This window comes from Zootoca vivipara, chromosome 9 (assembly GCF_965207765.1).
Source record: "Zootoca vivipara chromosome 9, rZooViv2.hap1.1, whole genome shotgun sequence".
Taxonomy (NCBI): Eukaryota; Metazoa; Chordata; class Lepidosauria; order Squamata; family Lacertidae; genus Zootoca; species Zootoca vivipara.
Window position 1 is genome coordinate 58,496,407 of NC_142592.1, and position 144,179 is coordinate 58,640,585.

Consider the following 144,179-nt stretch of genomic DNA (forward strand, 5'->3'; position numbering starts at 1 on the left):
TCTTCTACATGCTAGTAGGGTGGGCGAAGTTTGATTCAGTTTGCACTTAGTGGCGAACCTATCTGATTCACTCTTTCCAAAGCACAAATTGAAATAAGGGCCCATCTTTCAAAATTGGCACTTCTCCCATTTATGGAATACAGTTTTCCAACCAAGTGATGTGTACAAAAATGCAGAAGTTGCACACAGTAAAGTGTGCATAAATATGCATATAACAGTGAAAATACTAAACACAATATGTTTCATATTAGGATAAAATTGTTTGCAAAGTGGTACATTTTAGGCAAGACTGCATACCAAGTGGTGTATAACTGTAGAAAACTACACTGAAATGCAGGTGAGTTTCCACAAGGACTTCTTTTAAAAGGATTTACAAAGTACTGTGGAAATGTGGAAAGCTGAAACCGAAAGCGACAAGACTCATCCCTCCCTGCTCTGAACAGCATGGCATAAACAACCATGTGCAGTTCTGCTCAGCCCAATTAAATAAGGAGGTTAAATTGGAAGTAACTGAAGAAAGATCAATATTTCCCCTCCCCACTCTCCTAATACTATATCTCGGAGGTCACTCAGTGAAGTTAATTGGCAGCAGGGTCAAAAGGACAGGCAAAAGAAATAACTTTTGCCACCTGATACGGAATAAAACTGTGGAACTCTCTATGGCATGAGGAGAGTGTTGTTGCACTAATCAAGGGTGGTGGTGCATGAGAATGTCTTCTCTGTGCGCCCTCCCCCCCCCCCCAGTTATGGAGTGACCCCACTCTGAGATGTGCACACTTTACGATGACTGATCAAAGCATGCACCTCTTGACCCAGGCATCAGGCTGAGTGGGTCCCTTCCCTTCTCCTGCACTGCTGTTTTGTTAATGGTGCTGTTTGTTTATTTTATGGTTTTGCTTTATGGTTTCCACGTTCATCTGCATCTTTTTTTTTTATTGTGATATTTTTGTAACCTACCCTAGGGCCGTGCACTGAAGGGCAGGCTATAAATACAAATCATAAATAAATTGAGAGGACTCGGTGGGCTAGCCATGTAGGAAGCTACTCATCTAGAATCATAGAATCATAGTGTTGGAAGAGACCACAAGGGCCATCCAGTCCAACCCCCTGCCAAGCAGGAAACACCATCAAAGCATTCCTGACAGATGGCTGTCAAGCCTCCGCTTAAAGACCTCCAAAGAAGGAGACTCCACCACATTCCTTGGCAGCAAGTTCCACTGTCGAATAGCTCTTACTGTCAGGAAGTTCTTCCTAATGTTTAGGTAGAATCTTCTTTCTTGTAGCTTGAATCCATTGCTCCGTGTCCGCTCCTCTAGCCCCAGACCAGGTTATCTCGAGGAGGAGAGGAGGGTTAAAGTGCTTCCCACACAATGCCTGGCAGAATTTTTGAAGACTGGGGATAGAATTGCCTGCATGTTGCTTTGGCAACTCTCAGAACCCAAGAGCTACACGGGATTGGAGCAACATCTGACTGGTAGGTATCCATCTGGTGGGGCAGAGCTATTCTTCAGACACTGGTGTCGAGAGAGAGAGAGAGAGAGAGAGAGAGAGAGAGAGAGAGAGAGAGAGAGAGAGAGAGAGAGAGAGAGAGAGAGAGAGAGAGAGAGAGATGGAACAGGTTGTGGCAGCTGCAAGGTTGGAGCTTTGCAGGCGCAACTGTGGGAGTGGCAGGTTTGCTCAAACTGGTGTGCTCATGCAGCCCTGACCTTAGAGCGGTAGACTCGTAATCTGGGGAACCGGGTTTGCGTCTTCGCTCCTCCACATGCAACTGCTGGGTGACCTTGGGCTAGTCACACTTCTCTGAAGTCTCTCAGCCCCACTCACCTCACAGAGTGTTTGTTGTGGGGGAGGAAGGGAAAGGAGAATGTTAGCCGCTTTGAGACTCCTTAGGGTAGTGATAAAGCGGGATATCAAATCCAGATTCTTCTTCTTCTTCTTCCCTGCCCACAGTTCATCTCGGTAACTTGCAGCGATGTCATTGTCAGGAGGGTGGCTCAACCACACCATGCAAACTGCTACTGGTATTGGTCTGTCTAGCCCAGCATCTTCTCCCAGAAGACCAGAAGTAGGAGGTGGAGGCCATAGCCCTACTACTGCAGCCCAGCAGATGGTATTCAGTGCTGTACGGCCTCTAAACCTGAAGATGCCACAGTGATCATGATTTGTAGTCACTTGTAGACCTCTATCTTCCATGAATTAACCGGGTGCCCTTCTGGAGCCATCTAAGCATGTGGCCAGCACTGCAACTTGTGCAGCAGCAAGGTCCATCAATCCATCATGCTCTACGTGTAGCACATCAGCTGGTTTCTTATGGGCAAATTGCTGGATCAATCCATCATTTAGAAGGGATTGTTTAGAAGGGTTGGGTCCGGCATCACTTTCACTGTTCATGTGTGCCAGTATCCATACTCAGCAGTTACATCTAAACACAGCTCCCTCCTCGGAAGCGTCTTTGGGGTTGAAGGTACACACAGTAGGCAATAAACACTCATTGACGCCATAATGATTCAGTCAAGTGTAGAAGTTTTTCTTGACAGGCATAAAAGCATATTGTTAGCATATACAGTCGTACCTCAGGTTACGAACACCTCGGTTTGCAAACAGTTCGGGTTATGAACTGCGCACCCCCGGAAGTGTTTTCGCCGTGTGCGCGCATGCGCCAAAGCGGTGTGCGCAGTCTGCGCATGCGCAAAGCGCGAAAATTGCGAAAATCGCACTTTGCGCATGCGCAAAATGGCGCTTTGCGCAGCGTTCGGCTTACGAACTTTTCGGCTTACGAACTGCGATCCGGAACGGATCGGGTTCGTAACCCGAGGTATTACTGTATATACAGACATTCACCACTGCAGTGATCAAGGCATGCTTAGAGTCCAACAAGAGACAAAGACTCTCTCTCTGCTTCTCTCACCACAAGGCGCAAGCAAGAGAGAGAGTCTCCTACTCTTGTTGGACTCTAAGCATGCCTTGATCACTGCCGTGGTGAATGTCTGTATATATTTGCTACTACCACACCAAGGAAACACCATACTAGACACTGACTCCCAGTCAGACAAGTTGGACCAGTCACTATATACAAGCGGTGCTTGCAAGAAAGGTTGTGTGTGTTCACTTCTACATTTATCAGCATATGTAAGTAAAAAGGTAAAGGACCCCTGGACGGTTAAGTCCAGTCAAAGGCAAATATGGAGTTGCAGCACTCAGCTCTCTTTCAGGCCGAGGGAGCCAGCATTTGTCCACAGACAGCTTTCCAGGTCAAGTGGCCAGCATGACTAAACCACTTCCACAATGGAACACCATGATGGAAACCAGAGCACATGGAAATGGTGTTTAGCGTCCCTCCGCAGTGGTACCTATTTATCTACTTGCACTGGCATGCTTTCCAACTGCTAGGCTGGTAGGAGCTGGGACAGAGTAAAAGGAGCTCACTCAGTCACAGGGATTTGAACTGCCGGCCTTCTGATCAGCAAGCCCAAGAGGCTCAGTGGTTTAGACCACAGCACCATCCGCATATGTAGAGGATTTTGTCAGTATGCCGAAATCCTGCCTTGCTTCTTGGTGGCCCCTAACATTGGCCTGGGCTACCACAGTGGAAACTGCAAGAAGCGAGAATGCTGTTGGGCTCAAGTCCTGTTTTGGGGTTTTCCAGAGGCATCTGGTTGGGCACAATGGTAGCAAGATGTTGGACTAGATGGGCCATTGGCCTGATCCAACAGGTTCTTATTCTCTTATGCCCATTTGCTGTTAGAGCAGGGGCAACTAGCCATCTCCTTGGGGGCTGATGTCGTCCTCCAAGGAAATTTTTCTGGCCCGCCAGTGAATTTGCTTCCGGCAGCAAAAAAATAAAAAAAGATGGCACCCCTTCTTAGCGGGCCTGCATGTTTTGTGGGTGTGGGTGTGAGAGAGGGTGGTGTGGCAATAGCCACAACGGATATGTGGCCCCTGGATGATTGGCGAAGGCTGAATGTGGCTCTTGGGCCAAAATAGTTTAGCCAGCCCTGGCCTCGAAGGAAGGGTAATGGTTGCCAGTTAGGGATTGCAGAGGGAGCTGCCAATCATCCATGTCTTAAGACACACCAACAGGGCTGTCTCTAGGCCTGGCCACCAGGGCACGGAAGGGGTGCTGAACGGCTGGTGTCTGGGAGCAGCTGCTGCCGGCGCCCCCTACCACACGGCGGCAGTAGCGCACGGCCATTGAGCTTCCTCCATGAAGCAGAATCAGCGAGACTCCTGCCTAGAGTGGCACCATGCGCCTGGGAGTGAACACCTGTTCCCAGTCCGTGATCGGGGTTTGTGCGCTAGAGGGAGCGCCGAACTCATGCTCCTCTCCCCGATCCTAAACCTTGCTTCCCATTCTCACAGCAATACCTGCGGCTCTTCTTCCCCTGAGGAGTCTCCCCCCTCCCCTGCAGGTGCCTCTGAGGCCTCCCTCCCGATGTCTCGCTGATTCCGCTTCATAGAGGAAGCTCAATGGCCGTGCACCACTGCCGCGCCCCGGAGCAGCCGCTGGAGGGAGGGGCCAAGGAGGGGCCGGTCCAGGGCGGGAGGCCCTCTGCGGGAGGTGGGCTCTGCGCCCAGGCCAGCCCCCTGCAAGGTGGTGCGCGCCATCCAGGCTCCACTATCCTCCATCTCTGCACCTCAGCCGCGCGCTACTGCCGCCGGGGGGGGGGGTGCTGGAGGATTATTGAACCACGGCGCTGGATACCCTTAAGACGTTACTGCAACAAACTCAGCCAGGTTGAACAGTAGAAAACAGGAGACATTGTGAAAGAAACAGAGTTCAGGACAAGAAACAGAGTTAATTCAGAGCCCTTTGCACTAACAAAGCAACCAGCATTATCTTCCCTTTTGGACAACTCTTGGAGAGAGATGCCATAAAGGATGGAGATATTAGCCTCCCACTCCACTGAGTGCAATATATGAAGGGTGTGATATGAATCTATTCAAGCAAAGACCTTCATATGCTTCACAGTTCTGAAAATTTGTGATTTAAATGCTTTTTCCAAAAAATTAAAACAAAAATAGCTATAAAACACACCCACACAAGCAACATAAGATTATCAGGGCCAAAATTCTGATTACAGCTTTGGGAGGCCGAAAAGGCAAATTACTTTCCCCTCTAAAAATAAAGTGCATTTGGCAGCTCACTCTGGCTGTTTTTCAAACTTCCTGTCCTTAAAGCTCAATAAATATTGATTTCAGAGGCTTCTCAGTAGACTGGGTTTTTAATTTGTTCCCTTAACGTTTACTGTAGATAAATGTAGACATTGGCTTTCCAGTAGTTCTGTAGTCTTGACTCTGCTTTTGTCTTGTTATTGCTCTATTGAGGCCGGTCATTTCAACACATCCATTCCACACAAACACAAATACAGTAATATTTATACAAGGCTTGCGGTAAATGGATTAGATACATCACACCTGTAAATAGGATGCTACGCTAATGGTAACTCACTCATGCTACTAACCCAGGCGATGAATACCTTGAAAGCTAAATGAAATGTCATTTCTACCTACCTAATGCTTTTAGCATCGATTTTGTTTTATTACACAAACTATATAAAATTACTGTTTAGAAACCGAATAACAACACATACCCATCATAATGAATAGATAGGTACACCCACCCCAATTAAATTAACTCGTCTGCTGAGGAAAACCTGCCATAGCTTGGAAACTTGAAAGAATAAAAACCCCTGACCTGATACGCTGAGGTGTCAGTCATCTTGGTCAGCTAACCGATTATCTTCCAGCAAAGACACCCCACACTCCAATAACTAACCCGTAAATATTTAAGAGCCCTGCTCTTTCAAGCTGACTGCTGAGTTATAGCCCAACATCCTGTTCTCACAGTAGCCAACCAAGATGCCTATGGGAAGCTGACAAGGATGACCTGGGCTCAACAGCTTCCACTACATCTTCTGGGAGCTAATTCCTTAGTTTAACTCTGTTCTGGAGGTAGATCATAGCTATTGTGGCTAGTAGCTAGCAGTGGCGTGTGGTCAGTGGACTAGCGGCACTAGGCTAGTCCCCTAAATGTTCCATTGGCTCCTCCATCCCAAAGCCTGGGAAGTTTCTGCCCAACTTAGGGAATGAGGCACAATGCACATTTGTGAGATATCAGGACCTTGTGATGTCACATGAGCAACGTCCGCCCCACCCCCCAATCGCCCTTGCCTCTGGGCCCTATCTGTTCCCCTAAGAAAAATCCCATCGCACAATACTGGGTATTAATACCAATAATTTACAAAGCCTGTGTTGGTATTTTTCAGCGGCTACATTGCAGCTCAATATTAAGCTCTACTTATCTCCCGCTTGGACTACTGCAATGCGCTCTACGTGGGGCTACCTTTGAAGGTGACCCGGAAACTGCAACTAATCCAGAATGTGGCAGCTAGACTGGTGGCTGGGAGCGGCCAAGACCACATAACACTGGTCTTGAAAGACCTACATTGGCTCCCAGTACGTTTCCGAGCACAATTCAAAGTGTTGGTGCTGACCTTTAAAGCCCTAAATGGCCTCGGTCCAGTATACCTGAAGGAGCGTCTCCACCCCCATCATTCTGCCTGGACACTGAGGTCCAGCACTGTTTGTCCAATATAGAGAGCTGAAGGGCACTGTTGGCATTTGATGGCATACACAATGTTAGATGATGAGCAATTAAATAGTCCTGAGATGGTATGTTGGATGTTGTTGGGGCCAGTAATGGTGTTGTCCGGGTGTATGTGGCAGCAAAGTTGGCATCTGGGTTTATTGCAGGCTCTGGTACCAGTGTCCATGTTAAGTCTGGTGGTTGTATTATTGTGGGTGAGGAGTTGTTTAAGATTGGGTGGCTGTCTGTAGGCAATGAAAGGTCTTCCTCCCAGAGCTTGAGAAAGAGAGCTGTCATTGTCCAGGAGAGGTTGTAGATCTCTGATGATGCGTTTTACTGTTTTAACTTGGGAGCTGTGTGTGATAACTAGTGGTGTTCTGTTATTTTCTTTTTTCTCAGAGAGAACCTGCTGCAAAACAGACCCAAAAAAGAAAATAACAGAACACCACTAGGTATCACATACAGCTGGCCTCAACAACATCCAACATACCATCTCAGGACTATTTAATTCCTCATCTTCTAACATTGTGTATGCCATCAAATGCCAACAGTGCCCTTCAGCTCTCTATATTGGACAAACAGGCCAAACCCTATGCCAAAGGATAAATGGACATAAATCTGACATCAGGAATCACAAGACAGAGAAACCAGTAGGAGAACACTTCAATCTCCCAGGACAATCTATACAAGATCTCAAAGCAGCTGTTTTATTACAGAAAATTTTCAGAAACAGACTGGAAAGAGAAGTTGCTGAATTGCAACTCATTAGCAAGCTTAAAACCATGGAGATACCTGGTATGAACAGAGACATAGGATTCTTATCTCATTATACATGATCAAACTTTCCTTAGCACCTCAGCCCTTGCTTTTTCCCGCAAGACCAATTGCAGTCGTTAACAGTCGTTAACAGTCATCAACAGGTTTACCACTCCTATCAGCCCATCACCCATTCCCATCACCCCCCCACCCTCTGAATATACATAAGGGTCTGTTTCAGTGTATCTGAAGAAGTGTGCATGCACACGAAAGCTCGAAAACTTAGTTGGTCTTTAAGGTGCTACTGAAAGATTTTTTTTATTTTGTTTCGACTCAGGCCAACACGGCAACCTACCTGTAACTATTTCCCAGAAGATGGAAGAAGCAACAAGGGGATCATCTGTCTTGGACCTAGTCCTCACCAACAGGGAAGAGCTGATGAATAAAGCAAAAGTACTGGGAACCATAAGAGGAAGTGATCATGTCCTCTTGGGTTTCATGATTCAGAGGCAAGGGAAAGCTGAAGGAACTACTGGGTGAGACACCATACTCAATGAGAAGGAAGCCCAAGATGGATAGGGGTTTCTTAATGGTGAAATACTGAAGACACCAATTCCATAAGGAGCTTCAAATATCTCAAGGGCTATCACATGGAAGATGGAGCAACCTTGTTTTCTCCTGCTCTGGAGGTTAGGGCTCAAACCAATGGCTTCAAGTTACAAGAAAGGAGATTCCAACTAAATATCAGAAAGAACTTTCTGACAATAAGAGCTGTTGGACAGCAGAAGAGTCTCCCTCAGAAGGCGATGGACTCTCCTTCATTGGAGGTTTTTAAGCTGAGGTTGGATGGCCATCTTCCACGGATGCTTTAGTTGAGATTCCTGCATTGCAGGTGGGTTGGACTAGATGGACCTTGGGGTCCCTTCCAACTCTTCAGTTCTATGATTCTATTATTCCTTCACAGATATGACTTGTCCCCTTTTAAAACCTTCCAAGCTGGTGGCCATCACTTCATATTGTGGGAGCAAATTCCATAGTTTAGCTACAGGTGTGTTGTGTGAAGGAAACGGGTGCCTTCTGCTTTGGTTATGGTTGCTTTATTAAACGCGCAGCTGGGAGGAGTAGTGATGACATTAACTCAGGACATGAAAGCAATACCAGATATATACGAAGAGCGAGGCGGGCTTGAGTGTCACTCCGAGCTTGGAGACCAATGGAACATGGCGGTAACCTAGAAACAAACCAAGAAGGAAGCAGATTTATTTTCTTCCAAAAATGTGCTAAATATAAAATGCACATCCAATAATATATAATAATAATTATTATTTATTTATACCCCGCCCTCCCCAGTGAGAGCCAGGCTCAGGGCGGCTGACATCAATAAAATTACAATAAAACGTAAAAGAAAACAATTGATTAAATATTATGAATATTAAATATGATGAAGGAAGGAGCTTTAAAAAGAAAACCACGCCAATTGTTTTTTTTAAAGTAAATCCACACATGTGATGCATACAGACCATGCTTTTAAAGCACATTGCTTCCCACCCCCACCCATAGCTGCCAAGTTTTCCCTTTTCTCACGAGGAAGCCTATTCAGCATAAGGGAATTTCCCTTAAAAAAAGGGAAAACTTGGCAGCTATGCTCCCACCCCCACCCGAATCCCCAGTTCTGTAGTTTGTTAAGGATGGAAGGAATCGTAATCCTGGGAGGGGTAAACTACAGTTCCCAGGATTCTTGGGGGAGGGGCAGTTATGCGCTTTCAATGTGTTTCAAAAGCATGTTGTGTGTGCAGCCATGTTCATACAATCCTTGGGGAACTACCTATGTGGAAAAGCAAGAGACCAGGTTCTTCCAGAGAGTTAATGCAGCCTGGTCAAAGAAATTGGGTATGCCCAGTGGAGAATTTGCTTTTTCTCTCTCTGCCACCCCATGGCACGCCCCACTTTCTGACCCTGTGGATCACTGCCCGATGAGAAATGTCAGTGGAGAGCTCTGAGAGGCCTCATGTATGGGCCTCCTACTCTGCCACACTAGAGAGGCCTCCAACCATGGACCTCCTGCTCTGCCCATGGCAGGGGTGTGGACCCTCATCAGTGGACCCCCTTGGCTACCCTCCCAGCAACTATGATTGCTCCTTAAGAGACCTATGTGTCCCCTGCAGAATACACAGAGTATTGCATAATATGGAGATCTGGCCCTCCGATTCTCCCCAGGCCACACATGCTCTGCAGACACAGCTCCTACTGGCCCCTGTTTTGTAACCCCATTGAATGGTTGGAATGTATCTTCTGAAGGTGCCTTCTGCTTGCCTGAGTGAAGGAGAGGGGGGGTGAGTGTATGGTTCCGGGTCTCCCTGTCCGGTCCTCGAAACTCTCCCCAGTCCAAACCCCTCACTGGTCCTATTCGTCTCCCAGGTGCTTTTGCCTGGCTACAATGTGTTCTTAAACACTCACATAGCCTCTTGCTTGTCCGAATGGACAAGGTCCATTGTAGAAATTAGCTGACCATATGAAGGTAAAATTTGCATCCATGTGGTCCCTGGAAGGTTGCCCAGGAGGGAATATGGCCCTCAATCTGAAAAATGTTCACTGCTTCTGTCACAGAAGGAAAAGTTGATTTGATCTTGCAAAATAAACAAAGAAAGTTGTCTAACTATTTTCCTTCTTTGTTTCTTTTGGCACTCTTGACAGTAGAGATTTACTTTAGCTTCCCCAGAAAAATCATCCTTGTATGGCATTTAAAGTAATGATCTCTCTTTATTTTGTACTGCTAACTTCATACTGGTAGATTTGAATGCATTTTTATTTGTGGTTTTCCTGCGCCTTGATATTGATAAATAGACATCTTCCTCTTCCATAATAGCATTGCTAGATTCAGTCTGACAGCACATAGACTTTGTTGTCTTGTTAGAGACTAAATATTTCAAGACCATTCATGTAGCCTGAAATACAATTTAATAATTCTATGGATATTTCATTGGGTTGTGGATGTAATATTAAACTCAACGAAATATTTTATAAACTGATTTTATGTGGGGGGTTTTATAAAAAAAATTGTGGCTACAAAACAAGTATGAACCCGTTTGATGGATTTCTTTCACACAAACTTTTAAATTCTCCTAAAATGACTATATTGATTTAAAGGCTGCCTTTGTTATGGCTGATTTGGCTAATTTAACTCCTCTGTACAACATTGTAATCAACTTATTTCATCCCAGCCTAGAGCTCTGTAGCCATTCCAGTGGGTGCAATGAGCTCCCAATGAATTGCAATGCAATAGGGCAGCTGTATCAGCACAGAGGGACCGCATGTGCAAAATTGTCTCAAACTCCCCACTGAATGGGGAGACCCATGCATGCACAAATATTGTGTGTGTGCACGCTGACTCCTCCCATCCCTGCTTAAAGGTAAAGGGACCTCTGACCATTAGGTCCCGTCGTGACCGTCTCTGGGGTTGCGGCGCTCATCTCGCTTTATTGGCCAAGGGAGCCGGCATACAGCTTCTGGGTCATGTGGTCAGCATGACAAAGCCGCTTCTGGCGAACCAGAGCAGCACATGGAAACGCCATTTACCTTCCCACTAGAGCAGTACCTATTTATCTATTTGCACTTTGACGTGCTTTTGAACTGCTAGGTTGGCAGGAGCTGGGACCAAGCAACGGGAGCTTACCCCGTTCATGGGGATTCGAACCACCGACCTTCCGATCGGCAAGCCCTAGGCTCTATGGTTTAACCCACAGTGCCACCCGTGTCCCTCCATCCCTGCTTAATCTTACCTTTATTCATGCTCATAACTGGCAAAGTAAATTGACCGAGGAAGTCATTTGCAGTTAGTGCATTCTGATCTTCTACAACAAAGCGTATTAAGGCAAGATCGGGAACATTGATGTTAAACGTGAATGTTTCATTCCATCTAGGATTCAAAGCTGCAATAAACAGGAGGGGAAATCTAGTTGTTGGACATGTGTTTTTGAACAGAGCTCCACTGAACATCTTACCCAAGTTCATGGTGTGTTAGACTTACCATTGTTCTTTATGACAGAAGTCTGCTGTTTATTCATATCTCCAGGAACTCCATGAATCTCTATCTTGACTACAGGATCAGCCTTATTACTCTTGGAGAGGTTGCTTGGAGGCAACTGACAACCACTGATAATCTGCATAAAGGAAATCAACCGCCAGCATGAATAAACTGCTCAAATTACTGAGATGCATTCCCACAAGAATCCACTTTGAGACTTCTCCTTTCAGTGTTGAAAGATCTGAAGTGGCGCGCTGGTGTCTCTGAAGATGCTGAACTCAAGGTGCCTGCTTGTCTGCCCACTCCCCTTTTTCTGTCTACACATGTTCACCCCACACACTTAAAGAGAGCTAGTGTTTAAGAGGGTACCCACAGAAGGTTCCTGGTCCCCTTACTTTCTGTGGTGGCCTTTTAAGCTACTGTTTCTGACGGCTACACCAGAGGGGAGTGTTTGTTTGGCTAAAATTGGGGTAAGTCAGCAATGGGGCTTGTGAATTTCAATTAAAGTGTGATCATGCAGTTAAATGTTTCAAGAGGTTGTTTTTCAGTGTTTTTAAGAACACTACTGTGCTGAAAAAGGGGCACGGGTGGCGCTGTGGTCTAAACCACAGAGCCTAGGGCTTGCCAATCAGAAGGTCGGTGGTTCGAATCCCTGCGATGGGGTGAGCTCCCGTTGCTTGGTCCCTGCTCCTGCCAACCTAGCAGTTCAAAAGCACATCAATGTGCAAGTAGATAAATAGGTACCACTCGAGCAGGAAGGTAAACGGCATTTCCATGTGCTGCTCTGGTTCACCAGAAGCGGCTTAATCATGCTGGCCACATGACCCGGAAGCTGTCTGTGGACAAACGCCGGCTCCCTCGGCCTAGAGAGTGAGATGAGTGAAATCGATTCACTCTACCTTTTTCTGTTTTTGCTCTTGTTGCAACAACAACATGGGATTGAATCCAGGTAAGAATTACTCAGAATAACTCTAAGTAGGTCTACTCTAAGTAGGACGAGCATGGGAGACAACCCATCATTATTATCTTATAACAACAATATTGCTAGTGTGGTTATATTATGACAGTAGACAGACCCAGCATCAAATGATGGAGGGCACTCTCTGAATTTACAAATTTCACATGATACAACCCCAGCCAACATGGCCATTGGTCAGAAGTGATGGGAGTTGTAGTCCAGCAACCTCTGGACTACAAACAGTGAAATTTCACAATCCAATTCAACCCTGGGATGAGAGCTTTGGAAATGCCACATAAATAAATACTATAGCACTCCATGGTGTCATCCTCTTTAAGTCTCTTGACATTTTCAGAATTACAGCCATTAGCCCTAGTAAGAAGATTGCTATAGCCATAGCTGCCAAGTTATCCCTTTTTTAAAGGGATTTTCCCTAATGCTGAATAGGCTTCCTCGCGAGAAAAGGGAAAACTTGGCAGCTATGGCTATAGCATGGATCCCTATATAGTGTTCAATCTTTCTCCCACTGTCAACAACAGGAGCCATCCATTAACTGCTGCGGAAGGAGGAAAAACATCCATAAGTATATATGATTTAAATGCTTTAGAAAAGATTCACTTTACCATAAACATAAAAATAAAATGTTATAAAATCAGCAGAACACAGACTCGTCCAGGACCAATATTGTATAACACAAAATGCATAGGCATAGACCCCCATAGTGCTTGGGTGATACCTATATCTCAAACACTTCCTTGCTTAATATGATTCACTAACTTTCAAATTAGGCTTTGGAGAACTTTGGGAGTTTCTCGGAAGCTTGTCAGGGGTTTCTTAATCAGATGAATCATAATGGCAGACAAGCTTTCCTGATAGAAAGCTTACCAAAACCCCAAAGCTTTTTTTGTTTTTGTTTTTTTGTTTTTTTAAAAAACAGCTATGATGCAATAATTCATTAATCCAATGAACCTGAATGTTGGAAAATTCAGGATAGATAAAAAGGAAGTGCTTTTTCACACAGTGTATATAGCTGATTTCGAAAGGGCAGAGGAACCAGAGACCAAATAGCAAACATGCGCTGGATTATGGAGAAAGCTAGAGAGTTCCAGAAAAACGTCTACTTCTGCTTCATTGACTATGCAAAAGCCTTTGACTGTGTCGACCACAGCAAACTATGGCAAGTTCTTAAAGAAATGGGAGTGCCTGATCACCTCATCTGTCTCCTGAGAAATCTCTATGTGGGACAAGAAGCTACAGTTAGAACTGGATATGGAACAACTGAGTGGTTCAAAATTGGGAAAGGAGTACGACAAGGTTGTATATTGTCTCCCTGCTTATTTAACTTATATGCAGAATTCATCATGCGAAAGGCTGGACTAGATGAATCCCAAGCAGGAATTAAGATTGCCGGAAGAAATATCAACAACCTCAGATATGCAGATGACACAACCTTGATGGCAGAAAGTGAGGAGGAATTAAAGAACCTTTTAATGAGGGTGAAAGAGGAGAGCGCAAAATATGGTCTGAAGCTCAACATCAAAAAAACCAAGATCATGGCCACTGGTCCCATCACCTCCTGGCAAATAGAAGGGGAAGAAATGGAGGCAGTGAGAGATTTTACTTTCTTGGGCTCCTTGATCACTGCAGATGGTGACAGCAGTCACGAAATTCAAAGACGCCTGCTTCTTGGGAGAAAAGCAATGACAAACCTAGACAGCATCTTAAAAAGCAGAGACATCACCTTGCCGACGAAGGTCCGTATAGTTAAAGCTATGGTTTTCCCAGTAGTGATGTATGGAAGTGAGAGCTGGACCATAAAGAAGGCTGATCGCCGAAGAATTGATGCTTTTGAATTATGGTGCTGGAGGAGACTCTTGAGAGTCCCATGGACTGCTAGAAGATCAAACCTATCAATTCTTAAGGAAATCAGCCCTGAGTGCTCCCTGGAAGGACAGATCGTGAAGCTGAGGCTCCAATACTTTGGCCACCTCATGAGAAGAGAAGAATCCTTGGAAAAGACCCTGATGTTGGGAAAGATTGAGGGCACTAGGAGAAGGGGACGACAGAGGACAAGATGGTTGGACAGTGTTCTCGAAGCTACGAACATGAGTTTGACCAAACTACGGGAGGCAGTGCAAGACAGGAGTGCCTGGCGTGCTATGGTCCATGGGGTCACGAAGAGTCGGACACGACTAAACGACTAAACAACAACAACAACAACATATAGCTGAAACTCAAACACCAAATTGGCTGGCTTTAAAGAGGGTTAGACAAATTCATGGAGGGCAAGGCTTCTTCTATATCTTCTATTTTTACTTGTCAGGTGAATTATGCCTCTTAATGCATTAGGGTTCTACTGCTTTTGAACATGGAGGTTCTTTTTCACCAATACTCTTTGATAGACCAATTCTCCACAAATTAGTCCAACCTCTTCTTACAAATCTCCAAGGAAGGAAAGTCCACTGCCTCTCGTGGAAGACTGTTCCAATGCTGAATCCTTCTTACTGTCGGAAAGTTCTTCCTGTTATTTAGTCATTAGCCTCTGGAGCAGGAGAAAACAAGCTTGCTCCATTTTCCATGTGACAGCCCTTGAGATATTTGAAAATTTCTATCATATCCCATTTCTATCTTCTCTTTTCCAGGCTAAACATAACCACCTCCTTCAACTGTTCCTCAAAAGGTTTGGCTTCTAGACCCTTGACCATCTTGAGATATTTGATGATGGCTATCTCATCTCCTCTCCATCATCTCTTTACCCAGGCTAAACATACCAAATCCCTCAACCATTCCTTATGAAGGAGGGAGGAAAATATCTGGCTTCGTTTAACATGCATTTTTTATTATTATTATTTTTTAAAAGGTGAACAAAATCTTTGTTAAAGGTTGGCAAGATGGGAAGAGAATGCTTATTCTGTAGCCAGACCACCACCACCCTCCCCCCCCCCAAAAAAACCCACACAATGTACACCGCTGGTATTTAATAACCTGCCAAATGTCTTTGATAACTATTTGCAGCTTGCTGGCCACAGAATTTATAGCATTTGAGGTATTTTCAACAACAAGCATAGGAGAGTACCAGGAAATATTACAGATAATAAATCAAACCTGTTTGATTTATTTTTGTTCAAACAGGCAATTTTCCAGAACCATCTCTGTACATGAATATCACAGCTTGCCCTGAAAGGTTTAATTCAATTTGCCTCTCTCTCTTTTTTCAACATGCTACGGTAATGTTCTAAATTGCAGCTGAAGAATGACCTAGGTGTACTGAGAACGAGATCCTTGTAAATAACAGTATTTAATGAGGCTGCCTTGTAAGCAGAATGCCAGACTTTTTGGAAAGTTCCGTTTCGTTCTTGGATGCTGCAAATTAGATTTAATCCCAATCCGGGGATGTATTGTAGCTATAATCCCTGCATTCCTAGCCCTATTGAATTCAGTGGGACTTACTTCAGAGTAATGCATGCAGCATTGTTTCTGTTCTGCTGCAGTTGGTCTTCTGCCAAAAACTACATTATTTGTCTCGTAGTGGCAAAATTTACATAAGTTACATAATTAATTAGATAAATCGCATCAGTTATGTTGTCATGATGTTATTCCACCCCCTTCATTTCCGTGCAAAGGAAACACAAAACCAATGGGGGAAACATAAGCAATTATGTATCATTTACAAACTGACAGCAAAAACAGCAGCTAATACCAATTGTACTTGGTTTCTGTTCCAGACATGGGATAAGTAAGTGAACCATGGCCATTTCTGCTCCTGTTTTTGAATTCTCTGCCATCACTAGTTTTGAGTAGGCATGATTAGGGTTGCAACCTTAATGCCCACACAAAACTCTGCCTCCAGGAAGGGTTTCCCAGTTCAGAACTGCCCTGCTGGATCAGACCAAAGATCCATCTAGCATTCTGCTTCCAAACACGGCCAACTTCATGTTTCTGTGAAGATCGCAAGTGGCCGTGAAGCGAGTGCTGGGTCATGGGTGACAGTCTGGAGAAATTCGGGAGCTGGGAAATGAGAGGCTGGAGTAAAAATTAGGAAAGATCCAGCAGCAGCAGGGAAGTGGGCCAAAGAACAAGCCAGGAGACCAAAGAATTATCAGGATGCAAGAGAAAGGCAGGGATCCAGATGAAGAGGGACAATACAAGATACAGGTGGTGCTCAGGCAGATCTTGTTGCTCAAACAAGGTTTAGCTTGAGAAGAGATGCTCTTTAAACTCTCTCCTGTCCAGAAAGATCTAGCGATCAGCCTGGGTGGGCAGAGTCAATCCAGAAGGTCAATCTGAGATGATTGTCAACTGCAGTTCAACAGTTCACCACATGGGGTAGCCACATGGATTCCTGCAGTTCCTGGCATTGTACCGCCATCACCTTTTTTCGGTTTCAGTCTCTGGTATGCAAATGTACATATCCTGAACATAAAGTCTGTACTTCCGAATATGGAGCCCCCATTTAGCTCTCATAATTAAGGCTGCTCCTAACATTTATTGCATTCTTCTTAGTTCAAAGTCTGCTGTTTAAATCCATGGGTTGTATTACTCCTATTACTATTACTCCTACTCAGAGTATACCCATTTAAATTAACTTAGGTCTATTAATTTCAGTGGGTCTGTTCTGAGCATGGATGGAAGGATCTGTGAATTCTGGTTTTCCCCATTTGTCACTGTACCAGTCTTACATTCAGTTCTCCACATTTCTACAGCAAACTGGAAAATCTTGTTACATTGTCATCCTCCATTTTGAAATTCAAACAAGTTGTGAAAGTTTATTCAAATCTTGACCATTTCTTTTTGTTGTTTCTGCAAATATCTTGTAAAAAGTTTCCATTCCTTTTTAAAGTCACTGTTGTCTTTTTCGCTCTGGTATTCTTTCAAACTGCTAGGTTGGCAGAAGCTGGGACAAAGCAACGGGAGCTCACCCCGTCGCACGGATTCGAACTGCCGACCTCCTGATCAGCAGGCCCAAGAGGCTCAGTGGTTTATAGAACATAATATAAGTATCATATATGAATGATAAGTAAAAGGTTGAATGAAACTTTCTTACCCTTACTGTAAGTGTAAGTGCTTTGAATTTGATGTTTACGTCATGTGGGTTGTAGTCTGCGTCTCTCCTCCTCAGGAATTCTGGTTTTAAGACATAACCAGAGCCACCATTGTCCAAAAACTTTCCATTCAGTAGATCCATCTGTACTCCGGGTGTCTGGAAGTTTAAGGCCACTGCAAGCGGGGGAAGAGATATTTTTCAGTTCAGTTGCATACAAGGTATTGTGTGAACAGTTTTTTGTTTTAATGCAACTGAAGTAATGGCTGATTTTCAGAACTATTTCCCCCCTACACACACACACACACACACACACACACACACACACACACAGGGCAGTCTCGAGCAGGTCAGGCGCCCTGGCGCTGAGGGGCGGAGATCGCTCCGGCGCCCTCGCAGGGCACAGCATGGTTTCCGCGCGGATTCACCGCACAGCGCCCCACCTACCAGCCCGGCGCCCTAGCGCACCGCGCCACCGGGACTCTACCTAGAGCCAGCCCTGCACACACACACACCAGGATCTGATGAAACACACACATACAGACACATTGAAAAAACAAATGGGGGGTGATGAAACTGCAAGGGCTGGGCCTCTGAATTTCTGGTGCATGTAATGATCACATATCCCAACACTTGCATATTTTGCTCTATGCATCTCTTTCAGCATGTGCTTGTAGCCTCTTGCCTTGCCAGCTAAGGTGTGGGACTCTGGCTCCTGTGCACATCTCATGGGGATTGTGGGATAGTCTTTAAAATGCAGTTCGGAAAACCTCTTGATAGTTTCATAATCTATCCTATGCAACTGCTCCATGGGGCACAGAGCTAGGGACAGCTTCCTAGAGGCTAGAAGGGTGTTTGCATGTGTATCCAGAGCAGTGTGGGAGTTGCTGTAAGTGCATGTTTTTGTCAATAAAGAATTAACTATCAGATGTGTACCTTCCTTAGCTGGGAGGGTCTAGGGCAGAATTGGGTGGAGCAACAATTCTAAATTTCATCTTTGTACAGCAGGCTAGTTTCTACACATGTGGATAGCTCAGTTGGTTAGAACGTGATGCTCAAAAGGTGCACAGAAGCAGCCTTGTGCCAAGTTAAACAATTTGTCCATCTAGCCTGGTACCATCCATTTTTTCTCCCCTCGGCAGTCCAATATCTTAGGCAGAGAAAGCTATTTTCCATTGCCTGCTATATGAACCTTTTAGCTAGTCATGCCAAGAGGTTGGAACCTAAAGATTTTCTGTCTGTTTAGACAATCTTTGGATCTTTAATTTGCCTAATTGATTTCATCTAGATTTACTGGCTGCTGTTTAGCTTCTCTCTGCCTGGCATTCTTTTTGATAGTTTTATTGTTCTGTTTAGGTTGTGTTTCGTTTCATTGGGTGTTCTGTTGCTGGAGAATACTTCAATGTGATGTCGTGAATTAAATAAAACTAGATAGGTAAGGTAGATATTTCCACCATAACCTACTCATCTATCCTGTAAATCAGCCTTCACTAACCTGGGGCTCTCCAGCTGTTTTGGATTGCAACTCGTGTCAACCTCAGCCAGCATGACCATGCAGGCTGAAGCTGATGGGAATTCAAGTTGAAAACATCTGGTGGGCACCAGGTGGGTAAAACTTTCATCTGTTAGGCATTTAAACGGAACAGAGATTATAATAAATATAGGTGATAAGGAAGCATGTAGACCAGGCACCCCCAAACTTGGCCCTCCAAATGTTTTGGGACTACAATTCCCATCATCCCTGACCACTGGTCCTGTTAGATCATGGGAGTCGTAGGCCAAAACATCTGGAGGGCCGCAGTTTGGGGATGCCTGATGTATACCTTAAGGCTGCAGTTTTGCTTGGGAGGAATATCACACCTATGCTATGCATTTAAAGAACACTTATCACACATGGCTTCCTCCAACAATCCCAGGAACAGTTGTTTATCCCCTCACAGAGCTACCATTGCCAAACGTCTTAAAAACCTACAGTTTCCATGGGGTAGTTTTTTCAGCCATGTGCTTCAATTGTGTTTTAAACAGCAGGTGTAGATGTGGCCAAAGTCTCATTGAGCTTGATGGAACATATTTTCAACTCAACATCCATGCATAGCTTCAACATTCACAAGGGACTCTCTCTCTCTCTCTCTCTCTCACTCACTCAAGCTCAAGCTCAAAATAGTTATATCTCAAAGGGCAAAACTCTTTGGTTCAGAACCTTTATAAATTCATAGAAATAAAGTCACTCCTTCCGCATGTCACCCATTCAGTTCTGGGTGCTGCGGTGACATTTACAAATCACCCAATTTCCTGCAGTGCAGGCTGCCTGAGTCCTGAGTGGCACTCAATAAATGATCCTTTCATGCCAGGAAACTGTCCACTGCAAACAATGCACCCAGTCAAAGCTTTTAGAGCCGAGGAGTTAATATCACCCAACAGATCACTTTATCTTTTGTTATGCATTACACACATGCCATTAAAGAGGAGCAAAAAATGAAAGCAATGAGCAGGAAGAGATGTAATTAGTATTTTTGTTCTTCCCCCCAACTGCCGCAGGATGAAACAAAGTACATGGCTTCATATAATGAATTTGTTGTTACATTTCCCATTGCAATGACAAACAAGTTAAGACATAAACATTAGGCAGCGTGCTACAGGAAGAGGACTTAGACATCTGTTTGGGAGGCCAGCACGGCACATTTTTGAGCATGAGGGATTGCAATTTTGACTCAGCCATATGTCTGCTATCATCAAGGCAGCGTTCAGGTCAGGGCTGGGGAACCTTCCACCCTCCATAAATTATTGGACTACAACTCCCATCAGGCCCAGCCAGCATGATGATGGCAGTTGCAGTCCACCACATCTCCGCCTCTTTCCAGCCTCCTCTTTCAAGCAGATTGGATGCTTTCATTTCTGATTTTAAACCATGTACAGCCTTCCATGACATCCAAATTGAGGCAACTGCCCTTTGTTTAAAATATGGTTAATGAGTAATGCTCATACCATGGCTTCAGAACCTGGCTTGTGCTGGTACCATAGTTTACACAAACCACGGTTTCCTGAGTTCAGATGTCACAGGGAACTGTGGTTAGTCTGTTACAAAAAGATACTTTGCACATCTCCCAGTGCACAAAGAGAGGAGGGGGACCACATGATCCACCCTGCCCCGACTCTCCACTATGGTTCTCCATTACATCTCAGACTGACCAATGTGTTTGATGCTTCTTTGCTTTACTGTCTCCAGGTGTGTAGAATCTTTGGCTCTCCAAATGCTGCTGAAATATCACTCCCATCAACACTGACCATTGGCCATACTTTCTGGAGCCGATCAGAGTTCTAGTTTAGCAATATATGAAGGGACAGAAGTTCCACACACCTACCTTAACTTCATTGCCCTCCCTCAGCCCTCTGGCCTGTGACAGCAACCCAAAAGGCACTCTAGATTCCAATACATGTCAGCCCCCAAACCGCTATCATCCATGTGAGATGTTATCAAATCTAAGCCACATATCTAAACCTATTGTGGTGTTTCCTGCCTGCAAACACATCACATAAAATTAGATGGGAAAGCCTACCCATTTGGCACCCAACGTTCCAGAACTCTTGAGGATCATAATTTGAAGAGTCTGTCCTGGTCCCTTTGGGGTAGATTCTTGTAATGAAGTTCATTGTGTGCGCAATGAAGTCAGGAGCTGCAAAGAGGGACAGAGCACATATTTTAATATTTCAAAGGTAAGATAATTTGATGCGTGTTTGTGGCAAAGTCACCATGCAATATTCGTGCCCACAATGCTTCGCAATATTTCCTTACATCTCTTCTATGAACTCATATTCAAAAGTAACACTTTAAAAATAATAATAAACATAAACATAAACCTCGCCAGGGACCCTGGAAATCAACATAACCATGAACCAGTTGTAGATGATGGGATATCAAGGATAGAGTCCACTGGAAGAAATCTCTGATCTTATTATTATTATTATTATTATTTTTAAAAAGGGCTGTAGTCCATATGGACACAGGGAGAACATGTAAAAATGTTCCTGTTGTTCAAAACAAACGGGGAGAAAACATATGTTCAAGCTAAGGTTCAGTTCTATTGATTACAAAAGGGAGGGTAAGTATGCACTAAACTCTCTCCCACTGGAAATGATGTGATTTATTATTGTTTATTTTATTCACTGATCACTGCATTTACTGTATATCCCGCCTTTCCTCCAAGGAGCTCAAGGTTATGCCCCTCAACCATTTTATCCTCACAACAACCCTGTGAGAGGATGGTGAGGCATTCTGCTCCTTCCAGCTCTCATCTCCTGCAGCCCGACTTATGATGTAACTTCCTGGGCCTCCAGCTGCTGCCATGATGGCAACCAAGCTACCCACCAGGGTGCTCCCTTGTACAGAAGAGGGCACTTCTGCATTCTAGTCCCCAGCATAGCTCTGTTCTGGAAGAAGTCTCGAGAGCCGCAGAAAGGGACTAGAATGTGAACAGAGTGTCTGTACCCCATAGAGAGCTCTCTCACTACAGGCACAGCTATAGGAAAGTGAGGCCTACAACTGGCCAGAAATATACTCCTTACCGAAGAAGGTCCTTGCCTTTCTCCTGCTGCTTTGCACTTTGCAGCACACACGGAAGTGGATACAGCGAGTATTTCATCTGATCAATGTTTGCAAGAGCCCAGGCACCCCTGTAAGTGCCCTTTCCTTTTGGTCAACCTTAGCTGGAATCCAACATGGCGGCAACAGCTTTGCCGTGACCCACCTGGGACGGCCTCACAACCCACCTGTGGGTCCCATCCCACTGGCTGAAGATCTATAATGTAAACCTTTCAACCACCAGACTATTAGAGAAATGAACTAATGATAAACTCTGAATTCCATTTTAGCTTCCACTCCACAAAACAAATGTTGTGATTATGCAAACTACAGGAGGCCCAATTTGCATCATTTATTCCAGTTCGGGGGGGGGAGGTTTATTGGGTAATTTGAGAAGCCCCGAGAATCATATTTTTTTCTACAATTTCTAGGCAATCCATCTCTGCCTGCTTCCAGTGCTGTGTTATGTCTCAGCCAGAAACCCTTGATATGAAATGGGAATCCCTATGCGATGTAGCAGTAACCAACATACGAGCCTGTGCTATTTCTTGTACTCATTTGAAATATTTATACTCTGCGCTTCTGATTAAAAGCCTCCAAGGTAGCTTGCAACAACCACTAAATAAATCCTGCACAATATTAAAAATGAAAAGGATACAATTATTTCAAATGGCAACAGCAGAAGTTATGAGTATAAATGAAGCAGGAAACAGGGGTGGGCAGATTAGTTCCCTTTCACATATATTCATTATTTGTAAGTCTTTTCCATCCGGTTTCGGCCTCAATCAAAGAGTGTTTAGAAATGTGTGGTTTTTTAGGAAAGGCATTTCAGAATATATATACATTCCAGAATATGTGTGTGTGTAACATATACAGTTATTTTTTCTAAAAAAATGTTTAGGGGTACTCTCATTTTCCTACTCATATTGAAATACTTCCCCTCAATGAGGCCAAACTTAGATTCACAAAATGTTTAGGGGTATCATAGCTGCCAAGCTGCCAAGTTCCGGCCTGAGAAATAAGGGACTGGACCGGAAGTAGCAGACTGGAAGTAGCAGACTGGAAGTAGCGCTGCCGCCATTTTGGAACTGGGCGGAGCATGCTCAGAAGCTACTTTTGATGCTGCTCTGCCCTGTTCCAAAATGGCCGCCGCACCAGAAGTCACGCTGCAGCCATTTTGGAACTGGGCAAAGCAGCATCAAGAGTCGCTTCTGAGCTGCTCCGCCCAGTTCCAAAATGGCCGCCGTGCCAGAATAAACTGGGGGGAAACAAAAAAATTCGTTTTTTCGGCAAGGAACAGCTGGAAAAACGGGGGTTTCCCAGGGAATACGGGAGACTTGGCAGCTATGAGGGGTATGCCTACCCCTGCGTACCCCCAGGGAAAAAAGCACTCTGTGTTTGTGTGGTGGGTGGGTGTGGGTGTGAGTGGGTGTGTTCTTGCCCACACCCCTTGCCATAAATGTCCCAGGGCAGGTTATAACAAAGCAGTATAGAATTATAACAATAGATTTAAAAACTTTACAGTTATAAAACGGGGGTGGGGGCATTCTAAAGGTAAAAGAACAGTATACATTCAATATAAAAGGGGTTCCACTGGAAAACAAAAATGTTTTGATCGCCAGAGACCAAGGTAAAAAGGTGCATATTAACTCAAAAGCTGTACAATGGAGACAGATACTCAACACACTTCGACAGAGGGGGAGTTCCACAATTTAAGTGCAAATCTTTGTGCAGATTTTTAAAATCCCTACTTGGACATTTGCACTTCGATGCATATTCCCGAAAGCTTTCTCTCACAAAAACAATCATTTCTAAACAGGTTTTTATACTTTTTTTGAGCTGACAAGTTCACCCCAAGCTTCAGAGAAGTGTGAAATCAAGAGGGTGAGCTGCAAGGTTCTTATCTGCATTTTAGTTCAGGAAGTGCAGAACAAAGTCGGGTCATATCAGAATTCACAAAGATCAAAATCCTCAAGCGTCATCCCTGGCGGTGAAACAGATCGTCCTCCAAGGACATGAGTAAACAACCTCAACCCAATGTCTGAACGACAGCAAGGTTAGCAGCCTCTGAGGATGTTCCCGGATGTTAGTACCATGGGCAATGAATGACCTGTCGCCTCCTGCCTAATTTCAGAAGGTGGGGAGAGGCATCCTTAGAATGATCTCTGAATAATATGGCCGAGCTTCTGTGGGAGAAGACAATTCCTCTGATAGCTCCTGGCTCCAAGTTTCTGGAGACGGTAGTACCCAAATAATGGTTCACATTATTTTGCTCTTTATAGAGAGATCCACACAAAGAGTTAATCACACTCCATTATTTCTGTCTCAGCTGGGGTACCCAGCTAATTATTACAATGACTTTTCTCCTTGCAGATCAATATAAGCTGCTGACAGCCGGGGGGCGGGCGGAAAAAACCTCCATTAAAATAAGGGCTACCAAAGTGCCCAGAGTTTGTATCATTTTAAAATTCCAATAGATTTTAGTCATTTTACCCACTCAGTAGTGTTTATACTTGTATATATTTCTATTATGCTTATATCTGGAAGCAAATGACTGATGTCTCAGTTGAGTTCGGTAATTTTCCCTGCTTAATTGTTCACATACGTGTGCATTTTATGTTGTGTGCAGATTGCAAAGGCCAGTGGCTGAAACAAATAAATTGTTGTTGTTTAGTCGTTTAGTCGTGTCCGACTCTTCGTGACCCCATGGACCATAGCACGCCAGGCACTCCTGTCTTGAAACAAATAAATATCTATTTATTTAGAGTTTTATTCCATAGACAGAACTTCGACTTCTTCGCAGAAGCAAACTGTAAACCAGTAAAGACCTCTTGATTGGATTTGGCTCTCGATGCAGTAGAGTAGGGCAAAGATCAGTAATACCACAAAGATGCAATCTTATGTTCACCTCTCTGGAGGTAAATCTCACTGAATGATGTTCAAATGACATCTGCAAGAGAGTCCTTAGGACTGATCGTCTTGCATGTTGCAAGTTTAAGCCTACTTACTTGGAAATAAGTTCCATTAAAATCATTATGACTTATTCCCAAGCACAGAGGCTTACAAACTGGTTGCAAAAGGCATTCTGGAAACTGCACTAACTATGAAACATATAGGGGGTATTATTATTATTATTATTATTATTATTATTATTATTATTATATAATAATATTGTATTGTATTCTTCAGTGTATCTGAAGAAGTGTGCATGCACACGAAAGCTCATACCAAAATAAAAACTTAGTTGGTCTTTAAGGTGCTGCTGGAAGGATTTTTTATATTTTGTTTTGACTACGTCAGACCAACACAGCTACCTACCTGTAACTACTACTACTACTACTACTACTACTACTATTAATCTTGCCTTTTTCCCACTGGGACACAAGGGGTATCCATCTAGTTCCATTGAAGTTAATGGACATGACTAATTAAAGAGTCATTAATTTCATTAATTTCAATAAGTCTACTCTAAGTGGAACTTAGTTAAATACCATTCTGTGTAACAGCGGAAACGTGCCATGCATAAAGTTTAGTTCTTCCAATAGTTTAAAGAAGCAAATAGCAGCAAGTGTCAATTTTAGAATCTTGTAAATTACCTCTCTTGCTTATAAGTTTTTGTCCTTTCACCTCCCCGATGGAATTATTTTGATAAAACTTCTGCTTCTCCTTTGAATCTTCAAAGCTGACAAAAGACCGGGAAGCTGTGTATATCACAAGTTCTGACAGCAACATGGCGACTTTAACCTTATGAGTCTGTGAATAAAAAGTTTAAAAGCATTACAGCCGTGCAAAGTGAGAAATATGAGGTGACTCTCTCCTGGGGTTTTTGTATAACTGAATAGCTAAGATGCCCTGTTCATTGAACACCAACCATCAGTTAATAGTCACTGAGACAGGCAACAATGTATGGCTTCTGCTGGAGGTTAAGGATAGAGGAATCTATCAATCTCATTTTCCCAGTCTTAAATTTTGTTGTCCGCATTTTTACAAGCAATTTGCAATTTTAAAAAAACACCTCTGATTGGTGCTGATGAACACATTTTGTGTATATCTTTGACTAATATACACATTTTTACAAGCAATTTGCACTAATGCAATGCATTTTTATGCTGTTTTCACTGCTACGCACATCTTTAATGCACATTTCCCTCAATATATGCATTTTAGTACACAATATTTGATTAGAAAACTGCACTGCAGAAATCAGAGAAGTGTGCATTTCAAAGGGTAGCTGATGTTTCTGTTCATGTTTTGGTTCAAGAAGTGTGGATTAGCTACTTTCTCACTGAAATGCAAACAAAATCTAATTCAGCCCCCCAATTGAAGGTATATTTACCTTCTTGTCCTTCTTATCCTTTTTGGTTCCTGATGTCAATCGAGCAAGGGGCTTCTTGATCAAGTGCGCTTTAGGGTCTTCATCAAGAAGATCATCTTCTGACTCCATGACCTCCTCGAGCTCCGCTATTTGGCCCAAGCATCTCTGGCCCCTGCGTTGCAGGGTTTCTTCCAGAGTTCCGACTTTCTTATTTTTTATCAAGATTTTGAATTTCAGTTGCTGCGGGAAGAAATTTGAGGGCATTCAGCACATTTGTTCAGGTGTCCACTCTGGGGAAACGTTATGCAAACCAGACCAGCAGACACTGTGAAAAGGAAACCACGGCTATCCACTCCACCCTTCTTTCAAACCCCAGAAGCCATTCATTTGTTCAAGCCATTCATTTGTTCCAAGCAGAGGCTTGACAGGCATATGTCAAGAATGCTTTGATGGTGTTTCCTGCTTGGCAGGGGGTTGGACTGGATGGCCCTTGTGGTCTCTTCCAACTCTATGATTCTATGATTCTATGACATCCAAGTCATGGACCAACATTATACCATGGAGATTTGACTTGCATGTAGGGATTAGCTTTTGGGCTAATGAAAAGGAAACCATTATTATCCATTTCACCCCTTCCTGCAAATTAGAGAAAAGACAGAAGCTGCGCTATGACCACTTCTTGTGGTGAGCCCTGCCAGAGCCCTGACTGTACGTGTTTTCATTCCACAGAGTGGGAAGTGACATAGACAAGATGTTTGTCTTACTGTGTTCCTGAAGAGGAACTGTTGTTCTTTGCTCTCTCTCTTTGCTGTCTGATGAGAGAGAGGGAGCCATTGTTACAGTGCTCCACGTGTGTTTATATGTAAATAAAGTAGATTAGCTAAGATGCTGTGCTACTGAGTTCTGTTACGCAACTGTGCAACCTCTGCGAATCCCTAAAGTGTGCTGGTGTCTTCGGGCACCAGCAGGACCGCCCCTGAGGCAAGGCTGGGTGGCGCAATGCGCCAGGGCGCCCGCCAGACAGCCACGCTGGGAAACAGGGGGTGCGCCGGAGGGATCTTCGCGCCATGGCACCAGATATGCTTAACACGGCCCTGGGCACCAGTCGCTGTGATGTTCAGGCTAGTGAGTGCTTAAGAAGCTCCCGGATGATTGCCCAGGAGGGAGGGAACATGCCAGTTGGGCATGTGTCTCTGCCAAGGTTCTACTTGTGAGTAGGCAACCTCCTGACAAGCCCCACCCTTGAGACTTGTTGGATAAATTCTCCTTCTCCTAGAGAAACCTGGTGGCATTTCTCCACTCCACAATCTGAGTGCAATTTTGAGAAGCATATAGCTCTAAGAACAATTCAGCAAGCAAGGGAGCCCTAGTTATGAGTCAGTTTACACAAGTGTGGTCCTTTCTTCAGGACCGCAGCACCGTGTATGTGTGAAGAAACCCAGGCAGCACAACTCAAGTGTTGCACACCAGCACGGCATGTAGCCTCATGTTGCCATCTCAAGGACAATGTGTTGTTCCTGAGATATCGGCATGGCTTGTCTATAGCTTGGAATGTCTCACATCTGACTATTTGTTTTACCTGGGAAACAATTGTATTTCAATTTGTTTGAAGAATTGGGGTGGGCAATGTGTAGACTATACAGGAAGCAGCCTGTCAATCCATGCAACAGAGGCTCCTCTCCCCTCTCATACTTGCAATATTTATATCCTTCCAAGAAGCTAAAGATGACATAAGTGGTTCTTCCCGTTCCCCATTTCTATCCTCACAACAACCCTGTGAATTAGGCTAGGCTAGGAAATTGTGACCATCACAGGGCCATTCCTCATCTTCATGGCTAGGTGAGGATTTGAACCTGGGTCTCCTCAGTCTAGGCCTGACATCCAGGGCGGCTAACCTGCAACACCCCAGATGTTGATAAACTCCAGCTCCTATCACCCCAACCATTAGTCATGCTGGCTGGGACTGATGGGAACTGCTGTCTTCCAACATCTGGAGGGCCATGGCTTCCCAATCCCTTGCCTAACCACTACACCGCACTACTTCATTTCACTCACAATTTTAAAGGATCCAGGGTGAGCTATGGTGAGAGGAGGGGTGGAAGTGGAAGAATGGGCTGGAACAAGAGTGATATTGATCACAAGCCCTATGAGCACCATCTCATTTCCCCCTTCCCAACCTCATTTTTTTATGACTAAGACATTCCAAACTCCAAATACAGTGGTACCTTGGTTTAAGTACACAATTGGTTCCGGAAGTCTGTACTTAACCTGAAGCGTACTTAACCTGAAGCGAACTTTCCCATTGAAAGTAATGGAAAGTGGATTAATACGTTCCAGACGGGTCTGTAGAGTACTTAAACTGAAGCGTACTTAACCTGAAGCGAACTTTCCCATTGAAAGTAATGGCAAGCAGATTAATCCATTCCAGACAGGTCCGCGGAGTACTTAAACTGAAGCGTACTTAACCTGAAGTGAATTTTCCCACTGAAAGTAATGGCAAGTGGATTAATCCGTTCCAGACGGGTCCGCGGAGTACTTAAACTGAAGCGTACTTAACCTGAAGTGAACTTTCCCATTGAAAGTAATGGAAAGTGGATTAATCCGTTCCAGACGGGTCCACGGAGTACTCAACCTGGAGCGAACTTAACCCGAAGTATGAGTGTAATTGTTTCTGGAAGCCCGTACTTAACCTGAAGCGTACTTAACCTGAAGCGAACTTTCCCATTGAAAATAATGGAAAGTGGATTAATCCGGTCCAGAAAGTACTCAAACCGAGGCATACTTAAACCGAGGTATGACTGTAATCATTACGCTGCAAATGTGCACAACAGTTGCAGAGCTCACACACAAACACACGCAAACTGACACACACCGAAACACCCCAACACATGATCTTTTACAAAAATAATAATAATGTTGGGGGTTTTTTGGGGGGGGGGTGTTACCTCTGGGGAGGGTAGTTCAGTTGGCATGGTATCGTCCAGTGTTGAAGTACAGAGGGTGTCCTTGAGAATGTCTAGCAAATGACCAGCCATCTTCTCCTGTTGTGGAGCGCTGCAGTGGTTCTCCAAAGATAGTGTAAGGGGATAATCTGATGCCTGAAAATTCAACATAAATTCAACTGTTGGTATCCCTCCCCTTTTTGAAACTGAGGTAGTCCATTAACAGAACAACCCAAACCTCAACCCACGTAAGCTCAAGGGTGGTTGAATGTGTCATGGGTAGAGATGGGAAAGCCAGTTGTTGTTTTTTTCCATTTCTTTCCTGAAGCCTTTTTTGTTTTTTTCCCCGAAAAATTGGAAAAAAATAAAAAAATAGATTATGGAATGTTTTATTTTAACATGACGAATAAAATATTTTAAGATAAGGGGTTCAAATATTTTATAAATCATTTCTTTAAAAAATATGTACGGTATCAGATTATTCTAATTTCTGTGACGACAAGCAAGTCCTGGGTTACAAACTGAACTCTCCAATGCAAGAACAAGATACATTTCTTCCTTTAGGAGGTGCTGTTGTCACCAGAAAAGAAAAAGGTTTCAGTTTTGTTTTTGCGTGCATGCGGTATGCATTGGTTCCTCTTCACTAGGCCTCAAAGCACTGGGAGAAAATATAGAGCAACAAAAAGGGCCTGAAAGTATATGTGCTGTCGTGGCAATCAGAGAAGTGTTATGAAAGAAAAAAAGAAATGAAAATATTTTAAACATTAAATGCTGTAAAACAGTCTTTAAAAGGTGAAATAAACTAATTTAAGCATATAGTAGTAGCTAAAGTGGTTAACAGACCACACACTTCAGTGTGAAGAAATACTTAAGGTCTCATGGGCAAAACATGGGAGGTGGAGTAAGCATGTTGCATAGCAAACAGTGATGAATGACAAGTTAAATTTCAGTTCCTGTTTGGATACACTATATTTTTAATATGCTAGTTGTGGTAATTTTATGCCCATTAAAATGATCCATAGTTACATTTTATGTTTCTAAAGTAACAGAATGACTTTCAATCTGGAAAAGAAAAAATAAGTGCTAATGTAGCATTTTTTCAATTTTTCTGAAATTTCTGGGTTTTTTCCCGGGGGGGGGGGGCAGAAAAAAGCTGGGTGGTTTTCCAAGCTTCAAAATTTCCAGAAATTTTACATCTCTAGTCATGGGCCATCCAGAACTACCTGGCTGTTTTGGCCTCTACCAGTGGGGAGAATCCACAACTGTCATAGGAAAAGTGGGGGTGGAAGGAAGCTACTGCTGGCAATGGTCAGTGTAAACCCTAAACGGGGTGTTTCAGAGGTAAGGAAGAAGCAGATCTGAGCTCCCCAAGGATCCTAGATACTAAGCCATCGGCAAATGGTTGCTACTTCATCCTTTCTTCAACACTGCCGTTGCCACTGGAATACAGCTGCACTGTCCCACTGCTGCTCACCAAGGGTAAGGATTGCTCCCTGAATTACTTTTGTGAGGGAAAAATACATTCTCAGTTGCAGATAATGATCAGGAGCAAAGTTGAACTACAGAATTTCCTCCCGCAAGAGGCAGTGATGGCCATCAACCTTGAAGGCTTCAGAAGAAGGTTAGACCACCGCATGGAGGAGAGGGCTACCAATGGCTAGTAGTCAATGATAGCAATGATAGCAATTACTGGAAACCACTGGAAGGGAGAGTGCTTTTGTGCTTGAATCCTGCTCGTGGGTTTCCCACAGGCATCTGGTTGGCCACTGTGAGAACAAGATGCTGGACTCGATGGTTCAGCAGGTTCTTCTTATCTTCTTATGTTCTTAGGAGGATCCCAAGGGCTACGTTAGGCATCTTCTTCTTATTTGGTGATCACTCATAGCGAGTAAGATTGTCTTCCATAAACACGATTTTAACAATGGGTCATTTTAACAATGGGTCCATAAATGACTGTGGAGGCCAATTCTGGATCCACATGTCCTTCCACAGTGGGGACATTGGTTTCCAGGCAGGAGTTGATCATGGTGTGGATTTGCCAAGCGTGCCTTCCTCTTAGCGCGTTTCTCCCTTGCATCCTGAGATCGAGTTTCTTCAAAGCCCATGACACCTTTGTTAAAGGCTGTTCTCCAACTAGAGCGCTCGCAGGCCAGTGTTTCCCAGTTGTCAGTGTTTATACTACGGTACATTTTTAAAAGATTTGCCTTGAGACAGTCTTTAAACCTCTTTTGTTGACCACCAGCATTACGCTTTCCATTTTTAAGTTCGGAATAGAGTAGTTGCTTTGGAAGACGATCATCAGGCATCCGCACATACGTAAGGAATGACCAAGAGCTCATCCATGCCCATCTGGGATGACTCTGTTTTCTTTTTAAATGCCTGCAGCTGCCACATATTAGGAAGTGGTTTTACAAAGAATGGGGATTGCTGAAAGCAGGGGAGGGAGGGAGGGTAGGATACAAATAAATAATAATTATTGTTGTTAATTTATTATAACAGTGGAATGCTGCTTTGCCCCTGAATTTCAAGGATGATTTATTGGAGAGATGCTCCAGTTTTGGAATGTGAATCTGATCTCTGGCGACTTTGACACTATGAAAGTGGGAATTGGCTGTGTTTGAACTGGGTGCTTGATGTAATATTGCTTTCATAAATGTTGGTGAACAACTTAGTTCTCCTTCACAATTGAGAAATCTTCAGATAAGCAAATAAATAAACAGCAGTCACACAAATGCAGCCAAAATTGTTACGAGGAGCAGCCGTTCTAGAAACATATTAAGACAGGGTCCCCAAACTACGGCCCGGGGGCCGGAGGCGGCCCAATCGCCTTCCTAATCCGGCCCGCGGGTGGTCCAAGAATCAGCATTTTTTTACATGAGTAGAATGTGTCCTTTTATTTAAAATGCATCTCTGGGTTATTTGTGGGGCCTGCCTGGTGTTTTTAAATGAGTAGAATGTGTGCTTTTATTTAAAATATATCTCTGGGTTATTTGTGGGGCATAGGAATTCGTTCATATTTTTTTTCCACAATATAGTCCGGCCCCCCACAAGGTCTGAGGGACAGTGGACCGGCCCCCTGCTGAAAAAGTTTGCTGACCCCTGAGGTTTACCTCAGTGCACAGCAACTGTGCTGTTCTGCCCACAATAATTTCCACAAAGGAATTATTTGTGTATCTGTTATCCAGCCCTGCCATGTGTCCCAGGCTCACATCTAATGCTTTTTGCTTTCTGTAGGTCAGCTGACAGCATTGTATAGGGCTCTCATAGGTTGGCAGACTACTCACCCTCAGAGTCATCTGATACTGCTGTGGGACAAAAAGGTACCCTACTGTGCCCTGTGAACATTTTTCAGAGCTTTTGACCAACTACATGCACCTACCTCAAAGGCATGCTTGTGGACCACATCAATGACATTCTTGAAGGTAATTTTACTCGTCAAAGTATGTCCGTGATAAACCACAGGCTCATTATTCGGACCATCCCAACAATCAATTTCTACACAGCGGCACCCCTTCTTTAGGGAACTTTAAATTGAAAAAGAAATAATAATAATAATAATAATAATAATAATAATAATAATAATAATACAATAAAAATATCTGTGGCCCATTCATCAGCACTCATGTTGCTTTCTATTTTTCCAAATAATGCTTGTTTAGCTATGGAGTTGCACTCTGCTAGAAGCTCAGATAGGGTATCACACATTTTGATGATCCGCAGTTTTTAAGAAAACAGATCTTCTCCGAAGGAGTTTGCACTGCCATAGAGATATGAAAATATTAGAGAGCCACAGTCTTATTTACAGTTCTGAATTGGAACCACCCTTGGTCATCACTCTGTGTATTCAGATAGAGGTATAACTTTTTATCTCTGTGCTGGAAGCCCCTATTTACCTGGCATTGACAATTTCAACCAATTCAATTTAACACCAAAAATACCATCGAAAGCCATGTTGTGACTGTACCAACATCAGAATTATAGGCTAAGATGTAACTCTTTATTCAGTCATCATATTGATCTATCTATATCCTGCCTTTCATCCAAGGAGCTCGAAGGCAGCTTAGGGGAATCCCATTCGATCTTCACAACAGTCCTGTGAGGTAGGATTGTGACTTATCCAAAGTAACACAGAAAGCAAGGATTTGGATGCAAAAGCTCATTGAGCAGCATGATATTCCAAAAACCTTGCTTGAGAGCACCATATTTTGTCATTGCAAGACCCAGGTGATATTTTGGAACATTTGGGATCCTGGGAGGCAATTTCAGAATAATTATTCCTGCTTATGAAACCCACAAGCTTCAGATGACTCTGAATTCCAAACTCTGGCTGTGTAAAAACCTTTCAGGAGCAGGAACTAGGTGTGCCATCTACCTATTGACTGGAGGTTTCCTTGCAACTGTGAAGGGCTAACTTAATAATTGACTTGGATTGCCATTCTTAAATCTGTGGACTCAATTCTGAGTAACCAATTCTGCTAAAGCAATGTGAGCTAAGGGAACCTGCTCCTACAAGCTGAGGTTTCCCAGCTACCCTTTCTTCCAAAGAAGCAGCAATACAACCTTGCAGCAACATAGGTGAAGGGGAGAGAGAGACAAGGACCAGGCACAATTATTGCCTGGGACAAATCACATGGTTTTGCCAATGGTGTCACAGAGATCTGCCATGATGCCACAGGTACTCATGATGAAAAGCCATGGGATTTGTGATTGCCACTCACAATACAAAATGCTAGTGCCAAAAAGATTGGCAAATGGAGGAACAGAAAACCCACCAGCCAGCATTGAAACAACATTGCACACAAGATTTCCCATGCATTTGGCCAAAGGGCACACTGTAGGCACTGGGTGGGACGCCGAAAGGGGTTCAGCAGAGTCCCAAAGTTCAGAAAGCACTAAATCAGAACAAATGAATAATTCTGCCATTGTATGATTCTGAGTCCTATACAGCTGCAAATAAAACATTTTAAGTGTGTTTTAAATGCAATATACAATGTGACACTAGATGGCGAGGGAGAGCCTTATGGAAAATGCAATGTATTTTTTAAAAAATTGCTTTTTTTATATTAAAAAAAGCATTTTTGAAGCCGTTTTTATATGTGTCTATATTCCACCCCTATTTCAGTCCCAACTCAGCCACAGGTTTGCTTCCAATGAAGTCATTATTGCACTAGCAGGATGATTTTCATTCAAGCATTGGAACTTTTTTCTTTTGCACCCCCATCAATCCCCCCAACTCTCCAGAGCAGATTTGTTGGGGGGAGTAACAGTCATTCCATTGCCTGAGCAGAAATCATTCAATGAGCGCAATAATACAACCCATAGGAATTTTTCTAAGTTATTTTTTCTTTAACGGCTGCAAACATTTGTGTTTATTTTAAATATGAAGAAAGAACACCATTAGGAAACACACTTTTGCACAGTTTAGTTACTCCACACCCTAGTGGCCTCACCTCTCCCTGCCCTACCCCATAAATAAATATACATACTTGGCGTAGCCCCACAAGTGACTTGGCCCTACAAGCTGGTCTTGTATCAGGTAGGTATTGTGTGACGATGATATAAAGTAGTCACACAATGGGAAGTTCATATCTTGGTAAACCGTCCTGTGCCTTTGTTTAAAGATGCTGCACTCTTCCGAAAGCATGTACCGTATAAAGCCTTCGAAGGTCATCTCCCTTTGGCTTCTTGCTAAAGTGGGAACATTAAAAAGGGGGGCCGGGTTAAAATTAAAATTGCTCAGATACCTCCACCATTTTCTTTATGCTGGAATTAAACAGAGGTTGGAAATATTCACACTACGTATGTGTACCCCTGAATTTCACCTGGTGCTTGGCTATGATCCGAAGCTGAACATGCGTAATAATAAGCCGAATGCTTATTCATGCCTTTATTTAATGCCAGGAACCAGACCTTTGCCATGTTAGTTCATGTGCTTAGTCATAATACACTCTGCTATAGCAGTTTTCATTCTGGGGGAACCCAGTGGTTTGTCCAGAAGCTCATCAGAAGATGAGGAGATCAGTCATGGCAGATCAGCGGCTCTGCCCCACTTGAAAAATGTTTCGGTCACCTTGTCTAATCTTGCACTGGTAAGCCACACACTTGGTACATTCGAGCGTAGTGGTAATCACTGGATGATTTGCAAAGGTTTCTGGTTCCCAGTTGCTTATCAATACCAGCAGCAAAATGAATCATTGATTTGACTCAGATTTAAGATTTGTATCAGTACATGCAGGTCAACGGAGAGCCTAATTTCAACACACTGCAGCAGAGAGCTTATCCTGCCTTAAAGAAAATACTGCAATACTAAGCATGGGGAGGTCTCCGATCAGGACCACAGCATGCAGGAAAGAGAGGTTTAGCTCCTCCCACCTGATGAAAATCTTTGGCCTGCCGATTAGTCCAGTTGTCCCGATGGGAGCTTTTTCTAACCCCAACGGCAAGATGGGGGTCCATTTCTGTGAGGATCGCAGTTGGGAAGGGAAGGGTTAAGCCTACCCTCTCTCTCTCTCTCTCCACTCTGCAGTCTTAATTAAAATCGCCCCCTCCTAGCCCAAAGTGTTAAAATAATACTAAATGCAGATGAATTTGTACACTGTGCACTTAACATCATGGGAAGTTAAGCCCCCCCCCACCTAGTATAATGGCACACAGGATTAAGTAAGCAGTTAGCTCCACCCCTCAAGTTGCCATTATGCATGTTGCTCAGGAAGGTTCAAGTCAAAACCAAAGCAGATTCCCCAACAGAAATCTGTTCATTCCTGTTCTAGGGTGCCTCCACACAGATTGACCATATGTAGAGTCAAGTTTGGTTTCTTTCAGTTTCTCATTCTATCCGTCTTAAGCTCAATTCTCCACATTTCCACATCAGTTTGCAATTTTATCTTATTTTTCAAAGAAGGAAAATTCAACAGCTTTTTACTGCACATTTCTCCTAACATACACGTTTGCAATTTTGCCTAACGTTCACATTTTTGCAAAGCCATTTCCCCTAATGTAACACATATTTGTATATTATTTTGCTAATACATGCATTTTCATGCACACGTTACCCAAATGTGTGTGTGTGTGTGTGTGTGTGTGTGTGTGTGTGTTTGTTTGTTTTTACACATTACACAGCTGGAGAAGTGCATTGCAAAAATCAGAAAGTGTGGATTTTGAAGGATGTTTTGGTTTGTGTGTTGTTTTGGAAAGTTCATATTTAAATGCAAGCTGAGTCAAATTTATCCCACATCTCTAGATGTGACTCTACTGCTCTGACCTTAGCACCAAGAATGAATTGATATGCCCCAGAAACCTCCACAAACAAGGATTAGCCAATTCTGTTTCTAATACATGAAGCAGTGGTTCCTTGGCAAACCACTGAACATGGAGAGGATTGTTGTAAAACAGAACATATGAAAGTCACTGCTGTATTAATGCAATCCTTGAAGTCTACACCAGGTTAATACTGCTACCATGTATTTGTCATATTGCTGTTTAGAAACCAAAGACACCATTTTTGTCCTATTTCCAGTACAAAAAAAAGCCTTTTCAATTGGAATTCTTATAACTTAATTATATTAATGCTGTGTTTTCTGGTCTTTCTCCTTCTCATCTTGAAACTTTTGCAGAAACAGAACTCCTTTGCTAATGTGCAATAGCAATATTATTTATTCATTTGTTATGCATACACCCTTAATAAGCTATCATTATCTATCCACTCTTAATAAACTATTATTTTCTATCTATCCATTACAAATCTTCAGAATACTCACAGCTGAAACTTCTCCTCCCTGTGACTCTTTTCCTAAACTCCCATTTCAGCTCAGTTTCTTTATATGTGCTGCCAATTTTCATACTTACCGTTAAGTCTCTCAATACTTTGGGATCTTACCTTTTCTTGGTGATTTCTTGTCGCATTCCAGTCTGGGCATTTTATCTTCCTCTCTTCTCTTTGGGATGCATAAGAACTCTTCTCTTGTCAAACATCTCCGGCTTTTTACTCTATACTTCAGGGGTGGGAAACCTGTGGCCGCCTAGATGTAGCCAGACTACAACTCCCATCATCCCTGACCATTGAGCATCCTGGCAGGGGCTGGTGGCAGTTGGCATCCAGCAGGTTCCCCACCCCTTGCTGTACTCCCCCGAGCCTATTTGGCACCTCCATCACTTTCTTTTATAAAGAAACGAGCAGTCTTGTGCCAGGCGTCGTTCGGGAATTCTAAGAAACCAGAAGAATCATTGCAGTTTTGAAATCAGTGGTTAAAATCTGTGCAGTTTTGAAAGGTTCAGTGTACGATCTTGATTCAAAACTGTGTCCAACTGTAGTCAAAATCCTGCACCTTCATCTCAAGAACCACCATGCAAACTTTGGTTAAAATCTAGTGCAGTTTTGAAAGCTTAAGTCTGCCTTCAGGAACTAAAATGGCACCCAACTGTATCAAGGCACAGATGAAAACCTCCTCCTTGACCTCAGGAACAGTAATTTGGTACTGATAGCTTAAGAGGTGTCCAAATGCATAGCGAACATATAAGCAACTTTCTGAAATATATCGTAAATGCTTCAGCTTGGATCCTTTTGCCACATAACTCGTATGTGAAGGTGATTATGACAGTGTTGCATCACACTCTACTAAAAATCAGGAATACTTGGTTCCAAAAAAAACATCAATATTAAACATACTTCCTTGGATAGAAACCCATTGAAATCAGTGAGCCATTCTTCCATGTAACTATGGTTAGGATCAGGCAGTTCACTGATGTGTGTGTGTTTCCTTTCCTCTTTGTTGACTCCCTATATTGCAAAGCTTAACGATAAAACTACACTTTTGTAACCCAAACTGTGCTTTTCACTGTATTAAATCTGCTATTATTTTTATGATCCCTGCTCCCTCCTTTCTGCCACTGTGCCCCCCCCGCACAAATTCCTTTATGATTCATGTCAATTTAAGCTGCTTTAGGCAGGGACCTGTTTATCCAACCCTTTTGTAAAGAGCTTAGTATATTTTTTGGTGCTATAAAAGTAAGCAATAATAATAGCACATGTCATATGGAGCTATGAGCGTTCAAGGCTATTATCCAGGGTTCCGCCCACTACACCAATTGCAATGATTTATTTAAACGATAAATATCACTCAAACACAGAGGAAAGGGAATTGCTTCTAACACTATTAGACACATAGAAAGCAGTTAACTAGAGTCTGGGAGTCACAATCAGCTCAGGATCCAGTTAGTATGCAGGTACTTGTATACTAGAATTTGGGGAGCATTCTGTGGGATTTTCTTTTCTTTTCTTTGAAGGACAAACAAGGGGGTTCTATTCAAGAAGCAGCCATTGTCATCATATACGTCCATACTCAAAAAATTTCTCAATTTTTTTTTCCTGTAGCACAAATGGATGAACTTTTGCCTATTAATGACTAAAATGAGGTATATTCCATTGAAATATTTTAAAAGGTTACGCACAAACCGTTTCTATTTTTTTGTATGGCATTCTACCATTTCATAAAATTGTATTAACAATTCTATATATATTTCTTATCAAATTTGGACACAACACCACATTCCACAATGGGGAGTGTTCTTAGCAACATAGGGTATACAAATGTTAAACCTGCACAAGGTAAAAGCCCCTTTTTGGGACCTCAAAACTCAGCCAGCAGACCCTGCCAGACATGCTGGGAGAAGAACCTACAGGAGAGGTAGCAAAACATCGTCCTCTAGCGGCGTCTATACTGTTACTGCAGCTACAAAAGGCTTCCTTGTGTGTTTGATGGTCCTATATAATGTTGTATATATGTGACTCTAAAGCTTGGGTTCAATTTTATATCTGCTTACAGTGACTTAAAAAATGGTCGAAAAACTGATAAATAAAAATTTTTCAATCATTTTGTGCGTGAGGTTGTTTTTTTTATCAAATCTCTTTGGAAGTAAGATTTTATCTAATCTTTAATGAAAGCTCATCAAATTATGATACAGGGAAATGAGGTTGTAAAAAAGTCATCACCCTAGTCTGTACAAATCCAATAACAGGAGAGGGAGTTGCAAACACATGTCAATGCTGGCTACACTCTAGAAACTTAGGTGTCTGATTATTATTATTATATATATATATGTGTGTGTGTGTGTGTGTGTGTGTGTGTGTGTGTGTGTGTGTGTGTGTCAGTCAGTAGGGGGTGAGCCTTTGGTGTGGTCCAAGTGCTCCCTCAGAAACTGCTGTGGGCTTGCCAAATCAGGTGAATGGAGATGGAGGGTCCATGTGAGGGCTCCCATTGGATGCAGGAGTCTCTCTGAGGTTTGGGAAAGCCCGATAGTGAGGATCTGGTGTGGGATTCTGTCAACCTCCTATCGCATCTCAGCCATCTCTGCAACAAGAGCTGCAAGCCCTATCTCCCTCTGTGTCCCCCACCTGCCTCTCCAAGGCTGTTGGAGCCTCTGACGGACACTTTCATAGTGCCTGGCACACCACACACTCCAGCGCTATCAGACACAGCTCTGCCTTTCCAGGTGGGAATGTTTTGCCAGTCCCTGCCACCTTTCAGACAGCAGAGACACCTCCCCTGTCACCCAGATCTAGGAGGTGCCCAAATGAGAAGGGAACAGACGGTTCCACCTACTAGGACTAGTGAGAAACTGCAGGAACACTTAGTGAACTAAGTTGTGCCCCATTCTTATATACAGGATAGCAAGGATCAGTGTCGGATCAACATTTATAGCTTTGGGAGTTAAAGCACTTGCCATTTTGTAGCTTTGTTTAGGATTGACTACGTGTATTTCCTGAGGTGCCTTAAACTAGCAATGTGCACAGATACCACAGTAATCTAAACATCAAAGCCTTTAGAAAGAATCCTCCATGAAATCTTTGTTCTTCAGCAACTAGGGGCTGGGACAGAAAAACATTTCAGCTGAGAACAAAGGTCCTTTCTTGGACAGCACTCCAAAGTGGAGTCAGAGATTCATTGAAGCGGTGTTTCCTGCCTTCAAGTGACAGAAGGACTACAGCCTGCTTGATGTTGTCCTGGTGCCTGCTTGAGAAACTTCTCTTCTGTATCAGGAGATGGGGAATCTTTTTCAGCCTGAATGCCATGTTACTTCATTGGCAACCTTTTGGGGGCCACATGACATTGTTGGGTGTGACCAGTGGCAAAAGTCGACAGAGCAAAGCAGGTTCTCCCCATAGAGGAGAACACGTGTTGCAGAAGGGTTAACAAGACATCCCAGGGTTGGAGAGGCGGGTCAGTTTGGATGGCCACATGTGTGATTGGTGGGTGTGCTGTTGCTGGGGAAATTTGCATGTAGCAAATGATTGATTGACAGCCTTACCCTATATATGCTTAGCGAGCAGCTTTCAGTTCCACTTTTGCTGCTCGCAACGAATCTCCCGCCCGCCCTCCTCTAATTTTAGGCGTTCTTACATTGACCTTGCTGCGCCTATCATGGGGTCGCCTGTTTTGGATCAGGGGCCTGGTAGGAATTTTGCCACTTGGCTGATTGGCTGGTGCCAGGTGGTATTTGCCTACTACGCTGCAATAAGTCACAACTTGTAAGGTTGGCGGTTAGGCTTTGGTTCAAATTGGATGGTGGAGGGGTACAGATTTTGGTTGGGCCTGCCCCTCATGGTTGCTGCTGCCTTTAGGGGTATTCCTTTAAAGGAATCCTGGGGCTCTACATGTTTGTCCGTTTATCCCCCTTAGGGGCCAGGGCCCCTAGCCAGAGGCATGAGCCTCGGGGAGCATCTGAAGGATGAGGTCAAGGGTGTGGGCCCCTGCCCCGATCTCTCCCAGAGGGTGCTTACCTACTGGCTCCCCTACTAGGCTAGTGGGAGTCAGATCTGTCCCAGGCGGGGGACAGATGGCAAGAACCAATGCCTAAGCAACCACTCACATTCAGTTGTATTTAAATAAAGTTGTGGCCAAATTAATGCCAAAAACCTTAAACTTAAAATATTGTGTGAAGTGTGAATTATTGGGGGGATGTCTTGGAACCTCAGCACGCAAATAGATGTGACTCTTACCTTGTACAGTAGGCTATATTCCACCCATGCAAATACTAGAGGTTACTACAGTACACACACACACACACACACACACACACACACACTTAATCCAAGCAAGCAAGAGGCATTATCACAGCTCTAGAAATAATCAACTAGGCAAAATTACTTGAAGGAAGGTGGAGAGCAGGACCGGTCAGAGGTATGGCCTGGGGGGGGCAGAGAAGAGAATTGCAAGGGCCAGATAGCACTGTGAAGGGGGCACACTTGGCCTCTGGGCTTGAAATGATCATTTTCTGGAGATTTCAATTGTATCTAGCAACTAAGCCTATAACCAAGGCTGAACACATGCAATTGAAACAATTGCATATTTTTTCCTTGTGCATCCTTGCCTCTTCTTCCCTTTCTTCCTCTTTGCTGAATGTTATACTGGAAGCTCACCAGGATGAGGACCTGTCCTCTTAAAGCAGGGTGCCACCCAGATGTTTTGGGCTGGGATGCCTACCAGTCGCAGCCAGCATGGGGCCTGAAGCTGATGGGATCTGAAATCCATAACACCTAGAGAGCACCAGCCAGGTGAGATAAGGCTGTCTCATTGTCAGCACACTGACCGAACTAGATGGGGGGAAATGAATAAAAATACATTTTGGAGCACTTTGATATTTTATCACCTTTCACGCTGACAAAGCTTGAAAGCACGACTGCAGCGTACCAAAGCGTACCGAACAATAACAATTTAGATTCCTCAAGTCATCCTATTAAAGGGTGGGGAAGAGACAGTTCAAGTTAAACTCATTAGAGTTTTTGAACATCGGAGGTCAGCAACCTATCTATTCCAAAGGGCTCTTTCTCACTGTAGCCTTTGGTGTGCTGCTGTTATCAAAACTGCTTTTGAGACAGAAGGAAAAATAAGTGTCTTCTCAGCACAAGGCAGAAAGCAGCTACTGTACTTCCTAATCCCCAAGGTAATCATGATTCTAATCTCTGAACCTGGAGAAGCATTCACGCAAAAAACAAAACAAAAACTACCCCAGAAAACCAAAAAAGATGATTTTCAAGTTCTGTGCATTGTACTAATATCATATGAATAGGGAATTTGGCACCTGGAATACTATGTAGTTCTGAAATGATCTTTTCTACTTAAAACGTTTCAAGCAAACATCAAAATAAGGTTTTAAGGCCTGGGGGCTGCAATCCCATGCAAATTAGCTGCCCTGCAGTCCAGTCCTAGGTATGTGTAGTCTGAATTAACTCCTAGTGTGTTCAGTGGGGCTTCCTCCTAAGTCAATGTGCGTAGGAATACTGCAAGCCAATTAGATATCATTACAGGTGAAACTCAGAAAATTAGAATATCGTCAAAAAGTGCATTTATTTCAGTAATGCAACTTATTGTTTTTTATTTTTATTTTAATTTTTACAAATGCTTTCTTTTGGAAATTCCACTGTAATAAAACAAATAGTTACAATAATACAAAAATAAACAAAAATAAACATCACTATTACATTTCATTAATTCCATTCCATTTATAATTGACCCGCCTAATGACAAATAATTACAATTACAACAAATAAAGGCTTGACATATCTTGCTTTGCATGTCATGCATCTATCTCATACATTGGTTTCACCTTTTAAGTTGCGTTACTGAAATAAATGCACTTTTCGACGATATTCTAATTTTCCGAGTTTCACCTCTATAGAGTAGGGGAAAGAAACCTCTGGCCCTCCAGATGTTGTTGGAATTCAGCTCCCATCAACCCCCCCCCACCAGCACAGCTAATGGCCAAGAATGATGGGAGCTGCAGCCCAGCAAGATTTGGAGGGAGACAAGTTATCTAAAAATGAAAGGGACAAATACAGGATGGGTGACACCTGGCTTGAGAGCAGTACATGTGAAAAGGAGCTAGGAGTCTTGGTAGACCACAAACTTGACATGAGTCAGCAGTGTGATGCAGCAGCTAAAAAAGCCAATGCAATTCTGGGCTGCATCAATAGGAGTATAGCATCTAGATCAAGGGAAGTAATAGTACCACTGTATTCTGCTCTGTTCAGACCTCACCTGGAATACTGTGTCCAGTTCTGGGCACCACAGTTCAAGGGTACTGACAAGCTGGAACGTGTCCAGAAGAGGGCAACCAAAATGGTCAAAGGCCTGGAAACGATGCCTTATGAGGAACGGCTTAGGGAGCTGGGTATGTTTAGCCTGGAGAAGAGAAGGTTAAGGGGTGATATGATAGCCATGTTCAAATCTATAAAAGGATGTCATATAGAGGAGGGAGAAAGGTTGTTTTCTGCTGCTCCAGAGAAGCGGACACGGAGCAATGGATTCAAACTACAAGAAAGAAGATTCCACCTAAACATTAGGAAGAACTTCCTGACGGTAAGAGCTGTTCGGCAGTGGAATTTGCTACCAAGGAGTGTGGTGGAGTCTCCTTCTTTGGAGGTCTTTAAGCAGAGGCTTGACAGGCGTATGTCAAGAATGCTTTGATGGTGTTTCCTGCTTGGCAGGGGGTTGGACTGGATGGCCCTTGTGGTCTCTTCCAACTCTACGATTCTATGATTCTATTATTCTAATTTCTCCACACCTGCTGCAGAGAACGAATCTCTTAGGCAGCAAACCTATGTACACTCATCCAGGAGAAAGTTCCATTAAATAAGACCCCCACCTACACTGATGCGTACAGTTCTGGGCACCACAGTTTAAGAAGGATATTGACTAGTTGGAATGTGTGCAGAGGATTGCAGCCTTATAGTGGGCTTCAAACCATCCCTCCATGGTCATGTTGCTAGTAGTACTGAATAGTTTCAAGTGGGAACATTACCGGATGACTGTGGGGCTGTGATATGTTACATCACATAAGATTTATAGAATGTTAGTGGTGTTGATTTTTTTTTTAAAAAAAGGAGAAACCTAGAAAAATGCATTTCCTGTCTTTAAAATGAGTTGAAGAACAAAAGAAATCTCCTCTAATATAACTGTTACCAGTTTAGCAACTCAGGTAAGCAATATTCAGTGCAATATCTGTTTGTGCTGTTTTGCAAAAAACAAACTCGCCCACTATTCCTCAAAGTGCTGTAAATGCACAAATGCCATCCCAATTAATGAGGTCTTCAACAATGAAGAGGTAAGAAATTCGGAGTGTTAAAAATGTGTTTATTTGTGGGCAGTGTTGCTTTTTTAAAATCACACGATAAAGTTATGCTGTAACTAGAACACTATAAACTAATATTTTAAAAGATGAGAATTGTAACAGAGAAATTGTTTAATGCACTCATTATACAAGGCAAGACATCAAATGCATTTCATACAAGATTAGTAGACTATTTAGCTAAATCCCATCAACCAACATTTAGCTGTTTTGTGCTTTTGTTTCCAATGTTTTATCAAGTTGCATTTGTTACCTTCTAAACAGATTCTAAAAGGTAAAAATATCAGACAGCAGGCTAATGTGGAAAGAACAGCCCAAACAAGGATATCCTTCATCATTTATCATTAATTGAAACAACACATGCATGGTCTCACTTAGTATCTGAACGGAACATTTACTCACATGATGCATACAAATTAGTCCTGGTTTATTCAAATTATAAACAACTTCTCTATTTTAAGAATATCCCAAGTGGTATATAAGAATAATGCAAAAAGAACTACAAACAATAATAAAGCAAAAGCAATGGAAACAATTATTCACATAGTCTATGAAAATAGGAGAATGCTTCAGCTATTGTACAAGTTGATATATAAATGTACATTTTTCCTTGTTTTTTAGATTATGCTTTTCTTTCTTCCAGAAAGCAACAATGAAGAATGTGATAAATTACCACTGTAATCTGATGAATTAACACAATCTGTGTTTATACAAACATGCATAAGAAAACACAGTAGGTGCAGTTTTGGAAGCCTTTACACTTAATTGCCACACTTAGAGAAATATCACCACAGCAGAAGACTCCATGCCTGTTAGCCAGTGGTGGGGGGGAGCTGGATTTCCCTAAAATTTCTCAGCCCTCCTAATTTATTGATTTACTTTATATATATATATACAGAAATTTTAGAAAACCAACAGGAAAACTTCTGCTCTTCTTCCTAAAGGTATGGATGCTATTATTTTGGGGTGCTGTTGCAGTGAAATCTGCTTACCACGAAAAATCATGTGATGAGGCCAGGAGGGAGAGTTTTAAAAGGAGAAGAAGAAGCTTGGCAGGTCAATTTGTGCTTCGGTATCTAAATTTGCCAACCGCAAACTCAGAAGGTAGGCGGAATTTTCCGATCTAACAAATGCTGGGGTTAAAGGTACGACCACATTGCCTCTGAACAGGAGTTGCTGTTCTCTCTCTGCTTTCTGGCTAGGATATCCAATCAAGAGCAAAGGCTGAAGCAGGGAGGTGGGATTCAGGTGTCTCTGCTTGATAGGCTAAGAAAGGAGTCAATTAATGGAAGCAGCAGGATTAAAGGGGTTGCATGCTAAGCAAATGGTGCTCCTGGTTGGTTTGCAGTTGGCTGGTGTATGTGCTCTGCTGAGAGTTGTGGTGAAATTAAGTTATGCTTTCCCTTGACTGGGGGAAATGCAAATCCCCTGGTCTAAACCACTGAGCCTCTTGGGCTTGCCGATCAGAAGGTCGGCGGTTCGAATCTACACAACGGAGTGAGCTCCTGTTGTTCTGTCCCAGCTCCTGCTAACCTAGCAGTTTGAAAGCACATCAGTGCAAGTAGATAAATAGGTACCACTGTGGAGGGAAGGTAAACGGCATTTCCGTGCGCTCTGGTTTCCGTCACAGTGTGCTGTTGCGCCAGAAGTGGTTTGGTCATGCTGGCCACATGACCCAGAAAGCTGTCTGTGGACAAACGCCAGCTCCCTCGGCCTGAAAGCGAGATGAGTGCCACACCCCATAGTCGCCTTTGACTGGACTTAAACGTCCAGGGGTCCTTTACCTTTTACCTCTACCGATTCTCATTGGGACCTCAAAGCAAGCATTTGTAAGTTGCTTTGCTGGAAATAAATCTGAAACAGCAACTCCTGTTACAGGCAACATGGTGGCACCTTTGCCATAGCACTCATGAATTGGAAAACAAAATTCAAGGAGAGAGGCTAGCTAGCTATTGCATTTATATCTCAGCTTTTCTCCAAGGAGCTCAAGGTGGTAAGCATGGTTCTCACCTGCCTCATTTCATCCCCACAACAACTCTGTGAGGTAGGTTTTGCTGAGAGGCAAGAACCGGTCGAAGGTCACACACAGTGAGCTTCATGGCAATGTAAGGATTTGAACCATGGTCTCTTGGGTCCTAGCCCAACACTCTATAACAGCTACAGCACACTGGTTAATTATAGGTATAGCTTACAAGCATTTGTCCCAGCCTGGAAATGAGGACAATTTGAACCCACTTTGTAAAATATTTAAACATCACTTGGGCAACCATAAAAAGCTAGAAAACTTAAAATTGGAACCTGAGTTGGCAAAATTCCTTATTAAAGAATGACCATCATTAGCACAGTTTGCAGATGAGCTCAAAAATCATGGGCCTGCATTTCCCAGAGTTGGCCTTTTGGTTGAAGCAGCACCAATAATTCCAAGCAGAACTGCAATACATCTCATTAACATCAGTTTTAGGTCCGCAGCAATTGTTAATGTTACAGTGAACATAAAGCCGATCTTGCATTGGTTTTGGATGAACCTGTTCTACATTTGCAGCTTCGAAGACAAGAAAACTTTTGTTATAAACTATAAGAACATTCCCATTGTAGCTTATTCCTAATAGTAGTGGGTTGTTCTTGAATCATTTATTTTTTTTACCTTTTTTTCCGAACTGGTGGCAAGAAAAGCAACAATTGTTGTTTGCTTAGGAATTTTTTTTAAAATGTAAGTTGCAGCACAGCTGCGAAAATCAGGGTTAAATAAGAAGAGTTTTTAGTTTGATTGTAAAAAGGCCTGCAGACCAGATAAACTGCCCACCCTCTACTTTTCTGATGTCCCCACCAAAACTTTTAGGCTGGCTAAGGGCCTGGGAAGCTCCGTTCTCATGGAATCCTGAATGACGCAATAAGCATGGGTAGCACTTATCATGGGACGTGGAGGGCAAGCCTCTTCCACCATTGCTCCCCCTTTCTCCACCAAAAGGTAGTGGCCGCAGAAATAGGAATCAGCACTGGTCTTCATTAGATGTGCTCATAACGGTGCAGCACTCACAATCTCAGGCACTAAATGGAATGCATTTAACCTCCTTGCTATCATTGGAGCTGGCTGAATGTCCAGGGCAGACAATAAATTTAGAAAACAGATGAGCTTTCTATGTAAAAACAACATTTTCGCTTGGAAAAATAAAGGCTACATTGCCACTACTGTATCTACATACTCATTATTACTCACATGTTCGATATCATTATCAACACACTAAAAGCTATGGTTCCAAATTAATTAAACGGTAACGTTAAAACTTTAGTGTACCTTCGTCAATGGGTTCAAACTTATTAATGAGTGACACAGCTCTTTCTTCATTAACACCAAGTTCAAACTGTTCCTTTCTAAGAAAGTCACACAGATTTGATACTGATAGAACTTTTTTGTTTGGCGAGTAGCTGCTGAAGAGTTCGTGAAGTTCCGGTCTGTGCAGAAGCGTTCGATAAATTGCCCTAAAATCTTCCATGGTAATATGTCCAGACTTCTGTTTGTCATTTTTCTAGGTAAAAAGAAGAAGAAGAATTGGCAATAAGTATAAATAAAGCACTATGTGGCAGTATCACACCAGAACGATGAGCACTTTGACATAGTTCGAAGCTTTTCTAAGAAACATTCGTTAGAGTCAGCTTGTCAGCCTTCATGAGGTCAAGTCTAAACTTGTGAGAAAACAGTAGGGGGTGAAGTGAAAAGGCAACTGGGATTGTTAGGTTACATGCTGCACCTTAAATTAAAATCTGGGACCCAATTCAGTTACTCTTACATAGCTGAAAAGCAGATCTAGATGCATAAGTCTTCAGTTTGACCCCTTCATCTCCCATCCTATATGCCAATTACTGGCTTAATAAGAAAAATTAACGGGGAAAGGAGCCCAGCCAATTCATCCACTTCAAACTCAAGTTGTAGGGCTCATCATCTGACCAAGTCTCTCTCCTCCTGTCACAGCCAGGACTCCATTGGAATATAAGAACAGCCATAATCGGAAGAGAAACAGCATTGAGTGTGTGTTTTTTAAGCTTCCAAACATCTCTGTTTCTAAGACCATTAAGGGCACTGGAAGGCAAGTGTACAGAAGAATCAAACCTCCACTTTATATGACGTTCAACAGGTGAGACAGGTGTTACCAACCCATCCCAAATGATCAGTAGTTGGTTTCTGAAAAGGAAACACTACCCAAGAAAGAAAGAAAAACCAAGGGCGCTTGCTCATGGGTGAAAAGATAAGTACTTAATTACACAGTAATAACGCAACTTGCCTAGAAGCAATAAATTTTCTACTCTTAAAGAACTTTAGTCTGGAAGTCCTGTTGGCATGTGGTAAGTTTACTTTGACAGCTATGGTCCACTGAATATATATACTACTATATATATTTTAATACAAATGTTATTTTCTCACCTTAAACACCTTTTTCACATGAACGTAGTCGTAACTGACGTCAAACTTATTTAGCAGTTTCAAGGTCTTATCTAGATTGATCTTGCCATCTCTAAACTCATCAAAGATGAGGTCCATGAACCATGTAGAGAAAAGCAAATTAAGGAATTTTCCAGCTAATTTTGCCATTCTCTCTTTTTCCCTGTTCAAAAAAGTGGCTGATGTCAGCAAGGGGCCACGATAGGCTTTTTTTTCTTTTTGCAAATGGCCTAGTCCATTTCCCACTTGTGAAGCAGGAGCTGGGGGTAGAATTAATTAGATCCATTTAAACTTTATTGCGGATCAGGTTCTAAAGATGTCTGTGGAATAACAGCATTCCCAGGCAAAGGATCACTGCAAGAGGAAATCTTTCCTCTTGTGGGAGAGGTGACAAATTATCCCCTTCTATAAACATAGTGGCATGTGCATTGAAGCAGGGAACCTTTCCGTAGACTGGAAACAACACATTTCTGTACAAGTAGATGAGACTTCAGTGTATGAAAGAAGAGAAATGTACAATAGAAAGCTGGTAATAAGGGAAAGCTGGCCAAGGAGGGGAAGTCATTTTGGAGAGTCACTTCGCTTTGTGGCTGGCATTGTCCCCCGAAAGGGAACTGGGCTCAAGCGCTTATTGTGTACAGGGAGATGGGTTTGCATCTGGGCATCTTAGTAATGTAACCGTGGATCAGGAACTCTCAGCTTTGGTTCTCGCTTTGTTTTTAAAAAAATGTGGGGGCAAGATTTTTGTGAGTCACCTACCTGCATGTGATTGGAAATTTATAAAGAGATTGGGAAACAGATAATAAAGTATGAATGAGGGCAAATTATTATTATTATTATTATTATTATTATTATTATTATTATTTACCTGCCCTTCACCCTAAAGTCGTAGGGTGGTTTGTTGTTGTTTGTTTATTATTATTATTATTATTATTATTATTATTATTATTATTATTATCCCACCTTATTCCCAGTCTAGGATTCAAGGTGGCTTAATTCAAATGCAAAGTTAAAAAAACAGTTCGAAACAATTTACATTTTACAATCACAGAAAAAGGTGGGTCCTAAAAATTTACATCTGAGGCATCAAAAGGCAGGGTAAAGAGAACAGCTCCTAGGTTTCTACTGATGCTTGTGGAAACATCCTTCTTTGGGTACCTGTCTTCATCTTCAACATTAATATACGGTACTATATTATCATTCTGCTGACCAGGCAGCTTATTAAATGCCATGTGTGGCCCAAATGGCGTGGGAGGAGGTAGTTTGTGACAGGTTAAGTTCTGGGGGAGGAACACATTATCTGTTTGAAGGAAGCAGGGAGTGGGCTTTACTGAGGAAGCAGCATCCCTCAAGCAGGCATCCCCAAACTCGGCGCTCCAGATGTTTTGGGACTACAATTCCCATCATCCCTGACCATGGTCCTGTTAGCTAGGAATGATGGGAGTTGTACTCCCAAAACATCTGGAGGGCCGAGTTTGGGGGTGCTTGCCTCAAGTCTCATGCCAGGGGTGTATGGACAGCTACTCCTACTTGTGTTCTTCCAAGAATTGTTCATTTATGCTTGTTGTTCTTTTTTAAAGAAAAAAAATCCACGGAGTTATTGACATGTTTCCCAGTCGTTGCAAGAGAGGTTAGCTGGGAAGCAGGGTGCAAAGCTCGTGACAATCTACACAGTAAGCCTGCAAAGCCAAAATCGCGTCTCGTCAAAGACATGCTGGGTGCAATGGCAGGTAGCGTTGCCATTTTTCTTCCTGGACGCCCACCCTCTTTTTAATTTTTTTTCCCTGCCTAAAGCTGAACGCACCCAAGTTGAATATGCGTAAAGTTGCCGGCTTACTGAATTTATTCTGTTTATGTCTGGGCAGCAGGGTGCCAACTTGAGTAAAATATTGGGGGGGGGGGTAAACCCTAGCCTGCATTCAGCAGATGTACAGTGGAACCTCGGTTTATGAACACCTCGGTTTATGAATTTTCGGTTTATGAACGCTGCGGACCTATCTGGAACAGATTAATTCATTTTCTATTACTTTCAATGGGAAAGTTTGCTTCAGTTTATGAACGCTTCAGTTTATGAACAGACTTCCAGAACCAATTACACCCATGCTTCAGTTTATGAACGCTTCAGTTTAAGTACTCCGCGGACCCGTCTGGAACGGATTAATCCACTTTCCATTACTTTCAATGGGAAAGTTTGCTTCAGTTTATGAATGCTTACTCCGCGGACCGTCTGGAACGGATTAATTCACTTCCCATTACTTTCCATGGGAAAGTTCGCTTCAGTTTATGAACGCTTCAGTTTATGAACAGACTTCCGGAACCAATTGTGTTCATAAACTGAGGTACCACTGTACACTATTTGAATAATGCCCTGTCAGAGATTTTAAGGGGGTGGGTGGGTCAAAGGGACCTCAGACCCTAGGAGTTGGCTCCTATGCTGGGGGGGGGGACGTCTGCTGAGGACCCCAAGGAGACCCCCTTCCTTCATCCCTCCATGGGGGCTTCTCGCCCCCTCATTCCACGACGGGGTGGGCGAAGTGGCTCCGTTCCCTCGCCCCCCAAGGAAGGATATTTATTCTCCATGGTGCTGCTGATGTTGGTCCTGCCTCCTCCGCCTACTCTTCGCGCCTGTTCCTTACTGCGATGGTCTCAGCAGCTCCCAGCGCGGCATAGCCCGCCTACCCGCCCGCCCGCAGGTCTTCCAGGCTCCTTGCCCGGAGGCGCGACCGCCCTCGCCGGTGTCCGCGAGGCGATGGAGGCGCGGGGGCGGGCGCGGTGCCTCCCCACGGGCGCGGAGCGGGGGAGCTCCCTGACGTCACACAATGGACCGCGTCACACTCAGCTCCCGACGTCATAACAGCGCACGCCGTTGCCAACGAAATTCCTCGGCTTGCGTTTTCTTTCTCTCGCGTTTGGCTCTTTCCGGTCCCCCCCGCTGCAGCGCACACGCAAACAAAAGTGTCAGTCTCCTCCTCAAGGAGCAGCGTCTGTGTGAGGGCTGAAAAGCAAGCCAGCAAACAAACAAACAAACAAACAAACACGATGTATACAGTTTTTTGGTATACAATTCGCGCTTTGCCAAGCTGAAGCTTACAATACACTGCATGGGGGGGGGAGTGTCTGAGCACGTGCAGAGTGCCTTTCCTTCAGATGCTTTGTTTTTTGCATCTTTGTTGTATTTTGATATTTTGTCTCCAGTACCCGTTTCCCTTCTCTATCCTTTCAGTAGCCTTTTACTGCCATATCTTTGTGTGTGTGTGTGTGTTGTTTTGTTTTTTGAGGGAGGAGGCAGCAAAAAAGGTATGGAAATATTAATAATAACCAATTCCTGCATACAACCTAGAGATGCCCACAGGCTTGGGCACTGGAGACCAGCTTGCAGTCTCAAAGCAGAGGATGTGATGTGAACTAACCTAGATATGATCTACATATTTTTATTATGTTTTGAAAAGATTCCACTTTTATCGTCACAAGAAACCTGCAATGCAGGTTAGGCTGAGAAGTGGCCTCTTGTGCAGGATCACCTAGCGAACGTTGTGGCTGATTGGAGGATTTGAACCCAGGTTTCCAACATAAAACACTTACATAAACCATACTGGCTCTCAAATACTTATGCCTACAATCTGTCAATGTGTCTTCTCTCAGACCCTTCTCCAAGTAGGGCATAATTTCATAAATCTGGACCATGTATCACCAATAGTCTTATCCCCCCCCCCCCCCCCGCTGAAAGTCCCAGGTTTGTTAGATTGTCCTCTGTGACAAATTCTATGGCAATATCCTCTTTCTTTCTTTCTTTCTTTCTTTTTTGGTATGCTGTCTGCTGATAATGTTTTTCTGGCTTTTTTTTCTAAATGCAGCTATTTGCTTTGTGGTTTAATTTGTTGTGACATTTATAAACTAGTATGATTGAGTATGTTGGGAAAGATTGAGGGCACAAGAAGAAGGGGATGACGGAGGATGAGATGGTTGGACAGTGTTCTCGAAGCTACCAACATGAGTCTGACCAAACTGCGGGAGGCAGTGGAAGACAGGAGTGCCTGGCATGCTCTGGTCCATGGGGTCACGAAGAATCGGACACGACTAAACGACTAAACAACAACATGATTGAGTATGATTTACCATGGAAATGCAGGGTATTCAATTTGGAAGATAGAGAGATGCCCCAATTCCTTTACAATTTTGGCCACCCTTCTAACATAGTTTGCAAAAGCAGGATTTTGCAAAAGCACTTTGATACCTGTGAAATAGGCAGCAAGTCACATGAACTGCTAATCCTGCCAGATGAACTGTAAGAACACTGTATTCACCAGACGCAAATTAAATAGTTTTAGCCAGGATTAAAAGCTCTTGATAATAACCATTATTATTATTATTATTATTATTATTATTATTATTTATTATTATTATTCGAATACACCAATTGCTTTGCTACCCTTATTGCATTTGTCCTCACAACAGCCCAAGCATTTTTCAGATCAAACTATAAAGAAGTGGTTTGCTCAAGACACTAAGGTGTCCATGGAGGAACAGGATTTAAACTCGGTGCTAAGAAAAAATACTCCATCTACTTTGCTGTGCAAACTTGGTTGCCCTCGTGCCTCAGAGACACAGAATTCCAGGGACCCTTAACAAACTACATTTCCCAAGGATTCTCCATGGCTGTTAAAGTGGTACAAAATGCAGGGCTGTAGACCACGTAAGCTAGCTGCTTCCCCCCTGTGACCTCTATGCTACTGACATCACAATAAAGGTGGCCAGATTTTGACTTTAGAGGCAGGATCAGGTGACGGTTGCATGGAAGACCCAGACCAGGACAAAAACGTAATATTTGTGAACTGCACCTTCTCCCAGACTACAATTCTCAGTATGGTACTAATACTACTCCCGATCTTTCGATATGGGGGCAGGCGGAAAATAAGACTATGGTCCAAAAGTCAACCACTGGTCAGTTTCCAGGGCTGGTTTTTTTCCCACCTGCTGACTGCTTGGATTCTTTTGACAAATGTTGGATTAAGCAGAACCAAGGGAGGCATGTAATGTAAAGTTGCAAAGTGCAGTGCTCCTGTTCAGTATTCCGGCCAGCCATGACTTCTTTTGGGGTATTCCATTTCCTTCCCTCCCTGCTGCAGTTTCCATTTCTCTTTTTCAACCAAGAGTCAGCCTTCTGTGGTGACTGAATATAGTCGTTCCTTTTTGTTTGTTTCGTTGTTGATGTTTTAGGGAGTTGCCTCCTTAGGATATTTCCCCCTAAATACATTGGTACCTCGGGTTACAAATGCTTCGGGTTACAAACGCTTCAGGTTACAGACTCCGCTAACCTGGAAGTAGTACCTCGGGTTAAGAACTTTGCTTCAGGATAAGAACAGAAATCATGCAGCGGCGGTGCAGCGGCAGCAGGAGGCCCCATTAGCTAAAGTGGTACCTCAGGTTAAGAACATTTTCAGGTTAAGAATGGACCTCCAGAACGAATTAAGTTCTTAAGCAGGGGTACCACTTTACAGTTTAAGTACGCCTCGGTTTGAGTATTTTCAGTTTAAGTACTCCGCGGACCCGTCTGGAACGGATTAATCCACTTTCCATTACTTTCAATGGGAAAGTTCGCTTCAGGTTAAGTACGCTTCAGGTTAAGTACAGACTACTGGAACCAATTGTGTTTGTACACCGAGGTACACTGTATGTATTTTCCCTGCATCTGAAAAATGTGGGATGCTGATACCTCCCCGTTGTTTTTCAATAACCTCATTTTAGTTACATACCTGTCATAAGTTAGCACCCAGGTTTGCTGTTCATTATTTATTCTTCTTCTTTATTACATTTATATACCACCTTTTCCTTCAAAGGGCTCAAGGTGGTGTACATGGTTTAGATTTCCTTCACAATAAAAGTACAGTGGTACCTCTACTTACGATTTTAATGCGTTCCGAACGCACATTTGTAAGTCGAAAAAAATTGTAAGTCGAATCCCATAGGAATGCATTGGGAGAAAAAAATCGTAAGTAGAAGCAACCCTATCTAAGAATTCGTAAGTAGAAAAAATCCTATCTAAACCGCATCCAAGATGGCGGACGGAGCTCTATTCGTAAGTAGAAACATTAGTAAGTAGAGTTATTCGTAAGTAGAGGTACCACTGTACATACTCTGGGCATCTTAACAATTAAGGTATAATCTCTGTTAAATGATCCTGAGCATGTAGGTAAATTTAAAACACACCAGGGAATGCTTGCTTGATAGTTGTTTGCTGAGCAAACTTCTTTTGAACTTGAGTGCTGCAGAGTACCATTACAGGAACAGCCTGGGGCAGATGCCTCTGAACATTGTTAATCCAATTTCTATATAAATGGGAGTACCGTATTTTTCGCTCCATAATACAGACTTTTTTCCTCCTGAAAAGTAAGAGGAAATGTCTGTGCGTCTTATGGAGTGAATGTGTGGTCCCTGGAGCTGAATTGCCCAGGGGCCAAAGGCAGTTTGTGCTTTCTTTTTTTAAAAAGAAAGAGCTAAAGGCTAACAAGAGGGAGAGTGTTGAAAGGACCCGCTCAGCAGCTGATTGCAAGAGATCGGTGAAGGAGATAAGGGAGCTAGCTCCCTTCCTGGCCCCACCCAGGCCCCTAGCCCAGCCTCAATTGTTGTCTGCAGAGAGAGGCTGCTTGTTTCTCCAGCGACATGTGACTGGCTGATTAGATTATCTGTCTGGAAACTGTAGAAATGGGTCCCTTTCCTTTCCAAGAGAAGCTGCAGAACTGTGAGTTGAACCCCATAAAACAGGATTATTTTCCCTTTGCAAGGTAAGCTCAACAACTTTGAGCTGATCCTCAAAAATGGAGCTTTCCCCCTTTGCAAAAGAAGCTTCCTCAAATATTTAATGGGGGGGGCAAAGGCAGTTGGCTGCTATGCCTAGGACAATTCAAGAAAGCAAAATATTTTTTCCTTGTTTTCCTACTCTAAAAAACTAGGTGCGTCCTATGGTCAGGTGCGTCCTATGGAGTGAAAAATCTGGTGCTTTTGTAAGAGGTAACAAACATTGACCAATTTCCAGCCCAATCCTATGCTCCAGGGGTGTGAAACCTGGGACCTTTCAGATGCTACTGGACTGCAACTCTCATCATCCCTTTCAATTGCCTGGCTTGGACTAATGGAGTTAGAGTCCAACAATGTCTGAAGGCCACAGGTTCCAGTTATATATGTTTACTCAGGAAAAGAAGTTCCACTGAATTCCATGTTAAGTTGCACATAGCATTGCGACCTACAGTGTCCACTCTGAATTCAGATGGTCAGGAGATCTACATTCAGCCATTGTAGTTACGATTCCACTGTCAAGTTGAATGATCTGTAAAATTATGTTTCACTGTACAACAATGAAAACTCCATAAGCAACATTTTACAGTAGAACAGCCTAAAATGTTTTAAGGATCTAGTGCAATAGCCCATAATATCAATGGCATAGCAGCAACACTACTGCTATCGAATAGGATGGTATCAATACATTGTGGTTGCATGCATCTCTTTCCTGAACTCTAACACAACACAGAACTGGGAAGATTCAGGACTTGTCCACAGGAGAGCTTTATTTAGCTGTTGATCCACTTCGCTTCCATTTGAACTAGACAGGAGTAGTCCAAAATCACATGCATTCGAATTTGCATATAAGGAGCAACTTTGGTCTTTCCTGTTCATACCAGTAGGTGATTCCTTTTGTGTTCGTCCCTGATGGGGCATGCACACAAATAACTGCACACACACTTTGGGAGAGGGAACAACCCTCTCAGGAAGTGTACAAAAGCACCCAGTCATACAACTGTAAATTTCCACCACTCACTTTTGCTATTTTCTGGTTTTGCGCAAATATGAGATAATAAAAAAATCTATTTATCTGTGCTCTCCCTGAGCTCAGCTGTAAAATAAATGAAAGCCATTGTCAATTCTCAGCATGCACTTTTCAGATAGCTGTGCAGTATCTGGTGGGGAAAAAAATTGTTATGTGGTTTGCTTGTGTAGTTTTCTAGTTTTGTTCAAATGTGAGGGATCAAAACAAATATATGTGCATAAAGCTGTTTCCAGGAGCACACTGGAAACAGTTATGAGCACAGGCTGAAAAGAAAAGAGGGCATATAAAAGGGATTAGCAGAAAGTGATCATTGATCCACCCACCCCAAAACACCTAAAACAAATAATCTGCAACCATGAGTGGAGCAGCTTGGAACCTAATCCCCCCCAATTATTGGATTATACCCATATGCAGTAAACCTAAATTTACAAAGGGAAAGCATATAATCTCTGGTGTGGGCAAGTCCCCAGAGTATAACTGCTGATAAGACCATACATATATGACAGGCCAAAGATGAGATGGAGTAGAATGAAATGGCTCACTTAAGACAGCACAATAATGCAGATTTGTGCCCAGTAACTTGTAGTAAGTAGACTGTTGGGATGTGATTGCAACTGACATAAGACATAGTAGAATGGAACTGCCTCACCTTACTTGAGTAAGATATCCTTAGGAACAGGGTGGCAAATTCAAAAATCCTAGTTACAGGTAGGTAGCCGTGTTGGTCTGAGTCGAAGCAAAATAAAAAATTCCTTCAGTAGCACCTTAAAGACCAACTAAGTTTATATTTTGGTATGAGCTTTCGTGTGCATGCACACTTCTTCAGATACACTAGAAACAGAAGTGTCAGACCCTATATAAGTGTCAGACCCTTATATAGGGTCTGACACTTCTGTTTCTAGTGTATCTGAAGAAGTGTGCATGCACACGAAAGCTCATACCAAAATATAAACTTAGTTGGTCTTTAAGGTGCTACTGAAGGAATTTTTTATTTTGCTTCAAAAATCCTATTCAATCTTGCAGCCAAATACTCTCCAATGTGAGTAGAAAGCAATGCCTGTTTAATATATTCCATGGTTTGTATGTTTTATTAATAGCATTGCTCCATCAACGGCTCTTTATTCTGGAAGGAAACAATTATCCACCAATGTGCTTGTAAATATCTCCAGAATTAGGACTGCAATCCTATGTACAATTGCTTGGAAACAATTTCCACTAATGGCGCTTACTACATACTAGTCTTGGGGTTATCTGCAAACATTGTATATTGAACCTGCATTTTGGATGAGTTATCAAGATAGTATATCTAGGTATGTGTATCTATTAGTTATTTCATTACTTTTTAATGCTCTAGCAGTAGATTCCAGTCTAGATCTTTTCATTATCATATTTGTTGTGTTCAGAACAAATTGCTCTGATTTTCACAGCGACTATTTTAGGCTGAAAATTCTGTATTGAACCAAAGCCCTCAAATGGTTCTAGTTTGTGTTTAGATAAAGCTTTGAAGATAAGGATAAGAAAAAGCTCAGGAGCACAAATGTTTGGTGCTATTTTGCCAATGATATTAAGCCAACATTTTAGTGCTGATTTTTTTTAAAAGAGCAAACAATATTTTCCTTTACACATTTAAAAGAGCTGATGCTTATTGTCCCCTCCCTCTCCTCTCATTTCAATTCCATAGGTAGCTTTATCACTCCAAAGACAAACCGTGATGTCTGATGAATGTGAATTATCTGAGGAGGAGAAAGCAAATGTCATCTGCAGCTTGCTTCAACAGGCTCCCCCAGGCGAATACAGGAATGTTTTTGAAGACCTCCGCATTTTGGCTCATGATGATCATCTCATGAGGTACGAAGCTGCTCAGGTGTGTGCCAATCACACCAGGAAAAACTTCACAGCTGTGCGTGTAAAAGGGGAGAATGCTCTCGTGACTCGCTACAACGATCTTGGAGGAAACCGCTTCTTTGATCCACAGATCAAACTTTCCTTCAGGTTTGATCACCTGACCAAAAGAGTTGATAAAGTTTTGCTTTATCACAGCGTCAGGAAAGATCGTGCAGAGCTATGGAGAGAAACACTCAATATCACTTTGGAGTCATACATGAGGAGACACTTCCTTTCAGGAGACTGCCGTGTCTACAAAAAAATGATTGGAAGCAACCCCTTCTTCGTTGTCTGCGTTGAAGGCCATCGGCACGACGATATCTGCAATGCCGTTTGGAAATCTGAGTGGACTATCGCTTTTGCGCCGCCAACAGCACAGGTCACAGGGAAAATTGATCTGCAGGCACACTATTTCAAGAAAGCTAACCTCCACTGGACAGCAAGCAAAGATGTTAGAGAGTCCATATACATAACTGGCCGCGTCCAGTTTGCTATAGAGTTTGTGAAATTAGTTGAAGCCGAAGAGAGCAAATTCCAAACTGATTTGGTGGAAAGGCTCCAGAAGTTGTCAGATAAAATATGGAGAGCACTGCGCAGACCGCTCCCAGTCACTCGAACTGTCATCAACTGGGATAAACTGCTGACTAGTTAGAGGAGAGAGGTGGAGGCATCCTGAAGCGATGTCCCATTATGCTTGCCGAAGTGTCTTGTGTGAATGAAATATTGGCCAAATAAAACAACAATCGCTGAGTACATTCACATTGATTCCCTTGATTTATTGCCGGATAGTTCATGGGAACGCAGAGTCCTTCAGCAGAATGAATAGTACGCAGGTCAGTAGTGTCTCGCCAGGAGTTATTTCATTTCATTCCTCATGTGCTGGGCAAAATACCGTACCAGCATCCGTTGCAAAATAAGGTTTTGTCCTTTAATATGAAAAGGAAGATGAAGAGCGGGACGGCAAAACAGAGAGAAGCACTATAGTGCATATGTACATCTCAGAATATTATTTCTCTTTAAACACCCAACTGTTTGCGAGCCTCGGCTGGTTCTTTGGAGAAAACTAGGGAGCTAGATTCGTTTCTTGCTTCCATATTTCTGAAAACACTTGGATGGTTGATGATCCTAAGAACTTTCCCCTTTCTCCTTTTCCATATGATGCAGAGTGGCTTCCTTGAGCTGACTGGGTTTTGCATTATTTCCGCTCTATGTACCATAGAATCATAGAGTTGGAAGAGACCGCAAGGGCCATCCAGTCCAAACCCCTGCCAAGCAGGAAACACCATCAAAGCATTCCCGACATATGCCTATCAAGCCTCTGCTTAAAGACCTCCAAAGAAGGAGACTCCACCACACTCCTTGGTAGCAAATTCCACTGCCGAACAGCTCTTACTGTCAGGAAGTTCTTCCTAATGTTGAGGTGGAATCTTCTTTCTTGTAGTTTGAATCCATTGCTCTGTGTCTGCTTCTCTGGAGCAGCAGAAAACAACCTTTCTCCATCCTCTATATGACGTCCTTTTATATATTTGAACATGGCTATCATATCACCCCTTAACCTTCTCTTCTCCAGGCTAAACATACCCAGCTCCCTAAGCCGTTCCTCATAAGGCATCATTTCCAGGCCTTTGACCATTTTGGTTGCCCTCTTCTGGACATGTTCCAGCTTGTCAGTATCCTTCTTGAACTGTGGTGCCCAGAACTGGACACAGTACTCCAGGTGCTGACCAGAGCAGAATACAGTGGTACTATTACTTCCCTTGATCTAGATGCTATACTCCTATTGATGCAGCCCAGAATTGCATTGGCTTTTTTAGCTGCTGCATCACACTGTTGACTCATGTCAAGTTTGTGGTCTACCAAGACTCCTAGACTCCTACTAAATAATTTACATTTATTAAATGGATTAAGAAATAAGGACAGCTCTGGAGAGGACTTTGACCCGCTGCTAGAGATAAATCTTGGGCCCAGTATGCCTGAAGGAGCATCTCCACCCCCATCGTTCTGCCCGGACAACGAGCTCCAGCTCTGAGGGCCTTCTGGCAGTTCCCTCACTGTGAGAAGTGAGGTTACAGGGAACCAGGCAGAGGGCCTTCTTGGTAGTGGCACCTGCCCTGTGGAACACCCTCCCATCCAGATGTCAAGGAAATAAACAACTATCTGACTTTTAGAAGACATCTTAAGGCAACCCTGTTCAGGGAAGTTTTTAATGTCTGGTGTTTTATCACATTGTTGTTGTTTAGTCGTTTAGTCATGTCCGACATCTGAAGGCATCCCTGTTTAGGGAACTTTTTAATGTTTGACGTTTTATCACTTTTTTAATATTCTGTTGGGAGCAACCCAGAGTGGCTGGGGAAACCCAGCCAGATGGGTGGGGTATAAATAAATAAAGATAATGATGATAAAATCATAAAAGCCTGCTGGATCAGGCCAATGGGCCATCTGGTTCTGGATCCTGACCACACAGTGGCCAATCAGATGCCTGTGGGAAACCCACAAGCAGCATTCGAAAACAAGACCACTCTCCCCTCCTGTGGTTTCCGGCAACTGGTATTCAGAAGCCTTACTGCCTTCATGTGTGTTTGTGGGTTCTAGTGTTGTGAGAGGAAAAAATACCTTTCTCTGTGTCATGCATAATTTTATAAACTTCTATCATAACAAAAAAAAACACCTCAGTTTTCCCTGATATGCTAGCCCTCTAAGCACGGGGACTGACTGATTGATTGATTGATTGACTGACTGAAATATTCACACTTCCACTTTCAGTCTTCTGTGGTGTAATTCAGGCACCACAGTGAGAACGAGGCTGTTATCAAGTTGCTTTAAGGACATGCTTTGCAGCCCACCATGAAAAGCTCAGGAACATTTCTGAGAGCCATTAGCATTCAGCTGAACACTGCCCAGTTAGACAAAGAAAAGTGATACCTGAAGGGGGAACAGTGTAATATGAACATTGTCTTAGACAATTGAATTATTTATTCATTAAGATTTCTCCCCCTCCGCCTTTCCCCACTGGCACTGACTTCTGCTACATTTGCTGAAGTGTTTGCCTTGGAGAATATGTGCATAAGGGTAGTCACTAAGTGCACAGAGTAGGCCACTAATCACAAGGATATTATAATGAGTTTTTCATGGTCCATTGTCATTTAGTTATCTTCATGGAATTACTACCCTCTCTTTGCAAACGGTTCCCATTAGCAGGAACATTTAAGAGACCTACATATATATTTCCTGGCATGCAATTTCAAAGGTGGCAATCCTTTCTGGTGCAATGGGCAATCTTCTGGACAGGATTATTATGCATCTAGGCGGGTTTAGACACGGGTCAAATTCCATTCCCAGGTATTTGGCAGCGGATCGGGCTAAAGCAGAAAGCGTTGCGTCCATGTTGCACCAGCAGAATTCTGCTCACACAATTCTCCTCCTACCCTGCACATCTTCAAAATTTGCTCTGAAAGGTCTCACAAGCCTCCAAACCCTAAAGAGATACAACATACATAATGAGGTCCCCAGTATAGAGCCTTTGTGTTCTGTAGCCAAGTCCTAGAGGAATGAAAATATTAGTTTCGCAATCGGTGACAGACAGTAATTCTGAGTGGCCAAAACTGTAGACCAGCATCATGATTCTTCCCCACATGATCCCAGGGCAGATTACAACACAAGCAATGCAAATAAATAACCACACATATGCAACAAAAGTCAAACATTAACAATTACAGTATAAGGTACGAGGTCTCAGAAATACTTTTCAACAGTTGAAAGCTGAGTAAAGATGGATCTAGAGTAGTGATGGCGGAGAAATTCTATTCCGTTCCCAATAAAGGCAGACATATCAAATTTGCACTTTCTGAAATACGTGAACCAAACAAAACACAGCCATCTTATGGAATTTGCACTTCTCCAGATTTTGCAGTGCAGTTCTCCAGCTAAAGGAGGTGTAAAAAGATGCATTTACTGGGGTAATATGTGCATTAAAAATGCATGTACAGGCAACTCCCCATTTGTGCGCATTCAGCACACGCACAACTGCTAATGCCAGTGTGTTTTCGGCATCAGAACGGGCCGAGGTGAGCTTCTGCGCATCCTGGCGATGCGCACTGTGCCTCGGAACACAACCCCTGCATGAATGGCGAGTTGCCTGTATTTTTTAAAACACCATGAAAAAAATACATCAGAGGAAATTGCTTTGCAGGAATTTGTATACTATGGAAAAAATGCACTCAAATGCTGGTGACTGTTCGCAAAGTTCTTTTTTGTAATTGCAATTTGAGATGGAAATGTGAAAAACTGAAGTCATGATTGAGAAACTGAGGAAAACTGAAGTTGACAGATTCTCCCGTTCCTAACTAGACAGACCTATTTAGAAAAGGATTTCCACAGTTTGAGGTCTGCCACAGAGAAAGTCTTCTTCTGGGCTGTCACCACTCCAACATCTCAGTGTGGCCGAGTGGCCAACAGGGCCTCCTCTTAACACCTGCAAAGTTTTGTAGGGAAGTTGGAGTGTCAGATACTTCAGGTGTAAGTCATTGAAAGAGTTAAGCACCAGTGGGAACACCTTGCAATAATCTCAAAAATAAAGCACCCAGAGTCCTCCTTTAAGCACACCCAGTCTTGTACATTCCTAATGGGATTTTTATTTACTTATTCTTCCTTAGTGCCAGAAGTGATTTGCCATGGGGACACAGGAGTGGCTGTTGAGAAACAGAACTCCAAATCCCCTCGAGCACAAGGAATAAGCCAGGTGCATCTTTGGATTCTGGCTGTGGCACAATATTATTACAATGGATTTTGACTAGTACCAGTAGATGACATTTTGGTCTGCAGATGACTGAACCTGGGTGGACACATGACACACAAACACTCCCCACCACACGCACCAAAATACAATAGTTTTAAGGCACACAAATCAGACTTAAGGAGCTTATAGCTTTGAAAGCTGTTGGAGCCGAAGGATAATTGCAATGTAGGAAAAGAAACAGAATTTGGATAAAGTAGAATATACTACGCAGTGCCAAAAATGACTGGTGGTTTCCGCCATTCTTGGAACAGAGCCACCATATTGCCTGGGGAAATCAAACTCTTCCAGCTCCACAATTCTATGATTCTGTGATCCCCTGATGAAGAAAGAAAAGCTACACGAGCAAATACATTAAGATGCCTCCACAGTGCTGAAAAAGCAATGAACTGTTTTCTATACAGAATGGAAACTCGCTGCAAGCAAATGTGAAGTATAAATTGGATGCCGGAGCCACAATTTTGGTTGTAGGCTGCCAGAGATGAAGAACAACTCTTGTCTCTCCAAATGCAGGGGGACCTCATTGCGCCTTCATGCACTGGACCCTTCAAAAGTAACAGACATCCAGATCTGAAGCTTTAAACACACCAGATAGCTGGATTGGATCCATGTGTTTATATACTGCTTCCTCTTCCCAGATTGCCCTCTAGCCTGCTAAGGGTGTAGTCCTAGCCCAGGCATAGGCAAACTCTGCCCCCCAGATGTTTTGGGACTACAACTCCCATCATCCCTAGCTAACAGTCCCAAAACATCTGGAGGGCCAGCTTTGCCTATGCCTGTCCTAGCCCCACTTGCCTCAGAGTGCCAGTGGAGGCTGGTCCATTGGTGCAAATGGCACTTCTCCCACCAACCTTCTTCACACAATGCATAATCTGCATAATGGCTTCAACAGATCAGGGTATGGCTGTCAATGACAGGCCCAGCCCAATACCTTTTGGCGCCTGAGGCAAGGGGTGCCACTGACGTCCCGTTCCAGATCCAGGCCTGCACTCCAGTGTGGTGGGAGGAAACCACTCCTTGGCTGTGGCTTTTTGGCTTACCTGAAGCTGAGTTGGAAGCTGCCGCCGAGTATGGATCTCGGGAACATGCCACCCCGAGGCAGGTCATCTCACATGCACTGGCCATGCTCTGACAGCAAGCTAGCTTAGCGGCTGCAGGGCAGACCACATGACACAACTTTCTAACCACTTTCCACCCCTCAAAATTTGCTGTCTGAGGCAGCTGCCGCACTCTGCCTCGTGGTAGGGCCGGCCCTAATCAGTGGCTACAAGTCATTATGGCTGTGTTCTACCTCCAGTATTGGAGGCAGTGTGCATAATAATTCCAGTTGTTGGGGAGCACAGGAGGGGGAAATGCTGTTGCACTTATGTTCCTGAATGTTGGCCTCTCTACCAGTCCCACCGGGCACCAGCCACCTGTGGCAAAATACCCACTGAAATCAATAAGATTTCATTTTTAGTAGACATGGTCAGGATCACAACGTAATCCAGTAGAAGGCCTGAATAAAGTATCCTGCAGTCTATGATCAAAGAATGGATCCAGGTGCATATACGCAATCGGCCCCTGGCACCCATCTTTTCATTGTTAACCAATTTACTAACCTTGAAATTCAATCAATATTTATTTCAGACATCTGTTTAATGTCTTTGGGGGTTTCTTTTTAGCTGATTCTGCTGAAAATAAATGGAGACATTTTCCCCACCCACCCAGGGTTGCTGGCACCATGTCTGCAATGACTTTCAAACCACAAAGACACATGGCTTTATTCGTGAGAATGGTGTTAAATAAAAAGATTTAAAAGACAACGTAGCAATTGCAAATGATAATCAATCATACTAGATGCACCATCCCATTTTTAAAAAGTGCCTAGAATGTCACTGCAATCTATTTCTTCCTCTGTTCTCATCTGTGCCTAAAGCACTTACTTGTCCCCTCATTTCTCTTTATTTTATCTAGCATCTGTAAAGTTAGCAAATTAAGTAGTCACAGCTGCACAAGTGTGTTAATTCATGCACTAAAGTTTTGAAGAATGTTTGGCTTTTTATATATAAAAAATAAATATTATCTAAAATAATTGTGGGTTTTACTCATCAATGAATTCTTTTCTCAGCTGCACATTTCAAGTTATAGAATGGCATTGGCCTACAATTCAACACAGTGTTAGGTGTGCATCAGCCCACCAATTTTGCCTAACTATGGTGGATAGTAGCCCTGGTTTGTAAGACTGGTTTGTGCCTGGATAGAGATATCAAAATCATAGTGGTAGAGAGTTGCTGAAACTTTGAACTTGGCAAAATATACAGTTCAGTCATCCATTTCATCTAAGTGGAAAACCTTTATCCATACGCTTTCTGAAAATTATGACTATGGGCCATCCTGAAATATGAGCCATCCACAAAAGTCAGGAACACAACTCAGAGTTCATGGAGAGATTTCAAGGCAGCAGTAAAACACTTCATGAACAGCACTTCTTTCTCTAGTTGCAGATAGTTTGCAAATTTGTCAAGTCTGGTATGAATGCCAAAATATGGCCGTAGATGAAAAAGCAGCAGATAGATAGATAGGTAGCTGTTACGCTGTGCAACTTCCTGATGTGCTCTTAGACCCAACAATATTGCCACTACCACCTTCCCTGTCACATGTAGTTTGCATCTGACACTAGTTGTAGCTATGGGATCTGTAAACTAAAGCGGAAAACTGGGGGACAGCTCGATGGTGGATAACTATATTTTCCTCACCTGCCATTCTTCTAAAAATCCCTCCCAAGCTGTTTTTTGCCCTGCAAGGCAAAAGGCGTGGCATACGGCTTGCCTCCTGTGCTGTTTTCCCAATTTAGTGTAATCTTGGCATTTTCCTCCTAAATGGGAACAAGCTACATGTGACTGAGCATCACATACATTTTAGCTCTCAGAGGTTTTGAAATGAAATCTTAAATCAAGCCATGTTGGACCTTAGTCACTAGTAAGCTATAAACTGCAAACTGTTTTCTTAAGGAATTATTTTACTGGATTCAAAAAGTATAGCACAAGGCAGCTGCTCATAAAACAGAAAATTGGGCCATTGTTTTTCTTATCTGGCATTAATGATACTCAACATGCCAGATAAATAAGGAATGCAAGGAACAAAAAATATCCACACTGCGAACTTCCCAAACTACATTCATCTCATTCCAAGGAGCAATACACCAATTGCTCTCATGTTAAACCTCCATGGTTGGCATGCCCTGTACCTCTAATCAGTGCTGGGATATCTTAGAAAATGGGAAGGATCTGGGGTGCTTGAGAGATTGCATCTTAACAGTGTGCACTTAACAAATGGAATTCACAGCCCCAGGATGTACCGTAATGGCCGTCACTAGCTTGGGTAGCTTGAAATGTAAATTACAGCAGGCATAGCTGCCAAGTTATCCCTTTTTTTAAGGGATTTTCCCTTATGCTGAATAGGCTTCCTCGCGAGAAAAGGGAAAACTTGGCAGCTATGACAGCAGGGGTTCACAAACTTTCTATCACCAGAGTCCATTTGAGACAGCTGAGAATTATTAAGGCCCATCAGGCACAAAATGGCCATGAAGTCAGTCACAAAATTATGGTAGATGGATCAGAGCTGGGCATAATCAGCTGGCAATTACTAGCATTATTTTCTACTGGTATCTTAATCAGTCTTCAGAAATTCCTAAATTCTTTCCCACAGCATTTATCTTGTGGGAAGGAGTTCCATAGGCCAGCGTTCCTCAAGCTCGGTACAGACATTTGCTCTGGAGGTATTGTGACAGCCTTCCTATTTTACCCAGAATGTGTTGCTCCAAAGGCTGTAGGTGAAGATGGCATTTTCCAGGGGTTCCAGGCACTTATCCAAAGTTTGTGTTTACTTTTGAAAATAAGGCACAGCGGAGACTGTAGTGTCTCTATAATATATAATTCATAGTATATACAACCTAAGCCTATGATGGTGGGGTTCACAGTATTAACACCCCAAAAAGGTCTTGTTTCTCCCATACCCACAGCCTTGGATTCAAACAGAAATCAAACATTGCTCTCAAACTTTGCTCTGACTCTCTTTCCAGTTCACTGCTTTATCCTCGAGGAAGGGGGCCCCACCCATTTGCCACCTTTAACGAAGCCCCTTTATGGCCCACCACCAAGGTTATCACTTCACCAGGAGGCTATCTTAGCTATTCCAATAATTAGAACCTTGATTAAATTCTAACACTTGCTGGATCCAGGAATTAGATGCTTCTGGCACCCAATTTAAACACTGCTTTCTCTTCTCACCCCCACATGCATCTCAAAAACTTTTTAAGCCACCACTTGCAATTTCTTCTCCCTTTGTGTTTTCACACTTGACTTAGACCTTGTTTGTTCCCCTGACAGTTTCTTTCATTCCCCTTTCCTTGTCTGTGTATCAGCTTTCCACTCTTACTCTTTCTATACCCATTTTATTATTATAATCATTAATGTACTAGCTGGCTCTGCACGTGTTGCTGTGCGTTAGTCTGTGAAATGGAGGGTAATAGCCCCCCTTCAGATCTCCCTGAGCCTTAGAGTCCCCGAGTCGAGGCGAGATACTGTGGAGAGGGCAGGTTTCATCCCTGTGTCTCCCCCCACCCTGTTCTGACCCATTACGTATCCCTGCCCCCTATTCGGTCCCCATCCCCAGCAGGCAGGCCCCTACCTCCACTTGGAAATGTTGGGCCTTGTTGCTGGAAAAGGTCTGTTTTCAGTTGGTTTGGTCTTCAACACCTCTGCCGGATGTATGTATGTGGTGGAGGCGGGGTTTGTGGGCATGGTGTAGATTTCACAGGAAGGGAGGGGTGTACTGTGGGAGGAAATCCACTTGAGGGCGCTGTTTTACTTTGTGGAAAAACAGGTTTCTACCTGCCCAGGTGTGAAATTTAAGGGATTTTTTTTCTAACAATGCTCGGGGAGTGGCCTAGATCATTGTGTCAAAATTTCAGGACAATCGGTCAAGCGGTTACGGAGAAAAGTGGATCCCGTACTTTCCCGATTTTTACATTTATAGATATAGATATAGATATAGATATTAACCTTTTATTTCTAATTTTCTTCCAATGCCTCCTCTAGCCTTTACTGTCAGAGGGAGACCATCCTTCCCTCTTCCTCCTCTGAGATTCTCAGTCTCAGCAAACAAGGAGTTGCTGGTGCTGGCACTGGTTAGGTGAAATACCTCTTGCATGCCTAGGGGGTGCAGCAGGCAAGTGAGGAATTACTGAATAGGTCATGGCACTGAGGCCCACCTGAAAGTGGCCCAAGTCTCACTGGTGGAGAAACACTGTCCTAGTGGATAACGTTCTATTGATAGCTAGTGATCACAGGAGCTAAATGGGACCTCCATGTACAGAAGTAACATGCTGCAGAGTACCAGATTGCAGGGGATAAACAATGGAAAATATTGCCACCTGCGTTCCCTGTCGTGAGCTCTCAGAAGCATCTGACTTGGCTGTTGCGACTGACACAGAATAATGATTCAGCAAAGCAACTCTCATTTGGCCTTTATGCGTACTAATACCATTGGCTCACGCAAGTAAAAATAAGTTACGACAATAACAAAGTAGTACTATTAACCCATGGTTTCTTTATTGAGGATACAGGCAGCTGAGGGAGCTCTGTTAGCGAACATTATTGGTTAAAGTACCAAATATGCACAAAGAGTGAAGCAGGACGCAGGTTGACACCAAGTTTGGAAAAAAGTGGAACCTGGCGATAACCTGTAAATGCAATAGCAATGAATGAGTGGATTACAGGCAAAGTGATTCACTAAGACATATAAACCTTAGTTCTGTCCCAGGAAATGGAACCTAGGAGGGAGCCATGTTCGGTCCTCTTCACATCTTCAGGTAGGGCTGGTAAAGACTTCTGCCTGAATCCTTGGAGAGTCACTGCCAGTCAGTGTAGACAGTGCAGAGCAAGAACCCAATGCTTTGACTTGCTAAAAGACAAGTCCCTATGTTCCTATAAGAACCTATGCGCGCACAGAGCAGTCACTGGGCTTGCAACCTTGAAGAAGTGGCCAGCGGCATCCTGGGAATCAGGACGGCTACAGAAAAACAGTCAACATGGAGGTCAACCTGCACACTCCTAAAACAACTGTATGTGAACCAATGAACTAACTGCCCCCTACATTCACCTAGAAGGGTCAGCTACAATTGTAAGTAACAAAGTAAGCATGTGGTAGAGCACAGGACAGCTCCTGCAGCTGAAATAAATGGAGATTGCAGGAATTCCAAAAGGATGCACATTAAAAGACAACATTGTTGATCTGTATAAAAGGGAAAGCAGAGTTCACACTTTTAGGAACAGTGAAGACTCAACAAGCAATGCAATTAACGCCCCCCTCAGTTCTGCACAATGTCACAAATTAAAGCTAGGCAACTAACATGGTTAAAAATAGTACCACCACAGCATTTTTTTTGAACAGGTCTGGTTTCAGCATTGATAGTAACACAATCACTGTACCTTGGAAGTACTCCATTTAAGGCTATGTTGCATATCATAATCAAGAAGAGAAAACAATTTTGTTAGGGATTTGTGCTGGGGGTGGGGGCAGGACTAATACCTTTATTCATGCTCAGAAGTGGTAAAGTATATTGCCCAAGGAAGTCATTGGAAGTGAGAGAAAGCTGATCTTCTACAACAAATCGTACTAAGGCAAGCTCTGGAACTTGGATGTTAAATGTGAATGTTTCATTCCACCTGGGACTCAAAGCTGAAATAAAGAAAGCAATATAAGACAAGCAATGATCTGTTAAAACAACTCTACATTGCTAATTGTGTTCTATTCACTGACCACTGAAAATAAAACCTCCATTTGTTTCCTGTTTCTTTCTCTGTTCATTGATGATTCTCACTGATTGCAGGAGTACACCTCTGAAATGCTCCCACAAATGCAAAACAAAGGCTGGCTAAGTAAAAACTCTTCTCATGTTTTTAGCTGTTTCTGTTTTATATCTATGCTTTTCTATTTTTTATCTGTAAACCACCTTGAGTCCCAGTCTGGGGGAATATCATAGAATTGCAAAATAGGAAGAGACACCAAAATAGGAAAAGTCACCTAATCCAACTCCCTGCAATGCAGGAATCTCAACTAAAGCATTCATGACTGATGGCCATCCAATGTCGTCTTAAAAATAGGTTTTGGGGTATGAGAAATTCAAATCTGCTATTCTTTTTATGATTGGACAACATTTAGCTTGGTCTAAGTTTGATGAAGAAGCACATAAACTGCTTTTGGAAAACTAGAGAATTTTAATTTATACCTTCGGAAAATGTCAGGTAATGTTAAATAATAATGGTAATATATAACTGCAAGTACTTGGCAGTTATTTTTAGTGATTTCTGTGCAATTTTACACACGTTTTGCTTACCAAGCAAAATTAATTTAACCAAAATATCTTTTGAATTCCCAAGTCGTGTTACAACTTTTTTTTTTTTTTAGCGCCCCTCATTTTGGGGAATTTGAAAGTTGAAAATTTCAACTATACCTAGTCTTGAGTAGGTTTGCCTGATGGTAAAACAGGCATTATACTGCAGTGGAGCTGTCCCTTTGGAATTTAAATGATCCACTGACAGGCTTCTTCTTTTTAGTTTAATCACAACTATGCAGTTTCCAGCAGTGAACCATAATGAGGTGAACCATTTGGAGTGACACAGTGATTTGATTCCTCCCTTAATTTTGTCGTAATGCTTCTCTTCTTTCTATTTTTTTGCAGACAGATAGTGGAAAGACACCAAGGATGCATAAAAAACACAACTTTAAACATTTGCCAGAATTTTTTCCCCTACTACAAGCCTAAGAAAGGAATCAGGCCAAAGGCTTCTCTAATCCAGCACCCTGTTCTCACAGTGGCCAACCTGATGGCTGTGGGAAGCCTGCAAGGAGTTGGACGCAGTGGTGTCTCCATAAAAAATTACACTTCACTTGGGAAGACAAACTAATGCCAGTGTACTGGAAGAAGCAAAGATCACCAGTGTTGAAGCAATGATTCTTCAACATCAACTTCGTTGGACTGGTCGTGTTGTGCCTGCTTAGTCTTCCAGAGCAACTACTCTATGCTGAATTTTAAAATGGTAAGCGTAACGCTGGTGGTCAATAAAAGAGGTTCAAAGACTCTCTCAAGGCAAATCTTTAAAAAGTAGTACCATATTTTTCGCTCCATAAGACGCACTTTTTTCCTCCTAAAAAGTAAGGGGAAATGTCTGTGCGTCTTATGGAGCGAATGTTTGGTCCCTGGAGCCGAACTGCCCAGGGGCAAAAAGCAGATCGTGCTTTTTTAAAAAAGAAAAGAAAAAAGAGCTAAAGGCTAACAAGAGGGAAAGAGGGGTGTTGAAAAGAAGCCACTCAGCTGCTGATTGCAAGAGATCAGGGAGGGAGATAAGGGACGTTAGCTCCCTTCCCTGCCCCACCCCGTAGCCCAGGCCTCCATTGTTGAATGTTCTGCAGAGGGAGGCTGTTAGTTTCCCCAGCAACATGTGACTGGCTGCTTGGATTATCTGTCTGTTTAGATTATCACAAGCTGCAGAACTGTGAATTGAACAGAATTCTTTCCCTTTGCAAAGTAAACTCAACAACTTTGAGCTGATCCTTTAAAATGGGGCTTTTCCTCTTTGCAAAAGAAGCTGCACAATTGTGAGCTGATCCCCCCAAAACAGGGCTTTCCTCCTTTCCTCCTCTGAAAACTAAGTGTGTCTTATGGTCAGGTGCATCTTATGGCGCAAAATATGGTATATACACCGACAGCTGGGAAACACTGGCCTGCGAGCGCTCCAATTGGAGAACAGCCTTTACCAAAGGTGTCATGGGCTTTGAAGAAGCACGAACTCAGGGTGAAAAGGAGAAACGTGCTAAGAGGAAGGCACACTTGGCAAACCCTAACCGTGATCAACTCCTGCCTGGAAACCTGAGTCCCCTGTGGAAGGACGTGTGGGTCCAGAATTGGCCTCCACAATCACTTACAGGCTCACTTTTTGAAACCATGTTTATGGAAGACAATCTTACTCGGCTACGAGTGATCGCCAAAAAAGAAGAAGGAGCTCACGCCACTTGCGATTCCCAAAAACTGAAATCCAGAAGCTGACGGGATGAAACAGACTTTCCTGCAGGAAAGGGGAATTTGTGGTGTTGCAGGCACCAGGCAATCAGCGCTGCACACAGCTGGCTTGGGCTGCCAGCTTACAGGACTAGCTTTCTATGAGCTTGTTTCCGCAAACCAAAGTGTATGTCTCTACACAGTTTGGGGACCTGTATGCTTCTGCAGTGTCTCAACCGTTCAAGTAACATACATTTGTACACACCCCAGAAGAAGCACAAAATCCACGGCGGACAACTAGGGACAAGCAAAAACACTGAAAGATAGGTATACTGGTACTACAACCATACAAATTCCTGCATTTTTCTCACTTACAGCTCTGGCGAAAACAATGAAAGGCGGGAAACAAACCTGTCCACCTCCACAGAATGCAACTAGAACAAAGCTTGATCTTTCATTTGTTCTACTCTCCCCCATACACAGGTAAATGTATGTTTAGCCTGTCCTTTCTAATTCATTCAAATAGTGGAATTTTTAATTTTCCATATAAGGCGTATCTCTCTGTGTGTGTATGTACCATTCATGCTTTCCTTACTAATTCGTGCACTGCTGTTTCTGTATATAGGCCCAGTTGCCAAAGGCAAAACTTTGATAAACTATGTAAGTTCATGAGTTAAATCTCTAAATTACTGAAACGTTACACAACCAAGAGACTGTTGCACTTACCATTGCCCCTAACTACACAGCTCTGTTGCTTTGCATGGTCTTCTGGAACACCATAAATTTCTACTAGAACTAAGGGGTCAGCTTTATTACTCCTGGAGAGACTACTAGGTGGTAACTGATGACCACTGATAAGCTGCACAGAAAAACAACAACAACAATGCATAAGCTTCAACTGGGATATATAATGCAATTGATTATTATTCTGGCATCAATGGTTTTACTGAAAAACAGACAGGGAAGTCTACCACACATAATAATAATAATAATAATAATAATAATAATAATAATAATAATAATTTATTTGTATCCCGTCCATCCGGCTGGGTCTCCCCAGCCACTCTGGGACGCTTCCAACAAAAATTAAAATACATTAAAATGTCACACATTAAAAATTTCCCTAAACAGGGCCGCCTTCAGTTGTCTTCTAAAAGTAAAATAGTTGCTTATTGCCTTGACATCTGCTGGGAGAGCGTTCCACAGGGCGGGTGCCATACCGAGAAGGCCCTCTGTCTGGTTCCCTGTAGCCTCACTTCTCGCAATGAGGGAACCGCCAGAAGGCCCTCGGTGCTGGATCTCAGTGTCCGGGCTGAATGATGGGGGTGGAGACGCTCCTTCAGGTATACTGGGCCAAGGCTGTTTAGGGCTTTAAAGGTCAGCACCAACACTTTGAATTGTGCTCGGAGACATACTGGGAGCCAATGTAGGTCAATGTAGGTAGCGATCTGAGCACTATTTGCCCTTAACTATGAAACAGCTGTAAAAAGAATTGTTTGGGCTGCTATAATTGGGGCAAGAGGAATGGTGGGAGGGAGGGGCTGTTTTATCATGTCCTCTCAGTTTTCTGTGTAATACTGGGGAGTCCAAGCTTCTTTTCCTCCCCTATACATGTTATCGAATCCACAGATGTAAAAGCAGCAAAAGGGCAATTTTGAATGGGGGTAAAATGACTACATGGGAAAGGATCAAGAAACAGGATGGCCCTTGTGGTCTCTTCCAACTCTATGATTCTAACTCCTCACCTGCTATTCCTCCACTTGAGATTACAATTCCCATGACCACTTTTCATTTTTTAATTTTTTTTAAAAAAACCACACATATCTGATATATAATGCCTAGTATGAGCCTCTGTTTTCCTTCATTTATGTGCAATCTTTTGTATTTTCTGCACCTAAGACCCCCAGGTGAATCTGTAACTAGGTAAGAGGAGGTCCTCATTCCCTCTTGAAAGTAAAAATAAGTACAGTGAACTTGAGCAGGCTCTTCTTCTGCACTTCCCCTCCTCTCCATCTTCTGTGCCTCTTTTTGTCTCTGTTCTGTCAGAATGCTGCTTGCAACAAGCTTCTCGGGACAAATACTTCTCCTTTTTGCTCATGCTACTTTGCAAATCACAATGTGTATCAACGGCTCTATATTTTATACCGAGTAACGATGACTTGTGATTTCAACACCACTTTTGCAAATCCCAATGGAGAACAGCAGCAGTTTGTCACTGGCAAAATATACTCAGTCCTTGGTACTAGGTGGGCTTCTTGCTTTGCTTGTTATTTGCATAAATCTCTTTCATATAGTTAGACCAAACCTGCAAAAGCTAATGCTCATAAGTCTTCTCTCAGACTATTTCAGGTGAAGTTTGAGTAGAATGCTATGCAACACATCTTACATCCTGCTCCAAAGGGTGCTTCCATGCCTGTATTTCTCAGACTTAGGGCACTGCCAGACAGTTGCTATTCTCAGGTGGAATTTAATCATATATTTGGCAAATTCAAATTGTGTGTTTTATAGTTGATTGGGAGGTCTTGTGCAAAAATCCCGCTTCCCCAAAAGATCGGACTTTTGCAATAAAGAAAACAATGGGAAAATGCACTACGACATATGAGATAACATATGCTTTGGCACAACCTCATCTAACCTCAATGCAAACAAATAAGAATGAATTCTCAATAAACAGTCAATGTTGTCTAATCATCCTGCAAACAAATCAGGGTGAATGCTCAATAGGTCAACTGGAAGTGCCCTTAGTTTCTCATTAAAAAGGCCCTAGTATTACTGCAATACTCTCTATATTGCAAGGCCGTTTTATTTTATCACATCTCTTAGCAACTGATCCACCACAAAACTGTCTTATTAGAGGGGTGTTCTTTAGTACATATCTACCCATTCACTAATCACTTGCTTCAATCACCATCTACTTAATCCCTTCTCTCTCTCTCTCTCTCTCTCTCTCTCTCTCTCTCTCTCTCTCTGACCTTGAACAATCCTGATCTCTTCACAACCCCACAGACATTTTATAGTCTTTCCCAACCTTTCATTGGAGAAAAAGAAACCCACTCAGTCTCAGTAGACCTATTGATATCTGTTTGTTGAGCCGTGTTCTGGCTCCCAAACATAATAAGCCCATTCCAAAGCCTAGCCCCACGTTTTCAGAGGCACTACACAATTACAGGAAACCCATAAAAAGGGGGTTATGACAGAAGGCTAAGAGAAAGGGACCAAAAGCCAGCAAAGTGAGGGTGGGGGGAGGACTGCAACAAAGAGATCCCGATCAAGCAACTTCATTGAAAAGGCAGGGATGCCTGGAGTCATAGTCATAATACTTCAACACTGATATAGGGCTTGGGGTACATTATCTCAGGGTGCTTACAATAACCTTGCACAGCGGGTAAGTATTATTATCCCCATACTGCTGGCATGGCACTGAGGCAGAGAGAGCATGGGCTTGCTCAAGGCAATCTAGTGAGGTCATGACAGAGGTGGCATTTGAACCAGTGATTTCCTAGAGCGATCCTAAACCGCAGTTCTGTACTCCTCTGGGGGAGGGAGTGGCAGGTTTGGATGCGGCAAACGTTTCTCCACCACCAGCAGCTCCGCAGATGGCAGGGGGCTGTTTCTGCTGTGCCCACCAACAGCACAAGCTGTTGACAACCTACCTGGGGCGTTTGCTCCCTTCAGGGGGCTCTGAAATTTGTGGGGGTGGGGGGGGTGGCAGAGCTGGGCCAGCCATGGATCCTCCTGGTGGCCACGGATGGGGCCAAACTGGGACTTTCTGCAGCAGAAGCCTAGACCAGAGCTAGCAAAACATAAAATAGGCTTCTGCCCTGGCCAGTGCCAAGAGCAGAGCCAAGAGCAGAGCTTTGAATGTGATAGTGTTGCTGTCCCTCTGCCCAGCCCCACTGTTCCTTGGCTGGGACTTTGGATTGCTCCCTTAGCCTTGCAGCAGCTCCCTTAAACAAAAAGGCTCAAAGCCCAGTAATATTGCAACATGTTGGTTTTTATTGATTATATATATATATATATATATATATATATATATATATATATAGCATAGCATAGCATAGCATAGCATAGCATAGCATAGCATAGCATAGCATAGCATAGCATAGCATAGCATAGCATAGCATAGCATAGCATAGCATAGCATCTGGCTTTGCTTTGGGCAAATCAGAAGTTTTGGATCAAACCAGAGAACTTAAGTGAAGTGAAGTGAACTTGTGAAGTTAAGTTAAGTGAAGTGAAGTGAAGAGAACTTAAGTGAAGTGAACTTAAGTAAACTTAAGTGAAGAATTACTGTTAATTAAAAGCACACACTGGCATGAACAAAATCTTTCAGTCTTCTTTTTTTGCAATTAATTAAGTGGGGCAAACTTTTTGAGTGCATTTTTAAAAATCTGAATCAGTGTTACAAAGCTGGCTCATTGTTACATGTTTGCAAATGCAGGGCAAAATGGCAACTGTGTAACAAGACAAGGAACTACAGCAGTGGTATTTAATAATGTGCCAAATGCCTTTGATGACTAAATAGCATTTGCAAGAAGCTAGTCTCAGCATCTGTGGTACTCAAGGTATTTATTTCCAACAGTAAGCAGAGGGAAAGCACAAGGAAATATTACAGATAATAAATCAAGCAGGTGTGATTTATTTTAGTTCTGACTGGCAATTTTTCAGTACCACTCCTACGTATGAGCCTCACAGCTTGAACTAAAAGGTCTATTTCACAAAGTTTTAGCACACAAATGGTATTTATAGGTTATATGTGAAGAATAAGCTAGTTAATCTCAGCATAACGAAAACAATAACTGATAAGAGGAAAGCCAACCTGCCTCCTGAAAGAATGGATTCAGGAATGGATTCAGACTGCATTACTAAACTGAGCACAACCCCTGATTTAACTGGATGGTGCCATGCAGCTTCAAGCAACCCAAAGTTGAGGCCACTTATAACAACGTCTGAGGAAACATGCTGCAAATGTGCCCTAAACCTTCCTCCAAGGAGATCAGTGTGCCATTTAGCCTCACAACATGCCAACGGATTACCTAAAACATCCCCGCAACCAGTCATTAAATCAGGCATAGGCAAACTCATCCCTCCAGATGTTTTGGGACTACAACTCCCATCATCCCTGACCACTGGTCCTGTTAGCTAGGGATGGTGGGAGTTGTAGTCCCAAAAACATCTGGAGGGCCAAGTTTGCCTATGCCTGCATTAAACTTTGCAGTCCAGAGGGGATCTGAACCAGAGTTTTCCATGTCCAAACCTGACCCTCTAGCTAGCCACCATGATTCTCCAGCATCCATCACTAATATTAGGACATCTGATCAGCAGCACCAGCTGTGGGGGCAAGGTCCCTATGAAGTTAAAGGCAAGCAAAACAGAACAGGCAGGAAAAGGGTAAGCTCTGGTTTTTAAGCTATTTGAGTCATGAGGCAGAACAAACTACCAATATGGAAGTCAGATCAAGCAGTTTTGGAATAATCAAAGGATAAATAAAAATAAATAAATTGAGATTACCTCTGTGACCAGGTAAAGGTAAAAAAGGTAAAGCACCCCTGGGCAGTTACATCCAGTCAAAAGTGACTATGGGGTTGCGGCGCTCATCTAGCTTTCAGGCTGAGGGAGCCAGCATTTGTCCACAGACAGCTTTCCAGGTCATATGACCAGCATGACTAAACTGCTTCTGGCACAATGGAACACCTTGACGAGTGCCAGGGCACACAGAAATGCCGTTTACCTTCCCACCACAGTGGTACCTATTTATCTTCTTGCACTGGTGTGCTTTCAAACTGCTATGTTGGCAGGAGTTGGGACACAGCAACGGGAGCTCACTCCGTCACGGGGATTCAAATCGCCAGCCTTCCGATCAGTAACCCCAAGAGCCTCAGTGGTTTAGACCACAGCACCCCCCACGTCCCTAGTTAATGACCAGGTAGAGCAGGCATAGGCAAACTCGGCCCTCCAGATGTTTTGGGACTACAACTCCCAGTGGATGATCAGAGTTATAGTCCCAAAACATCTGGAGGGTAGAGTTTGCCTATGCCTGAGGTAGAGAATAGCAAACATACACTGAAATAAAAACCCTGTTGTGCTCTGGGTATGCTGAAGGGCTGTAACTCTTTCCATAGACAAGGCTTCCCCAAGCTAGTGCCCTCTATTTGTTTTGAACACCCATCAGTTCCCACCAGCACAGCTAGAGCTTATGGGAATTGTAGTCCAAAACATCTGGAGGTTGGAGAAGGCTGCTCTAGATCTATCTATATTTTAAAACCTGTATCCTGTTGATGTCATGCACAAAGTTTGGAGGCTAAACTGGTATTTGCTGCAGCCAAGGCTATTTGGTTGGTTGGTTGTTCATTAGTCATTTAAAATATTTATATTCCACCTGTCTCAACAACATGATTAAAACAATTCATTAATCAATTAAAAATAATTACACAAATTAAAAAAGAAGCAGATAATATAGGCTACAGTAAGTATAAAACAGAGCAGGTAGTCAATCAAGTGCCACCAGACACCTGAGCAAACAGGAGTTTTTAATTAGCACCTACAATTTGACAATGTAGGCATATCCCCTTGCAATCAACTCATTTCATACTTGCATCAGCCCCAGGACCTCGCTAGGCACATTCCTAGGAGGAAAATTCAGAAATTGCTTATGCAGTGTCACTGGAATCAGCGGGACTGCAGCGATATATATGTGTATCGTTCCTCCACATTTCATAATGGCACATCTATAAGTGTGACTTGAATCATGTTTATGGCTGAGCCTTGAAGCTATTATGCATCTTCACAAATCTACCAGAAAGCAAATAGAGAACCACCATATGCAAATGATAGCACAGGGGCCCTGCTGGTACACATTTTTATTTTAAATTAACTATAGGCCGCCTTTCACTGCGAAACATAACAAGGTAGTTTACAACAAAAAAAACCCCAGTATAACACAATAATAAAACATAAAGCAGAATATCAAGGGTTTGGTAAAGTCAGTATTAAGGACCTGAGCTTGGGATTGTCCATGTAAATGGTTCAATATCTACCAACCTGCAGAACACCTGCACCATAGGTGCCCATCATATATTTAAGTGGAGTTCATTATACAATGTGGGGGCTAACACAAAGAAGGCTCTCCTTTGAGTTGCCAGATGTGTCTCTACTAGATGCCTAGAAGGACCTCATCTGACAACCTAAGTAAACAAGCTGGTCTAGGTGGAAGGATCCTCCTTCTCAGATAACCTGGTCCTGAGCTGTGCAGGACTTACCGTATATGCCAACAACAAAATCTTAAACTCAGCTCAGCAGCAATTATGCTGCCAATTGACACCAATCAGCTATCAAGTACAGGTTACTTGAAGTGCTTATCACAAGCTGAGGTGGAAAATACAGAGAAAGCACCTGTAGTATTTATTTGCAAAAAAGCACAAGTGGTCTGGCAAATTAGATGAAGAATGTTATCAACAAAATGAACTGACCTTTATAGTAAGAAGAACCGATTGAGAGTTTGCAGGTATAGCATGTGGGGTAAATTGTGTGTCTCTGTTTCTTAGGTATTCTGGTTTTAGTAAATAGCCAGAACCACCATTATCCAAAAATTTCCCTGTTTGAAGATCCATTTGCAGTCCTGCTGTTTGGAAATTTAAGGCCACTGTATGAAAAAGCAGAACGTTCAATTACAGAAAGGTAGACAGCAGGAGGCTACAATTTAAATATATATACATTTACAATATCCACCCTGCAAGCTGCTTGAATAACACTGAATAACAGTAACTCCAGCTTTGGATTCAAGGCACTTGAGTAGATACAGCTATTATGGTGTCTTATTAGAAGGTTTTCCATTTTTAAAATAAGCACATTATGGACAAACTAACCAATCTCAGACCGAGTAGAGCAAATCAGTAGGACATTAAGAGGATCAGGCTGGAATTAGTTGATCAGGCTGCCTTAGTTGAAGTCACATTGAAAGAGCGATCATAGCTCATGGTTATGTAAATTCATCCAATGCTTTTTATTTTGCAAACCCGGGTATATTGCAAGGCTGTGGATGAAATGTTACTGCAGTGCAGGAACAAGGCTACAACTTTTATTGGCAGCAGTGCCTTAGCGGTTTGGCTTCACATATGGCAAGGATCAATTCATCACCTACTGTAGCTCATCTGCTATATGTGAAAGCCTCACCCTTAGTCCATGTGGTGGGTAGTTAATACACATTTTGCTGCTGCTTCTTTTTGTTACAAAATTTCTATTTGTTAGCTTCTTCTTTTAAAAAAATGCTTTGTAGTTTTACTGCCTCCAGAGGTCCCCCCCCCAAATGTATGAAATGGAAGGCAGTTCTGATTTGTTTGTACAAACACTCGTTTTTGCCTTCACAAACCAGTATGTGCAAACTCCATCTCTAATAATTTTTCTGCTTATTGTGGACAGCAGTGCTCCAAAAATATGACCAGTCTTTCAAGATTATGGAAGGGTGGCAGCCATACCTCTTTGGAATTCCCAGTTATTAAAATTATCTGTGTGTCTCTAGTGTATGGAATTGCAACATGTGAATAAGAGTGGTGCCGGCTGCAATCCTAAACACACTTTACTAAGGCATAAGCTTTGTTTGTTTGTTTTAGAGGATTTGAAATATTCAAGGCAAACCCTCCCAAGACAGGTTACAAAGATAATTAGCTGCATATGCATAGCAGGAACATGATGCTTCCAAATAATTTATAGAACAGCCCACTTGCAATTATTCTAGCCCAGGCCCTCTATGACAATCTTTTTACCCATCCACTTATAATCTTTCCTGTCCTACCTATCCACAGAAGTTGTTTCTATACTATACTAAGGGAATACGCATGTTCACCTATACACACATGTACTAGGGGCTGTGCCCCTGCTTATCTTACTGGCAAATCCAGCCTACCCCACTCCTTAGACCTTGCTAATCTTCCAATCCCCTAACCTTACAACATGACAACGCCCCCTCTAACAGATCACCAACCCCACTCCCATTACACCTCTCCTGGTAGCAATATTTGATGTGACACAAGTGGGGTTCTGTTGCTCTGCCACAATCCCAACAGCACAGGTAACTCTTGGCATTAGCTGTGTGCACTGGAGGAAGAAGAGGAGTGTGGGGGGAGCGCACCGCCCCCAGCAGCGCGATCCTGGTGGGTTGCCATCATGGCTGTCCCCCCACCCGTACTGGGCACCACGCCCCTGCAGTTGGCATGCCCCGCCCCCAGGACGCGCGCCCCGCACTGCGGGCACACACACCCCGGAACGCACACCAGCCCCACCCCCGCCTGCTCTCCACCTCCCCCGGTGCCGGAGCATGAAGCTCTGCCACTGGCTGTGTGGCCACAGGCTACGGGCCGAGTGCCATCACTAATACGGCGCCAGCCTCAGATGCTCTGATGTACAAGAGGACCTTGCAAACATTGGCCTCAAACAGCTGGCTGCTTTATGGCTTCGTGGAAAATGTACTGATCCAGCATGCTGAGACACATTTCTTCACAGGGTGCAGTTCCTTAGTCTGGAGGTAAAATTCATTTAAAACAAAAACAAAAACTCATACTTCAATTAAAACAGTAAAAAAGTAAGTTTTGAAAAATCTATTTACCTAGGTGCATGAACATAAAAATAAATATATTCCATGTGTTGTATAGCAGGATTTTACGAATGTGTACTTTTCAATCAAACTGAAGGGTTAGTTTGGTACCTGCACACCAATGAATTCTGTAGCTTCCAATTTTCTGTATGGATTTTAGAGTTCCATTCAGAGTGGAGATCTCACAGAAATGGAACCACAGTCCATGGCAGAGAACGGCCATAGCTCACTGGTAGAGCATCTTGCTTTGCATGCAGAAGGTCCCAAGCTCAATCCAAATAGGGCTGGGAAACAACCCAGACTGAAGCCCTAGGACTAGGTAGTCACAGCTATTCAGTGTAGACTAGAGGTGGGGAACTCGTGGCCCCCCAGATTTTTCAGGACTACAATCCCATCCTCCATGGCCATTGGCAATGCTAGCTGGGGAGGGTGGGAGTTGACAATTCTGAGGTAGATGGGCCAATGGTCTCAGTGTGGGATGTTCTGCAAGGTCTAGTCATGCCAAAACAAAAACACTGGGGGAAAGCCAACCTGGAACTCTTGAGTGCCTTTCAGCAACATGAGAGATGTAATTCCCTTGTGCTATGAGGCCTGAAGGAGCTGTAAGCAAACTATGAGCCGCACAGAAAGGACTGATTCTATCATGCTTATTCAACCACACAGGGACAAATCTGGTAGCAAGGTTGGTGGAACCCTTACCATGCAGGCTGAGAAACTGCTCAGGTGCTTCTATGTCATTGTATGCACCAATGCAGAGCTTTTTTCAGCCTGAACTCAGTTCCAGCACCTCTCAGGTGGGTGCCATTGCCATTCTAAAGAACGAGGGAGGTGTTCATAGGTGTTCTGGCACATCTTTTTCTAGGAAACTTGCACTGCACCAGTGCCATAATAACATGAAAGTGCCTGTTTATAATTAATTTGGACAGCCTTGGTTTCTGAATTAACTATTCTGCAGAACCCCTAATAAATTTAAATTATGAATTAATTACAAAGCAGAACTGACAGATCCCACTCACCCTTCAGTGGCTGTTTAGTGTTGAATGAAAGAGAGAGAGAGAAACAAGATCTGCTCTTCTAATTTAATGATAAGTAGTAAAACCTAATTATAGTAAAAACCACAACACCTGTACTGAAAATATGCTTGACAATCTATGTAAGTTATGTGAAAATGCGCCATACTGTTGTCTAAACATTTTGAATTGCTACACAAGCCCTCCTTGCAGTTTAATCATAAAGCACTGGTCTTTATCTTGAACACAAAACTGTCAGAATTTCCTTTTCTCGGTAGCTCAAAACACTTTCCGTTGTTTTGCTGCTGCAGTTTTGGAAATAAAGCAGCACACTGCCTGGAACAGGATATTATAATTCATGGGGGAAAGACAGCACAGTTATCACCGGCATGAAGTAAAATCTTCCCTTGTCTAGGACTGTGGTGCTCCTTGTATTGAAAATTCACTAGTCAGCCCAGTAAAGCACAAACATGACACACATAAAATAGATAAATGATTTTGGGTTTTTTTTAAAAGCAAAGGTACTTGATTGTTTGCCAGAGAGAAATACAGACCCAAAGAGGTACAAGTCATGTTTAAGAGTAATTCAGAAGAGGCTTGTTCTCTCTTCCTATGAGATAAACATAGAACTACTGACTGCATGCTGTCAACTTCACATTTTATATCTGAGGAAGAAATGTCTGAATTTTAGGGTCCTTGGTTTGTTATGCTGTGTGGGGTGTGTGCATGTGCATCCTTATTGGTGCTACTGTTTTGAGTTCTGGATTCTGAACTAGCATCCTTACAGGCTGATCTATAACTGATATATCAAGACTCACTGGAAATTCAGAATTCCCAAAACAATATGCAAACGAAAATACAGCTATTTTTCAAAATTTGCACTGCTGCAAAATTTGCTGCCCTGTTCACAAACATGTGAATATTAGGCGAAAGTGTGCATTGAAAATGCATATATTTGTGAAAATAGCATTATTTAGAACTTTAGAAGGATAGGAAACTGAGAGAAATCAAAAAGAGGTGTAGATAAGCCCCTGGTCAGTTTGTGCTGATCTACTGTTTCCAAATATGCCTACTAACCGTGGTGCTGTCAAGGCAGGTCTTTGAGGCAGGTATCCAGGGGCCCTGCTCAGCAGAATAAGAAGCAGCAGCCCCAAGTGCAGCAGGGCAGGCTAACTACATACTGAAGTAAATGAAGTAATACACATCAGCATCTAACGAGGACACTTAAAATGCCCAATTTCACCACTGCATATTAACGATGAAATTAGGAGTGCAGGAAGCAGCCTTATAGCATCGGTCCATCTAGATCAGGATTCCCCACAGCAGGTGTGGGGAATCTTTGGCCCTCCAAATGTTGCTAAGCTATGCTTCCCATCGGCACAAGCAAGTATGGCCAGCTGTGGTTCAGCAACATCTGGAGGGCCAAAGGTGTTTCCCCACACACACACACACCTAGCCTGCCCTGAGTGGCAAAGGCTCTCCAGGACTCAACATGGGAACATTCCCAGTTCTGCATGGACATGCTGGTGATTGAATCAGGGGCCACTCTGGGTGCAAATCAGAGGTTTCTGCCACAGAGGAGGAGGAGGAGGAGGAGGAGGAGGAGGAGGAGGAGGAGGAGGAGGAGGAGGAGTTTGGATTTGATATCCCGCTTTATCACGACCTGAAGGAGTCTCAAAGCAGCTAACATTCTCCTTTCCCTTCCTCCCCCACAACAAACACTCTGTGAGGTGAGTGAAGCTGAGAGACTTCAAAGAAGTGTGACTGGCCCAAGGTCACCCAGCAGCTGCATGTGGAGGAGCGGGGACGCGAACCTGGTTCACCAGATTACGAGTCTACCGCTCTTAACCACTACACCACACTGAGCTACGGCCCTTCCCTAAACACACAAGGAATTTAGCCTGATTGAACAGAGTGGGACTCACTTCCAAGTAAACATGCATAGGGAATGTATTGTCATCATTAACGTTAAACGTTATGGGTAAAAACGATGATGGGTGCGGGGAGAGAAGATCTCATATGAGGCATATGGAAGGGCATATGCTATGCGCGATTTGGCAGAAATTATGTAAGCAGCCACAGTGTCAAGAAAAGTTTGGACTAATTACATTTTATAGCTATAAAGTCATTTTCATCTGCAAAGTTAAAGGTCTCGGTTACTTTAATGTTTTTAATTACATTCATTTTTCCCGTTTAACTGCAAATGTTGGTGCCTCCGCTGCAAAAGCATTTTTAAAGTTATTATAAATCATTCATTGCCATTTCCCAATTACACCTGAAAACACATTTTCACCAGGATCCTTTGTATATGGCGGTGGAGGAGGAGTATCTGTGGGGTGGGGGGACTGCTCATTAAAAGAAATCTGAGCTGGGGTTTTACTAAAATGGGCAAATCAATGTGATATTCACACTTTTGCCTAAAACAACTTCCTGAAAGAGACCAGGGAGATGTTTTTAATATCATATAAAATGCATTATGTTTTTGACAGCACACTGCCTTTAGTCAGCTTCATTATTCCCTGTTGCCAAAGTAGGCCTTTAATACATTAATTAAGGAAATATGATAGCAAAACCCTTAAGATTGTCAGGAAGACTCAAGGGGAAGTTTAATACCTGAAATCATTTTGGCTCCTTATTAATTACCTAGACTGGATTTCAAGATCATTGTGTCCTCTAAAAAGTCTGTAGCCTTGGATGAGTAGTGTTTTTTTCTTTTTTCTTTTTTCTATCTATCTATCTATCTATCTATCTATCTATCTATCTATCTATCTATCTATCTACCTGCTTCTAGAATATTTTGACGCAGTGAATATTCTGGGTAATTTGGCAATTTGGTAAAAATTGTAACACAGGCATGGGGAACCTTCAGCCTTCCAGATATTAAGGACATAGGAAGCTGCCTTATACAGAGTTGGACCACTGGTCCATCTGGTTCAGTATTGACTATGCTGACCACTATCAGTTCTTCACGGTTTCAAGCAGTGGATAATCCCAACTCTACCAGAAGATGCTGGGATTGAACCTGAGACCTTCTGCATGCAAAGCAGATGCTCTACCACTGAGCCACAGCCCATCCTGTTGCTGAACTACAAGTGCCTCAATCCCAGGCAGAATGGAAGGAAGTTGGCCAGGGATGATGGTAGTTCAGCAACATCTAGAGAGCCAAGGGTTGTCTTCTGCAGTTCTACTAAGCAACTGCAAACATGATTGTGGATGCAATAAAATTCCAAGGCTGGGGACAATTTGGCATCTAGTCCAACTCTAGCTCCATCGCCAAAGAGTTGGGGTCTTGGATTTATTTGGAAAACATTCTGAGAGCTTCCATTTCACACATTCTATCCAAGAAGACCCCAGGACTGGTCTGGGGCATCTACATTCTCGTGAGCTCAGCACCTAGACTTCTAATATTTTTAATGGGTAAGTATACAGGTAGTAATGATTAGGGGCAGGTAGAGTCTCATGCTCTCATTCTGAAATGTTGCCTCCTGATTTTTAACAGTCAAATAAACAGAATATGTACGCCAAATGTTGCGCATATGCTTCAAAAGATAATATCTAAGCTCACAACGCAGGCAGCGCCCGATTTGCATGGGTCATGCCTACAGCAGTCATGCCACATATTGGTCATGCTTAAAATGGTCGCTGCATGTAACTCCAATTTAACATTTTTACTCCAATGTTATTTTAAAAGACAAAACACAACACAATGGACATTATATTATTTTAAGACTTCATTCAAAAAAGAATCAAACCGGAACCACATTGAAAATGGCTCTGCTTCCTCAGGCTTTGTTTTTTTTTGGGGGGGGGGGGGGAGCAGCAGCAAAAAACTTTGTATACAAAATAAAGAAACACTTTAATTCATTCACATGCATAGTTTCAATATTTAGCCTTGGAAAGAAAGGGTCGTGAACTTTTTGCTTTCCCAGACTCATATTCCTTGGGAATCCTCAGATTTAGTTATTATCCCCAACCCTGCACAGGGAGTAAACATGTGCTTATAGAAACTGTGAAGCATGAGTTGGTCATTTAAAAACAATAATACTGATTCATGATTCTCTTTGCTTAAAAGGAAACCCAGACAGCAGAGGTAGGACCTGGTGTACTGGACATCTTTCTAAATGTCCTGCTGAATTTCACAAGGCATATTTCAAGCTGACCTTATACCTAGTATAACTTCTCTGAGTCAGGGCCAAATAAGACATGACTCTCAGGTCCATGATTAGGATCTCATGTTGGATTGTTGTTGTTGTTTGTAAGTAGCCACAGTGAAGTTGTAGGGATTTTGGACTGTGGGAGGGGAGGTCAAGCCTTTCCCCTCACACAATTTTCCTGATCAGAATTGCCCCTCCTGGAGCCGCCATTTGCTTCACAGGCGCAACTTATAGGTATAATGTGGGTATCTTTAAGTTTCTCCATCAGGCCAATAATAACTTGGAAGGAGAGAAAAAGGTGCAGAAGAAAGGGGTTAACTCCCCTCCCTTCAACATTGCAGTCCCAATCTGATTTAACTCACCCCATATCTGCCATTTAAAATAAAAAAAGAAAAGAAATTTCGTGGGAGATCTCTCATGACGCATCTAGTCATGCCCTCAGACCCACAGCTAAAATGAAGGTTTCCCCTCCTCTTAGGGTTTCTTTCCTCTAAAAACTGGCTGTAATTCTGCAAACACTGGAGATTTTCCCATCCTGCCTATACCACCCTCTTGGGTGTGCACGTCCTGTCTTAGAACTCACAGTCTGAACATTGGAAATAAGAAATATTGGGGAAGATCATGTGACTGTAAGAGTTCCATGTGAAAGTCTGATCTTCGGTGTCTGGAAATAGCTTATGGACTGGACTGGACTGTTAACTGTTCATCTATAAACAGTTGGGATGTTACACGGAACAATATCTCTATGATAACACGATGAATACTTCAAAAATATTTGTTAACATTAAATGACTAGCATTGCTAGTTACACTACAGATGCAACCCTATACACATACACACATGCCACATGTGCACACCTGTAAATCCCATTGAACCCAGTGGGCTTACTTCTAGTAGACATGCACAGGATTGCACTGCATTTGTGTGAAAAGTTCCTGTTTCATTAATGCTAAGGCAATACCTCAAAAAGCATTTTGAATTCTATAACCTTTTTTTGTTATTTCTTACTGTGTCAGATAAATGCAATGCAGACAATAACACTTTATTTAATCACTGTGCATTTTTCTCTAGTGCATATATCACTGCTTTTCATTTTACCTCATAAATAAAAGAAAATAATTGTATAGCTGTACTAACCCAGTTGTTTCCAACCTACACTGCAGTTGCATGTGGGAGGCATACTAATTTTTGCTGAGTGTAAGGTTCTATTGTATATGTTTTGCTACATTAGAAGGCTTGTCTTTCAGGGGCCTTGCTATTCCCAAAAGTGTGATTTGATTTTACAATTTACCCATGCCAATTTCCTCACTGCACACCATGTTCCTATTTTAACATTTATGGATGCGATAGCTAAATACTGCATGTGAGATATCTGTCTGTGATCTGTCTCAATATCAGCAAATCTTCAGTTACATCAAATGTTAGCTACAACAAAGGAGGGCCGTAGATTTAGACAGACAACTCAACACATGACTCACTCTTAGCTCTATACAGTACTGTGAAGTATGCAACAAGACAGGAGCGGCTATAATGGGTGGAGAAATAGGCGGGACCTGGAGTCAGGATAGTAAGTAAGAGAGGCACAGCAGAAACAGGTTCTCTCACCTACTCCATGGACAGCAAGCAAAAAGAGCAAACGCCTACATAGGGAAAGCCAGGAGAGATGTAAATAATTCCACAACACTTGCACTCTTTTACTGGAACTCAGGTGTCTCCAGTGATCTGACTGTAGCAGGAAGAGGCTGGGGGTGTTTGGGCAATGCTTCTGAAGCTAGATACATAACTAGTCCAGTCACTACACCAGCAGTTTACAATCCACAGAAATAACTCCACTGATTTGAATGGGAATTAAGTACCCTTTCTTTGCGTTGTATCCAAACTGCAAGAGCAAAAGGTTGAAAAGGAATCCATGCTGACAATCTTACACAGGAGTGAAATATTCTTGTAATGATATGTCAAGCCTTGTGCCATACATAAGCAAGAAGACATGTTCTGAATGACAATAACAACGACAACTTTAAATCACCTACCTATCTGACACCCAACGTTCCAGAATTCTTGAGGGTTATAATTGGAAGAGTTGGCCCGGGTTCCTTTTGGGTATATTCTTGTAAGAAATCTGACGGTGTGCTGAACAAATTCATTAGCTACGAAACATTTTTAAATTCATGTTATTGGTACACAATAGCTCAACTGATTGAAAGCAATGGTTTTTAAAAAAAGAAATCTGTTTGAGTACACATGCACATTTAAAATATTCTGATGTGACTTTTCATTTTGTCATACTCTGTTCCTTTACCTTAATTGTTAATGCTCTGGAGGGATGGGGGAGTACAAAGTTATTATCAAAAATCCATATATTTATTAGCTCTACTTATATTAGCTATAAAAAACATTCTTTATATAGATCAAATGGTGTGATCACTAAAAGTGAAGAAATTCTGATTGTCTCAGGTATACACAGAAGACAGTAATTTCTGGTAGTGGAGCACATGTGACATGAAATTGGATTGGTATTAGCTCCATATTTTATTTATCAGGGCCTTTAGGCACCAGGCAAAAACTTTCCTCTAAAACCAGGCCTTTGGCCTTGAACTATCTGTCTGTCTTTTTAGAAATGGGTGGAATGTTTTTAATGTATTTCTTTTTCCTCTTGATTTTGATGCACCTATGGGGTGGGGTTTGTTTGTTTGTTTGTTTGGCACTCTGGGTTGCCCTGGGCAAGATAGAGCAAAGAACAAATTCAATATGTAATAATAATTATGATTATGATAATACTGTAGCCCAATTATTTGTTGTTCACCTATTTAACAGTGTTCTTAAACTAGCCACTATTTTGAAAGAAAAAAGCAGCCACGAAGCCCCAATCTGGAACATCTTCCCCATGCAGATTAGGGGCTCACATCCATTTCCTGCTGACCCTCCCTCTCTATACCTGCTACTTGCCCCTGAAATTGCTGTTTACTGCAAAAGAAGGCACTCTGCAGCAAACAGCAGCCAGCGGGGGGGGGGGGGGTGTAATTTTCAAAAGGGAACAAGTATGAGGCCCTAATCCAGATGAGGAGCAAGCTCTGAATAGGGAGCTCACAGATGCTGATCCCCACCCCAAGAAAAACTGAAGCACCCATTGTCCCCAAAACACATCAATAAAATAACATGCAGGTTGGCCTGTACCTGATATGTTTGTGGACTTCATGTCCAATACAGTAGAAACAGGTCTTATGGATCAAGAGACAGTCACAGGTTCAAAACTATTATTTCCTCCTACTTAGGCACAAATCACGTCCCACCCCCTTTTTGTTTTGTTTTGTTTTGTCCCACCACTTCCCCCAGGAAAACCCACTGTTTACCCCTCAATCTGAACAAATGTCAATCCACGGAAAACCCAATTGATGTATTTTCTGCAGAGAGGCAGAAGGGAAGATACACTCCTGCATTCCAGGCCAGGTTCAACTCTGTCTGGATTGGATCCAAGCAACAAAACTGCAGTCACTTATCCGAGATTTTTTTTAAAATAAAAGCTTCCACTTACTGATACTTTTCTCTTTTCGTATATTTTTGGCTTGGATGAAATGTAACTAACAGCCAATCAACACAAACCTTTAGCCACTCAACTCATGCAGAGCGCTGAATCAACGCTCAAAACATCTCACTGCCTGCCAGCTGGTGACAAGCTGCCTCATAAAGTTTATTGACAGTTCAGAAGGCTTAAGCAAGAGCAAACAGCAACATTACCTGAGAGTTTTGCCAGCTTTCGAGCTTTTAGCTCACCAATTGAATTGTTTTCGTAAAAAAACTGTTTTTCTTTTGAGTCTTCAAAGCTTACAAACTTCCGAGATTTGGTATAAATCACAAGTTCTGACAGTGCCAGGGCAATCTTTATTTTCTTCATCTATAAATAATATGGGAGATGACTGAAGGTTTGTTAATAAATTTTTTTTAAAGATACTATATCAGTTTCAAATGAGGTGTCAGTTTCTGTTGAAAGCACACAAGTGGTTCTATTCAATGTCAATCACACTCAAGAGTTAAACTCATTAAAATTAAATAACGAAACAAAACTAGGTCCATTAATTTCAACAGGTCTACTCTGAGTAGAATTCAGTTGGCTGCAACTCATAGTCAAATCACTATTCATAGACAGGTTTTCTACCTTCATTGCTCAATGCAGCATACATGGATTCCCTTCTCTTTATCTTCACAACAACCCTAAGAAGTAGTCTAGATTGAAAGATAGTGACTTAGCCTAGCCAGCTTTAGGAGTGGGGATATGAACATGCTTTCCCAATTCCATTCTGAAGCTGCATACACACTGCAGGTGCCAACTCCCTGGGGCCCTGGGTGCCCGAGCACCCACATGGTTCCTCATGAATTTTGGGCGCCCATGAATTTTGGTACCAGGGCCATGCACACTGCATGGAACAGGCACCCACAGCTGCAGAACCAAGTTGGCATTCCTGATACACTCTATACATTTCAAAGCACATTTCCCCTCGAAAAGAATCCCAGGGACTATCGTCTGCTAAGGGTGCTGAGTACTGTAGCTCTGCTAGAGGTAAACTACTATTGTCAGGATTCTAAGGGTGGGGGGATGTTCTTTAAATATATGGTGTCTAACTACTATACTGCACCGAAGATCTGTAAACCAAGATTTCCATCCTTTCTGTGTAACACTTAATGGTTAAACTATACAATATGGAACATACTGATTAAGGCTTGCAGCAAGTGAGGTAGGTGGCACCTGTCGTATCTTGAGAGGGGATACTGTTTCACAAAACAGGGGCAACCACACTGAAAGCCCTGCTCCGAGTTACTGTAAAGCAGGCATCCACTAGCTTCAGAACTTAAGGAGAAGCTCCCCTGCAGACTGGAAATAGAAGGGAGAAGGCAGTCTCTCAAGTAACCTGGCCATGTGCTGCAAAGACCTTATACATTGGCACCAAAACTTTGAACTTGGCCCAGTAGCAAATTGGCAGCCCTACACAGAGCACATTGCAGTAAATCTTAAGAGCAGTGAAAAAGATGTCAGAAAGAGGAGGGAGCACTGGTGTATTTGCTTTCTGGTAGGTTTTAAACCCAGGATCTAACTAGACATGACTTCATGTCATACCTTTTGCTTTTTCCGAGGTGGAGCCGAGCCTTTCCAGCGTGCCCTTCTCTTTTTCAGCAGGGGTTGCTTGGGGTGCGACGGGTTGTCGTCCGGCTCCTCATCACTTGTTTCTTCCTCTTCAAATTCCCCTGTCTGACCATGGCTATCCACACCCTTCCTTGCAAGCGTTTCTTCAAGTGTCCCAATTTTTTTATTTTTAATCATTATTTTGAATTTCAGTGACTGTGATAAGAAAGCAATAGGTATTAAGAATCATAATTAACACAAGAAAAAGAAGAAGAAAAAGTAATAAAAATGGAAGGCAGTGGTCCAGAACGTGTGGGCCTCCAGGAAATGTTGCTCCGAGTCCCATCAGTCCCAGCCAGCACGGCCAATGGGAGACAACACCCAAGAACCTCTGGAGACTCATGGGTTCCTATTTTGCCCTTAGCCCAAAGCTGTGCCTAACACTGTTCACTGGCACTGCTTGCTGTGCTATTGACGTGTTTGCTTTGTTTGTTGCTTTCCCTCACATGTTAAGCTCAGAGGTTGCCTGAGTTTGAGCCAGGAGATACCAGGCAAGCACTATCATCTTGATCAAATGTACCCTGATGGTATTTTTCACATTTCTAGCGAAAATTTGGCTTGAATGAGGTATGAAACAGGAAGAAAAGACACACAGACAAAGGAGCACATTTCCAGTTTCCATAGCACAGGAGAAAAGAAAGGGCAGGTACTCTGATTTTACAATACAGTAACTGGAATTCCAGCCCCCTCCGAAGTCCTCATACCTCCTGAATCAATTTACAGAGAATCTTTTGAGTTCTGCAGTGCATTTAAAGTTATTTATATCCCTTTCCACCTGAAATCAAGAAACGTGAACAGTACTTGCAAGATGGCATTATTTCCCAAGAGTTCTGCTTTATATCTGTAATTCTCTCCTGATCCATTTGTTCCTTTTTTGCAATTAAGAACACTACTGCTGAGCATCTGTATGATTAAATTCTCCTCATAAAAAGTATTACACTGTACTCCCGTGTAGGTTTTAATGGTGCACCGTAGCTGAAAGGGATGGCTTTAACCCATTTATTCTCCTTATTTTTTTAAAAAAAAAACCAATTGCCAAAGTTGCATGTTTAAACTCTTGTGCTGATCAGGTTGGTGTAAACATGCAATGTTAGCCTGAGCACCACATTTCCTTGTGGACAACCTTACGGGGGGGACGGGGACGTGCCCACCATGATGGGTGGGGTCAAAAGCAAAAGTGTGGAGCAACAGGTATGACTCTCGCTTTTCTACAATAGCCTATGCTCCAGCCTTGCAATAATCAGAGCTGTCAGCCCACACACCTCCCCACACTCATCTGTTCATCTAGGCAAGCAAATAGCATTACAGGCAACTCCCCATTTATGCAGAGGTTGCATTCCAAGGCACCATGTGTGACAGTGAAATGCACATTAAGTCTGCCCCCTCTTTTGGTGCAAAAAAATGGCACGTGGTCATGCGAGTCCTGGACGCACACAATTGGGGAGTTGCCTCTATTACAGTCCAAGACGCATTCCAGCAAAAAGCAGTTGAAGAGGGCACAGAGTGGGGAAGTGAGGGATGTGGCCCGATGAGAACTCTAAGGGCCAAAGAGAGAGGTCTGGAGGGCAGCAGCATTCAGCACCTGGGCCTGCGGTTGCTCACTCCCGGTTTAAAATTAGAACGCATTTGTTAGGACAAATCTCCTAATAAAAAACTGGGACTGTGCAAATAAAACTATTCAAATAGATACATTTCAAATTCACAAGGGCTAGGATCCTTTTCACACATACTTGCTACAGGAAACTCATCGCCAAAAGTAGGCAGAACGGGGTGGGCTTTCGCGCACCCTGCTCATGTGGTTCATGGGCTGTCACTCAGATAAGGGGGAATGTTGTGTGGATGCCACAAATAGTTTAGAGACACAAGGAGCTTCAAAACCACATTAAATTCTGGTGCAGACAAGCCCTTTAAACTACAAAGGCTGGGACAAAAGTGTTGATCTTTATCGTGTTCCATCCCAGCTTTTCTAAATGTCATCCCTTGAAGCTGCCATGGGAAAAAGTTGCTAGGATATTGCATGAAGTCATTGGCCCCCTTCTTTTGTCCTGATTCATAGTTGTGGCGACACAGAGAACAGCTTGCAGCCAATTAGCTTTCATGGCAAGCCATGCTTGTCAACCTCAAGTAAGTACAGTAGCCTATCTGGTGTTTCCATTCAAGAACTCTGGAATGGAGATGTAGGATTGGGGGGGGGGGGAACGTGCGAATTCCCAGAATGCATATTTTAAAGATTGCTTTGAAAAGCAAATGAGGGATATGAAGCTCAGATTGTGAGACTTTTAATGTATTCCACACAAGTACCTTTCTGACATGTTGCAGGCTTTTGTTTTGTTTTAGAATCACATAACTAAAATAGCATAACAAATATAAGGTGTGTTATCATCCTTAGGGTAATAATAAATAATGAATACATGCATTGGAAGGTTCAAGGGAATCTACAATGCATTGTATTTCCAATGTTTCAGTCTACACTTGAATTTTTTGACACGCATATTTTCTTCTTAATGTTGGGGGGGACATACTGGTTATTTTCTATTTGTACATTAACTCTATACCGAACAGAATGCATTCCAGGTGTAGTTAATTCTGCATATTTTAATAGGGGGAACATGATAAACTTCTTAGGAAATAACCATGCCAACTGCAATGATTTCCTCCTTGTTATCTTTTATGAAAGAGCAACTCAGTTTTGTTACCTCAGGGGAAGGGAGCTCAGTTGGCATTATATCATCAATCGCAGATATAACCAACATGTCACCCAGGATATTTGTCAGATAATCTGCCATTACTTCCTGCTGTTTAGGGCTACAGTGATTCTCCAAAGACAGTATCAGAGGATAATCGGAGACCTGGAAGTACAATTCAATGAGTACTGTAATTCCCAGTTACACAAATACGAAAATATAAAACAAGAGAAAAGAATACTACGAGAAGCATGCACTGTTATCTGCAATAAAGATACAAAACAATACTGCGACATCTTATATCCCAGCTGATTGTCTAGGCAGAAGCAACCACTCTCAAAGAAACGACAGTTCTCTTTTGTGCTACAGACCACACACAGGTGGGATTTGGGTATACATTTTACCTTACAGAACCAGTGGTGGTATTGTAATGTGTGTGCATCACTGATAGGTTAAACCTCAGAGAGCTACTTGGCATACCCAAGAACTTGGATATTCCCAAAGGGATTTTCTGGCTATTCCCCTTTACCCAAGTAATGTCAATGCCATATTACAAACAGATTTGCGGGGGCTGGGAGGTGAGGGGACACACTCCTTTTCTAAAAGCAGTTTGCCGTATGGCGTGGGGAGGTGCTCTTAAGAAAAGCATACACCCTAAGTCCCTTGGGAACTAGCAGCATGGCTCTCTGGACCTTGGCTATAGGCATTTCCCCTCACCACACAATATTCCTTCAAGCATTCTCAGGACTGTATTAATGTGGCGATTTCTCATATGAACTAGGATCATCCTGGATACAGCTACTGATTTATACGATGCTGGTGGCTTCAAGGCAAAGGGAACTGACCAAAAGTAGCTATACCCATGGGAAAGCCCAAGACATTCCATGGAGAAATATGTGTGTGAGAGAGCATTACGTGGAAACGAAATTGGCCATGAAACAGCCCTACAGCTACAAACCACAGCTTGTAAAGGGTTTGGATATAAGGTGAGTCATGTTCAGAATACTATCCTGAAGTTTCATTGTCGCTGCAGTGGAGGCTGGTCCATCAGGTTGAATGAGTCACTTCCCCACCAACCTCATCCTGCTCTCAGAAAGTCCCCACCTGTCTGACTCTCATTTGCAATTAAACCAGCTTTGCCGTAGCAGGACTGGGGCAAAACCTTGGCTCTTGTTCCACCTTCTGTTAGTCTCTTTACCTTCTGCCCTACCAATCACAATGGGTACCAACCACCACTGTGTTGCTTTAGTTTATGGTGCCATCCAGACATATACAAAGAGAAAAGAGTATGTTAAAATAAGTGTATACAAGATTTCCCTTAATAAATAAATGCCAGATATGTGCAAGAATTACTCTCTCTCTCTCTTTTTGGCTACGTAATCTCCTTCAAAACTAACTGAACCAGATTGCCTTTTGATTTAAAATGCTAAAGATTTAAGACTGACAGGTGAAAGTGTCTTTCATTTTTGTCCTTGGCACCAGATGTAAATAGTTTATCTGCCACATTTCATCTTATCCTTTGTTGAAGGGAAAATACTCCGGATTATCCCATTTTCTCTTCACGAGAATTCTGTGAAGCAAGCTAGGATGAGAAATAGAACTTGCCTGCAGCCACAAAGTCCTGGCTGAGCAAGGCCATCTTCAAAAGATTACGCAGGGATAAACCATGGAAAAAGTGCAGAACTATTAGTGCCAGCTTCACTCCCAACAGCTGCACCTCCAAACTTCCCCAGATGACAATCCCATGGTTAGGTTCCCTCCCAGCGATATTATCCAGAGTTCAGACTGCCTTGCTTCTATATTGGTTGAAATTACAGCATATGCCAGATTCAGGGTTGCCCCCCAAAAAAAATTATTTGAAGCAAATTTCTAATAGGTCTGCACAAAGCTGGGCCAGCCAATGTGAAATCCATATAATCAATTATAGACTGATAGTTGATGGTGTGCACAAGATTGCAACCCCTATATTTGCAAAATATTATAAATGAAGTTAAAGAGTGGGACCTTCTTTTAGCTACTGTAGATCTCATCTCCAAATATGCAATTCTCACCAATTTATTCAGGGAATCTTTCAGTTTATTTTTTGAATTACAATTTGATGCGTTGAGGAAGGTGTGCACAGCTTTGAGATTTCAAACTATACCCACAACATATTTGGGTGGGAGATATGCCAGAATACCTGCAAATCTAATGTTTGTGTACTGTGGCCAAGGAGAGTTGGAAATGTTGTTCATTATGTACTGTATTGCTCCCTGTTAAATTCTCCTAGGGTTAGTTTTTTTAAAAAAACAAATTCTTCAGAGTTTCCTTTTTTGAATAATAGAGAGAAAACCTGTCATTTGTTGATGGATGAGGATAAATTCATGACATAATAAGGTTTCTACGTTTGCATTAGCAGCCCAGCTGATCAAACAAAATTTCATTGTACAACACGCGGCCCAATGTGCTGTTAAAGTGTACTACTTTGCAGTTTGTTTGTGAAAAACTATTGGTCATTCAAAAAACAAACAAATACATTTGACTGACTGGCACTATTTGTTGTGGGAGTTAATTTCATAGGTTAACTAGAAGCAACGAGAGTGAAGAAGTACCTCATTCTACCTGTACTGAGTCTTCCAACATTCAGCTTCATTTGACATCCCTGAGTTTTAGTGTTTATTTAGAGAGTGCCCTTTCTCTATCCACTTCTTGTCTCAGCTAAGCATGTGGAAAATCCCTCTTCAGACCTTACTACATTAAGTGGGAAAGTCAAGAGTGGAAAAGGTGGTGCAGATGATTGGGGGCAGATCTGGCCAAAACACACACACACACACACACACCACTCACCTCCTGCACAGTTTATATCCACACATGTTCAACAAATGCCAGAAGGCTACTGGCATACTGGCTTTTTGCCCTGTGGTGACCTCTGCACTGCGTCCCTGCTTTCTAACTGTTGCAACTTGTTTCATCTTGTGGGGATGGTTAAGGAATGGGCCAAGTTACCTTTAAGTCCTTTCCAACGCTTAGAATTCTCTAATTAATTTTCATCCACCCACAGCAAACATGGCCAAAACAGCAAAACCTGAAATGTACTATTTCTTAACATTACTAATTTAAAGACATTTCTACACCACCTTTCATTTGCCCAAAGCTAAAATTCAAAAAGCAAATGGCACTGGCATATTTACAGTGCAATGCTATGGAATGCCTACTCAGAAGGAAGTCCCACTGAGCTCAGGGAGACTTCAATCATATACTGTATAAAAGTGTATTGCAGAGATGGGGAACCAGTAGCTCTCCAGATGTTGTTGGACTCTGTCTCCCATTAGTTCCAGCCATGGTCAGGGATGATGGGAACTGGAATTCAACAACATCTAGTTCCCCAACTATGGTGGATGCATTTATCAGCTTAATTTAAAGAAAAACAACCTAACAAATAGTAAGAGAACAGTATAAAGACAAAATAAAACTCAGAAAACAATCAGAAGCAGCAATAAATAATTACTATCCATAAGAAAGAGCTTGGGCAAATATGAATCTTTTCACCTATAGCTCTGCACAGTCAGTGCCGGGCAAACATTCTTGCGGGAAGTTCCATGGGCAGGACACCATCACATACACTATCTACGGCCAAAACTCTGAAAGAACCTTGTTCATTGTGCTCTGTTAAACCCCTGCACATATGTACCTACCAAAAAGGCATACTTGCTGATCACCTGGATGACGGTCTTAAAGCTAATTTTGCTTGTTAATGTATGTCCATGATAAACAACAGGATCATTGTTTGGTCCATCCCAGCAGTCAATTTCTAAGCAGCGGCATCCTTTCATTAGAGCACTGGAAAGAAAGAAAGAAAGAAAGAAAGAAAGAAAGAAAGAAAGAAAGAAAGAAAGAAAGAAAGAAAGAAAGAGGGTTGCTGTCGGGATAATATGAAGATTGGGAGAGCCAGGTGCCTCGTCCTGGGCTCCTTGGAGGAAAGGTGGAATATATGTAACAAATAAAGAAATAAATCTCTACAAATGCAAAATAGCACCCCAGGTAGATGATTTGGCTAACACCCTTCTCTCTGACAAAGGGTGCTTCCAAACAGTTGATTACTGGGGGATGGGTGCTCCTCATGCCTGCAATTTTTTTCATAGCATCTATATTTCATGGCATTGCTGGTATCTGCTTTGCCCTCCTCTGACTTTGACTCCTCCTAAGAACCTTACACCGTGAATAAAGCTACCCCACAACTCCCGCTCTGCATCTAGTGGCGAGCCCCACAGGAACCATCACCTGAAGGACATGGATCCATGTGAATCACAGCAGCTTTTCAGAGAAAGCAGAGCTAGAGGCAACCCTTAGGCTGCCCAACTATGAAAGCTCACAACTGGGGCCAGGCAATGGTTGGAACAACATCCCTGGTTTGCTGCTCTGAGCATCTTTGCATCCAGTTAAGAATAGGGGAGAAATTTGATGCGCTTTGCATTTAAAGCCACATCTACCTAATTCACACTCCCTAAAACAGTATGTGAAGTGAAGGGTTCTCCAACCCTTGTGATGCAGATCTCCAATCAAATAGAAAACAAACATGCATATACCAGGGGAAAGTGTGTATCAGTGAGTAACATTAGTGAATGCAACATACTAAAATGTGTTGTATAAGGGGAAATTGCCTGCAAAAAATGTATATTAGGCAAAACTGCATACAAAAATGTGTGTCTTAGGAGAGATATGCACTAAAATGCTGGTGGTTTTTCATGAGGACTTTTTAAACACACACACAAACTGATGGGGAAATGTGGAGAATTGATATTAAGATTGGCAAAATGAGAAACCGAGAAACCAAAATTGACAGATTTGCTACTGTAGCAAACAGACGTTTGAACAAAACTGGGGGAAATTTGGTAACTATATGAAGCAACAATACCCTACATTAAAATCCTGGATCTATTTTTAAAGCTCTGTACTGTGCGTAAGGATTACAAAGACAAGAGGGAACACCAGGGAAGCCTACCATGCTGAGGGAAGCAGTAACCAGCTAAAAATTTAATGAGACTAAGATGAAGACAAGAGGAAGTTTATGGAAGGAGAGGATAAGTTTACCTGTTTGATATGTTTATTGTATATATGAGTTGTTTTACTTTATTTGATCTAATTTGAGTAAAGGGATTGGACAGGAAAGTCTAGTGAATCTTTGTATTAGATAATATTTGATTATTATTATTATTATTATTATTATTATTATTATTTGTAAATAAGGATTTATAATGATTTGTATGATTTGTTTATGTTTTGATCTGTTTTGTTTCAATTTGAATTCCAATAAAGTTTAATAACAATAAAAAATTGACAGATTTACCCACCCCTACATCCATTTTCTGATACTCATTCCATAAGGAGCTGGCTTGGATCCTGATCTCCTACAACTAGCTTGCCCTCCTGCCAATACCCACGTAGAGGCATAGTTAGAAGAACATGTTATGTTATGTTATGATGTATGTACCGTATTTTTTTAATGTTCCGATTTCCATCGTGCCTTTCTTCCTGAAAGAGCCCAGGGCAGCAAACACAGAAATTAGTTTTAAAAACCCAAGAACTAAAGGTAATTTTAAAACATTCTTTAGAAATAAGTTTTTTAAAAAACATTCTCAACCAGCAATCTCAGGAGCAGGGTCTTTTAGCCATCAAATGACATGGGTAAACAGGAATGTTTTTATTTTTCTCCTGAAAATAATGAGGGAGACAGATGCACCTCACAAAGGGGGGCATTTCACAAATGGGGGACCACAACTGAATCACCATACGGTCCCAAAGAGCAGCCATTAATGTTATAGTCCCCAAAACCATCCCGTTCCCACATAGTGGAACTTCTCAAACTCTGCTTCATTATACATGCACAGGGTGGGGTGGGGAGATGGGGGGGTCACTTTATTTTCCGTTGGTGCTGCTGAGTGGGCCATAACTGTCTCTTACATTTCAAGATAGGGTTTTGTAAGAAAGAGCCGGGGAAACATGAGACGCTGCTTCTCTGAACTACCGTACTTATCCTACTTGATAAACTACTATTTTAAAATGGGCACAAATACCTTGCATAACCCCACAGGTGACTTGGCCCTATTAGCTGGTCAGATATGAGGTAGGTGTTGTGCGAGGATGAAATAAAGTATTCACACAGTGGACGGGTCATATCCTGGTAGACAGTTTTGTGCTGAGATTTAAATACCACGCATTCCTCAGATGTCATGAATCTTAGAAATCCTTCAAATGTCATCTGTGAACTTCTCTTTGCTGAAAGCCAGAATATTACAGGGGAAATAATTACATCTCCTACCATAGTTCCTTGCAGAATTAAGCAAAATTTCAAACCATTTCAGACTAAATATGTTAATGCGACATGGAGCGTGTGGGTGTCAAATCACATACAGAGGCTTTTGTTCTTATTTCAGGGCTGAATAATCTGTGGCCCTCCAGATATTGTTGAACTCCCAACTTGCACCACCCTTGACTACTAGACTTGCTGGCTGGGGCTGACGAAAAGTGGTCCAGTATAAGAATATTGGCGATATATGATTTTGCTCACCGTTATCCAGGATAACTACTGTAATGTGTAATACATGGGGCTGCTTTTGAAGAGCATTTGGTAAATCCAATTGGTACACGACGCAGCAGCCAGTTTTAGGGTTGACTGAGAGAATGTACTATTGCCATTAATCCATGCATATACACTGCATGCATGTGTAACAAATAAACACGGCCATATGGTCTTTGCAGTCAACCCCAGTTGGCAGTGTGGCTGTGTTAAAAGTGCAATGGTATATACTGGAATATTGTGGAAGGCCACTGCGATTTCAAGGCATTCTAGGTGGGGCAGAACACTCCTCACTCTCTGTGGCATCCTGAGGCTTTTAATTGCTTAATCCTATTTCTATCTTGTTTTTCTATAAAATATTATTCTCTCACAGTTAGTTATATATCGAGAGGGTACCATGTGGAAATTTTAATCTCTATATAATTCTCAGCAGGATTCCACAGCAACACCTGTTGACTCACATTAAGCTCATGGTCCCCTAAGATCCCAGGATCCTTTTCATATGTACTGCTAGTAAGCAGGCATCCTCTATCTTATATTTGACTCATTGACTCAACTCAGTGTGATGCAGCAGCAAAAAAACGACACAGTATTCCAAGTGTGGCCTGACCAAGGCATAATAGAGTACAATAGTACTATTACTTCCCTTGATCAAGATACAATACTTCTGTTGATGCAGCCTAGAATAGCATTAGCTTGATTGAGGGGAGGGGACCTCAGAGTGGCTTACAAAAAGATAAAACAATAAAATTGAGGAGAAAATGTTTTATGTTGCAAACTGCCCTGAGATCTTCAGATGGGCAGTATACAATAAATAATAAAAATTCATGACCCTACTTTTAAACCATACAAAAAGTTCAATTCTCATGGATCATATAAGGACATTTGAGCTACTTTTTGTGGGTTGTAAAAAGTTTTGTCTTTATTGTGTTTGGTATTCAAATTTGCATTTGAGGCTGGGGGTGTTTGTAGTGGGGTGGGGGGAGAGTTGGAACCTTTTAAGAGGTGCAAAAGGGAGGAGACAGCTTGGTGTTCACAGAGTTGCAAAGTGCTTAGCCATCTTTATTTCTACATAAAGTACATTTTAACTTTACTTCTGTTCTTCCCTTTGATCCCAATTACTTCCAAGCCTCTCTTTCTTAGACTGCAAGCCCTTTGGGAAGAAAGAAACCATATTTTTCAAGGAGAAAGTCTGTTCTGCATCTGAGCCCCTGGGAGAGGCAGGCTGTAGCTAATTAAATAACAACCCAATTCTTTGCTTTACTACAAAGTGGGAGAGGATTGGGCTGTTAGGCTCTTAGAAGCCATGTAAGAAGTCAAGCCATCCCCTTGCTCCAGTGAAAGCAAAACATGAATCTAAACTGTTCCAAACTTTCAGGAACATGTCCTTCCCAGAACCACTGTGTTGTAGGAACCCGGGGTTGTTTTCCAGCACTGCTGTTCATAGGGGCCAGTAAAACAGATGCAAAATTAATATTCACCAAATATGTAGCTACGTATCTTGTTTTTCCTAGAATAATTATGAGTGCAAGACCAATTCTTACTGGGAACAGAGGTTATTGCCTAACACAACTTGACACATAGTGGGGGGGGGGAATCCCAGCCAGTGCCAATAGGGGGTTATTTTCCTAAGACTCCTACTTGCCCGGGGGTGGGGACTGTACGTCACAATGTGGGGGTGTGAATAGGTAAGTCTCCCCTCCTTGTGGACAGCCTTCCAAATAAGAATTATGCTGCATGTCTGTCTCGAGAGACAATGGAAGAGAGCACCGTGGGGAGGGGTGGGGGGTAAAGTCAAAACATTGGAGAGTTACATTGCTTGCTGTGGCTCTAGACACTATGGGAGAGAGATGTTTTATTGCAGGTAGGGCAAATGCAGGTGTCTGGTAAAAGTAGCACACAGCTGCCTGATATGTACAAAGCAAGCAACTACTTTATCTGTACATTTTGTAAGGTAAAGGGTAAAGGGACCACTGACAATTAAGTCCAGTCACGAACAACTGGGGTTGCGGCGCTCATCTCGCTTTAAAGGCCAAGGGAGCTGGCGTTTGTCCGCTTCCGCAGTTTTTTCTGGGTCATGTGGCCAGCAATTTGTACTACAGGATATAACGGTATTTTTGTACAAAGTTATCATCCCATTGCCTTGATTTGCTTACACTGCGGTATACTAGCAGTGTCTACTCAGATGTAAGTCCCACTGAGTTCAATGAGACTTAGGGCTTATCCACACTGCCATACTTATCTTTTGCCCCAAGCTTTCATACAGGTCCATGCTTTTAAACTCCAAATCTGAGTGAGCTTATTTTCGTCTGAGCTTTCCCTACAAAGAAACTCTCTTTAAAGCTGGAGCTCAATGAACGTCAATTCGGGTTTTCTGCAAATCACTGTTTGCTCCAATTCAGGAGTAAAGAGCGGGCTTTCGTGTGGAAAGCTATGGGGCGGGGAAAGTGCTCAGACACAGAGTTTTAAAGAGCCAACCATGCCTGGAAAGCATGGAGGAAAGGTAAGTTTGGATAAGCTCTTACTCGCAGGTAAGTGTAGGTAGGCCTGTAGCAGGGTCCCCAAACTAAGGCCCGGGGGCCGGATGCGGCCCAATCGCCTTCTAAATCCGGCCCGCGGACGATCCAGGAATCAGCATGTTTTTACATGAGTAGAATGTGTTCTTTCATTTAAAATGTATCTCTGGGTTATTTGTGGGGCCTGCCTGGTGTTTTTACATGAGTAGAATGTGTCCTTTAAAAAAATGCATCTCTGGGTTACTTGTGGGGCCTAGGAATTCATTATTTTTTTTCAAAATATAGCCCAGCCACCCACAAGGTCTGAGGGACAGTGGACTGGCCCCCTGCTGAAAAAGTTTGCTGACCCCTGTCTATCCACAATGAAACTATCACTTTACAATAGCCTCCCCTTTCTTCCCGCATTCTTGGTGCTGTGTTGCTGTTTTCTTCTGAGTAATTTGCAACTGCGATTCTGACTGTGGTTAAAAGGCAAATGATCAGCTCTGCATCTCATTCTGCAATTTTTAAGGCTTGATAACCAGGAAGAGTCACCAACAGTTCCTGAAGTACAACATAACAATCTATTGATTCGATACTTAATAATGATTTTGGGAAATATGCTATAACTGGACTGTTCCCAAAAAGACATAAAATCTGCCCCCTGAGAACTGAATCTCCAGTAAAGATTGTGAGTTAACTTTTAAATCCATTTGAGTTTAAGTAGGGTCCAATGTTTGATATGTAACTTCAAAAATAAGAAGTCTGAATGATCACATATTGCACTCTGGCATGTGCACTAGAGTACAAATAGTAATATAAGATGCAGCCCAGAGACTGAGAATTCTTAGTGGCTCACATCAACAGAGAGGTTGGGGTCAAATGGCAGAGAATCAGAAAATTATAAAGGTGCAGTTTTGGGATTAAGGTTTTGAGGCTGCGCTGTTACAATTTTTGTGTGGACAGCAGCCAACTGAGCTGGCACAATCTCACTCCCTTTAGTAGGTTTTTGCTTAAAGTGCACCACTCCACCTCTCTCATGTTTTACACCAGCTGAAGAAATGGGGCCATAACCATTTCTCTTTCCATCCTGACTAGTGTGAATAATTCATTTCTGTCATTTTTGCAACATTTCCATGTAATATCCAAAAATATATTGCTAGTCATCCCCCCCCCCCCCCCGCTGTCTTTTCCTTGGGCTAATTTGACCTGTTTCTGCAACATGTTCCTTCTATCTTCTTCTTTTCTTTAAAAAAAAAAACATTTTCTGATCACTTCTGAACTTTATCCAAATTGGAGTTTTTAAAATACACTGTCCACAACTGAATAGATTGTCACATAATGCATAGTAAACTGGCTCTGAAGCTAACAAAAATTTTACATAAAAATAACAAAATTATTTTTTTGTTAAAGAAGTCACTGACATTACTGACAAATAATATTTAGAGAGGGTAGGGCAAATGATCCATCCAGCCAATTTTCCTGTGCTTCTCACACAAAATGTTTGAACAGAAGATATCAACCCTGTAATTCAATAACTTCCATACTTTCCCATTCTACCTCTAGCTGTTCAAGCTATTACAGAATACCGTTTCAAGATGGATGGGCTCAGACTTAACAGCCAGTAAACCAGACTATCCTTTCTGAAATCAATTTGTTCCTTACTTCTCAGATTACAGTCACAAATTAAGTGTCTTCTTGTTCTCACAGTAAGGTAAAGGTAAAGGGACCCCTGACCATTAGGTCCAGTCGCGACAGACTCTGGGGTTGCGCGCTCATCTCGCATTATTGGCCGAGGGAGCCGGCGTATAGCTTCCAGGTCATGTGGCCAGCATGACAAAGCCACTTCTGGCGAACCAGAGCAGCACACGGAAACGCCGTTTACCTTCCCGCTGTAGCGGTTCCTATTTATCTACTTGCATTTTGACGTGCTTTCGAACTGCTAGGTTGGCAGGAGCTGGGACCGAGCAACGGGAGCTCAGGGATTCGAACCGCTGACCTTCTGATCAGCAAGCCCTAGGCTCTGTGGTTTAACCCACAGCGCCACCTGGGTCCCTGTTCTCACAGTATCCGAAGGTAAATATATGCACCCTGTTTCAAAGATATATTTGCCTGGCTCTGCATTTTTCTGATGTTGCAAGGTTCACATCCCTTTAGCCTTTTCTCATTGGAAAAATGAACATATTTGTTGTTTCCTTCTATATCTCTACCTAACCTACTGTGTGTTAGCAGGGGTTGGGATGCCTCTTCTAGGGAAGACTGTTCTACCTTCCCAAATGTTTAACTCACCTTATAATTGGTATGGTTTTTACTAATTTTGGGGGCTGTTGGATTAATTTTGTGCTGTTTTATACTTGCTTTTGTATAGTCATTTGAGATTGTGTACTACTTTACTGTTGTTATTCTTTTATTTTATAAAAAATAAAATTATTTTATAAAGTTTATTATAATACACCTTGTACATTCCAGGAATAGGAAGGCAAAATATTTATCTTTTAAATACTATTTCACAGTACTCAAACTGTGGATGCACATTTACATGCAATCATGCATACTATTTTATGCATTGTTTCCAACGACTCTCTTGATTGCTAACCCTTGTAACCATAATTGTGGGTACTTTTTTTTTAGCTTACATCATTTCAGATTTACCAGCATTTGATTACACCTACTATTTCATTGCCTACCTGCTTAAAGCATTCTCTTAACTCTCTAAAGCAGGCATAGGCAAGCTCAGGACTACAATTTTGGGACTACAATTCCCATGATCCCTAGCTAACAAGACCAGTGGTCACGGATGGGAATTGTAGTCCCAGAACATCTGGAGGGCCGAGTTTGCCTATGCCTGCTCTAAAGCCTGAGTAGACTACAGCACATCTAAATGATATTTTTCTCCATGCCACATAGCTTGTGATGTTGATCTAAACCAGGGGTTGTCAACTTGGTCCCTACCACCCACTAGTGGGCGTTTCAGGATTCTAGGTGGGCAGTAGGGGGTTCTACGGCACAAGCCAAATCCTCCTTCCATCGAGCACTGGTTGGCGGTAAGAAAATTTTACCATCAAGAAAGATGCATTAGTGGGTGGTAGGTATAAAAGGTAGACTACTCCTGATCTAAACCTTTGCACAGAGACTGATAAGGAGAGTTATACTTCAGTGATTTAAATATATATGCCTCTGGCCTATTATGCCATTGTCTATGAATTTCTGCTGGTGGGATCTGGAAGGTTACCAGGTTTCTGACCATACATATTTATTTTTCATTCAACCTGTCCTACTAGCATCTTGACAGGTTGAGAAACTAGACTTGTCAATTGATCTTGGTTAGGTTGAATCAAGGCAAGATTGAAATACCAAAGGACTATTAATGTTATATTCAAAAGAGGCCACTAACTCCCCTCACTGATGGAGTTCAACTTTCCATAGTAATACAGATCCATCCGGCGTGCCATTCATTATCTGTGCATTTGAGATGGCCACTATCTTTTCACCAGATCCAGTGACCATCATTTGCACCTTCATAGACAGGACTGGACTACATCAGCCCCCCCTTTAATAACCATTTGGAAGTTTCAACTGGCACTAAATATAGCAGCCCATCTTCAAACAGATGAGTTGCTAAGATCATATTATACAAGTGCTCCAGCATCTTCATTAGCTTCCTGTTGCTCTCCAGAGATAATTCAATATGCTGGGTTTGATTTATTAAACTTGGTCCAGCCTATGTATGTGAGTGATTTCCTCCTCAAACTGTGCCCAGGCTTTTCCTCAGGAAAGATCAAAGGGTGAGGAAGATCAATGGGGGTCACCGCTCAAAGACAACACATGTGCCTTTTGGTAACAGAGCCCAGTAGCACACAGTTCTCTTACCCTTGTCTTGTCTTACAGGACAAGACTGGAGGGGGGGGTGGGGCACCACTTTCCAAAGGTACTCTGTGAACCTTTCAGTAATCGTACCCAAGAACAGATCCACTGTCCAACTTCAAGCTTTAGCGTAATGTTGCATTCCCATGCACTGAACTAAGTTGTTCATTTTCTAATAAAGATGTATAAGATTGCACCATACTTAAAGATAAAAATAGCTACCAGTGATTAATGCTATTAAAAATATTGTAAGAACAATTATGAAATTAGATATTTAAAAATCCAGTGTACCTTCTTCGATGGGCTCAAACTTTGCAATGAGCTGAGCAGCAACCCTTTCATCAACTTCAGGCTGAAACTGTTCATTTTTAAGAAACTGGACTAGATTTGAAAGTGGGAGCAATTTGTGGTTCGGAGAGTGAGTTTTGAAAAGATCATGGATTTCACATCTGTGTGCTATAGTACGATAAATTCCTCTAAAATCTTCTATAGTAATAGTTCCAGACTTCAATGAATCACTTGCCTGCTTAAAGGGGAGGGGGTGAGTTAAGAATAATGCATAACAAAATACACAGCATCACATCATTAATGCAAAAAGATAAGGACAGGCACTTCTATGCAACCATCAGATACAGTACTTCTTAAGACAGAAAATTAGTTGTGGTTTTTTTTTAAAAAAAAGTATATATTTCTTTATGGCGATAATGTTAAAAAAGAAAAACTACTGCTGTATTAGACAAAAGGCCCACCTGGAATGGCATTCTGTTTCCAACAGTGGCCAGCCAGGTATCTCCAAAATGTTTGCAGGACATGAAAGCAACTGAGGATGAGAGATGTCTTCAAAACGTACACAGTCCACTTAAAAAACCTGCACGTCTAGCTCTTCAAATCTTATGAACCAGTGGAATGGGACTTTGGGGACACCAGGATTAGACAGAGAAAGGGGCTGTGCAGGGAAAGGGATGCTTTGCATTTCTCTGCATGGAAAGGCTTTTCTCTGATATAATCAAATGCAAGGTAAAGTGTGGCGGTTGTCACAGCTCTGGGTCATAGTAAACTGCATACCTGTAAGTAGCATATAAGAACACCAGGCATAACACCTTGACTATGGTTTCTTTTCTGAGCCACATATTACTAACATAGCTATAACAAGTAGACTAATAAAAATGCTTGTGAGCTAGTAAATTTCATTTGTGAAGTTGCAGTAAAGGCCTCCCTATTATCCATTAGCTGTTTCATAAATTTTAAAGCTCCGTCAGGTGTTCTGCATTATTAATGTTCCTCTTGCAACTTGTGGATACAGCCAATGAACATATCTGCATACTATTGTGCAAAATTATCATTTGCAGTTAAGCACAGGGAATATTACATGCTCTTGCACAGACACGCCATTAATTCTACACACTACAACAAAGCTGCACACCACTACAAAAATTGCAATCTTGCCATGTTTAATTGATAATATAATTTGTCTGAACAACAGTACTCAAATATGGGTCGGTTAAGGTGGGTGAAACTAATTCAAGGGACAATCTAAAGCCAAGATCTGCTGGGATGCCCAGCACAGCATAAACCCCACATCCTCTGGCTCAGCCAGATACCCCAGTGGAACATCGAACATCCTCGTACTGGCAGAGCTAACTAAAATGAAACCAATGGATAGTAAGCTGGTATAAGCCCTGAAAAAAATGGGCATTATGGGGGCGGGGCGGTGGTGGGTGGGACTAACGGTAGGTCCTAACTCTGTTCAGCTCAACCACAGGACCTGGCAACCCAGCGGAATATGCGTCAGCAAAAAGGGTGGTGTGAATCAAATTCTATTTTGAATGCTTGTTTTCCCTCTGGCAAGGCTTAGGGCGGCCATCTCTGCCAACCATAGCCCCGCAATTGAACAGAGTTTCGAATAAAGGTAGGTTCCGCCAGCTTTCTGTATTTAAAATGGCCTGTCAGGTTGAAATCCTAATTCTCCTTACTTGGGTGCAAGCCCTACTGAATTTCACTTATGTCCCTCTCACATTAAAATGGAAAAAAAGTCATTAATTAACTTCCACTGATTTCAATGGGAATTACAGTATGTGAAATGGCCTAAGTCTGCATCTTACTCATAATTTTTAAATGTTCTGACAAGTAAAACTTCAGTCGCAGTTTTTAAGCAACATATTTCTGACTACTTCCAGTCAGAGATATTATACTGGAGTTTGAAGTTTTGAAGTAGTAGCCTTTCAGACAGTTCTTAGTGAGCTCTGCCCTCACTTCCCATGACGTGCTTTGATCACACCAAGAGGCAGTAGCCCCATAAAACCTGTATAATTTAAGAGGCAGTATTTCCTATTTGACAATAGCATTGGAGGGCAATGACCCATATTTTATTTCGTTTAATTTGCTTCCTACACACGTTTTCTCCTAAGCACCTTAAGGCATATCTTAGGCCCATGTGCTCCTATCCTTTCCCTTCTATTTGATTGCCCAAGGCATGAAATGATGTTGTCTGTGTTCGTTTTTAGATGGTATGCATTAGGTTTAATTTACTCCTAATTGCCATTGTTGTTTCATATTGCTTGTAGCACACTTGCTATCTGATTGCTCCTTCCAAATCTAATTTAGAACAACATCCAGACGGGTACTTAAGGACTGCTTGCTTCCTTATAGCCCTGCCCAATCACTGAGGTCTTCGGGGGAGTAGCTGTTAGCAATCCCCATGGCTTGGATGTACAGCTCATATTCATTCAGTATTGTGGGTCCAATTTTCTGGAACTCCCTTCATGCTGAGATCAGAAAGGCCCACTCCCCATTGAACTTCCAGCGCCTAATAAATACCTTTTTATTTCAGCAGGCACTTTAAGTCATTTCTGATTTTATAGTTACGCACTTTCAAGTTGTTATTACAGTGAGCTTGTTTTATGGACATGCACATGTGTTTTAAGGGTGCTTAACTTTGACTGGATCGTGCCAATGGGTGAACACTGTAACTGAAGAAGGTATAATGAAAAAGCACCTGGATGAGAAAAGCAGCAGCTGGGACTATGAAGATGGTGGTAAAGGCTGCATAAGAGATGGTTGGATATTAGCTGGGGAAAATGCAACAGAAAAAACACACAAATAATTTCAGGGAATAACATATGGAGCAAAAATGTAAGGGCATGATCCAGTAACCTGGATCATTTTTAACTTAAATTCCTTAGGCTGTGTGTCAATGGGACTGATAAAAACATACTTAAATATTTATTGTTGTTATCAACCTAATATTGGCTGGATTTTGCCTCAAATTTGTAAAACATGTTTCTCTCCTATGTAATTAATGGCTTTTTTTACATCTGCATGAGAACTTAAAAAGCTTGTTTTGCACAGTAAAATAGGTTTGCATGACCACTGTATTACGCAGCAGCAGAATCTTCATTCTGTACAAAAGCTACACATTCATAAAATTAAAATCAGGTAACTAAATTCTTCAACAAACGTATCCAGCTGAAAAGCATCCTAACTTTCCAACACTCAAGAGGCAATAAATACAAGCTTATTTTGATTTTTCACACGGGAAATGTTACTTCATTTCATACAACAAATAAAGAGTTCTTACCATTGGAGATGAAGTGTTTAATTTTTTAAAAAAAATGTTTTGGTTTAAGAAGAAGAGGAAATACATTTGAGAATATTAAGGCCAATAGTTTCTCCTTTTATATGCAGTTTATTTTGACTGTTTCATTTAAGTGACAAAATAGGCACATGACATAAAAACATTTTTATATTTTAAAAGCAATATTTAAATAACTGATTATGGCCATATAATTGTTACATATATGTATATATATAATTATATTTAGCTAAACCACCAGTAACTTTTGTAACAGTCTGTTGGATACTGAAACAGGATAAATATGGAATTGTGTAACATTAGATAAGTCTGTCAAAAGTAACTTAAAAGTTAAAGGAGAAAAAGCAACAGAGACTTTATATAATAATAATAATAATAATAATAATAATAATAATAATACAATCTGGGCGGCTTCCAACAGGATATTAAAAACACAATAAAACATCAAACATTAAAAACTTCCCTGAACAGGACTGCCTTCAGATGTCTTCTAAAAAATCAAATAGTTGTTTATTACCTTGACACCTTACAAAAAATGAGGACCAAAATATATTGTTCTTTGTTGTGAGAATGATCTTTGTCAGGCCAGCAGGAGGTCCTAGAGAAGCATTGTGTGGAAAATGCTGCAAAGGAGGGTCAAACATTATGTTCCACTGAAACTCCATGTTACAAACTTCAGGGTTGGGGTGGGGACACATCAGGGGGTGGGGAGGGGAAGCTTTGGCATTTTTGGTTACCATGCTCAGCATATAACATGCCATATGAATGAAAGAGGCTAGACTTTTGAGATGTTGAATGTATAAAGCCAATGCAAAATATGACCACAATGTGCCAGAAGGTGATAACCAAATATTGCTAGCTTGAGGAAAAATCTATTCTGCAACAAGCTTTTTTCTACTCCTCTCTGCTGCTGCTAGTACTGTTTAATATGTAATGATGTAACTCCATCAATGTGCTAGAAAGCACTGTACAGAATATAGTAATGACACGGTCCCCGACAGACTTTACAATACTGAACAGAGAGTAATGCAGGCTTCCTCAACCTCAGACCTCCAGATGCTTTGAGACTACAATTCCCATCATCCCTGACCACTGGTCCTGCTAGCTAGGGATCATGTGAGTTGTAGGCCAAAAACATCTGGAGGGCTGTGGTTGAGGAAGCCTGGAGTAATGTCTCCAAATATCATTGACCTCAGTGACAAACTAATCTGCTCGGTTTTTCACATACTGTATAGTAAATTCATCTTTAAAACCTTATTTTAAAGTAACGGTTTGCAGATTAATAGTACTTCCAATCCTATTCAGTTATACAGGTATTCTCACCTTAAAAATGTGTTTCACATGAACATAATCAAAGGGGATGTCAAATTTAGTAAGCAATTCCAAAGTACTTTCAAAATTAATCTTTCCTTTTCTAAACTTGTCATGGATGACGTTTAAAAACCACGTAAATGAAAAACTAGTTAAGGAAATCAGCTGTCTTTATTAAGCATTTATCCTTTTTCTCCCTTAGCCAGATTGTGCTGGGTCCCCAATCCCATCCTTCCCATTACACAGTTTTATCCAATGCTAGTCCTACTCATAGCAGACCCATTGAGGTTAATAGACATGACTAACACACATTCATTAACTTCAGTAGTCTACTCTAAATACACCTTAGATACAACCCACAGGTTCCTGCACCAAGTCACTTAGATTATAATAGTCAACAGTGGGAGCAATAAAGAATATTGTTTTGTTATTTAAACCAGTGTTTTATATGTACCGTATTTTTCTGCTATTTTTGTTATCTATGAATGATCCAAGGCATTGTGAAAATTGCTGCAACTGTAGGGCAAAACTATACAATTTAAATAAATGGAGAGCTAATACAATTTAAATAAATGGAGAGCTAATACAGTAGTAACACACAAGATAGGGTGCAAGAATAGTAAAAGCAAAGATTAAAAGGTTCCTGTGATATATGTAACTTTTTTTCCAATGGGACTGTATTAAGGGTCCAATATACTTCCAAACCTCAACACACAAAGATTTGTATAGGCTGAAATCCTACACAAACATTTCCGAAAGTATGACCCATTGCAATTCAAGAGGGCTTTCTGCAGTGATAAACTGCCTCCAAATTGCCCAGATATTCATTTTGGGGGTTGTATTGGTGGCGCATTTCCTTCTGGAGAACTATACACTATAGTGCATAAGGACTCCCCGATAGATCTATCCGCTTCCAGACTTTATATTGCAAACTTATTGGTGCAGGGAAATCCTGAATGATGCTTGCAAATTCCACATGTCAATAGCACATGATAATTTCCTAACAATTTCACCAATGCTTCCTTGCGAAGCAGCTCCAGGCTGCGTTTGTGGATACCCACTTAAAACAGCATTTCTGTGAATGAAGCATTGCTGCGACAGTGAACACGAGTGGTCTCATGGGGGCCCACAAAGCAGTTCATTGGGTATTCCGGTATGCTGAGCATGGTGCAATGCTCCTTTCTTGGGAAAATCCCCATCCTATTTCACCAGAAATGGTTTGCCTTGAGTTACTGATGCACTTTCTAGCAGTGGGTGAGCCTGTCCCCTGCCATGTGCAATTCTGCAATTGAGGTTTGTGTGTGTGTATGTATATGCTCATTTCACACGCTAGCAAGGTTATGCTTAAAATTTTACAAGGCAGGCTTAGGCAGTATGTGGACCGAGAACTCCCAGAAGTGCAAGCTGGATTTTGAAAGGGCAGAGGAACCAGAGACCAAATAGCAAACATGCGCTGGATTATGGAGAAAGCTAGAGAGTTCCAGAAAAACGTCTACTTCTGCTTCATTGACTATGCAAAAGCCTTTGACTGTGTCGACCACAGCAAACTATGGCAAGTTCTTAAAGAAATGGGAGTGCCTGATCACCTCATATGTCTCCTGAGAAATCTCTATGTGGGACAAGAAGCTACAGTTAGAACTGGATATGGAACAACTGATTGGTTCAAAATTGGGAAAGGAGTACGACAAGGTTGTATATTGTCTCCCTGCTTATTTAACTTATATGCAGAATTCATCATGCGAAAGGCTGGACTAGATGAATCCCAAGCCGGAATTAAGATTGCTGGAAGAAATATCAACAACCTCAGATATGCAGATGACACAACCTTGATGGCAGAAAGCGAGGAGGAATTAAAGAACCTTTTAATGAGGGTGAAAGAGGAGAGCGCAAAATATGGTCTGAAACTCAACATCAAAAAAACCAAGATCATGGCCACTGGTCCCATCACCTCCTGGCAAATAGAAGGGGAAGAAATGGAGGCAGTGAGAGATTTTACTTTCTTGGGCTCCTTGATCACTGCAGATGGTGACAGCAGTCACGAAATTAAAAGACGCCTGCTTCTTGGGAGAAAAGCAATGACAAACCTAGACAGCATCTTAAAAAGCAGAGACATCACCTTGCCGACAAAGGTCCGTATAGTTAAAGCTATGGTTTTCCCAGTAGTGATGTATGGAAGTGAGAGTTGGACCATAAAGAAGGCTGATCGCCGAAGAATTGATGCTTTTGAATTATGGTGCTGGAGGAGACTCTTGAGAGTCCCATGGACTGCAAGAAGATCAAACCTATCCATTCTTAAGGAAATCAGCCCTGAGTGCTCCCTGGAAGGACAGATCGTGAAGCTGAGGCTCCAATACTTTGGCCACCTCATGAGAAGAGAAGAATCCTTGGAAAAGACCCTGATGTTGGGAAAGATTGAGGGCACTAGGAGAAGGGGACGACAGAGGACAAGATGGTTGGACAGTGTTCTCGAAGCTACGAACATGAGTTTGACCAAACTGCGGGAGGCAGTGCAAGACAGGAGTGCCTGGCGTGCTCTGGTCCATGGGGTCACGAAGAGTCGGACACGACTAAACGACTAAACAACATGTATATGTGTATGTGTGTGTACATGTATATAAATGTATATGTATGCATGTTTATATGTATGCATGTATATATGTATGTGCAATCACATGGACTGTGTGTGTACGCTTATGCATAGCTAGAAATATACAACGTCGTTAACTCTCCCCCGGTGGTGCTGGGGAATGAAAACAGCCGAGGAAGGATATCTGGCTTCCATGATGGTCGCTCCTCATGGCCTGTTGCCCTCGCTCCTCGCTTGCTCGGGTGGTTCCAGCGGCTCCTGGCGAGGCATAGTTTTCGCCCCCCCGCCCCTGGGCCAGCCAGGGGTCCGAGGGGCTCCAGGCAAACCCCCCACCCCGCGCGCCCCCAAAGTGACGCTCCCCTTCCCTCCGTCCGCGCAGACGAAGGGGAGCGGGGTGGGGGTGGGGGTGGGTGGGGAGAAAGTGAATGTTCAAGAAAGGAATTGGGGGAGGGGAGGGGAAACAAGGGGCGGAGGCAAACGAGGAGGAGGAGGCCAGCGGGCGCGGCGCGCGCCAGGCGCGAGGGGGACCCGGGAGGAGGAGGAGGCGCGCGCCTGTGCGGCGCCGGGCGAACGCCTAGTCGGCACGCGGGGCTTTTGTGGCGTCACGAGGCCGCGTTCGACGCCAACGGTTCTCCCGCCAGAGCCCGTCACGTGGTTGGCGGATCTTTTCCCTCCAATAACCCCCCTCCCCGCCGCCGCCGCCGCCCTCAAAATTAAAATTCTCTTAGCGCGTCATCTTCGTTTGCCCAACCGCTCTCGTTCTCTCTCTCTCTCTGAAAATGCCGTTGTTTTTAAGCGCGGGAAAAGGATTCTCTCTCTCTCTCCCTCTCCCTCTCTCTCTCCTGGAGAGAATAATATGCGGTGGAAATTAAGTAAATAAAATCATCCGTCCAGTGCAAGGGGCCCGCGAGCGACTCGTTTTAAGAGCAAAGAACCATCCAGGGAAACGAGAAACAAAACACCTCACAATAAAAGCCGTGCGGTAACCCCGCCAAAAAGACCCCTCCACCCCCCATAAAGCGAAAAAGAAAACACCAACATAGCAAAAATATCGCCACCCTTCAAATGGGGGAAATAAATGCTTCCCCTCCCCCTTACCTAGTGCCGAAAGGATTAAATGATGGCGCTGGGTGGGCCTGGCAGGTGAGAAGAATCTTTGTCACTGGGGAACCTCGCTTCAAAATTGTCATTGTTACTCGGAGCAGTAAGTCCTTGTTAGAGAAAGGGGGAGAGTCCCTTCAGCCTCGCCCTCATTCTGCCTCAGCAGCCCCATAAGTCACTTCACGCCAAAGGAAAGCGCCTGAGAGAAAAACACACAAAAACACTCTCAACCCTGGTACTCCTATTTCGTAGCCTCATAGAATTGTAGCGTTGGAATCATTCTAGTGGTCCAACACCCTGCAATGCAGGAAAAGGCAGCTGTCCCACATGGGGTTCAAACTTTGGCATTATCTGCATACCATGCTCTAACCAACTGAGCTACCCAATTTGAGGGGGTGGAGTTGATGGGCAGATCATCCATTGATTGGTGCACAGTATTCTTTATTATACATGATATCCCACCACCTTCCTCCCAAGGTCGTTGAGATCATGGCATATGTGTCTCTCCCCTCCTTCCCAAAGGAACCTCCAACCTTGGTTCCAACAATATGCTTTGTGGCTAACTTGGGGTGGAGTGGGGGGAAATAATGTGAACATTGGAATTTAGAGCCACAGATTCGCACACCATCGCAGGTCATCTTGTGAAAAGAAAAAGGGGGGGAAACCCCTCCTTTGCATGTGTTCTTGCGTGTATTTGCAATTCCTGCATGAACACTGTTCAGCTTTTGTTTTTTGTCTTGTCAGCCACTCGGCTTTCTGTCAATAATAGCACATTTCCTTCAGGGAGTATTGCTAAGAGGGAAGCACAGACATGAAAGCAGAAGATGACTTTGCGAGACCTTCCTTTAAATATCTGCTCTGAAGGATTGCACATAATATGAAACATAATGAAATTGTCATATGCCGCGAGGCTCCGCTGTCTATTGTGCAGTGTGCCCGGAAGATCACATAGCCCCACAGCTGCTGACTCACTATGTAAGAAATAAAACTGATGGAAGCAGATTAGTATATTTAAATAAATAAATACAGAAACTGAGCCTGCCTTTTACAGCATCACATTTAGTCTAACCCCAAAACTGGATCAGAAGTAACAAAAAAGATTTCTGGAAAATAGGAAAGCAGTTACATTTTTGTTAGCTTAAATGTTTGTTCTTCTTTTTTAACAGTTCCTCCAGCATGAAAATCTCTGAAACTTCAGTCCCAGGTAAATGCAAACCTCGCTGGACACATCATGCTTCCTTTTGAGTAAACACTGCAACTGTGTGTGTAAATGTATGAAACATTTGAGTAATCCGTTTTCTTCTTTGGCTATGTATCTTTTTTTTCTTTTGGGGGAAAACACTTCAAGGACATGATTAAAACATCTATTAATAAAGTGTCAGACTAATCATGACTGATCCCTCTTCTAGGGGCTCTCACTGCACAGGGTTGCAGTCTAAAGTGCTAGATGAGAAGGAGGTTCATAGAGGTCAGAAACTCCGTGGAGTCCAGGTCTGTGTTCTGGTGATTATTTTTATCAAGCAATGAGCCAGAGCCCAGGCATAATTCCCCACTACCAAAAGGCCTTGTCTGTTTTGAAACAATTGGACGGCTGGCTGGTGGCCTATTGCTTATTTAAATCCCATTGTTTTAAGCTCCACACACACACTTCATTTCTGACGGCTTGATTTGTATTTATAGCCAGGTACTGTACAATATATTTGCATGTATATTCACAATACATACATACCCTATAACCACCCTATCCTTTTAACTGTATTTATTTTAAACTGGTTTTGATATTGTGAACTGCCCTAGGATGTTGTGGTGAAAGGTGATGAAGAAATTGAATAAACAACTACAATAATAATTATTAAAATTACACACAGGTGAAAAATGCCCTTTGGGATCTACTGTTGGGATTGCCTATGTCATGTGTATCAGGAGGGGCAGTATCTCCGGTCGGGGACACAACATGGGGGGAGGAGTACAGAAAGAAGAAACGTCATGGTGCATCTGCAGCAGCACAAACAGGCGCCTTCATCTGTCCCAACTGTAACAAAACATGTCTCTCCCATATTGGTCTCTACAGCCACAGCAGGTGCTGTAACTCTCCAACAGTTTGACTTCACCCCCAAAGGCACACTTCTCCATTGTCTCCTGTGACAGGCAGATGTCAGCCAACCAACAATGCCATGTGGGGGGAACCTTTGGCCTTCCAGATGTTTTTGGCCACGCTTGTTGGGGCTGATGGAAATTGCAGGTCAGCAACCTCTAGAACCTTTTTGGGAGAAAAGCAATGACAAACCTAGACAGCATCTTAAAAAGCAGAGACATCACCTTGCCGACAAAGGTCCGTATAGTTAAAGCTATGGTTTTCCCAGTAGTGATGTATGGAAGTGAGAGCTGGACCATCAAGAAGGCTGATCGCCGAAGAATTGATGCTTTTGAATTATGGTGCTGGAGGAGACTCTTGAGAGTCCCATGGACTGCAAGAAGATCAAACCTATCCATTCTGAAGGAAATCATCCCTGAGTGCTCCCTGGAAGGACAGATCGTGAAGCTGAGGCTCCAATACTTTGGCCACCTCATGAGAAGAGAAGAATCCTTGGAAAAGACCCTGATGTTGGGAAAGATGGAGGGCACTAGGAGAAGGGGACGACAGAGGACAAGATGGTTGGACAGTGTTCTCGAAGCTACGAACATGAGTTTGACCAAACTGCGGGAGGCAGTGCAAGACAGGAGTGCCTGGCGTGCTATGGTCCATGGGGTCACGAAGAGTCGGACACGACTAAACGACTAAACAACAACAACAACAAACCTCTAGAAGCTCAAAGATTCCTCGCACCTGCATCTGTGCACTGGAGATGAAGAGACCTGACTCCCTTTTCTGAAGGACTCTCCTCCCTTGGAGGTTTTTTAACAGAGGTTAGATGGCCATCTGTCATGGATGCTTTAGCTGAGGTTCCTGCATTGCAGGGGGTGGGACTAGATGGTCCTTGGGGTACCTTCCAACTCTAAGATTCTATGATTCTAAGGAAATAATATGGAGATAAGTTACAGCAGCATTTCCAACACTAATACAGTGGTACCTTGGTTTGCGAACAGCCTAGTTTACGACCATTTTGGATTACAGCCAATTCAAACCCAGAAGTGTGCATTCCAGTTTGTGAACTTTTTTTGGATTACGACCCAGTGTTTGTTTGTTTTTATTACGAACTATTTTTTTTGTTTACGATACGAACAAACTTTTTGGGATTATGACCCAGTGGTTGTTTTTTTAGGCCCCATTGGCGAAAGCTCGCCTTGGGTTACGACCTGTTTTGGTTTACAAACAGACCTCCAGAGCAGATTATAGTTGTAAACCAAGGTACCACTGTATAACTGTGGCAGCACAGTTCAACTTTTCACAAACATTATGTAGTTTTTGCAGACAAGCAACAAAGGCACCAAGTTTACACCAAATGTGGACTAATATGTAGTGATGATGTGGAGGTATGCTATATGAGGCATGTGCTATTTCACATGTGTGTGCATGCATGGCCAGTTTAATATTTGAGCATAATATAACACACAGTGTGTCATATAATAATCATGTACTTTTTCACAAAAGCACCAAAAGCACACCAAATATGGTGATCATTTGCAGATATTGCAGGGGTGTGTGTGCATGTGCAGTTGACAAAGCACAACATAACACAAAGTGACTCATACACTCTGGTTTTCAGACAATGTGTTATACTTTGCTCCATCACATCCACAAAGATGTGCAGTACCACATGCCCTGATATCTGAAAATGATCACTACATTTTAGTCTACATTTAATGTAAACTTGGGGCTCTGCTAAAAAAAGCATAAGATTGTTACAGTATATGAGTCACTGTGCGTATTATACCATGCTCAGTTGCCTGTGCATGCTCACATGCCCTAATATCTTAACACGATCACCATGTATAAGCCCACACATTGTTTAATTTGGTACCTTCTCAAACAGTGCATGATTGTTATATAAGTCACTATGCTTACTTGGCTATTTTTGTTTAATATAACATACAGACTGAAAAAGACACTTAAAAAGATTGTTGACTGTTTTGTAACATTTTGCTTAATCCCAATAAAGGTTTGGTTTTATTTATTTATTTATTTATTATTATGGACCAATGTGGCTGCAAACATTATATAAATAGACCAATTAACAGTAAGGCTTAGCTTTTCTTGCCTTTTCCCTTGCTGAATCATGAAATTCCTCACACTAAGAAAAGTCCTTGTCTACTTTTGAAAAACTGGGCAATTGAATGGTATCCCTTTTTTTATGACAGTATGGTGTGTGCACTAGACATTTATTTGCATGTTTGAGAACTGGAAATCCTACCCACAGCACTTGCTCACTGGATTGAGTGTTACTACCATATAGTGCTTTCCCTTCAAAGAATTCTAGGCTCTGTAGTTTTACCTCTCGCAGGTTTACAAAGCCCTGAAGGAGCACACTCCACCTGAAGGAGCGGGCAGCTTGGGGGTACTTCTGAAGGGCTGTCCTCTGTAAAGTAGGACACACGGCATCAAGGTCCCTCAGTAAATAGAGGGGATCTTGAAAACCTGCCCCATCTTCTGGAATATCATCAACTATACATAAACATCTCAATATTGAGATGGATACTGTTGGTTTTTTAAAGGCATTCTAATCTATATCCTATGAGCGAACTAAGTAATCGATGCATTCTGAAACACAAATTAGAAATTCCAGAAAATAGTCATGCATAAAATATGAGTGAAAGAGCTGGAAGGACTTCAGTAATTCTGCTAAAGATGTAACTAACTGTTCTTGTTAGGAGGTCAGAGATAGCCTCTGGAGCTTTAGCTTTCATTCATGCATCCACTACAAATGGTTCAAGAGAGGTAAACAAGAGACTTTCCACATGATCGATCTGAGCATGTAATTTGAAAGTGAGTACTGTGTACTCCTCTGCACCAGGACAAGCTGATCCATTCAAATCTATTATCTTACAGTTTTAGTGTATCTCTTTCAGCTGCATCTCTGGCAGAGGAAGATCATGTAGCTTCAATTTTCCCTACCTGCCTCAGGCTCTCACTATCTCAAGGCAGAAAAAAAGTTTTTTTGCTGATTGAAAACTGGCTTTCAACTCAGCTAAGGCAACAAGTGACAATTTTCTAAACTTTTAGGGAGCATTTTTTACACAACCCTTTACATTTTCATCTTTCCGAAAGTACTAGGATGAGATGAACATATTTTTCTGCTTTTCATATATATATATGCATATTCAGTCATATTTGTAATAGCCTTTTATCAAGTGCTTGCATTGATCTCTGGCATATGCATACCCTGCGGGATTGCTTCAGCAGGAACTGCCACTGATGGATATCTCAATTGCTCTGCACAGCTAAGATCACAAGGCACTTTTCAGATGTCAAAATGATCACATTGACCATCGATGATGAAGGAACTGGAAAACCATTTCAAATTTGGGTGGGTGGGTAGAAGAGTTTTCTCTGAAATGGGGAAAGATTCTCAGTGAAGGGTAAAGGCCCACACTTTGATGCAATCAAGATTAAATTACAAGAAAACAGTATTTTAAGAGCACATTTATACCTCATAGTAATTGCTTATTTTTGTGTGTGTCCAATCTCTCTTATTCAGAAGCAACCAGAGCAGCTTACAAAATAAAAATCATGCTTGAACAATAAAAACATGATTACAACAAATAAGAACAGTAAGGAAGGTACAAGTGTTTTATCTCTTTTTAGCTAGCATCAATTTGTTGATTTTCGTCATCTTTTGAATGCTTTTAGATCCCTGTTTTTATCGAGAATTTCAATATTTTGTAAACTGCTTAAAGGTTTGTTAGCATAATCAAGTAGTATACATTTTTTGTTAAATAAACAGCAACATCAAAGCACCAAGATAATCATAGCATAAAAACAAACAAAACAGCAGATCCAAAAAAGATGAGGACTCATGCCAAAGACAACTCTGATACCCCACTACTTTTTGTACCCTTCCATTAGAGAGAGTAAGGTAGCTACCTGAGGCAGCTAGTTTTGGGTGAAAAGGCAACAATTGTTAGTTATTTAATTTATTATTACTGGATTACTAGGGAGCAGGAAAAGTACCGGTAGTTATAGTTGTGGGATTTTCTGCCTCAGGTGCCAAAATAATTTGACCATGTTGTGCTTCTCAACATGGGATGCAGAATGCCATTATCTGCTCTGTCCAGGAAACAAAATGTATTATGCTCATTCTGGTTTTAAATTAGAATCCAAAAGCATATGTAGTGTTGTGGCTTGGTGGACCTGCCTACCGCATATCCTTACATCAACTTTCAAAGGAATCCAAATCAGAGGCTTGGAAGTTGAACAAAATGCTTGGAGAAGAACATATATGGAAAGGTGGTCCTTTAAGTACCTATGTCCCAAACCAGCTGGGGATATTAAAACAAGAACCAATGCCAAAACCTGAAAATAAATAGGTTAGTCGTGCAGATCAAATAACAACTGGGTTCAAGATACTGTACCCTTTTCCAGAAAGCAGCAGCATCATTTTCTGCAAGTACTACATACTAACAATGATAAATATGCAAGTAAAACAATCCCCTTTTTGAAGTGTTGTAAACATTTTAAGCAATTTGCATGCATTGTGTACATCCAGTGCTGGGTAGAAGGAAGGTCCACCAGTTGATGACTGGGAAATTTCCATAGGATCACTTCCTGCCTGCAAGTTGCTGAGGTTGTTATAAAACATTGTTGGACTGGGGGCAAGGGAACAAAAATCCACAAAGCCTCCATTAATACCAGGCAAAACCACAAAATTGTGAGCAAGTTTTTCAGGTCTATTCACTGCATTCCTTTGTTTAAGAGAGAATACACAATCCAGAATTCTTTATCAAGTTGTACGCTAAGCAAAGCTGGAGGGTAGGACGCTAGCTTGATGTTGAAGGCATAGAGTTTGAATTTAGTTCCAATCTCAAAATGGAGTTTGAGAGGAGATATCAAAATTAAATAGATGAGGCTCGACTACAGGGTAGACAAACCTTTTGCAACCCTGGGCTCCTTTGGGGGAAGGGGCAGGACAAAAAAATTTTAAAAAAACATTTATTATTATTATTGGCCAGTGGACCGTATTGACAGTCAGCCACCCTTGAATGGGTCACATGTCAGAACTGGGCATAGGCAATGTATGCGTACATACATACCAGTATGTATGCACACCCTACAGATATATAGTGCACAGACATACATATAGACCACACAGACATACACTCACCAGCACCAACTGCACAATAACAGAGAATCATAGAGTTGGAAGGGACCACAAGGATCATCTAGCCAAGCTCCCTGCAATGCAAGATTTTTTCACCTAATATGGGGCTCAAACCTATGATCCTGAGATTAAGAGTTTCATGCTCTACCTTCTGAGCTATTTTGTGATGGTCTGATGATTAGATGCAAATCTGAATGTTACCCTTCATGACATTTGCTTAGATGTTTTTGGAAGTCTTCTTGGGTAGGCATGATTTGGCTTTAATTGGAGTTAATGACTTCAAGGATTGAGACTTGTAGATTTCATTAAGAGCTCCTGGCCTTTCCCTCTATAATATGACTATTGCCCCTTCTTTTCCAAGTTTACTGTGTCTCTCCACTGCTATTCTGCGTCAAGTTTTGCTCCAAACCCCCAGAACTGCATAATGCTATCTTAAACACACCCCATAATTTGGATAAACAAGAGTGTGTTGCACTGCATATGTGTATTTCCTGTCTTGTAAAAGAGAGGAGGAGAGTATCCATTTTCATTCAAATTTTATTTTCATGTTGTGATTTTGATTTATGTTCTTGAAATGCTGCCTAAGAATCACAAGAAATTAGAACATATGGTAAGGTGCGGAATTGTGCCTCCAAGACAACTTCATCTCTATTGAAAACTGTCTTCAGCAAATGCTGCTGGCCAAGTAAAATATATAATCATCCTCTCCATTCCATAGTACTCAATATCTTAAGGTATATTCTCACATAACCCTGGGATATCAAATTCCACAGGATGTATCAATCTAGTGACTAGCGCTACAATTCTATATACATGGGAATAAACACAGTTCCAACAAAAGACACAGGATTGTGTCATAATTTCCATTTACCTTATTGGCCTTATAAGGGATGCGGGTGACGCTGTGGTCTAAACCACTGAGCCTCTTGGGCTTGCCGATCAGAAGGTTGGCGATCCGAATCTGCACAATGGGGTGAGCTTCTGTTGCTCTGTCCCAGCTCCTGCCTACCTAGTAGTTCAAAAGCACACCAGTGCAAGTAAATAAATAGGTACCGCTGTGGCGGGAAGGTAAAAGACGTTTCCGTGTGCTCTGGGTTCATCACAGTGTTCCGTTGCACCAGAAGCAGTTTAGTCATGCTGGCCACATGACCTGGAAAGCTGTCTGTGGACAAATGCCAGCTCCCTCGGCCTGAAAGTGAGATGAGCACCGCAACGCCATAGTTGCTCACTGTCCAGAGGTCCTTATTGGCCTCATGGATGGGTGGCCATCAGTGCCATGGGAGGTGAGAAGCATTTTTCATTGAAGGCTAGGACACAATTCATCTAAAAGTACCACACACTACAGGGGCTTGCAAAAATAGAAGTTCATTGTCAGTAACATTGTAGGGGAGGAATGAAATCAAATTAAGTTCATCTCTTGATGGGGTGAAGGAGAAACAGCCCAATCCAATCAGTATTTCATACAAATTAATGAGATGAAACGTGCAGTAATAATGAAAAGTGCCTCTGAGAATGTCCAGTGTATTTTCCTTGCCACTTAATTTCTACAATTATCCCCTACTCAACTGGGGTTAGGGGCACAGCCTTCTAGGACAAAGGAAATGCCCCTGGATGGCTGCGTGGTGGCCAGCAGTGGCAGCAGCGAGGTCGGGGTCGGGGTTCTTCTCCCTCCTCCAAGAGTCCCCTCCTCTCCCTTAAGGTGGGGGCAACAGAGCAAGTGGACCCCTGTTCTCCTTTGCCTTGTTTTTCCTTCTTCTCTCCCTCCTTTCTGCGGGGGCAGAGGCAGCAGGGCCGGGGCTTCCTTTTTCCTCCTCCAGCCTCCAGAGTGCCGTCCGTCAGGTTCGCGGGGGGGGGGGTTCTGGCAGATCCCCGGTTGCTGCACTGGTTCCCCCCAGTGTCCGGGCGGTGGCGGCAGCGGTTTCGGTGGCTTAGGAGCCCGTCTGGCAGCTCCTGCAGCGCTGGTCACTTTCAGGAGCTCCGCGGCTCTGTGCCAACCATCTTGCCTCGCCAGAAGTTCACAAGGCCCCCAGAGATGTGTCTCCTGTGGCATTCCACCGCCGGCCGGAAGTGAGGTCTCAGCATGTGGCTGCATGTCACCGAAAATGGCTATGCGTGTCAATGCTGACACGCGTGTCATAGGTTCGCCATCACTGGCTTAGTTGAATGCTCATCATCTTACATAGATCCTCTCTGCAAACAAATCAGAACAAATGCTCAGTAAAGAGCAGACACTGTATAATTGCCATGTAAACTTTGTGCAAATAATCAGGATGAATGCTCAATAAACTGAGGAGCCCTCAGACTTAAGGGTGCATTTGCTCTGTTTTGCCATGTTATGAAAGATATTTCAATTCAAAAGCTAAGTTCTACACTGAGGCCTATGCTTTCAGCCCTTCTGAACAATATAAATATTAACAGTGCAATCCTACACATGTTTACTCAGAAGTAAGTTTCATTAAGTTCACTGGGGAATACTGCCTAGTCAGTGGGTTTAGGAGAGAAGCCTCAAAGTCTGTAGTGAACACCTAAAAACATTGTAATTGTCATACTGAATCAATGCAAGATCACTCCCATCCTGCATCCTGTTTCCAAATGGTAGGCAGATAGATGCTTCAGAAAGCTCTGCTGCTTAATTGTCACCTGATACTAAGTGGTATTATGCTTGTGGACTTACCCATTTAACTGTCATGGTTAGTAGCTGATGCCAAATTTATGTCTTATAGGACTATGTCAAATCCTTGTTTAAAGCCATCTAATCTAGCAGGCATCATCACACCCATCAAATACTCCCTTTTCCATTGCTGATCTCTTTCATCAGATGAATGAGTTCTCGATGTTATGAGAAGGGGGGGAGAAAGACCCTTTGTGCAATCTCCCATATCAAATTTGCCCTGAGGCTTTTATTGCTGCTTGTAACTCTGCACCTGAGGTTTGTTTTAATTTCCTAGACTGGTTAACTGCTTCCAACTTGCATTAATATTTGTTGAACATCAGCATTTAATATTTATTCTCAGATTGATTTTATAATGTTCATGTAATGAAATTCTCTTAAGCAGAAGCCAATAATGGAAACAGCTTTCCTATTTTTTAATATTGCATTTCTGTTGTGCTGTTATCAAATTCTTGGACAAAACACCCATAACCTTTGGAGCTTTCAGAATGCCAGTTGTATTTTAGAAATGTCTTTCAAATTGAGCTTTCTAATTTATTTGCTTTAAAATTGTATCTTTCCCTCCACGCCCCCAAAAAGAAAAGCTCACACAAGAGTTTCATAATGATTTTTAAAGTCAAAAATCCTATTATCTTATTGGCAACAGTAAGATTGGCAACAGTAAGAATGAATATTCTTAAGACATGATGTTGGTGAAAAGTATGCCTGCTCATTACAAGCTTTCTTTTAGTGCTGCTACTACTGTGGCTTTTTTCAATTTGCTGTTTAATACTTAAAATCCAGATCCAATTAAAATTACTAGAGGCCTCAGGACTATGATACTTAGGGGATCCCTGAATGTTTGACAGGAGTCTTCACTATTTATTGTGCAATTGCCTGTCTTTGGACGTTTCACCCAGAGCTTAAAGACAACAAGAGATGCCAGTAAACAGGCAGGGAAGAGGTGCTCAGTGTGTCATGTCCATTTCATATGACACTAGTCAAGAAGAGATAGAAAAGGTAGCTTCAAACAATATAGTGGCCACATGGAGGCAACTGAGGCAACTTGAACACAGTTCCAGAAGGAAACTGACAAGCTGGAACGTGTCCAGAGGAGGGCAACCAAAATGGTCAAAGGTCTGGAAACGATGCCTTATGAGGAACGGCTTAGGGAGCTGGGTATGTTTAGCCTGGAGAAGAGAAGGTTAAGGGGTGATATGATAGCCATGTTCAAATATATAAAAGGATGTCATATAGAGGAGGGAGAAAGATTGTTTTCTGCTGCTCCAGAGCATAGCTGCCAAGTTTTCCCTTTTCTCGCGAGGAAGCCTATTCAGCATAAGGGAAAATCCCTTTAAAAAAGGGATAACTTGGCAGCTATGCTCCAGAGAAGTGGACACGGAGCAATGGATTCAAACTACAAGAAAGAAGATTCCACCTAAACATTAGGAAGAACTTCCTGACAGTAAGAGCTGTTCGGCAGTGGAATTTGCTACCAAGGAGTGTGGTGGAGTCTCCTTCTTTGGAGGTCTTTAAGCAGAGGCTTGACAGCCATATGTCAAGAATGCTTTGATGGTGTTTCCTGCTTGGCAGGGGGTTGGACTGGGTGGCCCTTGCGGTCTCTTCCAACTCTATGATTCTATGAGGAATTCCTCTATGTATGTGGTCAAAAGTTCAAACTGAGCAGCAATCTGCTGGATATAAGAGCAAGGAATCAGGTGTGCAAAGAGGAAGTAGATGCATACAAAAAGTAGCATGTAGCTCTAATTTGTGCATAGGTTTATTCAGAAGTAGATACTACTAAGTACAGCTGGATTTATTCTGAAGTAACAAAACAAAGGCCCTATCTGGTTTGGGATAAGGTTATGAGAAAGATCACCTGATGTCATCTTCAGAATTCCTGCTGCAGGTGTTCCCATCTTCAGAGGTGGATGGCGACTAGTGATAGGGCCTTCTCTCTGATGGTCCCTCAGCTGGGAAATACCATTCAAATCCTTTAACCTTTAGGCACCAGGGTAAGGAAATTCTATTCTCCCAAGTGTTCAATGGATCATATACATTTTCCTTGCTTTTTACTGCTATCTTATGGGACTGCCATATCATTGCTTTTATGCTGCTTTTCTACCAATCCTTTATTACGGATCCTTGTTCAGTAATTAATTAATTACCATTGTTGGCACCCGTCTGTCTCGGGAGACAATGGAGGAGTGCGCCTTTGGGGTGAAGTTGAACTAATTACTATATCAGTTAATTTGTTGTTAGTTACCTTGAAGTTGTATACTGAAAGGCAGGGTATGAAACATTTCAAACAAATGAAGAATGAAATGGCTACAATTCTTCCTTATAGTGTGAGTCATGGTAGCAGAAAGAGCAAAGGGTTAGCACGTGCCCTGTAACAATCTACCTAAGTGAAACCACTATATCTAAAGAAGCTTTATTTCAGCACCTCTTGCTTATAGTTACTGTATCACAGCCCCTTCATCAGGTGTTTTTATCTCCTCTAGTCATTAACAAATCACAGCTCCTTGTTTACATACCAAGTGCATTAGAGTTGAATGAAAAGCACTAAAATGCACTGTGTGGAACAATTGCTTTTTAAAACTTTTCGACTGAGGATGCTCTGGTCAATGGAGCAGTGCAGTAAGAAATGTCACACTAATGGTAAGTAGAATAAATAATGTAGACTCAAGTATTTATATCACATATCTACTCAGAGGTAAATCTCAGTGAATTCAATGGGCCTAACTCCCAGATATGTGTGTATAGGATTGCCACTTTAGCATTCTGTATCACCATCATCATAATTATTTCATTTGTATGCCGCCTTTCCATAGTTAAAACAATGCTCAAGGTGGCTTACAACATGACAAGATAATTAACATAATTAAAAACGTAACAAAAGCCATAAGCAATAAATAAAGCACATCAAAAAGTACACAACCAAATGGAAAACAATTTCCACATAAATCATAAAATCTAAAATGAAGAATACAGCATTAATATCAATCACAATTTAAAATGACATAGATAAAAAATAAAAGCAATTTAAAAAACAAAAACGGAGCCCTCTCTGCCCAGATGGAAGGAGGCAGGCAAGGGCCTTCAGGCCCTCAGCAGCGAGTGAGTCCCTCGCTGGGCAGCAGCAAACAGTATCATAACATGAAAGGGCCTCCATCACCACCACAAGACTTCACTGTGATCTTCACATTTATTATTATACCAGTAAGATGTGCAACAAAATATTATAGTCTATCTACCCCTCCAACAGGAGTGCTTCAGGGTTCAATCCACCAGAGCATTATAACTTATTACAGGCTCAAGCAAGCCAATTCATTCCCACACCCCACCCTCAGTTTTCTCTTTCCTTTTTCAACCAGGCCACCATACTCTGTGACTTCTGGTGTCATGAACATGCTCAGTTCTCACTGGACAGCTTTTATGCGGGGGGCAGAGGCGTGCCATCTCCCCTTTCTGCGTGTTTATAATGTTGTTTTTGTACTTCTGCAAATATTGGCATCCCCCAGTGATGATGTCTCCCTCTATTTTGTGTTCCTGATTTGCCTTCATTTCTGTCATCAGGAGAGTAATGAACTCGCTATTAGAGGCAATGATTTATTTCCTTAGATGATAACACTGAAGAAAATGTTCCTGAAGTAGCTGTTATTCTTTGAAATTATACTCATAATCTTTTGTTTACTTCTTCCCGAGTTCACCAGCTCCATTGTATCATTAGTACTTCTACAAGATACATGATAATATATGAAATTTGGCTGCCTTTGTTTTGGTTTTTGGCTGAAATGAATTCTACTTCCCAGGATCACTTTGTGGCTATAAGCTGACAACCTCTCACAGTCTCTTCACATTAATTAAATTTTCAAGTAATTACTTATATAACCCACATCGGAATGAAAAGAAAAGCTATACATTATTTGGATGCAGCTCATCGAGGGCAAAAGGTATCGAGAACAAATCTGTAAATATTTAAAGCAACTAGTTGGAAATATGAAGGAATAATGAAAAATGCAATAAAGAAAACACAATTAAAAAGATTTTCCCCTTCATTGTCAGCAAAATTCAGGAACTGAATTTCTTTAAAGAAATTTGTATCTAATTATATTCTCATTAGAGAGCAGATATGAAAAACACATCTATTTTCCAGTACTGATTATTTACTGTTGATTTAACCTTTCACCTTCTATTTCTGTATCAGGAATTATTCGTTATCATAATACATTCTTTTTATAGCCTATTTCTGGTGACTAACGGCCTAAGTGACAATTCAGCAACTCTGTCTATGATCCCAGATGTGCAAAACAGGTTTTCTGTAGGAAGAAGCTATAAATTGAATTAAGTTTCTCACCGTTAGATAGATGCTCCTAAATTCAATCCCCCCACACCTATTTGATTTTCCAGTTGTATTATTAGCAGAGTTTGAGTTCCAACAGACTTTGAGGAAGTGGAAGTCTCCCATGACTGCTACATCTCTCCTTTTAAAATGTTTGGTAATCTGCTCTAGGAAGGCATCATCCAAGTCTTTAGTCTGGCTTGGGTGTCTATAGCAGACACCCACAGTAAGGTCACTGTTGTTTCTCTCTCCTATGATTTTTATGCATATATTCTCAATCTTCCTTCCCTGCTTCATGTCATTGATTTCTTCACAAGTGTACACATACTTTACATATACAGTGGATGCTTGGGGTTGCGAACGTGATCCGTGCGGGAGGCATGTTCACAACCCGCAGCGTTTGCAACCCGCAGCGCCACATCTGCGCACGCGTGGGTCACAATTGGGCACTTCTGCGCATTCACAAAGCACAATTTAGTGCTTCTGCACATGCATGAGCGCCGAAACCTGGAAGTAACCCGTTCAGGTACTTCTGGGTTTGGCACAGGACGCAACCTGAAAAGACGCAACCTGAAGCGTCTGTAACTTGAGGTATGACTGTAATGCTGCTGCTCCTCCCTTCCTGCTTGGTCTATTACTTTTGAACAGGTTATACCCCCTCAGTTCCTATATTCCAGTCATGAGTCTCATCCCACCATGTTTCAGTAATGCTTATTAGATCATATTTGCCATCCTGCTCAATACTGAGCAGGAATAAATAAAATGGCTGAAACTATAAGCAGGAAAATTTAAATTATACTCACAGTATCCCTGAAAAGTATCAACTTTGCTTTTCCTACTCACATTGTACAAGCGGTGCTTCAGTTGTTATTTTATAAATGAATGAATAAATCACAAATCAGGTCAGAAACATCAACACAGGACACACCAGAATACAACAGTTTGGCAGTGAAATCGTATGGATTCCTCATAAAAATTGCATGAACAAGGGTGGCAATTCCAGAAAAATGGACTAGAGTAGAAGTAACCTGGAATAGCTTACCACTGACATTTTAAATGTACATCAGATCACATAGACTTAGCAAAAAATCATTGGAAGTAGCTTTGTTTCTTATGATGCCTGTTTTTAAAGTAATTAGTGAAACCAAAATGAATCTCTACCAGATAATTGTATTCCTGTGGGCCTCTGGTAATTAGGACAAATGCTTCATTGCTGCATTTCTCCTTCTACCAATTAGAACATGCCAATTAATGCTGATTTGCAGTGAGTTCAGGAAAGAAAGGAAGTGTTTAGGAGGATACTAAAAGTTTAGAAATAACAAGGTCAAAAAAGAACTTTCTAGCAGGCTGAAGTAAAGTATTTAAGCTGGTAAATAAGAGTTACCATAAATTCTCATTGAGAATTCTCTATATATGACTATTTAGAGGACTGAGTATTCCTTATGTACGGTATTATATGTTTAATGTTCTCCATGTGCTCTCCATACGCCTTTCGCTAAGTGGCATTGCTCCAAGCTAATTTGGGATATATGAACACTTGGAACATGGAACTGATTTAAACTGGGGAAGAGGGAAAACTGGGGAGGGGAGGCTTTCAACTGATGGTGTAGTTCCTTTGTACTAATAATGCCTCAATTATTATAATTTAATTTACTAAGCAACACCATGGTGAATAGAATGCTTATGAAAGCGTATGCCATCATAAGTTTGGTAGTCATTAAGGTGCCACAAAATGCTGTTGTTTTTGTGTTCGGCTGCTTGTGTTAATAGCATAAGAATAGCCTTGATGAAGCAGACCAAAGGCCCATTTAGTCCATTATCCTATTCTCACATTAGCCATTCAGATGCCTTTGGGAAGCTCACAAGTAGGACATGACTGCAATACTACTCTCCCTACTTATGTTTCCCAACAACTGTTAGTCAGAGGCATTATTTCTCTGAGCCTGGTGGTGAAAGATAGTCATCATGGCTAGCAGCCACCGAGAGCCTTACCCTCCATGAATTAATTGTGTGAAAGCTAATGGGATATACAGAACGTGGTGTTCAGTTCATTGATTGCTTCTGGCGCTAGAAGTGACATTAATGTGCAAAGCCACCATAGTTTGAGATATCAGGGCTACAAGTTGAAGTGTGTTCCTAAAGCAGCAGAGGGTTCCCAGATAATGCAGTAATGCTACTCTCCCAAACTAACCATTGGCTATCCTCAGCAAGAAGGGCCATAAAGGCTTTCTGTTCAAGATAGTGCTTTGCCTGGGCAATAATAATATTTACAGGCTCTGGTCCCCTCATTCAATCCCATTTTCCAGCACTCTGCTAAACAATTGCCTATAGTTCAACTCAGACAGCATTTATTTTGAGGATGTTTTATGTTTTTTTTATTTGCCCCAAGAGTGATGTGCTAAAGGCAATGTTTTAATAGTCCCACACGTGGCATTGCTCTGTCTCGGGGAAGGCAGAAGCCATGTACCGTACAGCCAAGGAGGCTGGAGGTCTGGCCAGAAAATTGAGGTACTAGAGAAAACTGAGACTGACCACAGTGGCACTTGGGTAGTATGGCACCCTGTGTGAGACCAAAATTTGGAGCCCCGCCATCAGTCCTCGTGCTGCCTTCCTTCCCAAAGGTGGGTAAAGAGGTCCTGACTTTGGGAAAGATGCTTGAGGGCTCTGCCAGGGTCCTAGAGCCCCCCTCCTTCCCAAAGCTGAGAAAGTGCTAACTAGGCTTTGAGAAGGAGGTGTGAGGTCTCTAGGACCCGGTCAGAGCCTCATGCCTTCTTCCCAAAGCACCTTTCTTACCAGGCTTTGAGTTGGTGCTTCCTCAGCTCAGTGCCCAGTGCATGTGCATGTGCACCACTCACACAGCCCTAAATCCAACCCAGCAGACCAGTACAATGCTCATTATCAGGGGTAGCCAAAGGAGAGCCTTCTAGATGTTGGACTGCAGGACCCACCACTCTTAACATTAGCCATGAGGGCTGCTGCTTATAGGAGTAATACGGTAGTTCAACATCATTGGGAGTACACCAAGTTGTACACTCCTGCTTGTGATCCTGGAGGGCAAAGACAACCAGGAGGATAAGAAAAAAGGCTTGCAGGACCTTGGGCAGATTGCTGGGAGATCAACTTGTTCAGCTGAGTTTCAGTTCCAACTGTGGACTTGTATCTCTTCCATCGCTGACAATCTTTTCCAGGATCCCTCCCCTGGTTTGAGGAGTGGATGTCTTTAAAGAAATAGCCTACAGGTCTGGAGCAAAAGACTCTGTCACTTCCTTGTGACTTCCTGCCTGATGGTGGGTCTCAGTTTCACATGGATGTAAAGTTCAGAAGGAGCTGATTCTGATGGTCCTGAGGGGTGGGTATATATTTGTTCTGGGAGCTCTAAGCTGCTAGTACAATATCAGATTCTGGGCAGCTTCCAACAGAAAATAAAATACAATATTGAACATTAAAAGCCTCCCTAAACAGGGCTGCCTTCAGATGTCTTCTAAAAATCTGGTAGCTGTTTTTCTCTTTGACATGGGAGGGCGTTCCACAGGGCGGGTGCCACTACTGAGAAGGCCGTCTGCCTGGTTCCCTGCAACTTGGCTTCTTGCAATGAGGGAACCGCCAGAAGGCCCTCGGTGCTGGACCTCAGTGTCCGGGCAGAATGGTGGAGGTGGTTATCTACAGAAACAGGAACAGTGGTGATTTGGACAGTGCTGATCCTAGCTGCTGCTTCAGGCTGGGATTAGGGTCCTGACATCCAGGAAGCTTCACCCAGTCAGTTCCACATGCAGCACACTGGCTGCTGGAGCTGAGCTACTGTGGTTCCTACAGTGGAGATAGCTGTAAGAAGAGACCCTTAATTTGAGCTGCATCTGAACCAGTTGCCCATTGAATGCCATACTGCAACCAAACCCTCACAGAACGTACAGACTCAAGGCTACTTAGGTGCAATAATCATCCAGGCAAATCATTTTCAAACACAGGTGTGACTTGTAGAAATAGTGCTGTAGAAATATGTGGAGCAGTATTCCTCAACCTTGATAAACAGGAGTTACTTTGCTCCTCGCAAGCAACATATTTCAGCTATTGAATATTTTTATGTAATTGGTAAACTCCAAAACCACTGAAAGTCATTTTTTTAAAGTTGGGGTGGAAGAGATACTTATGAAATCTTTAGGATTAACACTTAAGGAATGCTGAAAAACTTTTTGGGGGGGGGATGTGAAACTGCATCTCAAGAAGGGTGGAGGGAGAAAGTGTTTCTCATATCAAGGTCTGCTTTTGAAGTTTGGAAGAGAGACTAACATGAAAATAACTCACACATTTTCCAGTCCAGGTAAGAAAATGTACAAGGCGTGTAAGCCACCCAGGGCTCAAAATACACATGACATTGGCTGGGGTGCCCAAATTACTTATAAAATAGAGGATAGGGAGGGGTAATTCTTAGGGAAATACTGTTGTGAAGGTGGGCATCCTAATTTATTCACTGCCCTGGATTTACCTCCTGGTACTTTTCTTTGGAGCTTTGCTGAGAGAGAAAATACTTAGAGGAAGTTAGCAGCAGGCATGGAGAGATCTCAGGTTCCCTCACCCCTGCATCGCTTTTGATTCCTGATCCATGGGGATACCCATCACTGCAGACATGACCCACAGAAGGTGAGGTGGTCTGTAGTCCCAGGGTTCTAGGCAGACAGGAAGGCAAAGCAAGATCAGCACCTTGGACAAGGACCTAAGTGTGGGTTTCAGGATTGCTGTTAGTGCTCCTGCAGCTGAAGCAGAACAATCAAGTTGTATTGGAGGTGTTCTGGAGCAACTGGCGGATCTTTATCGCCTGGGCTAGTTATTCATTGAGTAGAGGTGCCATCCCTGAATTATACATCTGACAAGTTAAAGGGCTGGAGCTTTCTTCTGCAGCCATTGACGACTTCTAGGTCCTGGGTTTTAAGCTGTGGGGGTATCTCATTGAGGTTCTTCTGATTCTCCGAGGTGTCTTTGCTCCAGTCATCAAAGTCCAGTGACCGAGCTGTCTCCATGAGGTTAAAGGGAGCAGATGTGGGCTCCAGTGGCCACAGCTATACATGGGAGAGACCAGAGAGTGGATTCATCCCCTCATCAGGGCTGTTGCCATCAGGGGATGCTGCCTCCACCCCCTGGATTTTTGGCCTAGGGCTATGTCATTTTGCACTTCACCCACACCACCATGCCATTTGCTTCCTTATAGACTCCTAGTTAAGCTCTCACCTCAGTTTATAGGCAATTGAGGGCAGATCTTGAGGGCTTGCCCACAGTTCTGCTTGTCCCATGCCTAGAAAGCATGGGTGCAAGAGGTCTTCCGTTTGCCCCACCACTTTCCAGGAAAACCTGCTTGCTACCCCTGAATTGGAGCAAGCATCAATCTGCAGAAAATCCTATTGACATTTGCTCTGATTCAGTGGTAAGGAGAAGGCTTTCTGGGGGAAAGTGGTGAGACAAGCGGAAGTGTGGAAGAGACCGGAGTTTAAAACATGCAGTTCTGCTACTTTTACATGCAGCTTGAGCCTAAGCCTTGCCTGCATAGGCAGTTGAGCCTCTGCTCTGAGAAAATACATCTCACCCTCCAGCCACCCCAGAACTGAACTAAGCTGACTTGTGACTGACTAACATGTTACATAAATTAAATCTCTTTGTTGCTACAATGACCTTTGCATTTCTCATTTGCTTTCCTTTCATGGTGAGGCCCAGGTGTGAGGCCCAGGTGTTCCTGAAGCTTAGAAATGCCTTCCATTTGTTCTTTTACTCTCTGCAATATTTTTGTTGACTGTTTTCCCTTTTCAACTAATATGCGGCCCGAGAAAGTCTAGCTCAAATCTCTAATTACCATCGTTTGCTATAACAGCTTGTGTGTCTTGTTCAAAAGAGCTGCTGACTAATTCAGGCAAACAGCTGTCTTGGCATGCAACAGGCAGCCTGGTGATTATCCTCCTACCACCCCATGACAGTCACAGCAGTGTCATCTTGTACAAAACAAGCCTAACAGAGACAGTCCTTTCCTGTTCCCTAAAGCCTATATAGGCTTCTTTCCTTCAAAGTTTAGAGGTTTTTGCAGTCAGACCAATGAATGCTGATGTAGCACAGAACATGGAGCCAGCCTGTAAACACTGGAGCAAAGGGAGAATGTATGAGAGGCCCTTTAGCAGTGGGTCTTTTACCCTGCTGCCTCTGCCCAGCAAATATTAGGATCAAGCTCAAGCTATAGGGGGGGATTCTTTATTGATTAATTACTCTTTTGATTATAGCATTGTAAAGAGCAATAAAGAAAGATGGAATCCTTGCTTTTTGTTTAGGAAAGAAAAAAAATGAGTTATCGTAACCCGAAATAAATCTGTGCATATCCATGCCGGCAACCAAGAGGCATCATTTGATCTCAAGGTCACATTCCAGCCAGGCAAAAACACTCAAGGAGCAAATGAATTAGAGTTGGCAAGGGGTATGGGCTGGAGAGAGGCAGTGTAGCTGATGAGCAGGTGTGACCTGGAGTAAGTCAGGAACCAGACAGAAAGAACCGGTGGCTGCATTTGGTCCCTGACAAAGAAAATATGTTATGTGGGAGAATAGTTAAGCTACAAACTGCCCTCCCCCTTCCTCTGCATAGTAGCTATCCACCCTTTTTACTCAAGTGATATGTTGAGTCACATTACTTTTGGAGAGGAAGGAACAGAAGTATTATATATAAAGTCCAGGTATCTATTATTTGTCTTGTTTCCTCTTTTATTCCATTTGATATGCTCAACTTTTTATTTTATTTCTTTCTCTGGACACCTATGCTTGGAACAAGTAGTTCAGAAGCTTACTGAAACCATGTTTTTCCATGATTCATTGTTTCAATTATACTATATATAAAACACATCCTAACAACCTCAAGGTTTCTAGTGAGACTTCAGTGTTCAAAAGCAATGCTAACTTTTTTTCCTGCTAAAGCTTTCCATAAGCACAGGTTTCTTTTTTTTTTTTTAGAAAACCTTTATTACTTGTTAAAAATTACAAAATTACAAAGAAAATACATACAAAAGAAAATACATATAATCCAGTTACAACCAGAAAATACATATAACAAATAAACAGCTTTTTCCAATCGTAGCATTCTAAAATCGGCCATGAAATCCCACTAACCCAAAACTTGATCTTTACAATTGGGTCTGGGGGCCAAAAATATATGGAACCGGACAAGAGAAAGAATAGGGATGAAAGAAGAACGAACAAAGAAGAACAAACGAGGAAAGGGGACCCAGGTAAGTCAATGGTAAGGGAAGGTGGGACGGGGGGGGGGGTAGGGAAAGGGGGAAGGGGGGGAGGGGGAAATAAACAAAGGATAAAGATAGCTAAAGTAAAGATAGGAAAAGTGTAAAGTAAGGTAAGATTTTGACTTCCCAACACTTATCATCGGTTCCCTCACATAAATAAATTTTACTAAGCTTCTCCTTTTATTTACATCAATTGCCTTTCTCTCCTCCCATCACCTTGTTTCCTATCCTCTTGTGTCTCTTAGTCTAAACATATCATTAATTTTGTGCTTATTTTTTGTTTATAAAAATATTCATCCACATATTTCCACTCATCTTTGATTGTTTGTTTTGGTATCCTTCTGATCGTTGCGGTTAGCTTTGCAAGTGTCATGTATTCAATCAATTTTATATGCCAATCTTGAATAGTTGGAACCTTATCTCCTTTCCAATTTTGGGCGATCAGCATTCTAGCGGCCGCACACGAGTAAAGAAGTATGTTCTTCCTGTCTTTTGGTATATCCTCTGGGATCATGCTCAACAGCAAGATCTCAGGTTTTTTCTCGAATGTCAATCTAAGCATTTTTTTCATTTCTTCGTATATTTTTGACCAATATGAGCTAATCCTATCGCAGCTCCACCAGCAATGAAAAAAATCACCCAATTTCTCTTTGCATTTCCAACATTTATCTTGGTTGTTTCTATAAATTTTAGCTAATTTTGCTGGTGTGAGATGATACCTATAAACCATTTTCCATATATTTTCCCTTATTGTCATACATGCTGTGAAATTTATATCTTTAATCCATAATTTCTCCCATTGTTCCGCATAAATTACCCTCCCTATATCTTTTGCCCATTTTACCATTACATCTTTTACCATCTCATCTTTCATTTCCCATTCCAGCAAAAATTTGTAAATTTTCGCCAATGATCTCCCCTGATTTTCTAATAATAATTCTTGTAATTTTGATCTTTCATCTTCAAATCCAATTACTTTATGTTCTTTAAAGATCGATTGCACTTGAAGGTAATGTAACCAACTTTGACAGTATTGCTCAATTTGATTATATGGTTTTAGCTCATATTGGTTATTTATTTTCTCAATTAATTCTTTATATGTTGGCCAATTATTCCCTTTGGGTTCTTTGCTTGTTGCTGACATTTCTACGGGTGAAACCCACCACGGTATTTTAGGTTCTAGTAAGCATCTAAATTCTTCCCAAATATCGAACAGAGGTTTTTTAAATATGTGATTTGTGAAGGATGTATATTCACCTTTCTTTTCCTTTAATAGGTATGCGTGCCAGCCTCCAGTATTTCTAAAGCCTTCCAATTTCAATAACTCCAAATCATCCAACAGGAACCAGTCCTTCAGCCAACACAGGCAAGATGCAGCATAATACAATCTTAAATTCGGAACTCCCAAACCTCCTCTTTCTTTTGCGTCTGTTAACAACCTATATTGTATTCTTGCCTTTTTTCCTTGCCAAATAAAGTTATTTAGATCTCTTTTCCATGTTTCGAATGTTTCTTTTTTCAACTTTATCGGCAACATTTGAAATAGAAAAATCAATTTAGGTAAGATCATCATTTTAATTGCGGCAATCCTGCCTGTTAATGTTAGATTCAGTCCCTTCCAATGCTCTAAATCCTCTTTTATTTTCTTCCAAATTTTATCATAATTGTTATCAAATAAATCTGCTTTATTATTGGAAATAGTAATTCCCAAATATTTAATTTTCCTCACTATCTCCCACCCACTAATCATTTGTATTTCCCTTTCTTCTTCCTTTCTTATATTTTTAATCATCAATTTAGTTTTTTGATTATTGACTTTTAAGCCCGCTACCTTGCCATAATCTAATAATATACCTTTCAATTTGGGTAAGGTCTCCACAGGGTCTTCCAACATTATTATCAAATCATCGGCAAAAGCTCGCAATTTGAACTCACTTCTCCCAACCGATATACCCTTGAGGTTCCTATCCATTTGGATGTCTCTTATTAGAAATTCCAATGCCCATATAAATAATAGTGGGGACAATGGGCATCCCTGCCGCGTTCCCTTAGAAATTTCAAATTCTTTTGATATGTCCCCATTAATGATCAACCTCGCCAGCTGTTTACTATATATGGCCTTTGTTCCCTCCATAAATCTTCCTTTAATTCCTAATTTTTTCAACGCCCCTATCATAAATTCCCATGCCAGATTATCAAATGCCTTTTCGGCGTCCAAGAATATGAAAGCTGTCTTCTTACTAGGATTCCATTCCACATATTCAAACATATCTAATAGGATTCTAATATTACTAGACATTTTTCTTTGGGGTAAAAAGCCTTGTTGTTCTTTGCCTATTACTTTATTTAATACACATTTTATCCTGTTGGCTAGAATTCCAGCAAATACTTTATAATCAATATTTAATAATGAAATTGGCCTATAGTTCCCTATTTCTTCTCTTCTCTCAATATCCTTAGGTATCAGAGTAATGTATGTATTTTGCCACGATTTTGGAAACTCTCTTCCCTCTAAAATTTCGTCTACCATTACCTTATATACTTCTTTTAATTCATCTTGTAGCACTTTATAATGTTTTCCTGTTAGGCCATCCGTGCCTGGTGATTTCCCCAATTTAAGTTTATTTATCTCATCTATAATTTCTTGATATGAAATTGGTTTGTTTAAATTCTCCAATTCTTCTGAACTGATGCCAAATCCAGTGAATTTATCTAAATATTCTTCTAATTTCTTATTATTGATATTTTCCCCTTTATACAATTTACTGTAATATTTCACAAAGCCATCTTGTATTTCATCTGGGTTGGTCTTAAGCTTTCCCCCATCCTTTATTGCAATAATTTGCTGCTGACTCCGTCTCTTCCTTAATTGCCAGGCCAATAATTTACCAGATCTACTTCCCAATTCAAAGGTTCATTGTTTTGCCCATATAATTCTACTCTCTATTTCTTCATCCATTAATTGTTTTAAATTATTCTGTAACACTTTCATTTGTGTCTTTATATTGACATTTTTTGGGGTTTTCCCCAATTCTTTTTCTGTTAATTCAATCTCAGATTTCAATTTTTCTATCTTTTCCTGCTTGTCTCTCCTATATCTACTTTTCTGTTGTATGTACAATCCTCGGATATAGGCCTTACTGGCATCCCATACAGATGTTATATTTACCTCTGGCGATACATTAAGCTCAAAAAATTCCCTCACCGACTCCCTCAGTTTTCCAACAAAGATCTCGTCTTCTAATAGTCTGTCATCCATTCTCCACCTTTTAATACTTTTTCTCTCTTCCCTAATCTTTACCATTATCGGGTTATGGTCGGTTACCGATTTAGCCATAATCTCACACTTTTTAATCAATGTTGTTAGACCTGTGGAGACCCAAATTATGTCTATCCTAGAAGCTGACTGTTTTGCCTCGGAAAAAAACGTATATTTCCTTTCCGTTGGATGTTTGAGTCTCCACATATCTTTTAGCTCATAATTTTCAATTATTTGGAAGAAAGCTTTCGGCAACTTGCCTCCTTTCTTGGTATCACTTGATCTATCTAGGCTTGGTAATACAACACCATTAAAGTCACCTGCGAATATTATCTCATCCCCATCAATAACCTCGCTTAGTATCTGTTCAATTTTGTGGAAGAATCCAGATTTGCATCCGTTAGGTGCGTATATGTTTACCACTATTACTTTCCCTTTGGGTGTATAAATTCTTACCCCTACCACCCTCCCTTCATCATCCTGAAATACCTTTTCTGATTTTAGATTCTCTTTTACATATGTTACTACTCCTCTTTTTTTCTTCTTTTTGTCGGCCGATATATGCTCTCTCCCCAATCGTTCATTCTTTAGAACCCTTTCATGTTTTCTTACCACATGTGTTTCCTGTAAACAAATCACATTCCAATCTCCTTTTTTTAATACATGTTCCACCCTATTCCTTTTCCTTTTGCAATTCAATCCATTTATATTCCATGACACAATATTTAGTTCCATAATTATTTGATGTTATTAATGTTATTGTTATTATATATATCTACATGTGTATCTGTCTATGTATGCGTTCAAATATTTTTCTGATAAGTTACTTCTCTTTCTCCAAAATAATTAACTTTATTATTTCAATAAGAAGAGTAAAAAAAAAAGGAGAAAAGAAAAAAGAAAGAAAACTCACTGCATAAATTTCAAACATTCAATATTGTAGTCACCTCGTCCCCACCCTCTTAATAGAAGTTGCTTTCTATTACAAAATATGAATTTTTCCTTACAACTTGTTTCGATTTCAGCTCTCTTCCTCCTCCCCCTCTCCCCTTTCCACCAGTTCCCTTCCTGATCTCTCCAAGAAGGTTTCTACGTCTTCCACACTCTTTATCGTTTTTCTTCTCTCTTTAAATGTGAAAGTGAGACCTTCAGGAAATTCCCATACATACCAGATCCCCTTTCTTGTTAGGGCATCTGTCAGTCTTTTGTATTTTTGTCTCTTGAGTCTGAACCGTTTCGGGATCTCCTTAAAAACGGCAATACTCTTGCCTTCGATCACCAGGGGTTCCTGTTTCTTTCTTTGTAAGATTTTATCTTTTAGCAAGCCGGAGTTTAGAAATATCAAACAGTCACCGGGTCCTTTAAATTTCTTGGATCTGTCCCCTCTGACTCGGTATATTTTGTCCACATCTAACGTCAGCTCATCTTCTCCAACACCAAGCCATGCCGCCAATTCTTTGCATATCTTTTCATCGATCCTCTCACCTTGTCTTTCGGGAACGCCTCTCAAACGAAGAATTAACTCTTTCTGCCTCATTTCTACTAAGGCCAGTTGGTCCGCCAGCTCCTCTTGTGCCTTTAGCAGTTCTCTCCTCTCTTTATCATTCCTTTCTTGCATTCTTTTCAGGTCCTTGCTCTCTGTTGTCAATTTACCAATGTTGTCCTCTTGATTATTGACTTTGGTATTTAGCTCTTTCACTGCTTTTTCCATTTCCTTGTTTTTATCAAAGAGTTCCTTGATTTGGCCAGTCAATTCTGAAATCACTTTGGAATTGTTCTCTAGTTTGGCCTCAACAGAGTCCAATTTATCATTTAGAGTTTTGTTTATTTCCGTAATTAAAGTTTTATTCATCTCGGTGATCAAATCCTTGACGTCACCTAGAGGGTCATTCTCTCCCGTAAGAGATTGGCGTTTTGAAGCCACCGTGGCTGCTCTGGTTTTTGATCCCATCGTCTTGCACTTTTTCCTGGCTCTTCTTTTATTCAGGACAGGTATCCACTGGTTCTCCAGGTTCACCTTAATCACCTATTATATGCCCCACACCTTCTTATTTGGGAATCTCCTTACAAGGGCTCTAATAAATCATTATACCAAAAACTGGAATTGGGGACATAAACATAAAATTAAGAATATAAGAAATCCTAAATAGTCGAATTTCAGTCTCTAGTTGGGGGATTCCGGATACAATTGTAATCACAAGAGAGAGTTGGAAGTCATACAGTCAGAAAACTCTGTAGGGGGGGGGTGAGATGTCATTAAGGCAGTCAACCGCTAGATGTCACTTCTATCTGCCCATCAGAGTTCGCACACTTCCTTAAAGAGTGTTTGTTTTAACAATTTGGCAAAGGTAAGCCGTCGCCATTTTCTTTCAATAGTTTCAGACCCCCTTTCCCTCTTTCCTTTCTTTTTCTCTTTCCTCTTTGCCTCGTCCCTTTCTCTACCAAGATGTTATTTAGACCTTTCTCTTTCACTCTTCCTCCCCCTTCTTCTTAAAGACAGTCTCACGCCGCAAATCACAATCGGACCAGATCATATGGCAATTATGCAGTCTCTCAATCTCCGTTTTAAAACATACTTTGGCGCACAGCAGTCAAGACCTTCTTGTAGCTTAAATTATGATACTTTCTTCCAGATAACTCTTGTACACAAGCAGTTGTTACAGCTATTCTTTTGCCGGCGATACAGTGTTTCTCCGACTTTGTTCTCCCCCCCCCCCCGGCGCCTCTCCCGCTAATCTTTTAGGCAGCGCCTTTAATTACTGCGAAGTTTCCTCCTTTAATAGTTATCTTTTTATCATTATTCCTCCATTCTTCACGGGGGGGCCTCTCTTAATAATCTTTAAGTCGGTGGGCTTCAGGCGCTTACCGGGCAAGTCTTCCGCATCGCGATAATGGCGTCTGTAGTTAGAAAGCTGGACTCCTCTCCGCCGCCTCCACAAATAGTGCCGGTAGCGGAGTTCTGTCCCTTTTGCCGCTTTTCTTATT

At 42.2% G+C, this 144,179-nt stretch overlaps 3 protein-coding genes across 3 annotated transcripts; 1 reads left to right on the forward strand and 2 right to left on the reverse strand.

Moving 5' to 3' along the window:
• Window positions 1-8,475: 8,475 nt before the first annotated feature.
• Window positions 8,476-48,873, reverse strand: LOC118091191 (1-phosphatidylinositol 4,5-bisphosphate phosphodiesterase zeta-1-like). The gene is made up of 12 exons (XM_060279445.2): window positions 48,745-48,873; window positions 47,620-47,851; window positions 34,688-34,889; window positions 32,581-32,725; window positions 29,205-29,357; window positions 26,281-26,499; window positions 25,541-25,697; window positions 20,923-21,039; window positions 17,369-17,541; window positions 11,370-11,502; window positions 11,122-11,271; window positions 8,476-8,573 (listed from the first exon to the last, which is right to left on the reverse strand). Exons 1-12 carry the CDS (start codon window positions 48,859-48,861, stop codon window positions 8,476-8,478), a joined length of 1,896 nt encoding a protein of 631 aa, XP_060135428.2. The 5' UTR covers window positions 48,862-48,873.
• A 4,680-nt stretch (window positions 48,874-53,553) lies between these two features.
• On the forward strand, window positions 53,554-59,120 carry CAPZA3 (capping actin protein of muscle Z-line subunit alpha 3). Its single transcript, XM_035127868.2, has 2 exons — window positions 53,554-53,580; window positions 58,266-59,120. The coding sequence occupies exons 1-2, from the start codon at window positions 53,554-53,556 to the stop codon at window positions 59,118-59,120; spliced, it is 882 nt and encodes a 293-aa protein (XP_034983759.2).
• A 9,776-nt stretch (window positions 59,121-68,896) lies between these two features.
• On the reverse strand, window positions 68,897-98,735 carry PLCZ1 (phospholipase C zeta 1). Its single transcript, XM_035127869.3, has 9 exons — window positions 98,591-98,735; window positions 94,929-95,081; window positions 92,167-92,388; window positions 90,792-90,948; window positions 89,087-89,203; window positions 79,773-79,945; window positions 73,030-73,162; window positions 69,834-69,983; window positions 68,897-68,985 (listed from the first exon to the last, which is right to left on the reverse strand). The coding sequence occupies exons 1-9, from the start codon at window positions 98,726-98,728 to the stop codon at window positions 68,897-68,899; spliced, it is 1,332 nt and encodes a 443-aa protein (XP_034983760.3). The 5' UTR covers window positions 98,729-98,735.
• Between the last annotated feature and the right edge of the window lie 45,444 nt (window positions 98,736-144,179).

Excerpts from the sequence above, each read along its gene's own strand:
- LOC118091191 (XM_060279445.2), bottom strand. The coding sequence starts at position 48,861 with ATGGACCTCATCTTTGATGAGTTTAGAGATGGCAAGATCAATCTAGAT. Across the intron at positions 47,852-48,744 it reads ATGTGAAAAAGGTGTTTAAG|AAAAATGACAAACAGAAGTC; the intron begins GTGAGAAAATAA and ends CTTTTTACCTAG. Across the intron at positions 17,542-20,922 it reads GAACGTTGGGTGCCAAATGG|TGGCCTTAAACTTCCAGACA; the intron begins GTAGGCTTTCCC and ends CCCCGCTTGCAG.
- CAPZA3 (XM_035127868.2), top strand. The coding sequence starts at position 53,554 with ATGGAAGACCCAGACCAGGACAAAAAC. Across the intron at positions 53,581-58,265 it reads ACCCAGACCAGGACAAAAAC|GTAGCTTTATCACTCCAAAG; the intron begins GTAATATTTGTG and ends TCAATTCCATAG.
- PLCZ1 (XM_035127869.3), bottom strand. The coding sequence starts at position 98,728 with ATGAAAGGATGCCGCTGCTTAGAAATTGACTGCTGGGATGGACCAAAC. Across the intron at positions 89,204-90,791 it reads AAAGCTGGCAAAACTCTCAG|CTAATGAATTTGTTCAGCAC; the intron begins GTAATGTTGCTG and ends AATGTTTCGTAG. Across the intron at positions 69,984-73,029 it reads CTGTGTAGTTAGGGGCAATG|CTTTGAGTCCCAGGTGGAAT; the intron begins GTAAGTGCAACA and ends TCTTTATTTCAG.